Source organism: Cyclopterus lumpus, chromosome 25, assembly GCF_009769545.1.
Source record: "Cyclopterus lumpus isolate fCycLum1 chromosome 25, fCycLum1.pri, whole genome shotgun sequence".
Taxonomy (NCBI): Eukaryota; Metazoa; Chordata; class Actinopteri; order Perciformes; family Cyclopteridae; genus Cyclopterus; species Cyclopterus lumpus.
Genome location: NC_046990.1, coordinates 6,438,187 through 6,581,767, shown reverse-complemented (window position 1 = coordinate 6,581,767; position 143,581 = coordinate 6,438,187). Strand labels below are relative to the sequence as shown.

The following is a 143,581-nucleotide window of genomic DNA, read 5'->3' as shown; positions in this document are numbered from 1 at the left end:
TATTCTGTATCTGTATTATTATTAAAAAATAATAATTAGACCTGTGTCCTGAACATTGTCCTTTCGCGCTCGTGGTCCCGTTATCTGCCTCTATAACGCTCTGGGAAAATCAGTTTCTCTACCTGACAATATTAAATCTTCTCAATTATATGGTGGGGCTGCTGGTCGTGGAGAGAGACGATTGTTTTGATGAAAAATGTAATGATGATACCGTCTCTCACACGCCCAAGAGGCGTTTTTGTCCCTTTTGGAGAAACTGTGAGAATAGGCTGATTAACTGCTTCTCAGCTTCCACTGATGTACACAGACACGCACACTGCATCTATTATTGACTGTGTGTACACAGGCCGAAATACATGTATGTAGGTATGTATGTGTATGTATAACCCCAGAGGAAATCATACACTCCTTTGTACACATGTTGCAATGTACTGTGGTTGAGTCGCTTGTCAAGAAACCTGTCTTCCTTCAGATGTCTTTTTTTCTGCAATCTGTTTTGGAGCAATCCACATAGCAACGGCTCTCACTTAAGTGACATCTTGTCCTGATGAGTTTGTTTTCTCAGCCTCACTGAAAAACAAAATAATAAATCATATCTCAATGGCAGCTCCTCTCTTTTGGTTCAGACGTTTCATCAGAAACACATCACCCGCATCTTGCGTCTGGTGATTCTCAAGGTTTGATTCTAGGTTCAAATGGGCAAAAGTGACAGTTGGAGGCAGACCGTGGGCAGCTGTGACGATCTGAACAAAGGAAGTGGACCGCCCTGATGATGGGGAGTGAGAACAGGTGTGTGTGTGCATGGGTGTGGCAGTCAGGTGATGGGGGAGGGAGGAAGTGTGACAGAAAGAGAGGGTGTGGTCTTCAGTGAGCAGTTGTTAGTGCCTTGGTCTGTGGTACGTGGAAATACTACACTTCCCATGCTTTCACCTGAAGAAGAAATATCATCTTTTTTTTTTCAATTAACACTTGCAAATGACAAAGTAGCACCAAGCTGACATTTAACTGTCTTCTACTGTGTTGACGCTACGAGACACATCAGGCTGCAGGTCATTTTCAATGGAAGCTACAAGCTGACGCTGGACATTTGTTGCTGCAAAGCAAAGTTGAGCCAGTCTGAACTTTTTTTCAGCGGCCCGATGACGCGGCGGAACTCCAGTCCTTTTTTGGGGGTTTCACCCTGTACACAAAAAGGTGAAGAACGACCTGATTATTAATGAGTTATTCTTTGAATACCTCTGGATCGAGGGCTATAAAGAAGCTAATGAAGAGTTAATAACTAACAGACTGGAAGATACTATATTCATGAATCATTTGTCCATAAGGACCTTTGAATATTCCAAAAAAAATGTTCCCTGCCCGCTCCAGTAAGTGTTAATTTCCACCTCTCCAGTAAAGATAACATTTCATCACACCTCATTAGATAGTGCTTGCCGTCATCACAGTAATTAGGATCTCACTGCTGACGGGTTCAGATAAGAAAAGAGAGTTTAAAAAAACGAAGCATGAAGGAAACATTTTAGTGTATTTTAATTAGTTCCACAAATACAATGGTGGATTTCAGATATAAATAACAGCACAACTGTTGGGACTAACGGTACAACAGTTTGAAGAATCTCAGTGGAGGAGATTCCCCCAGTGTGGCTGACTGTGAGCTTTGTGGAGAAGGTGTTGGACAACAAGTGGCCAATCCTGCGACTTCTGTAAACTGCGAGTGGCTGAGCGGGCAGAGAGCCCAAACCTGCCAATCAATCTCATCAAGCCTTTTCTGTAGATATCAGCCCATTACAGTCGGGAGACAGGCATCCATCCAGTCGCAGACAGCGTGCCGATAGCCGCGGCAGAGCGGTGATAGACTGTCATTTTTAGGTCGATGGTGCTTTAGATCTGCATGGACTCCCAGTGATCAACCGCCCCACATGTCTCCCTTAATGAGCCTCTGTGTGTGTCTGTTTCTCTGCCTGCGTGTACAGAGAATAGTTTGACACGTCAAAACCGGAAAAACACAGTTGTACATACAATAATAATTTGAATGAATGATGGCTGAATTCCATTTAGCTGGGTCCTGGTATCGTGCAAGCTGGGTCGCTGTCACACTGCCACGGCTTACTGGGACTTCGGGACTTCTGAAGTCCCAGTAAACCGTGGCCATCTTAACATGTGTGAGAGTTTGTGATGTTGGACTTGTGTGGCTGGGCTGTGTGATCCCACATATGTGTGTCTTACAGCCCAGCTAATCTAAATTCTTGTCCACAATACAGTCTGCTTTTAGTGAATAACTTTTCTGGCCCATGACCCCATTACCAAATTACAATATTCTCATGGCCCGAGCAATTAAATGAGTTGTCATGGGGATTTAAATATGGCATACTTTTGGGTTCCATTTTCAAAAGGCAAAGCTCCAGAAATATTGGGAAACTATATTAACTGTACTTCCATCCCAGTGTCATTTATCACGTTGCCAAATTGGACTAAAACACAAAAGGGTTAAAACACTAAACACAAAAGGTGTAGCGACCTAGAGAAGTAGCCCCGGCCTAAATCGTAGAGAGTATGCAGCTTTAACGCATGAGGATTAGACTTCTATACAACCAGAGGAGTCACCCCTGTGTGGTCAGTAGAGAGAATGCAGCATTAACACATGAAGCATAGACTTCTATACAACCAGAGGAGTCGCCCCCTGGTGCTCAGTAGAGAGAATGCAGCTTTAACACATGAAGCATAGACTTCTATACAACCAGAGGAGTCGCCCCCTGGTGCTCAGTAGAGAGAATGCAGCTTTAACACATGAAGCATAGACTTCTATACAACCAGAGGAGTCACCCCCTGCTGGTTAGTAGAGAGAATGCAGTTATAAGACACTTCTGCGTTGGCTTCACTTTTCAGAGCCGGATGTTGCCGCTTCGGTGAAAATCAATGATAGTCTTTCTGTAGCCGTCTGGTGCATTTTAAGTAGTGATCTTGTACATACTGCGATGCCTGTTGTAGTGATTCTAGTTTGTGGAACGTCAAATAAGTCTTATGTTGGACAACTTGAACCAGAGCAACGCTTGCTCTGGTTCAAGTTGCTTGAAATGTAAAAAAAATATTTTATTCATTTATTATTAATGATATATGTCGGAGCAAAACACAAAGGAAACATGCCACCCCAGAACTGGCTGCAGTGGTTGTCAAGAGTACAAAGTACAAAGTCATCAATTAAAACGTAACGGAGCATGTGTCACCACAGCCTGCTGTCTGTTGAACCTTTAAGTTCTACAAACACCACGATAGTATCTCTTTGTCTCACTGATACAACTCTAGGTGGCGCTGTTATGACCCATCGCATGCTTTGGATTTGTGACTCCTTTGCCCCTGGATCTATTCTTAGCTCTTTGTTAACCTCCATTTAAAGTGAATGTGGAGTAGTAATTGCCTGCATTGATTATAGAGAGTGTGGGTATTGTTTCAGTCTTGCATTATAGGAATCCAATTATTCCCAACGCCCTTCAGCTGAAAATTAGCAGAGTGTGTGACTCACTGTGAGCCATGTCGACTGCATTGTCTAGAGAGACAATATAGGCTGTTTATTTATTAATCCAGTTATTTGACCAGATAGATTTGACAGATACACTCAATCATCTACTAAGTGGGAACCACTACACTCTAAAAACATCCTAATGTCTGAGTGTAATTACTGTGGGGGCATTGAAGAACACTTGTTTGAAGATGTATTTGTGGAAATATGTTTGCGTATGTGTTTGTATTTCTACCTATGTTATTACGTTGTTTTTTTTAAAGTGGTGAATGGATCTGTACTTGTAAAGCGCTTTTCTAGTCTTCCAACTACTCAAAGCGCTTTAACACAACATGACATCATTCACATCAGGACTAACTCACATTCACACACTGTAGGCACAGCTACGGCAGCAATTTGGGTTGCGTCTTGCCAGTGGAGACGGGGATCAAACCGCCGATCCTCTGATTGAAGGACGATCCTGATCACCACTGAGCCACAGCCGCCCCCATATGGCCAGCATTTTGCCACATACACAATGAATGTGGTCCTTGGCATTCAAATGCTACCGCGATGTCCATATCAAATTTAATTAAAGTTCAGCGTGTGCCGAAAACAATTGGAGTTGATGTGAAGCATTTGACCACACTATGAGACATTAAGATAATAGCATAATGTATTTACTAAGAACCTTGAAAGCTCGGACACAAAGAAATGCCGCTCTGTGGCACAACATCTAAAAGTGTGCTTTCCTTACTTGGTACAAATCAGAGTTAAAGCTTGTCGCGTTTCAGGCTTCGGACAAAAGTTGTCAGAATAATCACCTCCAGCACAATTAGCCTCTTCTCTAAAGCCCTCAAGCAACATCGTCTTAGTGACAGCAAGCCAGAGGATTCAAAGGGAAACATGACCTCACGGTAACTGAGAGAAACACCACTAACATATCAATACAACCAATATGGAAGAGAGGCAGACAATATTTTCAGCCACCATCTCATTTGTTGTGTGACTATCTACAGAAAAGGTTTGACTGATGTAGTGATGGTTAAGAATGTGTTACCTTTATAGTTTACAGAGCCATAACGAATAAATTGTTCTTTATGGTTGTAACTCTGTTATACTAATTAAACATTGATGAATTAGTTTTGCTTTACAGTTCTTAGTTTTTTCGTTCGAATTTCTGTCACCGTTGAGAGCCGATGTTATTGACTGGAGAGGATTCTAATTTGAGTTTAAACTGTTCATGTTTTCCCACTGATTAGAAAGGAACACTAAATTGATGAACAAGTTAGTAATGACTAGTAAAACATTACATTTCAAACTCTGAACAGCAATCTTTCATAAGCAATCTTTCTAATGAATGGCATACAAAAGGTGCACATTTAAACAAGTTGAAACACTGTCGTCATGCAATTGAAAGTGGGTTTGTAATCCATTGCTGAGGCGACATGACTTGATAGAGAAAGCAGCCATAGAAATAACGTATAGGGTAAAGTCTGGTTATTTTAGGAGCAGTATGGCTCCAAGAAACCCAATGTCAATCTGTCAGTTGGTGCAGCACTTTTCCTTTAGCTCTCAGTGACAGTAAAATATAACGAGGTTTACGTGATGGAGGATTCAAAAAAGTTACCGTAATAGTAACCAAAAAGAGAAAGGTAGAGAAAAACAAATAACATCTTTGTATGTTGAGAACAGTGATGTATGATGTGTAGGATTATGCCTTATATTCTTCCTGTCTTTGCTCCTTCCCTTTGAGGTCTGAAGGGAGGGATGAGTCCTTTTGTTTGCACCATATCAGCAGTGACAGAAAGTCTTTAACTCCGCACCCTCTCAGACGCCATGCTCTTTGTTGTGTTTTGAGCCCAGTGGCAACACCAGACAGATGGATTCATGTCCTGGCTGACGGATGGAATAAAGCTGTTTCCTAAAGTCCACAACAGAGGAAATATCAACCATCCATCACCATCTCCACAACTGTGAGAAGATCAATTAACGGTGACCTTGAGTGAGAGTCCTCTCTTGCATGAGAAGAAGGTATGTGTGTGTGTGAGTGTGAGTGTTTGGAGGGCATCCATGAAAGAGTAATGAGCTACTCCAAATGATGCATCCGTCCCCAGGAGCCCTAATAGATATAGAGGAATCCAATCGGGTACACAGGGAATATTGGTGTGACATTTCTCCAGAAAGCAATCGCCACCGTGTGCTTCACAGAGGCAGCATTGCTTACTCCTGTGGTCTCAAGAGCATCTTAGTACCCCACCCAAGGTGGGGCGCTTAAAAGGACCACAAAAGGTCCTGTTGTTGTTTCTACACTCCACTGCACTGTCCATGAGCAACAGGGGTGCCTTGGGTGTAGGTGCCTATTCGGTGCATCGCTGCACACACAGATGTGACTGGAATCCAGATCTCTTCTTTGGGGAGACACCTCATCGAAAAGCAGAACACGCGTGTTCAGATGTGCGCACACGGCGGCACCAGCCTCCTTGGGATTTGATGGAGTCCTGCTTAGGTGTTGTTGGCTCAATTGGAGTTGACATGCAGCCCAGACTGATATATTAAAAGATGTGAGCAAACCTCTCTGCCTCTTTCCCTCCATTGCTCCCTTTTCTTGCTTGCCGGTGATTCTATTTGACGTGACAGAGCATGAAAGTTGGCAATTTAAACTTAGATATGATCGTGTCTTCACTGCCATGGACGGTAAATAAGAAGTAGACGAAGTCCCTGTGTACCATTTTGAAGCCTCGAGTTTGGGGTAATGGCTCTTGCCATCTTGGTTTTTGGTTGTGGTTCATGAAGTGAAAAGCTTTGACAAAAACACAGCCAACTCCCAGACCCGACAACGCTTTAGTAGCGCTGTCAATCACAAGGTAGCCCCACCCTAAAGCATATTTTTATATTTATTTGACTTGAAACTAGAGATTGAGACCAAAACAATGTTTAATGAGGGAATAAATCAAGAGAGAAGTATTCATTTTCTCATAGACTTCTATACAACCAGAGGAGTCTCCCCTGGTGGTCAGTAGAGAGAATGCAAGTTGAAGGTACTTTAGCATTAGGTTCACTTTTCAGAACCGGAATTTTCCGCATGCCATGGACCTTTTTTTCAGTTAAAAAGTTAAAATAATAATAACTTTTGGCCAACATATCTGCTGGCTGCACTAGAACCGATGACCAGTCAATTGTGATTTATGGCATGTTTCTCTGGATATTAAAGAGACTTCATGCTTATGAACAACCACATTAAGCCACTTTAACAACTTTTGATCCACGTAGAAATATAATTAGCACAATAAAAATACACAACAGTGTTCTACACACAAATTATCAGATACTTGGCCCAGAGGAAGCTATAATGTTCCATAATGGGAAGCTATCCATCTGTATTCTTCAGTTGTTTTCTCAGATTCACACCCTTGTTGCCTCCAGTGGGAATTAACAAGAGTTATAGCTTTTCCCTGCTGGTCCCTTTCAGCTCGGGATGCTCAAAGAGGGAATATATCAAAACTATACTGGAATAGATTTGTATTAGTGGTAATGTAACATTTGCATTTGTGAGGTAAGAAGTGGGATTTTTATGAATAAATGTAAATGGCTTTGGAAGGATTAGCCAGCTTTTCTTTTCTTTTTGCGTTAAACTGCAGACATGTTAACAAGAAGGCTGTCGGTCGTTGAAACAGAAAGCAGAGAAACACCCAGAACATGCATCAGTCAGAGGGAATACCAGGCACCCTGCACCTTAGTACACACACTGCCTCCACAATGAGCTAACCTGAGATTAGCTCGAAAGGGAAAAAGCAACAACATAGGGCCATTCTCCAGCACCAGGCTGGAGCTCAGCATGTTTCCATAATAAGCCTCATTTAGACAGTGTAGTCCCCCCTAGAGCTTCACACTATAATTCTAACACCAGGTGGATTTCAAAGGCAATTAACCACAGCAGACAAGGTACGCCACTGCAGTTTTAACAAATTAGGCAATTAACACCATTCCCTAATACTATAGGGGGATGAATGTAGCCCTTAGTATTTAGCAAGTTGATGATCTGTGAAAATCAATGGAGGAAAGACGGAGAGAGCATAATAGGCTGCAGTTCTAAAAATATACACATTATGCTACTACATTCATGCCATGTCTCACAATATGTTATCACAGCCCCTGCTACTTTCAAGGAAGTACATGTTGGGTGTGTTGTCTCCTGACACAGAGGACGCATTCCACCAACAACTGAACATTTTTCTTTTAATTCACAATCTGTATTCTTGTCTTTTCTTTGAGTACAATCGACATCTATATTTCTTGCAGCTTGTGGCCCCGAAACACATTAATCATTTGAATGTCATCGTATTTTCCCTGTGGTATCGCAGAGGCAGGAAAACCACGCTTTTTTTCATCATTTGAAGGCAGTTTGATGGTCCTCCACCGTTGCGGTTATTTTTGTGTAATACTGCTGCGCACCCTTTCACATAATTGTTATTTTCTTTCTACAAAGTACACACCTTGAAATATCTGGCTGTTTTCAAGGTGCTATTGACGTCATTTCATTGGGATCAGGTGGACTGCCACCGAGGCACTCAGACACTTTTGGTTCAAGCTTTACAAATCAAACTGTCTGCACCGCTGTCCTTGGCACATCCTAGAGGAAATTGATTCCGGAGGGAAGTAATGACACACACACACACACACACACACACACACACACACACACACACACACACACACACAAACAGTTAGGTGATCTGTATGCATCTACCAAAACCTTTCTCTTCCCACTTTGAAGTGTGTAGATGCCTGATTGTGCCTGTGTTCTTGACTCGACCCCCGACTACCCCCCATCCAAACGCCATAATGTATCCGATCTGAGTCTGGCTGACTCTCTGGATCACCTGTGGGAGCAGCAGTGTCTGAGAGATACCCAGCTCAATTTATTCTGAGCTGTGCGAGTTGGCATTCATGATTCTTCTCAACCCCTTTCTGGACTTGAGGCTTAACTTTATTTTAATTGACACCAGGTTTTGTGACCATGCCCAATACCTTCCCTCTCCTCGCCGGGATTACAGGGTCGCTACAGGTAGAGATGCTGTCTCATTCTTTGTCCTCATGAGGTGACCATCACCTCGTTATGTTTCCACCAGAGACGCTGGTTTTGCTGCAATGCTACAGAAATGCAGTGAGTCACGCTCCAGGTGCAGATGAGTACATGGGACTGATGAGTAGAAACATCTCAATGAGGTAAAGGGGCAGTATGTGTGTGTGTGTGTGTGTGTGTGTGTGACATAACAGAACTTATCATTGCCCTCATGTCATTAGCAAACTAATGTTAACGGTAGCACAGCATGAAATAAAAATGCAAAATGCCTAATGTAATCATTTCAGCTAACGTTAGTTTCTTGCGACATTAGCATAGCTAGCTAACATGAACAAAATCCGGAGGTGATCAGGCCTACAACTTATTTGCTGCTTAACGTTACGCGACCTAACTGTGGACTAGAGGTTACAGTTGTGATGAAAGACTACGGTTGTAGTGTTTGTCTTGGTGTTGTTGGTGGAGGTTGTGAGGCTTACAGCATGCTATCGTATACAGACGTCATTTCCTTACCAGAGCTCGGACCCAGAAAGGGTTTGACGTAGTAGTTGGGCCCTCAAAATTGCACCCCACACTCCAGACAATGTAGGCAAAAAAAAGTTTGTTTTGCTCCCACTTATACTTTCTGATCATGTACAATGTTTGACTACTGCACATATGCAGTCAATGGAAGCTGATGAGTCAGAGACGTGTGACATGAAATTGTATGCAAATCCCAGCACAGTTGGAGACTTGCACGTACATCCTCTCAGCAATGAGAATATCCAGAAAAAAGGAAATCTTCTTTTGCCAGTATGGTCACATTGAATGAGACTAATACCTGATCAATGTTCCAGAAACTCTAGCAAACAATGCAGGACAACGGTTCTTTCTGGTCTAGCACACAGTTAAAGCATCTCGCTCAATAGGTAAAGTGAGTGTTAACAGAGTCTTCCGAAATGGAAGGTTTTGTGAAATCACTTGCACGTATAGCTTCAGCTCAGCTCCTCTGCTCGCACTTAGAAAGTCCTGCAACATACAGGGTCTTATCATCATTAAAGTATTTTGCACTTACTGTGCATCCAAACAAAACTGCCAAAGTACACCATTACCCTCCTTGGCTATTAAGAACAAAAATGCATTTCCAGCCTTTTAGTCTTTTGAAACAGGACTAGATGTGGAGTTTTCAATATAAATCTGGGAGTTGATTTTACAACAGTCATTGGTAAAAGGTAGGATAGCACTAGCTGAGTGTTGGATTGGACCATTTGTGCTATCCATTATCATTCTGTGGGAATACTATTATACGATTTAGATTCCCAAGCATCTGTCTGTGACTGGATGAGTCACGTAATGGTAGCAGACAGAGTGCTGCATTAAAAAGAAGGAATGTTAATGGCCCCATTTTTCCAGAATGACTGTCCTTCAGGAGCTCTTTGATTGTCAAGTGCCCGAGGTTTCCTGGTGAGCGGCCAACATCAGCTTTATCTGCTGGAGGTTTTTGTGATGGTAGTATATTTTATATACATCTGGCTTAAAAAGCAAGCAGTTGCACATAATGGCTCCACAATAGACATGTGGAGAAAGGAGTGGCAGTCTGTATGGTCGGTCCACAAATCTCTCCCAGATTGAAAAAAAAATTCAACAACTATTGTCATGACAATTTGCAGACATTCGTGGTCTCCAGGGGACAAAGCCTAATGACGTTGGTAATCTCCAACCTTTTTCTCTTACGTCAACAGCAGGTCAAAGTTTTCACTTTATTTTTGAAACAGATGGATTGGCAACATATGTTGTTCTTTGGTCTTCAAAACTAATCAAAATTGCAATCAGCCCCAAATCTTGTTCATGTGGTGTGTGAATGTGTATGAATGTTAGTTCGTTGCACCTTGCATGGTAGCCCCCTGCCATCAGTGTATGAATGGACGTGAATGATGACCAAGTAGTGTTAAACGCGCTTTGAGTGGTCGGAAGACTAGAAAAGCACCATACAAGTAAAGTCCGTTTACCATTGTGCCGTTTGCACGGCTGCACAGTCTCGTTCTTAGAAATTAAAAATCCAAGATGGCTTTTGTTCGATCATCATAACATCCCGTTTAATTTAGATTTTGGGAAGTCAGCACAAAAGTCTGCTCCATCTGAATAAAATAAAAGAGTTTAGAACTAAAGTGTATACTCCAAATGAAGTAAGGCTACCGAATAATACAAGTATGCCCTGATTGCCTTTCAAAAACACTGTGATCAGCCATCCTTGTTCGGCATTACCTGCATCCTGCATCAGATCCGTAGGTGATAATTAGCTATGCCGTGATCCATGTAATGAGCGGTTATTTTTGGAGATATCCACAAATCGGAGGGGGGGGGGGGGGGGGGGGGGGGGGGGGGGCAGAACGTGTGGTGGTGGTAGAAACGAGCGCAATGAAAAGATCCAATCTTCGCACACTGTTTAAAGCAAAGGGGTAGTAGCAGATAGTAATGTGCAACCACACGGAACGCCTGCTTAGTAACAGATATCACCAATACAGAGCAAACTGGAGATGACGCCTGTGAGCTGCCAGCTTCAGGAAGTTCCCCATTACACACTGGTATGTGACAAGCACACGCACCATTTCCTGTCAGCTCTGAGCTAACACACATCTTTTCATGAGCACAGCATGTTTTAAAGAAAACCAATAAAGCCAGGCTCTTTGAACTTCTTTTTTTTTTTTACAGCGGACATTAATGATGCGTGAGGAGTCATACTTTTAGGTCTCAGTGATTAAAACAAAATGGTTGGACTGGATTTAAGCTTTTCTGATTACTGGTGTAAAGAAGGACAGCAGACGTCTTTTTTTTTTTTTTTTTTAAACCATGGCCTACCTTCTAATGACCTGAGCTGCCATCTGTAGTCGGCTGTGTGCCAGGCAGGCCCTGGGCCCTGGTCACATCTATCTCAACAGTCAGAGTCACGATACAGGCCAGACATCTCCATCTTACACTCTCACTCTCACACACACACCTGGACGACATTGGCCGAATCTACATGCGTTACTGTTCCTTTTGCTCCAACACTCCTCGGGTAGATTTCGATCTTCTTCCGAATCCTATAATTACTTTCTTATTCCAGTTATAGAAAATATATATCTTTTTTTTTTTTTTTTGGTGTGCCTCTGTTGATTTGTATATATTTCACCCCACTGTCACTGTCACAACTCATTCACTGATTCCCCCGTGCTGGGTTGGTGCTGGTGTTTGGGATTTGCGCCTGAGGGGGGGGTGTGGGTGGGGGAGCCTTTAGAAAAGGTGCAGGAGTAAACAAAAAGGGGCTGATATTATTGGCCTCTCAGGGTAAATATTATTCCAATTGAGTGCACCAGAAAAACATTGAAAACAAGCTGCGAAATATGAATGTCTCATTAGTATTTTCCAAGTGAGCGCGACCTTGATGCCGAAGTGCTTTAAAATCACCCCTGTGCCACTCATTTGTTCTCCAACCATCCCTTGAATTAATAAAGCCTGTGTGTTCTACTACTGTTATATTTTTACCATTGGGGATTGTTATGTAATGATGCATTTTTCTGGTATAACATTTTTGTCAAGGAGACATGAAAATAATTGTGTTTTTGACTCTGGGAGCGCCTAAGGAGTTCCTGTACCACAGGTGGCTGCCGTCTGTGGTTCTGTGTGCTCAAACTAATTAGTTGTGACTGCCAATATGTTTCGATACTTCTGCCTGTCTACTCGTATAAATCTGGAGACAGTGAATTTCAAATGATGCCTGGACCGCTGGAGCAGATTGGTTGGATCGCTGAAGCCACTGAGATGTGCTTCAATGTATGAATTATCTGTAAAAAGAAAATGCGGACGGCGATAAAAGGCGCTGCAGTGCAGTTTTTCCATCGTGATGAGAAGATTCTGCTCCAAATAACGGTCTATAGAGATCACTCAAAAACAGGCTTCAAAATAAAATGCTCCTTTTGATTAAAGAACTGAAATCAATGCGGCTTACTACACAGATGTATCAGATGCATTTAGAGCTGATGTCTACTTGAACCTCCTCTTTATCCTTTAAACTGGAATCGATGTCTCCGAGTCGGTGCTCTGTCGTATATTCCTGCAACTGCGTCGAGTGAGACATCTGCGAAACACTTGATACAGAAAAGTCGTTTTTAAACAAACACCTTGAGAATCGGTAGACGTATGCATGTCGTCTCCACCGTTCTAAGTTCACAGGCTGGAGACGAGGTAGGCAAATTACTTGAGGCGGAAAAAAAAGGCCTGCATCTGTTTGTAGCCACACCTTACATCTATATCTTCTACTCAAAGTGGTATAAAGAAAGCATGAACCAGTGCAACTTCTATTCTGGTGATACATCCATGGTCTGCTTTTTACTTGAGCTCTGCTTTCAACAGTCTTCAGCCGTATATGGTTTAATTCAGAAACGTAGACAACTGGATGTTCGGCCTCACAGTTTATGTGCTTTCACTCATTTCTTACAAACGGAACAGCAGCGGGTTAATAGTCAAACCAGTTTGTTTTTACACATGCGTGCACAGTGTGAAAACAAACAAACTGGCACAAGAACTATACATTTATTCTGCTGATGTAGCGTTTCTGTTAATGTTATGATACCACTCAGAATGGAAGTAAGTCGCTCCAATCATCATCCATTTCAAATGTGAAAAAACAGATTATTTTTGATGCCAAAGAAGTTACTTTAAAATGAAATGGTTATGTTGTGTGTAAAGTACCTCTCCAGAGAATTGTGGAGTGGACCCAAAAAGGATGTTTTTTCTTTCTTGCGGGTTGATGTGTAATCAGGTATGGAATAACTGCCTTCCTGTAACACTAACATCTAAATGATCGCATTTAGTTTGGAAATTTGAGTCAGAAAGATCGGCGTAGTCTTCAGTCTCTCTTTGAACCTTTACTGAAACGGTGAAAGAGAATCCGTTCCATCCCATAGTCTGAATCGGCGCTGAACTCCTTTTGTGCTTGTATCAGTTGGCATATTTTAAAAAAGCAGAGGCCTCAGGGTGTGTATTTTTGTGCACTCTTTATTGTCTGTTTGTTGACGGGTAAAGAACAAGACAAATTTGCCGACGGGTACAATAAAATGTCTACCTATTAATTGTAAAATACCTGACAGACGGGAAGTGTTTTGTCATGCTGATATGCCAAACATGCCCCCCCCCCCCAAAAAAAACAAATCCAATCGTCTAAATACATCTATTCAACATGTCAGCTTTGAATGGTTGCTGCTATGCCCGTCAGACTGTTTCAGATAACGTGTCAGTCACGAAACATAAATCCCCCCCTTCGGGCTCTCACGCCTCATCTCAATAGAAGCTAAAAATGCTGTGCATTTTTGTTTAATACAGTTTGCTTTTTACCACACGTCTGAAGTAATCCTGTTGCAACACAACAATTACACATCAAAGACTCTGTCTAGAGAGAGATACGGCTGGACATGACAACATGTACAGCTGGAGGATATAGACTATAGTGTGACACAGTCTAGGACTGGAAACTACTTTAGCATTCTGTCTTCTTTCATCTTACGTACTCACATTTTGGCCATAATAGTGAAATATCAAATATATATCCTCTCAGACTGCCCTGTACATTGTGACACAGAATAACACGTTATTGCACTGAGCTACAGAGAGGCAAACGGTCAGACATCAGTGGAAGGAAGTGGGCTTCTTGATCCAGAGGTTTCAGCACGCTGGACAGCTCCTCGTGCAGCGCCACATTGAGTGACAGGCGTCCCCCCCGCCCCCGCCCTCCATGAAACCCCGTTTCAGTGTATTGATTCGTTCAGGCTGTGCTCACTGGGTGAACTCCTGCTCATGTTTGACAAGCTCGCCATGAGGGATTTGACTTTGTGTGCGTAATAGTTCCTCAGGTTGACCGAGGGCACCTCCTTGATTCCCTCGTCGAAGTCGCAGCTCCTCATTGCGACCTCCAGCTGTTTCTGCCTCTTGTAGAAGAGAGAGAATTTGTTGAAAATGAGCGTGATCGGGAGCACGACTACGAGGATCCCGGCCAGGATGCACGCCGAGGCGGTCAGCTTGCCCGCTATGGACACCGGCACCACGTCCCCGTACCCGACGGTGGTCATGCTGACGGTGGCCCACCACCAGCACGCCGGGATGGTGGAGAAATCCTCGCTGTCCTCTTTCTCCACCGTGTAGGCCATGACGGAGAAAAACGACACCCCGACGGCCAAGTAGAGGAGCAGCAGGCCCACCTCCTTGTAACTGTTCCGGAGGGTGGCCCCCAGCGAGCGCAGCCCCGTGGAGTGACGCGCCAGCTTCAGGATGCGGAAAATCCTCATCAGCCTCAGCACTTGCGCGACGCGTCCCAGGTTGGCCAGCGCCGGGCTGCTCTCCACCACCAGGTTGATGAGGAGGGTCAGGTAAAACGGAAGTATGGACACCAGGTCGATCACGTTCAACGGGTGCTCAAAGAAATGCAGCAGGTCCGGCGCCACCACGAACCTGGCGACCAGCTCCAGAGTGAACCAGCCGATGCCGAAGTGCTCCACGGTCTCGAACCGGGGGTCCTCCGCGGGCAGCCCCTCGCCGTCCACCAGGCTGAACTCGCTCATGCTGTTCATGCACATGGTGACGATGGAGCCGAGCACCACGAGTATGGAGAGAATGCTGATGATCCGACTGGCCACGGAGTAGCCGGGGTTGTCGAGCATCAACCACACGCGCCTCCGCGCGCTCCCGAGCGGCTGCTTGTCAAACTTGGTGGCGTCGCTGTAGAACTCCAACAGCTCGTCGAAGGAAGACGTGGTGCTCCCTTCGTCGCTCCGGTCGTCCCAGTCCTCCCGGTCCTGGTCCATTTTCCGGCAGTGGTACGCGCTGCTGCAGCAAGAGTCGATGAAGAACTCGTTGATGCCCCAGTATTCGATCTCCTGGCTGAAGGAGAAGATGCACAGCTCGGCCATGACGTGCAGTCGGCCCGTGTTGTAGAAATTCAACACGTAGGGGAAGAGGGCCGGGTTCCTGTCGAAGTAGAACTCCTTCTCCGTGTCGTCGTAGTCGTCGCACAGCTCCAGGATGGACTCTTTGGACTGGCAGTGGAGCAAGCGCGCGAGCCTCGTCTCGGGGAACCGGGAGAGGGTGTCGGACTGGAGGCGCCTCTTGAAGCCGCCCACGTTGATGCGGATGGCGGCGTTGTCGTCCGTGTGAGCCCGGCCACCCGGGTTCCCCAGGGCCTGACCCGTCATGTCTGGAGAGGAGTGGGGGCACACGCACACGCACAGATGCGCATGACAAAAACCAAATAGACACAAAGGAGGAAGAGACGAGAGAGGACGCACATTCAGAGAGACAAAAGACAGATGTTATTATCCTCTGACTTTTTTTATTTTAACTAAAAGAAACAGAACACCTATTTGTGACAAACACGTGTTTTCTCCCAAATTCCATCAAATGAGCAACGCTTTACAACCACTTGAAACAAGCAACTTACTTTAAAGCGCTGCCAGCTCACTGGCCCCCCCCACGAGAAGACTCTGCTTTCAACTCCGGTGATCTCATATTGCAGATGTGGCCCGCGTGTCATCACCGCAGAGAACCCCCCCGTGGGGTTGCTTTGCTCCGCTTGAGCAGTGGAGGAGGATGTCAAATAGTGAGTGTGCTCCTCCAGACAAGAGACACATTGACGGGCACCTCCTCTTCAAATTCACCCCGACTGTTTTCGCCGGGAGCCCTCACATCCCGCACCCGCCGACCAAACACCTCCTCCAGCTACAGGTATCGGCTACATGTAGAACAGTGGATGCTGGGGAGCCATAGGAACAGATACACGCCCTGGCCGCCGCTTTTTGTTGTGCGAGGGAATTCCTCCCTCTCTTCCTCTCCCCCCCCTCTCAATCTCTCTCTCTCTCTCTCTCTCGTCTATCTGTTGCTGCGCAGCAACACGTAGCTCTCCCTCTGCACCGCCCTCCAGGAGTGATCTCAGCATCCTGCATGGTGCTGATGGGAGGGATGGAGGAGAGGAGAGGGAGTCACCAACTAAACGACGGCAATGATGATGCAATGATGAGTTTCCTGTTTGAATACATGCCAGAAACTTGACTTCCATAAGCTTCATATTTACGACATGTAACAGGGACATTATCGTAATCACAAGGTAATATAGTATAATATTCAATTGCACTTTGGGGTATACACGTCGATGTATTATTGCACTTCCAGTAAGTTGACTCAAAAGAAACAATATGAAAAAATTAATGGTCAACATCTGCAGCGGAGGTCGAGATATCTTGACTTTAAAATCCTTGGGTCTGGATCCTGCAATTCCCATGATGCAACTCATTTGTGTTTTATTCGACCTTGGTTGATGCCTTGAAAAGAGACTCTCCTGAAATGCAGGATGTCCATTAAGACTGTGCGGCCCAAGCTGCGCTAACCCCGATGACTTGATCCGGGGTTATTTTACTCACAAGAGACGTTGTTTGCATGGGTAGTCCAGACTGGCGTGAAAGCTTCAATGGAAACCCCGGTGTGGACCAAACAACTGGACCGAAACCGCGTGAAGAGGTGGGTCTCGACCTTCGTTTGTCGTGTGAAAGAATAACGAACCAACCACAGGATTTTATGATGGTTGGATATGTAATCGTAGTATGATTTAAAAAGCTGAATGAACTCATCGGCTGATTGTAAACTCTGTTCTGGAAGAATTGGATTTCCCCCACGTGGGTCCTGATGATGGAGGATGACAATCGCCCGGGGGGGGGGGGCATCACTGACAAGCACCATCCCCAACACCACCTGCATCTCCCTTCTATTGATTCAGTGGTGACATCGTTAACAGCCTTGCCGGCGGGCAGAACACATGACAGGACACTCTTGATTGTATTGATTAAGACGCTGAAGGTTTTGTTCTACATGTCCCGATGGGTCTAATGAAGACAAAAGCTGCCTCCTAATTCTCCTGCTTGCTTGCTTGTTAGTGTACCGTCGGTTAGCTCTTTGTCAGCAGGCGTTCTGCGCAAGAGGTGTGATGGGAAATGGCTGAGTACATCCAGTATGAGTTTATGGCAAGTCTGAGCTGTTACGCTGATGCACTGAAAAACAACAACAACATTAGACGCCTTTTGAACATGTTGAAAATACACAGGCGGCCCAGTTTTGGTCCCAACAAACGGGTTTAAGGATAGCCGAGTTGAAGGACGTCGCCATCACTTCATTCCGTTGAAGGGGGAGATCTAAAGTGTGGGCTTTAATCGCAGTTATTGCTCCTTCAGGCCGGATCCTTCACTCCCAGATAGCCAGCACATTAATATTTCATCGCATTTAGTTTTTGCTCTCCAACAATCGGGGCACAAACATGAGCACGTATAAGCCCATGAGATTGCCCGTGCAGATTGGGTCTTTACAGTCGTATTCACACGAGGCCTCTCCTCAGGCTAGGTGCTTATCGGGCATTTAATGAAAACTAAACCTATGCTCTTCAGCTGCGCCCAATATGGTGTTATAGATTATGTCATAGGCCCTCTACAGGTCCCCTACGCCCTCACCCAGCAGATTTGCAGGATTTGGGAAGTTTAACAAAAGCCTTGAAAGCACACGTAACCTCTGCTGATTACAATACTGTGAAATGACAGACTTTTTCTTATTTCCATCGGAGGATGTGTGGGAATGTTGTTGCAATGATTACCATCCCATTTAGTCTATCATTAAGCTAGTCCAGCAGGGGTATCATCCTTCCGTTCACTGAGTGTCCTTGATGTTTGCGCCCTGTGTTATTCTGATTATGTCACACCATGTTTCCTCTCACTGTGTCTGAAAGCCTTATAATCCCACACATGCCTTTTACTATGGCACCTTTGGACGGCATTCAGATGTCACAGCTTTCAGGATTACGTGAGGCGACAGCCAGCGTTCATCCTATACCTGCTGGGAAATGTTCATCTTCTGTGCAGCATATCTGATTTAGGCGTCTCCCCGCTCTGCAAACCCCATCAGTCCTGAGAGGTATCTCTGACGGCACACACACACACAAACCCTCAGATTTCATTAGCGTGGGTAAAGAAGCTTGATATTTGTAACAATGACTTTGTTCAGGATTACCGATGCTGTTCGTTCTGAATTATTTGGGCCATCATCTGCAGATTATTCACTGTCTGCTTCCCATTGAAGCGCGCTGCTTTCGATTCCTTCTTCTCCCACACGGTTGAGTTTAATGCACTGCTTTGTGGAGGAGGGAATATTCCTCATAGATTAGTCCTGAAAAAAAACTGTCCTTAGATCTGCTGTTTTATTGATAGCAGGCCTTGCTTTTTAAAGAAATCGTCACATTTTATCATGGCGCGATAGCTATATTCAAATATTACAAACTAGTGACGGAAGAAGTACTTAAATCCTTTATTCAAGCAAAAGTAAGACATTTCTGTAAAAATACTGCATCTGAAGTGAAAGCTCTGGATTTAGTTTCCTACTGAAACAGTCTCAATGTAATACTGATGCCTCCTATATGACCTACATAAGCAAAATATATCATCAGAGAGAAGATGGCTATTTCTATAAAGTTATGTTTAATGCTCGTCATCCGTGCCACCAGGTCCAAATTTCTCGCAAACTCAGACGAAATCATGCAGGTTCACGGAAACTCCTCCGGCTGTGCGACCTGTTCACCGCATAGTTTTCCCCCTTCAGCCAGAGCTCCACGGGGAGGTGGAGAACTCCGCGCCCCAGTAGGCTCAATTAAAATTGTACTCCTTTAGCAGCTGGCTAGTGACCTAGCTACCTTGCTAAGTGCACCAGGCCCTTAGCAATGAGCCCAACAGCTAGCTGGTGGCCAGCACTGGGTCTTTGGCCCCTCTGCCTCACTCCTCGTCGCTAGGAGACTACTTCGCAGGCTGGCGCTCCAGAGAATACCTCGCTAGCTTGCCGGCTCTGGAGTTGCACAAGCCAGCCAGCTAACTAGCTAGCTGTCTCGTTTTCCAAGGAAAAGCCAGCTTCTTTTTCGGCTGCAGAGTTGCCCATTGGGAGAATACGTCTGTTCAAACATGTTAAGTTTAATGAGTCATAGTTTCCCACAGTGGGAAAACATGGCTCAGCTAGATCTAGTATACATCATATAGATTAGCACAAACTTTGCGCCATTAAAAGCCTCATATCATTACATTCCTGATACATATGCATGCAAGTACCTTAAAGTCTATCTGAGCACAAGGTGCAGTATGGCGGTGATAACCTTTTGACCCTCTTCAATGGGGGGGTAAACCCCTTTGGATATATTTGAAATGAATATGCTGATGATCTGGGCTTTTAGAAGCAATGCCAATTGAAGACCATACCTTCTCCCAGTCAAGTGGATCCTCTCCAATGTAGTGCTCCTTAGACCATACATGTTTTATGTTGGGAGTTTTATAGAAAGTAATGCACAAGGGGGAATGTAGTCGACCAATCAAATCACATCTTTGTATCGACACCGGTATGCTAAATTACTCTAAGTAACAGAATTAGGATTAAGCCAATTGGATATGGGCTCAAAAGAGATGAAAGAAAATAATGTTTAAAATCTGTTGGAGAGTCGTTTATCCAACTAATCAGTCAGGGGTGGTAAATGTTATTCAATCAATTGCTAACTTTCAGGTCGGGGCATGCTTTTGCACATCTGGTTGGTATTCAGTAGCTTTTTTGTAACAATAAAAGCCATCATGTATTTTAAATCACCATCATTTGGATTGTGCACACTCTTGGCAGACTTTCATTAACATTTTTTTATTTGATGGAAACCTTTTCAGAAACAGTGTAAATGTAATCATAGCTTAGTGCCCGACAGCTGAACAGTACATAAAGGAAATAAAACATCCTCAGTATTAAAAAGGATCTATGGCACACATTTCAAGCTCAGCCCTTCAATCATACGAAACAATAGATTAGGTTTACCCTGGGTATGTAATTATAATTTGCAAAAAAGGTAGATTTTGATTCGAGCGACTCATTACTTGAATCATAAACGATTTAAACTGAATCTTTGGCACCAATATATTTATTTTAAGTTGATTTCAAGAGGAAGTTTTTAGACAGTCGATAGCTGTGTTGAGACAGGAGGTTTCCCCGGTGAGCTCTAAGGGGCCCAATGAGAGTTTTTAGACAATCAATCAGCCTATTCATCCCCGTCAGAGGCAAGATGACATTTTTTTCAGCCTTTCAGTGAGCGACTTAGACGAAGGGTGGATGGAGAGGAAAAGAATGAGGAAGAGACAGAAGGTCTCTCTCTCTCTCTCCTTCAAAGCCTGAGGTGCAAAGTGAGTGTGTAGGAGTTTTTTTTTGTGTCGACTAAATCTGCTGCTCCCTATCTTTTGCTCAGCTTCCGTTATCTTCCTCTCTCCCTCCTTTGCTTTCTTTCCCCATCCCTTACCGGCTTCATGCGTCTCCCTCTCAACATTTTCCTCGGATTTTTCTCGGATCCCCCCCTCTTTTCGATCCTCCAACACTTGAGGTCAAGGTTCAAAAAACATGTTGCCCTCATCCGTGACTGGAAAACAATAGGGTTTCATCTGAAGCTTCGCCAGCGGTCTCTAAAGAGATTCATAGAAATGGTCAAGAAAAAGAGGGGTGGGGGGGGGGGGATCTGTTTAGTCATGTTATTCTGACAACTGAAAGAATATGTGCTTTCATTTGTCCCCCGTCTTCTCCTTCACACCGCGTAATCATATCAAATGGGCCTAGATTATTATGACGGAGAAAGCTGACGGACTCAGGACAGAGTGCCGACGCAGAGGGAGCAGCTGAGAGCTAACCATATAACTTATTAACCAATTATTACGCCCATGTCCGTCTGGCTCTATATATGTGCTCGACATGATGAGCCCTAATTTTCTCTTAAGCAATATCAGCAGAACCAAGGTGACCTAAACACAGAGGCAGCAATTATTGGAACAATTAGACCTCCAGGAAGTGACTTGAACTTGCATTCTCTGACCACCAGGGGGCGACGTTTCTAGTTGTATAGAAGTATATGCTTCATGTGTTAAAGCTGCATTCTCTACTGACCACCAGGGGGCGACTCCGCTGGTTGTATAGAAGTCTATATAAAATGACTCTACTTCTCTCTTGATTTATTCCCTCAGTAAACATTGTAAACATGAGTTTGTGGTCTCAATCTCTAGTTTCAAGTCTTCTTCAATAAAGCATGATGTTCATTTAGTAAATGATGGTCCAGTTAGTCAAACAGAACATAAAGCAGGGTGTGCTTTAGGGCGGGGCTACAGGTCGATACCACAGCGTTGTCCAGTCTTGGAGTTGTCCGTGGTTTCGTCTTACATCTTTAACCCTTTCTCAGTGTTTTCCCACTTTTTGGTTGTCTATAAATATTATTCAGTGTTGCACGACACATAGCTCTGGCTTCTCTTGTCACATCCGGTTGCAAAAAAACTCAAGCCAAATACCCAAGTTGTTGACGACCAAAATGTCAAACTCCACTCTTCAAAACCGTAGTCCAGAAACCGAAGAGAGAAGTTCTCTTCTACACGTTATGGTCTGCTCACAAGGAAATGGCACTGCTTTGTTTCACTACTTGCAATGTATTTCTGTGCTTCAGCTTCTCCTCGTAATGACAGTAATCACAGAGCGGTGTCCTTCACATTCATTGTTTGTTTTAAGTCGGTCATCTCTCTCATGTGAAATGTCTGTTTGGTTTTTTTCATTTTAATTTATTTTGCTGTTTGTTTTAAGTCTGTTATCTGTGTTTTCATATATACGCTTCCATCCGTACCAGGACCCCCTTGCAAAAGAAATTTAAACCCTCAATGGGTTAACCTGGATAAATTAAGGTTAAGTCATAAATAAATAATCTACAATACCTGAAGATTAAGTTCTAATAACATTGATGATGCACCAATCAATATATGTTGTTACTTGATCTGTTTAAAGGCTGAATATCATTTGAAAAGATTTTTCTTATGCTAATATCTTTGGAATATGAAACGTGTGTGTGTTTTGTGTGTGTGTTTATATATTTGAAAGAAGCAGCAGCCCCATCTGCACATGATCAAAACATGTTGATTATGTCGAGGACCCCAGAACAAACGAGCGTTCATCTATTTCACACACAAAAAAATAAAAAGAGGCATCACCACCGGCCTTATATGCATCATCTCTTGTTATGATGATCCATTTTCTGTCTCCCTTACAGCTGCTGCTGAGGTTTACAAAAGGGCGACGACGAGGCGCGTGGATGGCAATAAATTAGCACATATTGAAACACAATGAAACACCTGTTGTCTTTAGGTGAGAGCAGCCTCACAACGAGCGAGCCACCACACCGCTCTTCCACAGCAGTGTCGCTCCTGACTGTCGTCCTGAAAGCGTCCAGCAGGTGGCGACGTGTTTAAAAACCCGACTGCCATCAGGCGATTTGCATGTTGCGATTTGCATGTTGCGTTCATAGCCTCAGTGGGATAATGTGTGCTTATCTGAGCGCTTTGCACCAGCAGCAGGAACCGCACCGGTTCGTGCACACGTGCTGCATTCAAGGGCACTTCGTAATGTCGTACATCAGATAAGTTGCCGATGAATACAAACAAAGTGGGTCGAGAAAGAAAGTGATGATGCACTTGGTTGAATACACCCCCCCCCCCCCCCCCCCACCAGGCGGACTAGTAATGTTGTATAAACTTCATTTAAATCTACCCCCCCAAAACTTTACAAATGTGTAGCCTACAACTTGATAGAAGTTTTTTCCCGACCGCCCGTGAAGTCAACACCCCCCCCCCTCCTCCCTCCCTTCCGAGCCTCCACTGAAGCGGACGTGGGATGCGCAGGATGGGATGAGCTGAGAAACGGCGGACGGCGATGTGAGAAGAGAAGATAGTTTAAGAGACCATCATGTCTTCATTAAATGACACGGGAGACATGGCGAACTCCAGTTCTCTGAACACGACCTCCCCGCAGCCTCACAGGGCGGAGATCCTGGAGAACCCACTGCGGGTGAGTTTTGTTCCACTTTCAAAAAGTGCTCGGGTCAGGTGCAGCGGACGCAGTGGGGGAAGTATTGCTGTGACGTGGAACAGCAGGTGCTACTTGGTTATTTCAAAGATCGGTTCATGCACAATATGGAATATCGAATGTGTTGTCCTATCGTTCGCTACATGTTTCATTTAGAAACAATGAAACATGTTTAAGAACAATGCTTCCTAGTACAGTGTCAGCCTAATCTTTTGTTCCCCAGATGTCACTGAACAAGCCAGTACGTTTTCCCATTGCTCTGTAGATTTGTAGTTTCCTTTTGCTTGCTTTGTACGTGACATATAACCCCTGAACCGGTTTCAGCTATTCAGCTGTTCTACAACGATCAGGACTGAAGAGATGAGGATGCTCCTCCCTGACTCACGTTCAGGAACTCCCTTCCCTACATGCAATTCTGAGCAGGACACACTAATGTCCAAGGGAAAGATACGTTAGTCTTTTTAAAAAAAAAAATATAATAATAATAATAATAATCTGGGTGTGAATGAGGGAGCCGGGCGGTGCTGACACCTGTCAGAGCTGTCTTCTAAAGTGAACTTAGGCATTGTGGTGAAAGGGCTTATCGCTCTTTTAACTCTGTAAGTGGACTTTTAAGCTGAGTTGAGCTCTATGCCAGGTAATATGTATATTGCCCATGTCCTGTTATAATGCGTGTCAGTCTTCTGCCCGCACACGCACGTGCACACGGGTTTCCTCTGTGTGACATTGGAGGGCAGCGAGAGACAGAGAGTAACAGAGGAGTAGTGAGAGGCGTGAGTAATGAGTAATGGCCCATGGGTGGGCCGGGAGAGAATAGATCTACTGTAAGAGTCCTGAGCCAGCTGGCTAATGGTCCCAGCTACCCACCATCCCAGAGAGAACACCCCGACAGGAGACAATATATCTGTCTGTCTCACTTTGACCGCCTCCCGGGGCTGAAAACGTTCGCACGGGTGGACTAAACATGTTGATGTTGCAAGAGTGTCACCAAGGTTCTGCGAACTCGTCCCATTGGTTGGCTCACCTGTTCAGGGACGTGAACACGTCCCCGAAGAGATAACTGGCTCTGGTGATGCATGCTGATGGTTGCAACGTCTCTCATGCTCGGCGGTTTATAATATAGGTGTCGTTTCTGGTTCAGCCTTTGGTGCAGATCATAGACGTAGTCACCGTGACGTCACTCGGTGGTTTGTGGACTGCTCTTTTAAAGCCTCTAGTTTGGCATTCTGGCCAGCGCCATCTTGGTTTTTGGACGTGACCATCTTGGTTGCCATCTTGTGTCACTTATGGTTGCTGTGTGCAATCAAAAGTGACACGAGAGGGTGGAGCTAAGTGCAACCAAAACGTTGAATTTGACACTTTTAGGTGACCAAAATGTTACAATTAACAATCATGAAGAGAGAACACACTGTGAAAGGATTGTTAACAAAACAGACAGCACCCAGTCCCAGAGAAGAGTCTTACATTTGTACAATTTGTGCTTTAAGAGCGACACTGACAGTTTCCATGGGAGATGAAGTAAGTGTTTGATGGAGTTCATCTTTGTCTGGCAGTCTGTCTGTCACTTTGGTCCAGAGGTCATTTTTCACAGCTACTGGCTCCATGTTTTTAGCCTTGGATATTCACAGTCCTTGGTGGATTCCATATCTTTAGTGACCCCCTGACAGTTTATGTCTTGCACGCAAGATATATGAAAATGCTATGGCCATTTTGCCATATTATTTGCTGAGCTGTCTTTCCCCCAGGGCTCATTGAAAGACCCCACTGAACCTTCCTCTTGCCAGGTTCTTAGAATAGCAACATTGTGAAGATGCTCCATCATCCCCAATACCTTTGTATTATTGGATGTATTACATATTCCAAGTTTTTCCTTGGTGTAAGATCCACATTTGACCTTAATCACAGTCTGCGTTTTATCAGTCAGAAATAGTTTGAGGTAAAAATGTTTGCACGTGGTGACAGATTTTTGAGAACATGTTCTTAGCGCTTTAATTAGCTGCCAAGAATGTTCAGATTTTTTTATATAATCTAACATTTAAAACTTATTAAATAAAGTAAGGTTGTCAACATAAATAGTCTTTTTTCTCTTCGTCCTCCCTCGCCCATCTACACTAAGTCTCTGAGCTGAGACTCTGCTTCTTCTGTGCCCATCACCTCTGAGCAGAAACTGACAGGCTTCATCCAGAGATCAGCCCATCCCAGGGAGGGCACAGATCCCCATTGTCAGTGGACATAAAGGGCCATGCTGTCTGTCTGTCTGTCTCTGGATCAGCGTCCTAGAGAGGAGTAGGAGGATCAGTGGCATCAGTCCCTCCATCAGCTTTAAGGATCATTCTGTTGCCTCATCTTTAGTTTAAATTCAGGACGGAGAGGTGTTATTTATGTCATAGAATTTACCAAGTGCACTGAAAAAGGTACAGAGCTACAGAGAGGAACAGAAAAAAAACGCGCCGGACGAAACCACCCCATGTCCGTGACCGTGCTTTGGTGATGAATGTGCGGATGCAGTTCCCAAACCCACTCCACTCCCGTCTGAGTTTGTGTCATACTGACTTTTAAAGCGCCGACTAAAAGAACACTGGGATCTTTCTTTGATCGGTTGTCTGGTTTCCCCACTATCGGCACAAATGTCGGGTTAAAGAATCCAGTTCTGAGCCTCGCATTCGTTTTGCTGGTTCTCGTTAAGACTCTGCAGCAGCATTTCGACCAGAGGTATTGTGCGCTGCGTCGTTTGCCAGTTGAGCTGTCCGTTCTTTAGTGTCAATTGTTCTCTGGTGACAGTTTGTGCAACTGAATCCCACTTTATAACAAATTAATTACATTTTGACAAAGCTGAAAGGAAGCTAGAGTATGATTAGCTCTCTCACGGGGATGGCCTTGACCGATCCTGCAATTATAGAATACTCCATCAAACACGTTGGGCTGGTAAAGAAAAAGTATACCATAAAACAACCGGACGCCTGTTTATATAGATAAGTAAACGTAGAGAAGTAGTAAAATACCCTCAAGAGTATCGAAGGTAAAAGTGCACATAATGTCCTTTCAGAGTGTTGAATATATATTCTATTGATGTATATTGCATTTAAAATGTAACGGAGCTCCTGATCCACAGAACAAAATCATAAGGTATATAGCCGACCGTGTCTCCTATGAAAAGCTCCAGAACCTTGTCCAGCATTGAGTATTTGGTTTCAGTTAATTCGTGAACAAAAAACACATTATTTTTCTCAAACTGTCTGTGTTAATACACCTGCATTCACCCCCCCACCCCCCTGTCTCTTTAAGCCCTCCCCCCAGCCTCCTGAAAAAAGCACCGTCTGCTCTGATTGGCTTGTGAGAAATATATGGCGCACATCTGCAAAAGTGGTTCTCCAGCCGAGGGGCGGTGCATTCTAATGAGCCAAGTCTGGATGGCTCGTTAAATCATACGTTTTCTGATCCAGGCAGCCACAAGCAAACTGACATGGGTCGTCTTATTTCCCCAGTTTGTGGGGTTATAGGCACTCCAGATACCCAAACGTATGTTGTTTGTAAGTGAGTTTTTCATGATATATCCCGCTACAGTATAGTTGAGTAAATAGTGCACTACTTTACTAAAGTCAAGTGGCTAATGTTTGTACAAACCAATGGCACTCCCAGTGTCTCAACAGCTTTTGTTTGCTCTTCCTGTGACAGGAAAACTCCCTCGCTCTGTTTGTCTTCCTCTCGCTCTCCCTCTGTGGGTTGAGCGCCAGGCACTCTCTCTCCCACCAACACTGAGGCAGAAACGACAACAAATAATAATTTTACTGTAATAAGATTGCATTTACTTGCTGGCAAAGCTGAATCTAACCAGTGAAATGGATACACTGCTTTCTTGTCAGTTTGACTCTAAATGGACCATAATTTACTGAATGAACATCATGCTGTTTTAAAGAAGACTTGAAACTAGAGATTGAGACCATGAACTCATGTTTGCTGAGGGAATACATAAAAAAAAGAGTAGAGTCATTTTCTCATAGACTTATATACAACCTGACTTCTTTTTGCAACTGGACAAGTCACCCCCTAATAGTCAGTAGAGAGAATGCAAGTTTTAACCCACTTTACTCCACAGAACTGGGATTTGCTGCCTGGTCCTCACACTTCAAGCTGCTCCATCTCCTGTGTGAAGTCTGTACATCCAGTAGTGTGCTCTTAACACACTGTTGCCCCCACACACAAACAGCACCTCATTGGCCCCCTGGTCCCACTCAGTATTAACCAGCAGCCTCCTCGTGGGCTCAGTAACAGCAAAGCAGCGGGGCATTTACACTCCTCGTCCTGTAAAGCTTGACAAGGGTTATTGATCTTGGTTTGGCACATGGAGCACAGCTGGCCTGATGGATGTGTGATCATGAATTACCACAGGGCACAGGAGTCATCTCTCATACAGTACAGTCAGCCCTCCACACGCTCTGCCTGCTTCAATATGTGACTTTGTGCAATGTGCTTTCATTGCACACCCACGAGCGCACACTATCTTTTTCTTTTTTTTTTTTTTAACCTTGCTTATGTCCCCCAGGAATCTCATCATTGAGCCCGTCTACCTCTGATGCACCGCAAGCATCATCACACGCACACGTTTATAGACACACACACACACGCATGAGTCAACATCCTGTTTGCCTCCGTTAGAGGTCAGTGGACTCATCCAGGAGGACGAGATGGAGGCCGACTGAGATAGGAGCTTATGCGGTGGTTTCAAAATTTAAAAAATGACCCAGAAATCCACCGGGCTTAACATCTTTACATCTGGTGAGGAACTGATGAGTTGTCATGCAATAAAGAAGGTACAACAACACAGGTGGTTTGACTTTTTAAAGTCGGCTGATGATCACACAAGTCAAAACTAATTGAAATTGGGCTGTGGGGAAGTGTTGTGTGCTTAGAAGTGAGTGAGGGACTCTCGTCTCTCGTTCCTTCAGACTACAACCCCCAGGCAGATGTGGCTGTATTACGTGTACCATTTATTCTTAAGCCACGCTAGCCAGGTACGACTCGAGGAATATGGCACTATTGATTGGCCGTATCTACTGATTTGATCACCAACGGCCTCGAGCACCGCCATGAAACTGACACACTGGAGGTGTCATGTCCGCCACAGGAGTCATTATAATAATTTAGTTTTTCCTCTAGTGCCACCATCAGGTCAACATTCTCATCTGTCCAATACTCTTATGACTAATACGTTTATGACTACATGTCTTCAAAATCCTTCAGCCTCAGTGCTGATTAAGAAATGTTAGCATGATAACACGCCAAACTAAGAGGTTGATTATCATTATCTGCTAAACAGCAGCACATTACGCTCTAAGCACCATTGTTCCAAAGTACAGTCTCACATGGATGTAGACTCTTAGTCTTGTCGAAGGGGAATTCATCAATTCATATTGATGATACATAAATATCAAATGTAGGCAGTTAAGGGCAGCAGCGCTGAGACCTTGGGAGTCTTGAGGAAGCGCAAATATGGATTTAAAGTTGCCGAGCTGCAAAACTGTGGCTGATCTCGATCTGACGTTCTGAAGCAGTCGCAGACCGGCACGTCAGCCACACCATTACAAAGCCATATTTTGCCCGTATGATGAAGCACACCTGAGGACGACCCCGTCACATCAAAAGAAAAGCTAATGAAACTGTGTTCCGTGGAACTTTTCATTATCAATTTGTCCCGTGTTCCTTTGGATGCTTCCCTGTAGTCTGAGGCGGACAGAGAATGAGCTTTGCTTAATGACTCTTAAGGAGTAAGCTATAATGACAGCTCCTTCCCCCCCAGTGGTGCGAAGAGATGTTTCATACGGTCACTGAGGATGCCAAATAATGTGCTCTGACAGAGAGCCAGACGAACTCCGGAGCGTGTGATAGTGATGAGCTGTTGGGTTTCGAGACCAGACAAATTAATTGACACTCCTCCACTATGGTAGCCTTTGATCAGTGTTATCACATCAGATGGATGTTATCGACAATAACCCACTGCATTATCTCGCAGAATGTGAACCTGAGCATTAACTCTGTCACACACACACACACGTGAGTGATGGTCCAACTCTGCATCTGTCCACGGATAAAATAGCATCCTGCTGCAGCAAACCGCATAATACTCTCAGCCCGTTATGGCTGCATGCCCCTCGTGGTTGCGGTGACTCTCACTTACTCAAAACAACTTTTACTGCCTGTTTTATACTGCCATTGGCCGCCTGCTGTCGCCAGTATTTGCCGCAAGTGATAACAGTTTCTCCGCGCACAGAAACAACTTTACAATTTGCTCACTTTTGGTGTTTTTGGACGGTGCATTCGGCTAACGGAACTACTCTTCACACACTTTTGAGTACATTGCCGCAACTCAGCCTCTGCTACGTGGGCAGATAGCTGGGCGAGTTAATTGGATTTTGGTGAAGTTTGTATAAACATGTCTTATACAACAACTTTGAGCAAATTGCCTACATAAGTCTGTAGCGTAGGATTCCCTTCAACCAGTTAAAGGTAGGCGTTGGGGGCCAGACAGGTGAACAATAGCCCTTCTACCTAAAACAATTTGGAGGATTAGCCCAGATAGCACGACAAAAGATACACCAAACCAATAAATATTCATCCACTTTTGACGATTGCAGATAAATGGTCAAATCCAAAGTGCTTGGGTTAATACTCAATACAATCTTAGTACCCAAAATGTCCATGACCGTCAAAAACAAAAATAAAGAGTCCGTATATCGTAATAAAATGTCATTAAAACAAAGTAATTAAACTAAATGACTCCAGAGAAATTCCAAGTGTCTTGGGTCAGAGGGGAGGGGTTGGTAAGTCCTTTAGATCCAACATGTTTGACTGTGTGGATAGGCAGTTATGTCCTCACAGTGTTGTGTAGTGTAGTGTAGTGTAATGTGTGTGTGTGTGTGTGTGTGTGTGTGTGTGTGTGTGTGTGTGTGTGTGTGTGTGTGTTTGGGGAACAGAGAGGGCAGGCCTGGAGAGTAGGGTTTGCAGGGACTTATCTTGAGGATCCAATGCAGGGAAGGAGATCCTCTGTGGCATCCAAGCAGGGTCCGGTCTTTACTTTTCATGTAGCTCCTGAACAGCCTGCTACAGGGATCCGTACTCCTCCTTCGGGGTATCCATGACGTGGTCGAACTCAGCCGGTACCATTCCTTAGTTGCTCCCGTTGCTTTCGTACTTCAACTATTTCAAGCTTTTCTAAGGGGTACAGAAACTGAATCCTACAGAAAACATTTCCTTCTCCTTCAGCCACTCTCGCTCCTCTCTCTGATCTGCTGGTTTTTGTTACTTAATTGGGGTTTTTCCTAGCTCACAGGTGTGCTCATTTAAACCCTCTTTGGCTCCACCCTTTTGATGTCAGGGAGAGAAAGGTGTGCTTTTAATTCTCCCTTTCTGCTACACGTCACAGCTCGTTTTTGAGTTTGAATAAAGTGTCTTTTGCGTCATCTTAGTGTCGGGGGGGTTATCCAACTGCGGGTTGTATTAATTCAATCGAGCATTACAACAGTGGTTGTTGCAGACACACCTGGTGGGGATCTACACTCTACTGAGTGGGTCTGACTAGATTCATATCTAGTATTGCTGTCCTCCATCCCATTTCTTTCTCACAATACTGCTCCTCCTCCCTCTTATTCTGCAGCTCCTCGGCCTCCTGTTTTTCATATTTCATATCAGCATTCTTTACACACACGTAGGTAAGGTACATAATTGATTCCACCAATTGATAGTGACTCAGAGAAATGTCCTCTGCACCCTCCGTGTGCTTTTAATTTGCAATCACAATCCCACAATTCCTAATCATTCAATACAAATAATAATAGGCTCTATAGCCTCCTGCAGTTTATGCATGGTCCTACCTTTACTTGTAAATGAAGTCCATTCGTCTCTCCTTCTGGACAAAATCTCTGTGACTTTGTTATAAAAGTCCTCCTGATCTTATTTTAGTGTAGAAGAAGAGCAACAACAGTACAACCATAAACCTGTGGGCTCTCACACGCCCCCTTAATTGAGGCAGAGGTGCTGTTTGCCTCCCCTCTGCTTTTTCACTGTGGTTTTATGTCGATCAGCGAGACTAAATATGTTCTACAATTACGTGGAATACACTACCTATTCTATGGAAAGAAAGGACATATCATAAAAGTGTCTACAAGTATTACAGTAGTGACAAACAATGAGAAAGCAAAAGGCACACGCTCAACCTAGTTTGTAAGGGATTGCGCAATCTGAGAAGAGGCACAGCTCGTCACAGTGATTTATTATAAACGTATTGGAATCATACAGAAATTACATTTATAGCACAGATCAGTAGAGAAATATTAATATTATTTAAATTGTTATCATTATTAGTTTTTTTACTTTTCATGATGCCTGACCACATGTCCCTGTCAAAAGGAGTGCCAAAAAAGTGGTATTTATTTTAAAAGGTTCACTGAATCAAGGGGCAAAATTAAAACTCGGTGAAACTCCAACTGAACTGAATGAAACTGAAGAAAAAGAACATTATACAAAAGACCCTTATTTCCCCTTTTGATCCACCTTTTTACCTGATCAGCCTCACCTAACTGGAACATACCACCTGCCCAGGTACAAATAGGGTTAGCTCAGCAGAGTAAGCATCCAAATCACACAGAATAATGAACAAACCATTAATAATTGAACTCTAAGCTACTGCTGACATCTCAATCCATCCATAGACTGAGCAGCTAATCAACCAAAACAACAGGCAGATTAACTTGTGTCATTTATTCAGCTTAATGGATAACGTATTAAATAAAATGGAACATTAGCCTGAAATTAATAATCAAGCACAAAATAACCATGTTATTGTTGGGCCTGGTGAAAAGGCAGAAGGCAACCTTTACGCATTTCTCTTACCTGGTGGAGCTCATCATCAGGGTAGTGAGACAGGAAGTCAGCCACGACATTGGCTTTCCCTGGTCGGTACTCAACCTGAAACTGGTCTAAAACACCCACCTAGTGACTCCATTGTGTGAGCCTTTCATTTTATGAAGCCAATGCAGCCCCCCAGGGATCCGTTTCAAGGCTGAAGTCTGTGCTTAACAGATGACCAGACACTTCACCCTGAAGCGTGACGGATCCCAGACGCACTGCAGAAGCATTCCTTGCGGTCATCTATTAATGGGATTCATGTTGATAAATGTGAGTGGACAGTGACAACCCGTTTGTTTCATTGACTTCATATTTATTTATTTTGTACATGTAAAAAAATAAAATAACAACAAATAAAATGAACAGTAAATATTACAAACCGTGAAAAAAACAATGATCAAAACATTGCATGTCCAAAAAGGATTTGGGAGAAATACACACATATACACTTTCTCCATAACTCAAAGAATTTAATTATCATGTAAACGTCTGTAACGTTAAAGACGGCATCATATTTTATTTCACCATGGGGGCATGTAGTGCTACAGCAGCAAATGGGGGTTAGTGCAATAAATACAAGCATCAGTTAAATATGGGTCTACAATCAATAATGAAACAGTAAAAAGCTCAAATATAACTGAACGGTTGAATTCACATTATGCCCAAAGGAAATACTGATATAGAACATTTTTTTGCAATCTAATGAGAGCAGTGTTGTTGTAAAGGAGCTGTATAAGCAGCATTATACATGTGGTCATAAACCACTGGGTGAAGTATAGAATAACGTAGTTTAACTGTGCCAGTCCGACATCAGTGATGTCCACGGTACTATCATAATTACGTAACATAATTCAAGTCAAGTCGGATTCTCTGAGAGCTACAACTGTCTTTTCATAATTTCTTTTGAATTCTCCTTCCCATCTTTCATTGACCTCTATGGAAAACGTCACTAGGCCAAGAAAAGATGTGAAGGAGAAGAGTAGTTAGGAAAATACATTAGGAGGTAAGTATTTGACCTTTGCACCTTTGTTTGGACAATGAAAGGCTAGTTCTGCAATGCTGTGACATTATGAGTGCCCCCTTCAGGTCAAGGAAGGCTTGCTCATGCTGTTCTTCCCATGGCAGTTGATTGGAGCCGGACTTCCGGATCAGCTCAGTTAAAGGGGCTGCTCGGTTGACAAATTGGTAAACAAATTGCCGATACCAACCAACCAGCCAAGGAAGGACTTGAGCTCTTTCTTGGTACAAGGATGCAAACAGACCTACACTGCCTGACACCTGTTTTTGTTGTGATATTACTCCACGGCCCAGCAAATAGAGCAGATACTTGGATTTCCAACCTGCCTTCCTTAGCCTTTGTAGAACTTCTCTCAGATGACGCATGTGGTCCTCTAACGTAAGACTGAAAATCACAATGTCATCCAGGTAGCTAGCTGGGAAGGATTCTTTTCCCTCCAAGGCCCAGTCCACGAGCTGCTAAAATCTTGCCCACATTGTCAACTTCCACCGACAATGCACGCCACATTGCCGGAGTTCTTTTCTCAAAACTTTCTGTCTCATGTGTGTGTGTCCTAAGGTGTGTACCAACTTGCATCTGTGTGTACCTTTGTAAAGTGGCGTATATCGTGGGAGAGATCAGAAGATGAGGGAGTGTTTGAGTTTTGGCATATGTGTGTTTGTGTGTGTTGCTTTTTACTGCATTTGAGTGCGTGGGAATTGAAAGTTTGATTTCATGTAACCCTATAGAAGCCTCTGTTTCACAAGAACACATACACACACACACACACACACACACACACAAGTCTTTGAACACAGCACCAATGGAGAGACATTCTCTGTGATTGTCATGAAAATAACAGATGTGACAGCTGGAGGGAAGACTTGCATCAAGTATTATGCAGTGTTTACTGTGTGACGAGTTGAGCGTCCCCTAATCTTCTGCCTGTTTACTGTTTGTTCCCCACAGACCTATCTCCTGGGAATCATAATCTCCATATGTGGGAATATTCTCATCAGCATTTCACTCAACATACAGGTAGGAAGCACTGGGACACAGCTGTACAGCAAACACTCCACAGCAAGCCGGCACTTGACGCCTAGTCTAGCAATGCTAGACTTCCTTTCTCCTGACAGTTAGCTCTATATGGCAGACTGTCAGGATCTCAATGAACGCCTGTGTGATGTTCATGTTCACAGCAGCTATTGCACAGCAAACAGCAGACATGGCTTTGTCTTTAGGCAACACAGCCTTTTGAATTAGAATTATTAGAATTAAATGTTGAAGCATCCAGATGTGGTTGCATAAAGATATACCGAGTCTTGAATATGTCTTTAAGTCAGACTTGCTAATGCACTCAACTTTTCCTGCAGCATTAAAGCTTCCCGATGAGTGACTAATGAAAGACTGAATTAGATAGGTTTTCCCGCAATGGGTGAAATAAGATGCATCCATTCAATTTGATTTGTTTACATAGAAAATGTGCAGATACAACAGCGACACCATACCAAGTATATGAGAACAAAACAGAAAAGCTAACCAACATCCAACGGTTTTTAGAACAGTTCAAGATGTAAAACAATTCAAGAATATGGGTATTACAAAAGTAGCTTTCTAAAAGTTGAAATAAGTATCTAATTGTGAGGTAAAAGAAATAGATAAACAGAGGAAATATTTAGCTAAAAGTTAGCTAAAAGTAATAGACAAACAGAGGAAATAGTTAGCTACACGTTAGCTAAAAGTAATAGATAAACAGATGAACTAGTTAGCTACAAGTTAGCTAAAAGTAATAAACAGATTAAATAGTGAGCTACAAGTTAGCTAAAAGTAATAAACAGATTAAATAGTGAGCTACAAGTTAGCTAAAAGTAATAAACAGATTAAATAGTGAGCTACAAGTTAGCTAAAAGTAATGGATAAACAGATGAACTAGTTAGCCACAAATTAGCTAAAAGTAATAAACAGATTAAATAGTGAGCTACAAGTTAGCTAAAAGTAATAAACAGATTAAATAGTGAGCTACAAGTTAGCTAAAAGTAATAAACAGATTAAATAGTGAGCTACAAGTTAGCTAAAAGTAATGGATAAACAGATGAACTAGTTAGCTACAAATTAGCTAAAAGTAATAAACAGATTAAATAGTGAGCTACAAGTTAGCTAAAAGTAATAGATAAACAGATGAACTAGTTAGCTACAAATTAGCTAAAAGTAATAAACAGATTAAATAGTGAGCTACAAGTTAGCTAAAAGTAATGGATAAACAGATGAAATAGTTAGCTAAAAGTAATAAACAGATTAAATAGTGAGCTACAAGTTAGCTAAAAGTAATAAATTGCCTATTGCGCGATACACATAATAACAGCATCTTTTGCTCTCTCTGTTAAGTACATGCAAAACCTCTTTTTGATGCAGGTGCATAAACTGGGTTGTTTGTGGCAGCAGGAAGCAGGGCGCGATAGCTTCGACTTGATGTGAAAAGGCTGAAAACCATTGTTTATTAACCAGTCAGGCTTGTGAAGATGGAATCGTTAATGATCATGAGGTATAGATTTGTGATGTTGTCCTAAGCAGCTCTCCAGTAATCAGTTCTGCTAAATCTGACTGATGCCTCTGGCTCCCGTTCCCTCTCTTCCCGTCAGAAATATGCCCACGTCCGTCAGTCTCAGCGAGGCTCCAAGCCCTACTACACGTCTGTGGTGTGGTGGTGCGGTGTGGCTCTCATGGGCATCGGGGAGCTGGGGAACTTTGCTGCCTACGGCTTTGCCCCAGCGTCGCTCATAGCCCCGCTGGGCTGCGTCTCTGTCATCGGTGAGTGCAACCTTTTTCCCACTCATACATTATCCATGCATGAAGGCGGGATTGTTTCGTTTCCTGATACTATACATTTCCAAGCAAGGTCTCAGGGACAGAGGTTTTTTTCACTCCAAAAAATAATAAAAGAAGAGGCATTGGTGCACTTTCCAGCTTTAAGTTTGACTCTAAAACCCAGTAACAGATGGACAAAATGATCCCTGATAATTTCTCTTTTGGGAATTCATTCCATACCACTAACTCACCTGTAGTTACAATGTAGTTGAATCAAATCTAATGAATAGTACTTAACAAATGAATCAGGGGCGACTGGGGCTCAGTGGTAGAGCAGAGTCGTCCTTCAATCAGAGACTCGGCTGTTCAATCCCCGGCTCCGTTGGTCCACGTTGTTTGGCAAGAAACTTAATCCCAAAATACCAGATTGAACTTCCCTGTTTTATGTGAATCATTTTAGAGGCCTTCAAATGTCAACCTTTTCAGCAAAAAGCAATGACGAAATATATATTTTTTTCTGCTTTTCTGTCCTGTCAATCATCTCACAGCCCATAATATGAATCACACAACCTTGACCAAAGCAAATATTGGGACATCTTACATCATAAAGATGGCATCAGCAAATGAAAGCCTTCCTTGAGCAGTGGTCAGAAGCTTGTCTCATGAGAGCGTTGCGTGTTGAAACTGTAACAACGCCTCTCTCTTTTTTGGTGGCACTCACTGATGAGTTTTAAATATCAGTGGGGTATAATTATGGACGAAACAAATCTATGCAGCGCCTTGTCAAAACAACCAAAAATCAGGACATGAAAATGAACTTTATTGATGAAGTTCCACCAATACTCCCCTCCATCCGGTGTTTATGCCGTTTCTATACTTCCTGACGATGATGACATTCAAATTGATTTATTGGTTCATCTACGAATTACAGCGCATTCATTTTCATAGGTGTAGGTTATTAGCTGTGGTTATTTCACAAAGTGTCACGTGTCATTCAGGATTCGGATTTGATCAGAACGCATTTTACATTTTAAAACACCGGTTCATGTTCAAGAATTCAGAATCTCCGAAAGTCGGTCTCCAAAAGTCACCATTTGTTTTGTGACATTGTGAAAAATACATTGTGTGCACCATGGCAACACTTATATATATATATATACATATATGAGCCTCTCTTGATGAAGTTCTGTATTGACAGTATAGTAGTGCTCTATCTGTGCTGGTGACGCACAGAAACTTTGCTTTCCAAAAAGAAACTTCCAGAGACTTACACAGCAGGTCAGCGGGTAGGTGCCTGTTCATTTTTCCCAATTTCCCAATTCAAGATGACTGTATACATTTTTTTACAAGCCCAATTACTTCTGACATTATAAATCCAACAAACCCACTCCCACTTTTGCACAACCCAGTGTGAACTAAGCCCAACCCATTAGCCAATCAAAACCAACACGGGTCTTTTAATAACGCGTAAGGTCCGCTTCTGGCATCGCGTCACCCCAATCACTCACCGCGCCGAAGCAGGTGGCGGTGAGTCATGGAGATACATGACAGTGATTACCCTCACATTACCCCCCCCCCCCTCCTCCCCCCCCCCCCCCCCCCCCCTCCCCCCATGTCCCACCAAGTGGATGGATGGTGTTGAACGAAAAAGCACACATCTTGCTGAAGAGGACCGCACCTCTCGTCGCGCTATTACCAATTACTGTGCTCCTCATTTGCCCTGTTACCGTCATCATCCAGCTATGAACACCGCTCATTGCTCGACTCGAGGGTTTGCGCTGGAGAGCTGCGTGGATGGTGTGCAGCTGGAGTGCGTCCTGGAGGAGCGTCTCGAAAGAATTGAATGAAGGGAGAGGTTGAGGAGGAGAGGATGACACGTGTCTGCATCTGTGACGGCCGGTCCCCCCTCAGTGCTAACAAGTGGAGCCGAGGGGGACAACGCAATGTGGCCCGGTCGCTGTCTGCACGGAGGCAAGTGGGATTGGTAGAAGCTAGAGGAAAACATTTTGGAGGAGGGTGAGGAAGAAGGGAAGGTAGAGAGAGAGAGGGGAGAGATTTGGATGGATGAAACAAGACAACAACAGGCAGAGATACTTAGGGAGAGGGGGACAGAGATGAACCTGTTACACCCCACCCCACCCACCCACATCACACACACACACACACGCACGCACACACACACGGCATGTCAAACTGCCAGTGTAGCCGACACGCCACGCCGGGCAATTACCACACTGCCTCCGTCCACAGAGCCCAGCGCGCTCTATTCGGGAGGACAGCGTCATCCCAGACGGATGCTGTGGAGAGCAGAGCGTCGGCTCTCCGTCAGATAACGAGTCATCACATGCAAAGAGAGGAGGCGGTGGAAGTAAACACTGCACTGCAATTCAAACAGATCTCTAGCTTCAATTGGGAATAGTATTATTATAATAGATTTCATACTGCTCCTATGGTTCGTATGATATTATTATGATTTTTGTACGTTTTTGCCACGAAAGCCCAACATTATGTGTCAATTTCCCATCAGACAGTCTTTTCACTCCACAGGAGTTAGGGAAAAGATTGCGTCATACTTATTTCAGATGAGGCAACAAAACAATGTAGGTTTCTGTAACTAAAGAACTTACGGTTTAAGAATAGATTGTGGTTTTGGTTCAAAGTTACAATAAATCAACGGCTCGTTTCACACGCCAGGAACCACAGTCTCCTGTGAAAGAGCAGGCTGTTTGATCCATCCACCAATACTCCCCTCCATCCGGTGTTTATGCCGTTTCTATACTTCCTGACGATGATGAAATTCAAATTGATTTATTGGTTCATCTACGATTTACAGCGCATTCATTGTTCATAGGTGTAGGTTATTAGCTGTGGTTATTTCACAAAGTGTCATGTGTCATTCAGGATTCGGATTTGATCAGATCTCATTTTACATTTTTAAAACACCGGTTCATGTTCAAGAATTCAGAATCTCTGAAAGTCGGTTTCCAAAAGTCACCATTTGTTTTGTGACATTGTGAAAAATACATTGTGTGCACCATGGCAACACTTATATATATACATATATGAGCCTCTCTGGGAGAGGACTTTCATCTGTTCATGTCAGATGCATGCGGGGAAAGAATGTTTTCCCACAAGGAGGGTCCCATTACTACACATCTGAGAACACACACACACACACACACACTGGAGCAGCAGTGACTGTACCCCAGAGGTTACCACATTTCTCATTTTATCAAGGCGTGTGGATCTCACTTCGTACCGAGTTGCTATGGTTACTTGTTGGATCCAGCCGGCCCCGGAGGCAAAGAAAGAGCCCTAAATCTATACGCGAACACGCTCGCAGTATGTAGCATTTAACAACAGACGGTTTCATTAGAATACCAAGGAGAGCCTTTACAAACTTCCCCTCTGACAGTAACGTCCCTGCGGCGTCACACACATCCGTGCCTTGTTTCAAACGTCTCCTCTGGAAAACACTCCATCGGCATGGTGCTCTTTCACAGACACTGAGCACACTGGAGGGGACGTGTTGCTTCATTTAACTTGAACCTTTCTTTTTATTTTTCCTGCTAAGCCTTTCTATAAGCTTGGGTTTATTGCCCTTGACTATATAAATACAAAGCATGTTGCGAATGGAACTGCAATCGTGCTCCACAGTCACATGTGTAACATCTATATTGAGACCGTGTCCGTCATGCCACGCTTGTGTCTCCCCGACATATTGAGCTGGTTATGCTCTGTAGCTAATCTCCTTATATTGCTGGCAAAGCCTGTACACAAACTGTCTGCTTTCTCACTATATGCAGCATATTTTGTGCCGTCACCTGCAGCCGTGCACTGCAGTTGTGTCAAAGATCTCCCATCTGCCCCAGGCGAAAGGTTGGAGTGCGAAACTCAATAACTCTCCGTGCCTCTCTCTGCATCTCCCTGCCTCTGTCTGCATCGTTGTACCTCTCTCTGCATCTCTCTCCCTCACTCTCTGCCTCTTTCTCCCTCTCTCTCCCTCTCTCTGCATCTCTCTCCCTCTGTCTCTGCCTCTTTCTCCCTCTCTCTGCCTCTCTCTCCCTCTGTCTCTGCATCTCTCTCCCTCTCTCTCCCTCTCTCTCTGCCTCTTTCTCCCTCTCTCTCCCTCTCTCTGCATCTCTCTCCCTCTCTCTCTGCCTCTTTCTCCCTCTCTCTCTCTCTCTCCCTCTGTCTCTGCATCTCTCTCCCTCTCTCTCCCTCTCTCTCTGCCTCTTTCCCTCTCTCTCTGCCTCTCTCTCCCTCTCTCTCTGCCTTTCTCCCTCTCTCTCTCTCTCTCTGCATCTCTCTCCCTCTCTCTCTGCCTCGTTCTCCCTCTCTCTGCCTCTCTCTCTCTCTCTCTCCCTCTCTCTCCCTCTCTCTGCCTCTCTCTCCCTCTCTCTCCCTCTCTCCCTGCCTCCCCGTCAGTCTGTCTGCTGCCAATTTGTCTTCCAGCTACTTTTGTTTCTGTCTCTGTCAGTTACTCCTCCTGTGTGGCCACCCATACGTGCATGTTTATCTGTGCGTCTGCTTTATACACGCCTGCCTTTCTCGCTATAATATTACGAAGACTAATCTGGGCCACGTGACACTGATTGCTTTCCAGCGTCGCCGCTCTTGACAGTGATCATGACGAATGGCTTCACGAAAAGCGTGCCGTGGAATCGCACCTCGCTGTAATTTGATGCTTATGAAGTCCTAACGAGTTCCATTTATCTGAGCGAGCTGACAGATTTTGATCAGGCTTATTGATTGCATTGTGCGCGTATCAATTTATGCAGACACACATTACATACATATACATAGTCTCACTATGTGTGTTACGGCATATGGTCTGTTTGTACATGCAATATATGAGACATTGCAGCAATATACATTTTTCCCCATCCAATGACAGTTTGCAAAGCATACAGCCAGTGTGTTTGCCACGCGGTTGATTTAATAGATGTGTTTTTATCAATATTCAGTCAGACCCTGTTTGCAATTAAACTGACTTGTTGCATCAAGATACAAATCAATCCAGAATATGAGGCTGTTTTTTGGTTTTTTTTTTGTCGGGACGAGCATCGACTGTGGTAGTGATGAACAACAGAGATGTATCTTCAAATGATTTAGTGTGTAACCTATTGCTTACAAAGTGAGACGGAACTGTGTCTGGGTTCAGATTATATTCTAGTAGACTGAATAAAAACTGTTTTATTGATAGTTAAACTAACAGGAACATATATTTTCTCTTCCCAGCCAGCGCTTTCATATCGGTGATTTTCCTCAAGGAGACGGTGCGCGTCTCTGACATCCTTGGTAAGCAAACACTCCAGAGAAGTAACGTCTTAGAGTTATATCAATGAGACATATCAAAATGACTTATCTCAGTGTGAGACAGAGATAGAAACATTCGTATTGTATTGTTTTTATGAGAAGCTGTTGTTTGTCATAGCAATATGTGGAGTGCTGCAGTCGTGAATGAATCAGTCTCAGCACCACAGCCCTGCTGTTGGCTTCCACCATTCATCCTTGTAATTGCAGAGTAACATTATCAGCCACATAAATTGGAAAAGTTTGATTTATTTTCTTTATATAAAACACTGAGAGCGGTGACCTTTTTGCAAAAGGTTACATAACCTGACCAAAGATGTAAAAGAGGAATGACCAGACGAGCAGCGTTCAGCTGGCGGTGTTTCAATGAATCATGTAAAGTGGGAGTTTGCAAAGCACCAGCGTATTCTGAATGCCATAACTAGAAGATGACTTAGTCTTCACTCTTGTTGATCGATTTGTTTTATGCCATATGTAAAACATATGGCATAAATAGCCTCCTGTGGCTACTGGAACGGTACATGCATGTATTTCTTTGGTTTGACTTTTTTTTTCCAAAGCCTTCATTATGAACAGCTTATGCATTTGTCCAGATTTAAAAAATAGGACATGATTTGACCCCCTCCTTCCTCCACAGGTGGCGCCCTGGCGATAACAGGGACGTATGTCCTGGTGATGTTTGCCCCCCACACCACCACACACATCACCGCCCTTCTGATCCAGTACTACGTCCTCAGCTGGTACTTCCTGGTTTACCTGGTATGTAAAAGGGCCCAGTAATACACATATAATACATGTGTTCATAAGCATACTGCGACGTCCTCACACAGGTATAGCAAACACACCTGCTGCTGGTAGTTCACTCATTGAGCTTCATGGGAGTTTGTGGAGCAGTAATTCTGTTTTTATGTTTGTTTTTTTCAATACTGCCCCCCCACCTCGTGGTCTGTAAGTACATTAGCTCACACCAACACGCTCTCCTACTTCAAAGTGTGCCTGCAGGCAGAGATGCAGCTATTACCATAGCGACGGACGCTGAAACAAAAGGGCTCTTTCTCAAAACCTGCTCAGCGGACAAATATAAATGTTAACACGAGTCTCTCATATGCTTCTTTTTTTTTTTTTTTTTTTTAAATAAGAGGAAGATTTCTGCAGCAGAAGGTCATATCCTGCTGCTTCTCCATTGATGCCTGGGCTCCCGTGACGGCAGCAGAGAGCCTATGTTGCATCTATGTACACTTTTCATTTAATTTCATACGGTATTTTCTTTTGTGAACCTAAAAGCCGGCCCGTAGTGCAAAAGAGGGAATGCAGTGCCGTCGTTTATTCATGAGCAGCATCTCTCTCTCAACCATATTCATACTTTCCTCTCTCGTCGAGCCCTCAATGCTGAACTCGTCGAAAACACAAAACGGCTATTGGATGCAAAACAAAAATAGAGAACTGTTCCAACGGATGTGAGGAAAAGGCAGATGGACAGACAGATGTTTTTCAGCCTCTCTGCATCTGGCCGCCGTGATGGATGTACCGCCGGTTTCCACATCAGCCTCGTGGACAAACATCCTCCAGCTGCACGGGATGAACCGTCATCAGGAGGAGCGTGAAGCGTCCAACGCTGACTTCTCGTCATACTATTGTCAAAAAACGATTCCCATGTGGGAGACTTGCACAGCGTGTGCACTGTTGCATTCTATACGTATCTCTAAATCCATTGAAATTAACATTTACACAGATACCGGGCAGTTTCAAAAAGGTCAGACTCACAAGGACTCCCCCCCCCCCCCTCCTTCTTCCTCATTAAAAACCGGGCAACTCATTTCAATGTTCTGCCATTTGTTTCAATTAAAGCTCGCCGCCCACATGCAGCACTTTGTGGAACAGAGCGGTCTAAAAGTACAATTCAGATTTTTCATGTGCCGTGCAGCGCTGGAGGAAATGGTATTAATGATTTGTGTACCCCCTCTCCCCCCCACCCCCTCTCTCTCTCTCAACAGTTATTAGAGGTCCTGGTCTTTTGCATCCTGCTCTACGTGTACAAGTGGCGGAAAGTGAAGCACATCGTCATCGTGATGCTGCTGGTGGCCCTGCTCGGTATGAACAAATGGAAAAGCTGTCCGATTGAGGTCAGAGGTTATGGATTAAGCCATTTTTAGGCAGTCAGAGGTTGCTTTTGTTGCCTGGCTACCGAAAAACGGACTCGCGCTCTGCCCATCGCTCCAGTTCAGAGCGCGATGGAGGGGGGGGGGGGGGGGAACATAAATAATTCACCACTCCTCCTCCTCTACAAATCAGCATGAACCGATAAGCGAGCCCTTTATGGCTAAACGCTGACGAGACCCGTTGCCCTCTGTGTTGCCGCAGCCTCTCTGACAGTCATCTCCGTCAAAGCCGTGTCGGGGATGATCGCGGAGTCCATAAAAGGCCAGCTGCAGCTCATCTACCCCATCTTCTACGTCATGCTCGTGGTCATGATTGCCTCCTGCGCCTTCCAGATCAAGTTAGTCAAGCTCCATAATGAATCTATTATGCACCATGCCGCGTCATGGTGGATGTATAGGCCCGCTACACATTGTGTCTATAACCACGGTCATTCTATATTCACTGCAGCTTTCATAACTTCTCTCTCCACAGATTTCTCAATCAGGCAATGAAAATGTTTGACGCCACCGAGGTGGTTCCTATCAACTTTGTGTTTTTCACCGCCAGTGCCATTGTTGCAGGTATGTCACCTTTAGAGCTTCCCTCTGTGGGGGGTGGGGGGGGGGCTTCTGTTTGTGGTCAGTCTTTTTGTGGTTATTATTGAAGGTCAGTCCCTGTACATTGAACCCGGTGCTACAGATACTAGCAAACTAAATATGGATTAATCTGCAACTCAATGTCCAACAAATTAATAATTCAACTGTTCCTGGGAGAGTCCCAACTACTAAGAATTAAGTGATATGAGTTATAGTTTTTGACTGGGAAGCAGTGCTTACAGTCCCGTCCCACTGAGGATCACTTAGCAGTCACCATCACCACGGCAACCGCTCATTGCTGCCAGACACACACACGGATGATTGAGATGAGCCAATTGGTGAAGGTTGACACAGAGCTCTCCACACACACACACAGTGTGTGGAGAAAAGCCGACCAATGTGCAAACTCCGTTCAAGTCTTGCTATGTTCCGCATCTTTTACATATAGGAAATAAATATAGATCTTTTTTTGTTTTAAAGATAACATATATATGCCATATATAGTGTCATACTAGCTCTAGCTGAAAAATCACCAGATGACTCGGTGACTTGTCCAACTGAAACACCTGTTGCTCTGAAACGGTCGCGGTCCTGTCAGAATTCTGTCGAGCTCGAGTCCGCTGTTGGAAATATTAATTTCTGACAACCGCAACAGCAAGACATTCTGAGGCCGATTACAGTTTGAATCACAACGTCAGGGCTCGCTAACTCGTCTGGATGGTTTGGTGGTGAACCAACACTTGTCACGTTGACTGTTAAGGGCTATTAATCCAGGTTATTACACCTGTATTTACCCTGCGGTGACATGTCAAAACAGCTGCTGTGAAAAGAAGTGGACGCACCCAGTCCTGCCTGCCTAGGGCTGCTCTTACTCTATAAAGCCACAGGAGGCAGCAGTTTAGTTATCCATCTAAAACAGGATGCTCAGTTTTCCAAACCAAATGCTGAACAAAGCAGTTTAGATTCCAGCTTTTCCAAATGACAGTTCTTTCCAGGAAAACTGTGAAACTATTCCTAAATGATAACGATTCTTGTCTTCGGTATTAACCACTGGGCCGGGTACCGAGAACAGCGAAGGGAGGTCACAAAGGATTGGAAGGCCTCGTCGATTGTGGCGTTTCAATTCGTTGGCAATGAGGAACAAAGCAAGTCCAACCTCAACACTGATGATGATGATGATGATGATGTGCTGCTACGATTGTAATTAATTCATGACAACACGGCAGCAGGTAGCCCAGTCAAGATGGTGATTCACTCCCGTATGTGTGAACCACTTAAGGAGTCCCGGTTCAGAGAAGGCCCCCCACAGTATTTATAGCCTGTGTGCTCTGCCAGGTCAGGGCTCCATTATAATAAGTCAGTATAATTATAACAGTGTTCTTTGTTCAATCTGAAAACATCAAGACAAGCCGTTTTGTCTTGTGGGAAATACACACCCTTAAAACTCGTTACTATGATTTAAATGGACCCCTCTTAATAAATCCACTACGGTCTTTGGTCATCTGTCTGGGATGGACTCCTCCTTGAAGATTAGTCTTGTTCCACATTGAAGAACATGAGTGCAGTGAACTCCGCGCAGGAGAAGTGGATCTATTGGAAGCAGGTTAATCGGTGACCCGACATACTCATTCAGTTAATAATCAAACTTCTCTCCTCATCCCTAGTGTAATGTGGGCTCAGCATTAACAAAGCCCTCGAGATGATCTACAGAGAAGTCAAATGCATTTTTAATGTACTCCCCATTTTGCAGGGATAGTGTTTTACCAGGAATTTGAAGGATTGGCCCTGCTAAACATTTTCATGTTTCTTTTTGGGTAAGTATCCCAATCACGCACCAGTATTTACAGCTCATTAAAAACGCAGTATTTACAGTTGCCCACACCCCCAAAAACAATTATTTTCCAGCTGCCTCCTGTCTTTCCTCGGAGTCTTCATGATCGCCCGAAACAAGCCAAAAATAAAGCAAGATCCCGATTTCATCGCAATGGATAAGATTCCTAGTAAGTTTTTTTTGTTTTTTTTAAAATCTGCTCTATTCGACTCTATTCGTATTGATTGGCCAGCGGTGGTCTGAATCCTGGCCTTTTAACTCTCCGTCTAATGAGCTCTGCTGTGCGTGTTCACAGGGAAAAGCCACACAGACAAAGTGCAGCCCGAAGCCAAGACTCAGACATACGGCTCGCTGGCAGCCAAACTCATGTGCAACAGTGCCAGCCGGACCCACGACGAGTCGTAGGAGCGGCGCCATGTCGGGACTGGAACTTTTGGGAGGATTTGTATGTATTTGTATGCATTCTTCCTCCCAGGGTACTTCAATAATCTCTCTATTCATAGCAATTAATGGGAGGCATCAATTCACAATTGGTGGCCATATTGGTCTTAAGATGTATTTATCAAGAATACCAAGTATCTCTTTAAATATGAGTTAGAAGTATTCCCAGCAGTGTTATGAGGAAAGATTATTTCAGGGAAAAAGAGGTCATGAGGGCACTGTGACAAATGTCTTCCAATATAAACGTGTATCAGTTGAATAAATTGCTCTATGTGCGATCAGTTGTCAATAAATAATTAAAAGATCTGATGTTTCAACAGTCAAAAGTAAGTGCACTACTGCCCTCTACTGGTGGGGGAGGCTCAGAGACACATGTGTGGAGGATGGGGAATTATTTTAACATGAAATGACAGAAGCAGCTCAGTGAAGGTTATACACCAAACCTTAGTGTTGCCAAGCAACGGAACTCTTAACTGTCACTCCACATTATGGGATGTGTGGGGAACCAGTGTTCCAGACAGTATAGCAATAAAAAGAGGAGCAAAGTATCAGGTCAGTGCATTTACTCACCAGGGCTTCCTTCACTGTGGTTCTACACAGAAACGTGACCAGTTCTGTGAAGTGCAGCATGGGTATTTTTATTAGCTTGTGGTCGAACTATTTTCAATTCAGTTGCGTTTGATACAGAAACTTTTCCCAAACTCACCCATTAAATTTGACTTAATGAAACAAAAGAAAAGAATGCCAACACAATGACTCCTGGCATAAAGGAGTGTAAAATTAGCCATAAAGTAATTAGTTTTGGGAACCCAGTTGTATACACAACAAACCGTGTCCAACTGAAACCATGAGGATGCCTCATGCAGAGTAAATTATACACGACTAAAAGAAAGCTCTTTCCAACAGCGCCACCAGGTAGCTTGTAGCCAGGCCTCATGCATGCCACTCAGGGTTCAGTGCACCATCAAGGCACAGGGATCACTTGGTGAACAAAGCATCATGCAACTTATGATTTCAATTTCCGTTTGTCCTGTAAGTTCTGCGAAGGGCGTAGATGTTTCAATCACACCTCGAGGTTGACTTTAGCAACGCGGTAGTGCAGGGACGCGGGGTTGCGCAGCAGCAACGTCCCTCTGCGTTCCGCCGGCTGGTTGAAGAGGGTGTTGAGGAGACCTGCCACGCTGACCAACCCCAGCGCCTCCCCGCGGCCTGATGACAGGGAGAAGTCGCCCTGGGTGACCCAGCCGAGCATCACCCGGGAGCAGTGAGCGGTGACGCTGGGCAGAGGGTCCGGCCACAGCCCCATGGGGAGGGCCAGGGAGGATTTGGGGCCTTCAGGTGCGGTGGAGTTTGGTTCAGAAGCGGGGGCAGGGTCTGACTCTTTGCCCTCCTTCTTATCAGAACACAAAGACGAGGCAGCAGCCGCCGCCTTGGAGCCCTTCTTTTGGCGTCTAAATGGACTTTTGAAGTGGTCTCTGTGCGGCGGCTCTTGGGGGCCGCCGCCGCACAGCATCAGGTCCTCTGCGGTCGGCACGCACACCATGGCGTGGAGCTCTGGTTTGCCCTTGGACAGCAGCGACAGGCGCACCCACACCAGACTCATCCCATGTGCCGAGAGAAACAGCGCCATGGCCGCCCGGTCGAGAGGCAACACCCCGCAGCTGCGGCGTGCCCTTTGACCTTTAGATGTTGTGGGTCTGCACCAACCAGAGAGCAGCCTCAGGGACTTTTTGTTCCTAGGAAGCATTAAAAAAACAATACCCATTAATAAGTGATTCATATGCATAAAGACCAGTTGCAGTGGCCCCCTTAAGCACCCCCGAGGGATATTAAATTTGGTTGAAGCACATTTTTTAATTCCTAATGTTAAAAACAAAAAAGGCAGCCAGTGGAAAGTGAACATCTATCAAAGTTTGTTCTCATAGAGTCAGTCGTTACTCAAAAGCTGGTGTGATGGTTTAATGAGGATAGATGCAACTCTTCCCCCTCCACTAATCTATGATGTATTGCAGCAATTTAAGGCTGGATGTCATCTTTGGCTATTGTCATCAGGGACGTGCTGATGAAAGGGAGACGCACCATGCATCAATCAAGCCCGTCAAAAGCTGCGCCGGGGTCCCTTCATAAAAAATAAAACAGGAAAGTAGTGATGATTGAGGCCAACCACACCCTCCACGAACAAACGCTGCACATTTCTCCTCAAGGGACCTTTAAAAGTCAAGTGCAATAATATGAGACGTGTGATTTAGATATGCAGGATGTAAAAGGGAGTTTGGTGTAAAACTGCAGTGGGCGGGGTTTGAGTCAATACTGACATGAGTTTATTTTCACAATAAGACAAGCAAAAGGATGAAAAAAAGAAAGACAATACATGTTAAGTATACGAGAACCATTTACCTTAGTACAGTGACCCGGCTGGGAGGCTTTGTTACAGTGACGTCTTCACGTGGCGTCGCCACCTCCATCACCGCGTCAGCCTTCGTGGAGGTTTGGGTCAGTCGGTCTTCTTCCCTCTCCTCTCCTCCTTCCCTCAAGATGAGCTCCCACTCCTCGGCCAGCTGTTGCCACGGGCAACAGAACGGGGCCAGACAGCCGTGTTTAATGTAATTGTTCCTTTTGGCGGGCGGATACCTACGGGGGGGGGGGGGGGGGGGGGGGGGGGGAGAAAGAAAGAAAGAAAGAGATCAAACCATTGTCATGCTTTTTGTGGGCAAGCACTGCCAAATCATAACTGCAACTTGGGCAGATAGAGGAAGAGAAACATCATCATCTTGTGTGCGTGATGGAAAAAGAGCTGCATGCTGGGAATTAACCGAGGTCAGCACTGTGGGGGGCTTCCCTCCATCAAAACCTCTAATCCGCTGACGTTCTCACCACTTACTTCGGCTCATGAACATGATCCTCTCCTAAAAGATGACTGTACAGTCAGAAAATAACAGAACACCACAAAACAGTCTCCACTTAACTGGAACATTTTTCCTTCGCAGTCTAAAAAGGGTCATGTGAAGTTTGCCAATGGTTGATTGAAATATATTGAAACAATTCCATCAGTAAAATTGACCTTCTATATTCTGGGCAATCCGTTTTCCATCAGCAGGCTGACGTACCGGTGATTCACCGACATTAAGAGATAAAAAGCTTTGGCAGCACAACATGTCCCCAACATGTTGTGCTGCCAAAGCTTTTGCTGTCATAATAACAATATTCACACACACACACAACATTCATAGTTTTGGTTTTCTTACCTTTTGAATTCGTACAGGAGCTGGGCCTCCTGCTCCTCCTGAAAGCGAGCGCCTGCAGGGCAGTCTGGGTAATCATGGGGGAAGTGTGCGGCTCCTTTATTCTGAGAGTGTTTCAGACTCATGGTCAGGCCCCCGATGCGAACGCCTCTGTACACCTTGCAGATGGAGAGACGACGTAGAAACGAGTGAATGACGGATTTTGTGGAACTTGACAATTGAAGCGAACCTGAGGGGGCTTCTGGTCTGTCTTCAAATTTCAAGGTATATTTAAAATTTCACAGTGCTTGTCCAAACAAAATGGAACCGCCCCAAAACACGAACAAGGCACCCCAAAATAATGAAAACATCTTTCACGGCGCTTTCCATGCTGACATCCAATATATTATACATACATCCTGCCTGCCTTCAGTGAAATAACAGGAAACCTGCATGTTGAGTTTGAACTAGAGTCACGACCATGTCATCACTTCATGCGATAGTCGAAACGCATGTATTATTAAGTTATGGACAAAAATCGTGAAGAAATTCCCTCCAGATGTTCAAGAGATGTCACTTTCTCCATCCAATCCATATCACCCGGATCTTACCAGATCTCACTCCACCTGATGTCCTACAGCCAATAAGCTGCGGACACCTAAGTGACCTGCCGCAAGACGGTTTAGTTTTTTCAGAAGTTAGCCCGCTACTTTGGCCGCAATGGCAACGGTACACATCGAAATGTCCACCGCTCTGACCATCTACTCCTATCATACTTCTTTAGTTGTAACCATAGACTAAGTTTAACCAAACATATATTATTACTGTCGGCAAAATACATGTCCACGCCACCTACATCCATGCTACCTACCAGTGGGACCCAGAAGGCCATGCCCCATCCTTTGGGAAGCAACAGGTCCCATCCAGCACCCCAGGAGGTCATTTCATGCCCCACCTGCTTGCCAGGCTGGTGAACCAGCAGGATGGGGACTCGGCCCTGCAGGGGAGTGGGGCTCAGCCTGGAGCCCGGCACCAGCAGCTCACTCCTCATATGGTTCAGCAGCTGTAGAGCAATGCGGAGAACATGCTAGAGGTGAGAGACACATCCAAGCTCGCCTTTGCTTCTAGGAATAGAGAGGATTTGCTTATTTACCATCTACACATCTTAGCCCAAGTACAATAACCATTACTGAAATATACTGGACGACATTTAACTACCTTGTTGGATATCTTGTTAACCGTGACGTTGTCCCGGACAGAGCTTTCCCACAGGGAACTCTGACAGCAGTGTGCCGGTGCTCCTCGCAACATCAGCTCCCTCCTCTTCTCCTCTTCCACCTCTGAAACAAACACACAGCACACACATGGCACGCTCCTGTATGACCGGCATCACTCGTGTCAGAGGGGACCTGTGATCTACAACCCAACATCATAATGATGCACCTAAATGTATGCAGGTGTGGTGAGCCCTGAGCCCCAAGGAGTAGTTTGGTGCAGCAAATAGTTCAAACCCGAAATGTACAAAGTAAATACTTTATATTGCAGATTCATGAAATGAGTGCAGAAATAAGATGATATCGACCTACTAAATTTCAGTTTATATACCCCGATATAACCTGAAAATCATTCAAAGTGATAATATATCAAAATGAAAACTTGTTCCAAATAAATTCGACGGTCTGAAACTGACCATTTAAATTAGGCTAACAAGGCTACAAAGCCAGTCATTCACGCTTCAACATTATTAACCACAATGCATGTCAGCAAGCTTCGTTAAGAAAAAGAAATTAAAACGTGAAACTCTTGTTAAACTAGTGAGATTATTATTTTGTGATATTAAGTCAGACTTGAAGAATAATCCTGGTTCCCATTATCTTGGATGTTATGTCTGCTAATGCCGATCACGCTGATGGTAAACGCAAAGCAAGAATTGTCTTGTGTTTGTTAAATTTAAATTCATGAATAGAAGATTGTAGATGTTGGTACTCTAATGTGTGACATTCAAGATGCCTTTTGAGGCAGTGCAACGACTCCACGCCCCTTATATCATGTGAGCAAAGTAAACAAAGATTTGTGAAGCGTTGTCATAACGCATTATACAAGACAATTACAGTATTTTTTTTTAATGTTTGACTGAGTTTATTTCAGCCTCTTATTGTGATCTAGAAATGTGCAAACTGAGAAAAGCTCTACCGTGACCAGGTGGACTACATATTTTATCAGAAGCGAGAGCAAAGGGAATCGGTTGCCGTCGGTCACTGAGGGTGTGTTTGGAGCACAGGGTCCTGCCAGGATTTGAACCTGGAACATCTGCATGGCCAGGCAGAGGCCCCCCGGAGCACAGAACCAGATGTGTACTCACTGAACCAGCCTCATGACCAGAAACAACAGAACCGATTCGATGCTCAACGAGAAAGGTGCACCCAGTAAAGTGCACATCTCCACCAGGTGTGTGTGCAACGGTCGCTGCTATAATGTTGATTGAACAAATACCCGTAATTGGTTTAAATAAAAAAATAAGAAGAACTATAGATGTGTGTTATCCAGTGGTCAGGTTTCTGCTGGTCTATATGAACAAGGAACATTACGATCCATCCGCACACTACGACAAAATCTACATGAATAAACAGAGGGTATGCTTGGAGAACCCTGTGTATCTGTAAACTAAGTGCCCACACTGCTCCACTGTGTGTCTGGTAGGTCAGATGTTACCTTGTGCCTGCTTTACACAGGGTAAAGCTTTAACCTTCTTTGTTGGTAAAGTCAGCCTGGGGTCATCAACAGTCAGACCCAGTACTGTGCCCGAGGGGAGCTCTCCAGTCGAATAGACGCCTGGATGAATTACAGTCAGGGTGAGATGAACATGCATACACATACCTCACTCCACGGCAAAAAGGAATTATTAAAGTGTTATCCAACGGAAAGCGACAAGTGTACGATTCATATTGACAAAAGAATTCACAATAGACCTTTCAGCAGGTGAAAGACATCGGCTTGTTGTTGATGCAGATTCATCTTGCTCTCGTTTTTGCAGTGCTCAGGCCACCAGAGGCAAGAGGGCTGGGATGTATTCATTCCCTTCAAAGAAAAGACTCATGTAAACACAGTCCTTGAGTGAAATGCAAATATATTTCACAAGACTTACATCACAGTCTGTAGCCGCTTCCATAGTTTCCACCAGAACTGAATGGGACTGTGGTCCAATCAGACGATAGCGTACAATCTCCATTGTGAGATCACTGCAACAGATGTCAAAGAAGATAAATCACCATTTGGAGCAAAAGTAATTAATTGACAAATTTTACTCGTTGTGCGTCTCAATTAAATTCCTTACTAACTACGCTAACCTTATAACTATCCCGTTTGAGCTGGACTTCCAGGTAACTGGGGTGGTGGGAGATCTGGTTCCATCTCCCAGGATCTTCTTTTCAGACGGTTCACTGGCATCTTTAAAGGTTTGCTTTCTCTTGGTTCCAGTTATCTGCTTAGACTCAGGTGTCTTTTCAGGCTTTGGCTCTGGTTCCAGGGCGGAAACACCCTCAGTAGGTATCACCGCTGGAGCAGCGGGAGGAAGTACAGCCTCACAACACTGGCAGACAGTTTGTAACTCAGGAAGAAGGTCCTGCAAGGAGCAGTTAGAGTTAACGGTTGTTTTGTCCTGTCACACCATTCAGTCATACCAACTAAAATTAAATCTTTCACAAACTATTTTTTTGTCCGAATATTACTTCCTAATTATTTTCTGATTTCATTAAGTGCCCAACGCACCGGTTTGATAGTAGGATGAGCCCAAATCCACAGCTGCCTGTGGGTTGAGCCCTGTGCACGGGGTCTCCAGAGGAAGGTGACAGGGCCCAGGGGCTGCATCGGGTACTGTCCCGCTCTGTACACGTCCACACTGCCCTGTCTTTGCCCTGATAGACTCAGTGCTGCAGCAAATGTGGGACCTGGAAAACACACACACACACACACACGACTCGACTTTTACGCAAAATGTTCCATCCAAACTTAGAATTTTAACTCTGGGAAAATAGGTCCACATTCACAGTAATTTGCAGCATTAAATAAAGATAAAAAGTTGGTGTTGGGCGTATTCTCACCAGCCTCCTTGCTGGTCAGCTGGGACAGAGAAGCCAGCAGCTTCTCTTCCTCTCCTTGTAGCTCTATGCAGCAGTAGTAAGACAGGTCCTGAGACAACAAAACCAAAAAAAAAAAAGGTAATGTTTGTGGATCTGGCAGTGAAATCCCATTAATGACATCCTCATTTACTGACAGAAATGACACCTGGTTACCTGCAGCAGGCAGTGGCTGCTCATGGCCCTGTAGCTAGACCGGTAGCACTTGTACGTAGGTCTGTCCCCGAGGCAGTAGCCCCACTTCTTCACCATGTGGAAGCGCTTGGCGTGCCAAATGTGCGTCTCCAGCCACTTGTTCTTCCTCTGGCGGCGGTTGAACTCCAGCAGCAGATTGCCGTGCTGGCGGCGGGCCTTGCGGCTCTTGCCCTTTGACTCTTCCTTCTTCTTCTTTGAGCTGGCCTGGAGGCTCTTCTCTCGCTGGACAAGGGAGGAAACAAAAATGTCACCACGCTCGGAGAAGGGGAGACGGTTTATGCAACACCAGATGTAGAATGATGAGTGCCTTACCATTCTGTTGGCCACATCTCTCAGCCTGCAAGGGAGCCGCTTGGTGTTGTGGCTCATGGCCCGTCTCCTCATGTGTTTGGGCAGGGCTCCAAAGACATGGCAGCTGCCCGTTGTCTTGGTGGTGGCTTTCAGCATCGTCCTCACCTCTGACGCCCTGGCCGTGGCAAAAGCTCCAGCTGATGAGGGATGGGAGCGGGGGAGAAGGGCGGAGGCCCTGAATTTAAGATGTCCGTAATCTGACCGACATTGCATTTGCAGTGTCCTAAATTGGTGTGCGTGTGTGTGTGTGTGTGTGTGTTTACTTTAAGGACAATAAGAAAAAACTAGACCATACAAGCAATGGATGTTAAGAGTAAACTCAGATCATTTTCTATGGTCTGCAGTATAAGAAATGGTTAAAGATGGAGCTTAATAGTCATTAGGGTTCTCATTGAAAAAATAAAATAAAATCACACAGGGTGGTGGAGACATTATGCAATCGTGAAAAAAATTAAAACCTGCCGTATGCAGTAAAATGTGAATTTGTAAGAGTGGGACAACGTATTTACCAGTGATGTGCTTGGGCATCTCCTTGGCGTAGTCTCCACCATCTCTCTGGTGTCCTCGGACCCATCCGCCCTTTGGGTGAGGGCTCTTTGACCTTTCTGTATTAAGATGGACGCCAGATGGACCACCATCACCTCCACCTGTGGGAAGATCACAATTTAGTAATGTGCCTAATGCTTTACAAACATGTTTGTTAAAGACACTCGACAACGAAAGAAACAGTCAGGGTTTTGGTCTGTCTCTTACCCTCTTCATGTGGTTCTGACTTGAAGAGGAGCCATGTGTCAAAATCTGTTTTTAAACCTTCATCATTATTACATTACTGGGCTTTTACAATCTTAGCATAGGAGCCCACAGATCTTTACCCAGAGGTCCCCTAATGAGATAAATCAACTCTGGCCCCAGATAAGTGAGGCAATGGACATGTTGAGGGCAGCTGGAGCTGACATGGACGGTGTCCTGGATACAAGAGATGCGTTCACAGGTAGAAAAAAGGGGAGCGGACTGCCATTCGGCACGAGTCGCGTGCAGCCTTACACGAACACAGGTAGCGTTAGACATGTTGGCCCATAACGGACACAAAGAAGCGGCACCGTACCGGTTACCGGAGCGGCCCCCCCGTTCTTCTGCGCGCTGCTCTCCACGTGACGGGGAGAAGCGGAGTACTGGACGCTGGAGGGCTGGTTCCTCATCTTCTTCTCGCGCATCTTCACTTTAGCTGCAGACATGTTTCTACGGAACACAACAACAGACACGAGCTCAACGAGAAGCCGACACTTCAAACCCCAGCATGACTTGCCAGTATCCGCTAATTGCTAACGTTAGCCAGCTGGCTAGGCTACCTTACTCCACGTTGCATTGTTGTTTGTTGAGCTAGTAAACAACAACAAATACAAAAACAGACACACGCAAGGTTCAGAGTGGTTACACAGCATATGGTCACCTCTGGACTCCCCAGTATTAGACGTCCTCTCTACTTCCAGTCAGCTACCATGTGAGTTTTCCTCACGCTGGATGACGTAATGTCTGCTTCCTGAAACGTGGTGTTCATGGGATATGTAGTGTACGGGCGCAACTTAAAGTTATAACGTCAACCGACGGTAACTCGTGTCGACATACTGTCTTCTTTTGTCACGAGCAACGTTAAATATTGATCTGAGCATAACACATTCCGATAGTCTGCCCGGTCTCGTGAACAAAAAAGTAGAAAATAAAAACCGCATTTGCGTGTTTAAAATGCCCTTTACGGTAACGCCGCTCTTACGTCACCCAGTGCGCTCCTTGCAGCTCTGTTACAGCACTGGTTTCGTTCCCTCGGGCTCGTTGACGCATTTCTAATAACATGGCTGCATTAATCAGGAGGATCATCAGCACAACTAAAGCTCCTGCTGCTATCGGCCCCTACAGGTGAGCGGAGACATGGAGGCGGACCGAGTCAGAACTGACACGCGCAGCGGACCAACTGCGGTCAAACTGACGCGCGTGCATTCAGCATTATGCTGGGTAAGATGTGAAGAGGGTCACGCCGTGATTCTCTTCACATCTGTTTTCCCTCAATATCACCACACGGTTGTGTTTCAGTGCACGGTGGCGTCCAGGGAGTTAGTGGCTGCAGGCAGGGCAGCAGTCGATCAATGGGAGCAAAGTGCAAGTTTATTTTGGGGTTGCACTTTAAACTTTGTCCAACAGTCGTAACACAAAGTACAAACTAAGATATATACTATATAAGTGTGTGTGAACTTGCACTTTGCATGTATATATATATATACATGCAAAGTATTTATTATTATATATATATATATATATGCAAAGTGCAAGTTTATTTTGGGGTTGCACTTTAAACTTTGTCCAACAGTCGTAACACAAAGTACAAACTAAGATATATATATATATATATATATATATATATATATATATATATATATATATATATATATATGTGTGTATAATATAATAATATACATAATAATATATACGTGTGTATAATATAATATATATAATAATATATACGTGTGTATAATATATATAATAATATATACGTGTATATAATATATTAATATATATAATAATATATACTGTGTATATATATATATATATTATAAAGTGTGTGTATATATATATAATATTATAAAGTACATATATTTAGATATTATATTATAAAGTATATATATTTAGATATTATATAGTGTATAATAATAATATAATATATTATATTATATAAGTAACTTTAGAAATGAAGAGCGTCTGCATTTCCTGTCTGTCTGCTCTCCATCTGTAGCAGTCTTTCTGGAAGAGGCTACCCAGCCTTTAAGCCCATGTCGGTGACTCTTTGTCCCCGTTTGTGTCTCCCAGCCAAGCGGTGCTGGTAGATCGGACCGTGTACATCTCAGGGCAGCTGGGGATGAATCCTTCCAGTGGACAGTTGGTGGAAGGGGGTGTTCAGGCTCAAACCACACAGGTAACCCACCACAAAACACCCTCCGATGGATGTGGTTTAACGTTTCTCTACTCCATTCTGGTCTCTAAATGACTCTACGGTTTCTTATATTTTATTCATCAAGAGGCTGCTACTGGTGTATAATTAGAATGGACCTTTGAGAGGAAATGTATCTTGTATTCAGTGGCTTGCTCTCGTCTCAGTTCAATCTCCTGTTCTGTTAGCTTGTCTCACAAATGAGCAAAACAAAACATAGCACTGACATCTGGTATCCCCTCCCCCCGCAGGCTCTTGTGAATATGGGTGAAATCCTCAAAGCTGCTGGGTGCGGCTATGAGAACGGTGAGGGGGAAATAAAGTGAAGTTCACCCGGGGGAGAACAGTTCTATCGCAGGTCCTCACATCCACTTTGTCTTTGTCTCCTGCAGTTGTCAAAACCACAGTCCTCTTAACGGACATGAATGACTTCACCAGTGTCAACAGCATTTACAAGCAGTGTAAGTATCATTTATTCACTTATCAATAGGAGTTTTTATTATTAATGTGTAATAGCTGCTGAGCCATGAACAAAATCAACACTTACTTGCAGTACAGACTTCCCCACTGGGTGGCAGCACAACCCAGGGAACCTGCATCAACCAGACCCATTACTTGTTACTATATAGGTGACTTTCACTTAAAGGCTTCCTCCTCACTGCCTTTGAGCATACTGGCTTCATTCTTACCCAGAGTTCAAATGGTCATTAGTCACATGCTTCTTTATTTATTTTTTTCCCATTCATTCACTTTAACTGCCACTATATATTTGTCCGGGCACATCCTTGAGATGATTGTTGTCTTGGCCTCCCCCGTATTGTAAATATGCAGAGGGAGCACATTCAGAGGTATGAAACGGGCTGTCTGTTTGTCACCACACCCGGAGAGGCACCGCTGGTGTTTGTCGGGTCACTGAGCAGAGTGAAACCTGAGCGGCTGCCAGCGGTTTAAGCCTTAAATGAGAGACGGCATGCCACATCTGAGGCAACAAATACCCTATTGCTCTGATGACAAAGCCCACATGGGAAATCCAGAAATGTTTAATATGGAGGCCGTATTCATTGCAGGGTCATGTGACGGGGTTTCTAAGCAAAAGGCACGAGTTGGATTTTCTTCTGAAGTTTATTGCATAACGTCTGAATGTGCTGCAGTAAAAGGGCTAGTTTGGAAAGAGAAAGGTAACTCCTTCCCCACAGAGTCAATATTGGGACTTTGCATGAGTGTTCAAAACACAAGAGGACTTGTATTCGACCCCTACCGGACACTAAACGTCCCATGATCACCACAAGCTCATGAGATGGATGTAGGTTCAGTGGTGTGTCTCGGCAGGACGACTGAGCCCCTCTAGTGTTTATTGGTTTACCTGCAATGCAAACAAAGGCTTTTTATTTCATTCCACTCTCTCTCTCTCTCTCTCTCTGTGTCCAGTCTTCAGCACCAACTACCCAGCCAGAGCTGCTTACCAGGTGGCTGCTCTCCCCAGAGTGAGTATGCGATGAACACTTTTCCATCCATTCCGCGGTGGATTCGTCGGTGTGAACCCGGCATCGTATGTTCTCTCTGTCTTTTTCTTTTTCCAAGGCTGGCCTGGTTGAGATTGAAGCGGTTGCCGTATTGGGCCCTCTGACCGACGCTTCCTAACAACTAGTGCATCTATCAGAAAAAGGAAGCAAGAACTCCCACGATCACTGAACATTATACAGCGCGTGCCTTGTTTTGTGGAGCCGTCAAGAACTGATGAGCCAAGATTCCTAAAGAGCACTAATCAATCCTGTCATATTTTGTAGAGCATCAAGAGATGAAGCGCTGTCATAAACACGCCGGGGGTCACGTTCTCCTCACCGCTGATGAGACGTGTGGCGAGCTTGCTTGCTCTTATTGAATTACACTTAAAGTGTATCCTCTCTCGTTGGGGCCAGAGGCTGGATGATCAATTATTACTCAATCATAAATGTTTTTTTTATTTGCTTCATGGTGATTTGTTTCCTTGATATGAACACGACTATTTCTGGCTTATACTATGAGCATATCATTTATCAAATGCAAGTTTGTATCACTTGATATGGTGACGGGTGCATTTTTATATAAGAAAAACTCAAAAGCACATGTATTAGTGAGTACACCTTTATTCTGTACACTAGGTTAGCAGAATCATAGATAAAGATCAGAAGAGGAATATATTACAGATAACGAAAGTAAAAAAAAAATTTAAAAAAAGATGTCAGACATCAAATTTTGTTCCCAGTGTCCATCACACCCTGGACAGTTGAAATAATGTTCCAATGACACAGCATGTATAACTAATGATCATTTAAAAATCACGTCCACTAAGCAATCCCCCTACGGGAGCAGAGGGGCCATGCTTGCAATACCTTTTGTTGTTGTTGTAAAGTCGAGATCACCAGTTCATAATTTCATTATCTTGAGGAAGCAAGCTTTGTTATCTCGGAATAAACGAGATCATCTTCCAGTTAAAGAGATTCCAAAACGTGACTTATTACTGTCTTTCTGTTCGAGAGCGCGTTCAGATCAGTCCTCAACATTTTGAGAGAAAAATAGCCCGGCTGCAAATAAATATGGTAAAGCATTAATTACAGATGTCAGGTCTGATCAATTTAAAATCACACACTTTTGAGTTCGCCATAATTATTTCTTGACCTCAAGAAAAAGGTTTTCTTGCGACAAATCATCTCGTTATCTTGAGAAATCTGCCTTTATTATTATTATGAGAGAAGGAGCTTTGTTATCTCACGATAACTAAATAATGACCTTGTAATCTCGAGATAAATGGCATATTTTGATAACCGCAAGCACATAAGTGAGATCTATGTAACACACTCGTCTGCCGGCTCCAGCGCAGCTTCATGGAACGGCAAGACGACGTCCGTAATCATCTGCATCCTCAACCTCGCAGGGACTCCTGTTACTACACTTTTGCATATGCATCATATCTGCAAGCATTAAAAAAAAAAAAACACAAAAAAAACAAACATTTGGTATTCAGGATTTTTTCCTTTGAGTTATAAAAAGAAATATTTAAGGAAACATGGAGTTGACGGTCGTGCTTATCAGTATTGCACTCTGTTACTCAACATTTAGTACTCTCACTCTTGATTAAATGAAGACTGCAATTAAATAGCGTGTGAAACGCCAGACAAAAACGTGGATTTATGGCAGAAATTAGACTTCTTTGCACTTAATCAGTGAAAATGTGATCCTTTAAAAAATGTGTTTTATGCAGGTGAATACAAACTGTAGGTGGCAGTGTGAACCCAGCCGGTGGGCTGTTGGTCCACTCAGGTCAGTGTTGCCATCTCCTCAAACTACTTGCATCATTTTATTCACAGTTGCGTTTGGCTTGTATTCCTGAAGCTCCTAGTTTATCACACTGACAAGAGTATTGCACCCATCAAGTGTTTCTAGTGTGTGTGTGTGTGTGTGTGTGTGGCCCCAGGCACTTAAGGTCTCCATAGAAAAAGAAAAGGCTTGTATTTACAAATGTAGGAAACTGACATGTTATTAAGGCACGGCGCATATTAATGCATCTGGGGGGACAGTTTGGTGAGCGCTGGTGACAATGCTGAAAAAAAACGTTTATTGCTTCGTCTGGTTTTTGTTCTTTCTTTCTCGCTCGCTCCCGCGTACAATGGTAGTCTTCTGTTATTTTGGTGCAGCTCTTCCCTCTGAAAGACGACAGTTTGATAGAGTTAGAGTACAATCATCGTATTGGGTTGAGGTGTGGATTGTGGTGGTGCTCTTACCGACTCAATCCTCCCGTTTGGCATTCTCGCTCTCCGTACCCCGAGCGGCCTCAGCTGACGCCGCTGCACACACACACACACACACACACACACGAGAAGTCAATGCTTTGAGCTTGTTAAACACGTGACCTCACCATCACCAAACTAAAAACACTCATTGCACTAAAAAGAAGTGGAAGAGCTATCATCCCTCTTTTTTGAGCCATCTGGTTCTGCTGAACTGGTTTACCAGTGAGTTACCTGGCACGCACACACACACACACACACACACTAGAGGGAGAGGCTCATAAACATTATGCAGACCAGTATTCTACACGTGCTGCCTGTGGGCCCTAACGCTGCCCTAAAAGTACAGCGTGTTCTCAGAGAGTTAAGAGTGGGATGCAGGAGGTGCTAAAACACCTCAAACCACTGGAGGTGCTGTGCATTTAGTACGCAGAATGCACAGGCGACGTACTCATTTTGAATTGTTTCTTTACTTTCCCAACAGAGTCTAGAACTGTTCAGCGTATCTCACAGGTTATATGACCAGAGAATCGCCGCGCTTCAGTGCTGAGGGAACACACAGCATCATCACAGCATCCTCTCAATGAAGTGGCATCAGTGTCGTGATGTGAAAGTGTCTGAGCAGAACCACAATACCCGCCAACGCGACTACCGACTGAGGCCCCGTAAATGTTTTAACTCTTCACGTTGCGTGCGACGGCCTGGAATGCTGTCGGGCTCGCTGAGCGTTCTTACGTCGCCTTAAGTAATAAAGGATTCTAATTGGAAGCAGCAGGGCAGGATTACTCCGGAGTCGGTTCACAATGAGTGAGAGTTACGTGACTGGATCCGTTGTGCTGACAACATGCTCCCTCCTGTTATAATCGACACGCTCAAGAAAGGCCAGCCTTTACTTCTCACTCTTGAGAGAGTGAGAGTGTGTGTGTGTGTGTGTGTGTGTGTGTGTGTGTGTGTGTGTGTGTGTCTGGCCGCTCTCTATTTCTCACAGTGCGTCAACTGTTCGGCCCAACAATATCCTGTTCATCCTGCCAGCTCCAACCAATCACAGTAGGAGTACGGACGGGAACCTATGCGAAGGATGCTTTATTAAAAAGATGGTTCCCTGAGAGTTTGGATACCTGCTCCGTCACCAGTGGCAGCACCTTCATGGGGATGATGTTGTAAAACAATCGTACTGAAGATCATTTTTCTCTCTCGGCTTGTTTGCACACGCTCAGTGCCTAACGCATGTCTGCATAGATCAGCCAGGGGCAATGCTTGACTTCCACCCAAAAAACCCTCCGTCAGTTGCCGGTGTAGCCTCATCAACAAGCAAGTTAAAGCATGGCTGGTTAACATGAAGGCTTTGTCAAGAAACAATTATGTGTTTAATCATGTGAAACACTGAGCCAGAACAAAAGCAGCCAGCTTCCATTGAAATCCTATCGTCATTCTAGCTCCATAGAATCTACTCATCTCTCCATTATTGTTGTAAAAAGATAACTTCAAGACTAGAGCAATGTAGTCAGTTAGTCAGAGTGTCATACCTTCAGGTGAGGGCTCCGGGGCTGGTGCTGAAGGTGCTTCAGAAACCGCCGGTATAGGTGCTGGAGCGTCGGCCTCCTGGACCGCCTTAGCAGCAGCAGATTCAGCCCCTGGCGCTGTAGCAGGGGTGGCTTCTGTGGGGCAGGGTGCCTCTGCTGGTGGGGCGGCCTCTGCAGAGGTCTCGACAGTGACTGGAGACAATGGAGGCATCTCTGGAATTGTTGCTGCAGCAATCTTTGTATCTATCAGAAGCTGTGCTGCCTCTACGGGGGCTGAGGATTCAGCCTTATCTGGTACGACAGCTTCAACTAGGGCTACACCTTCTACTGGGGCTGCAGCTTCACCTCCTACTGGGGCTGCAGCTTCACCTCCTACTGGGGCTGCAGCTTCACCTGCTGCTGAAGCCTCACTTTCTGCTGGGGCTGCAGCTACACCTGCTGCAACACTTTCTACTGGGGCTACAGCTTCACCTACTGCAACACTTTCTACTGGGGCTACAGCTTCACCTACTGCAACACCTTCTACTGGGGCTACAGCTTCACCTGCTGCAACACTTTCTACTGGGGCTACAGCTTCACCTACTGCAACACCTTCTACTGGGGCTACAGCTTCACCTGCTGCAACACCTTCACCTGCTTCAACACCTTCTACTGGGGCTACAGCTTCACCTGCTGCAACACTTTCACCTGCTTCAACACCTTCTACTGGGGCTGCAGCTTCACTTTCTACTGGGGCTGCAGCTTCACTTTCTACTGAGGCTGCAGCTTCACCTGCTGCAACACTTTCTACTGGGGCTACAGCTTCACTTGCTGCAACACTTTCTACTGGGGCTACAGCTTCACTTGCTGCAACACTTTCTACTGGGGCTGCAGCTTCACTTTCTACTGAGGCTGCAGCTTCACTTTCTACTGAGGCTGCAGCTTCACTTGCTGCAACACTTTCTACTGGGGCTGCAGCTTCACTTGCTGCAACACTTTCTACTGGGGCTGCAGCTTCACCTGCTGCTACACTTTCTACTGGGGCTACAGCTTCACTTGCTGCAACACTTTCTACTGGGGCTGCAGCTTCACCTGCTGCTGAAGCCTCACTTTCTATTGGGGCTGCAGCTTCACCTTCTGCTGAAGCCTCACTTGGTGCTGATGCCGAAGCTTCACCTGGTTCTGGGGATTCACACGGTGCTGTCGAGACTGTAGCTGGTGCAGCATTGTCAGTTGGAGCCTCTGCCTCCACGGGGACGACCACTTCAGTGGGGGCCTCGGCTGCCACAGCCGCTGCCTCTTCCACGATCGCTGGAGCCTCCGCTGGCTCAAGTACAACAGGTTCAGCAACAGGGGTGGCAACTTCAGGGGAGGCCTCCGCCGGCTCAGGGGTCATCCCCTCAACACTGCACAACTCAACTGCCTGCACAACAGACTCAACAGCAGGGGCCTCAACAAGGGCTTTGACCTCGGCCACTACCGTTTCTACAGGGGCAGCTTCCTCCACAGGCTGCAGGGCCTCCACCACAGCTTCAGTAGCGACTTCATCTGGAGCGGCAGTGTCTGGAGTCGGCTCTGCGGGGCCGGCAGGTTCTGGCTGAGGCTCGGGAGCGGCCAGGAGGTCCTCCCCAGAGCCGAGATCCTCCTGGGCCTCCAGGGCTACCAACACGTCCTCCGCCTCATCATCGGCTCCCTGTTGGAGATCGTCTGGCAGGGCCGTCTGCACAGGCAGCAGCATCTGGTCCTCAATGGTTTGGGCATCTTCTGCGATGATGCCGTTTCTGACTGCTGTCAAACACAGGGAAGAAAAGCCCAAGGGAAGCTTGATTAGGATTTACAATCTGTCACATTTAAAGAAGGGGGGGGGGGGGAGAATCCTTGAGATAATCTATGCTTGCTTTGAATGGTTTTGTTATTCATCATTTTGAAACACACATTGCAATGTGTGTATTAATGGTTTCAAAATGATGATCTACTAAAAAAAAAAAAATCAAAAACAACAGCTTAACCCAACAAGGAAGGGAGGGGAATCAGGAATAAAGGCAATAGGGCAACACACATCCTTTCATTTCCGCAGTTGGAAATGTGATTTATTGAAGCCTGCGTTTGTCTAAAGCCCAAAGTCTCTCTCGGAGGAAATGAAATACACGTGACGATGGCTTTACTGCCTTTGAAGAGACACCCTACCTCAATAGCTCCGCCCTTACAACGGTGTGCCCTCAGGGGGAATAGCCAGTAGATTAGGAACAATAGTGGGACTGGATACCTGACTCAAATACCAGGTATGCTGTTCCCGTCTCAGTGACGGGAACAGCCGAACAGAAGCTTTACCAAGTGTCCCCTCAGCAGCTGTCAACTACTTTACCAAAAACAACTGGCTGCACTTTGTTCACAAACGAGACGGACCAGAATGGGCGGAGTGGGAGGACAGTTTGGCGGCTGCAGCCTCCCGATGTTATTTGTCTGTCAGAGGCGGTAAAAGGAGCCGAGATTGATGGGTGGAAGGGAATGTGACGGCCTGGCAACTCGAAAACGAGCCGGTGGGAGAGCGCGGCGCACAGAAAACAAGTGGGGAAGTGAAATATTTCTAATAATATGGTGTTTTTACAACCTTTAAAATTATAATGTTCTTTTAGAGAAACGTGTTCTCCATCAGTGTGCCGTTCTTTAAGCAGAGATCCACCACAACAATCGGCTCACGCCAGACACTGTCTGGCACAGCGGGCCAGAACCTGCCTGTTTGGGTCGAGACAGAGACGGCCTCCCCCGGCATGGATGAGTCGCGTGTCAACACGATTTAGCAGCCAGAGATGACGGACATCCCAGTCAAAACAGTGCACAGAGGAAGGCGGGAGGGGGGGGGGGGGGGGGGGAAGGGGGACAGACAGAGGGAGGGGAGGGGGGGAGCTGGGCCGGGGATGGGACCAGTGGTGGAGTTGGAGGGCATACAGCTGGTTTTGTTAAGACACAGTGTATGCTGTATGGTTTAAAACCTCCACCCACATTTAGAGGAGCTTGCAAATAACTGCTTCTCTTGTTGGGGTGATGTAAGATCCTGGAAGGGGTCGAGCTCCTCCAGGTGACAGAAGCCGGCCGGCTGGAACGAGACAATGCCCCGACACATGCATCACACGGTGACGTAGTGGGAGATGGAAAGGCTGCACGCCAATACAGAGGAAGTACGCCAGGTGTCATGAGTACATGACACTTAAGTAGGCTTTGCTCATTCGCTCTCTTTCTGCAAACAGTGGAAGAGACATCTTGCCTTCATTCAAAACAAAGAAATGCTTTCTAACAGGGAGAGTGACTGCCGTAAGTATGTGGGGAGATGGAGTGAGAACATAGTGTACACGCAGCCGTGCCAGGCATGACACAGCCATGTGCCAGTGGGATGAACCCCATGAATTAACAATCACGGTCTGTGTCGGGCTGCTCGGCAGGCGTGTGCACAGGCTGAGAATCACAGAGTCCATGTCAGCAGAACCAAGGGGTGCGACTGCATGTTTAGATGCTAATAAACTCCCCATGCAGAGGAATTTCAGAGGAGCCTGAAAACATTCGGGCATCTCCCAGCCCCTCCTCTTTCTCCGTGGCAACCAGGCGTGTGTGTATGTGTGTGTGTATGTTTGTGTGTGCGTGCGTGTGTGGGCGAGAGTTGTAAATTCCTCTCCTTTGCATGCATACCTGTGCATGCAAACTTTGGAAGCATGACTGAATGCAATCTGTTGGTTTCACATCACTTTGACCTTTTTAAAAGTCGTTTTGCTTTGAGTGTGAAACGTAGTCACTAATCTGACTACTGTACGTGGCATGAAACAGGTTGGGTTGCAACTCTCGCCTCAGGCTGTAGGACCTCGTAAAACACAAATATAAACTCCCAGCAGGCTTTGGGAGTCGCATGCAGTCCTAGATACCCGTGCAGGTCAAATGCTCAATTAGCATTGTGGACCAAGGTTGAGAATTTAAACAACATTTATTTTTTGTCAACACATTTTCTACGGACATCAAGGTAGATGAGGCCAACTAACTTAATACATAGACGTCCCTTCAGGATGGGGTTTCTGTACCTCTAGAGGGGGGGGGGGGGGGGGCACAGTGGAGTGAGAAAGCACAAAGTGTTCCAGAGCAGCCAGCAGAGAGACACACACACACACACACACACACACACACACACACACACACACACACACACACACACACACACACACACACAGAGAGAGAGACACACACACACATACACACACACACAGAGAGAGAGAGAGAGACACACACACGCACACACACACACACACACACAGAGAGAGAGAGAGAGAGAGAGAGAGACACACACAAACACGCAGAGAGAGAGACACACAAACACGCAGCGAGAGAGAAACACACACACACGCACACACACACACACACACACACACACACACACACACACAGACAGACCTTAATATCGAGATGACAGATACACACACACTTGACCCACTCACCCAGTGTCTCGCCATTGCTCTCCTCTGGCTTCGTGCCGGGTCTCTTCTCCTCGTCGACGGTCTGGGCGCTGGATGAGGAGCACCCCATGGTTGTAAACGGGAGTTGAGACGAATTCAAATTAAAAAAAAAAAAACGAACGTGGAGCTTCTGCCCGTGTGAAGCTAAAGCAGCGTGGGTCCCCCCCCCCCTCTCTCTCTCTCTCTCCCTCTCTCCGTTAGCAGAGGCAGAGAGCGTGTCAGTGAACGCATGGACCCTGGGTCGCTAAGAGTAGCCGGGTACCATTATCTCCCGGAGTGCCCCCCCCCTCACCAGCAAGCAGCTATGCATGAATGTTCCCCGACTGTCTCACGCTTTCACAGGCACACTATTCATACAGTAGGAGGGGGGGTGGGGGTGGGTGGTGGGGGGGTGCAAACGCGTGTGTGTGTGTGAAGTGCGTGTCCTCCCCCTTTGTGGGCGTGTCCCCTCCGGAAGAAAGGCTCTACCTGCTGGTTTTTGACAGTGCCCGAATCGTTCTGCGCATGTGCAGGGGCGACTCGAAGGAAGACACGCCCATACTCTGCCTCTGATTGGTTACAGTCTGCTTAGCGCTTACGTTAACCGAGCAATGATGCTAACCAGTATTATCCAGTTATCCAGTTATGATAATATTGTATCCAATATTATCAATTTATTCACTTCTGATAATTTTTGAGTCAAGACATCAACTGTGTACATTTCAAATATTGGCAGTGTTACACGTTTATTTTTGATGATTATATTTAATTGGTAGCTACTCATAAATACGAAAATATGGGAATCTGTATAATAATAATACTGTTATTATTAATAATAATATTCTTATTATTACAAGTTTAACAAGACCACAGGAAGAGCCTCGGGCTTTGAAGCTAATTTTACGTTGGGGCCAAATGCTTTATGGGCCCCACTGCGGTACATCGGGCTATTTTCAGTCAGACGTTGTATCTAGTTAGTTTTATCACATCCATGGGTAGCACATGTAGAACATATAAGCATTTATTTTCAGTGGTTCTATTTTTAGTCCCTGATGGTATGCTGTTATACTGGTTTTGCAGTTATATTGCTGACTGAACAGCTTTCATTTATTGTTGTGACAATTATGAGACTTGTTCCCTACAGTGATCATACAGCCTGATAAAAATATGTAAAGAAATACGCAAGACATGTGAAGTGTAAAATGTGTATTTGTCAGTTTACTGTACACAGTTATTCATTTAATTTGGCATTATATGACACTACAGACAAAAAATACATTGTGTATAGAGAGAAATGTATAAATAGCTTCAGTAGAAAGCATTGCATATGTTTCAGTGCGGCTCGTAGAGCAGGATGGAACCACGCTGCAGGTCTGGGGAGACGAGTCATTTGCGTCTGACTTGATTCTCGAGTGTGTCCAGCTTCTTTGTCATGGCTTCAAGTAGGCAAAGTTAAGGAAAGTTGCAGGAACAGATGAAAACACAACCCACCAAGTGTTCAAATTGCTTTCCACTGTAGGTCGGCTTTATTTTAAAGATAAATTAAATTTTCATAATCAAGTTTAAAACAAAAAAGATGTTTTTATGTGTAAACATGTGCGGCGGCCCAGTCACATGTCTCTTGTTGCATGGTTGGGTGTGCCTCCCAAAATAATTTCATTTTAAAAACCTTAATTTTTACAATAGATGTTGTTCTAAGTCATTAGTTAGTTAGAAGGGTGGAACAAACCTATATTTATAATTTTTTTAAATTTCATATCGTTAAAAAAAAAGGCCCACAGCCACGATGTGCAGGCCCTATTTTCTTGGTAGCCCGCAGCATCACAGTGCACATCACAGTGCACATTGCTAATAAATGTAATAGTTTAATCACAAAGAGACTCAGCTGTGCAGAGCCTGTGAGAGTATGAACACGAGGATTGATGGAGGAATTGGCTGCGATGCAAGAAGGCACCAGCTGAAATGCTTGTAGGGCACCACACTAGTGTGAATGTTCGTACCATCCCTTCACTGTCCTGTGATGTATTGCATCTACCCCTGTCTCCTCCGTTGTGTTCATGGTCAAACCAGAAGAAGTTGAAAGGTCTCCTCCTTTGTTTCTTTGTCAGTCTCAGTATGTTCACACATGCCTGCAGCTCCATTTATGAGCTGCAGGCATAAATTAGCTGTTGAATGTGTTCATGTTCAAAGTGACGAGTTTGTCATGGACATTACAAATGCAGGCAGATAAAACCCCTGGATTGATATGGTATCAAAGTATTGACCAGAATTCTGACTTTCATACACATTGCACATATAGCTGTTTATAAATTCACATCTATAATATTTGTGGTATTGGGCTGTTTAAATACTATTGGCGTTGATACTATTCATTAGCACTGGAGGGATTCTTTTAGCAGAGACACATCGACACAAGATGACCAAAGATCCACTTAGTGTAACGGTGGAGTCCACAGGTATTTGGAAAAAGGATATTATTCTGCGCCAGCTTCTTCAGCTTCTCTGTGACCTGCGTTTGAAACATTATGACGCTCTCACACTGGCACATGCTTTCTCCGGATGGTTTGTCTGCGGGGACAGAATACGTGAGATGAGACGATCTCCTTGTCCTCTCTTGGATCAGTTTTTTCTTTTCTCTTACCCTTTTTGCTCACCATATTGCAGAGATTGCGGAGCAAAAACACAAGTGACTGATGAGTTATGCGGTATGGATAATACAATGCTGCTGCCTCAAATTGTCTTGAGTTGCTTGACTCAGTTTGCCATCACAGCAGCAGCAGCAGGTGGCAGTGATGCACCATTTAAATGGAAGAAGCATTGCTACTTCTAACGGGACACCCTTGAGCACAACAGTTCCTATTGTCAGGTGATCATATATATTCAAGGCAATTCTGTGACAAAATCCAACACGTGTCGTTCTCAGGACCTGTCCGGTCCAATCAAAGCGTATGTTTATATGGTATTTATACAGATATTTACATATTACCCCAAAGAAAGGCGTTTAATTCACCATCCCCTCTTTTTGCCTCCATGAATAATTCCTGGTTTTCACAGCTAACGGTATTACGTGACCCTACTCGACCCTACAAGAAACATGGACCCACCAAACTCTGTTTCTTTTGACAAACTGCTACAGTACCTTTACATATCCTGGACTTGAGCTTCTTTGTAATCTCTCCAATTTTCTCAAAATTCTCAGCGTAGTAGAGATGCTTCTCATCGGGCTCTGAAGCTATTTGTCTCAGCTCCTGTTCAATGGCCTTGCCGACACCCAGGGCGTATAACGTGACCCCTGAAAGAGAGAAAACAGAATAACGACAGGAAAGAAAGAGCGCGGTTGAGACCCGTGTTAGCGCATCGGAGGGTACCAGAGTCCTTTGCTTTATCAGCCCATCCGGACACGTCGTCCTGCGACCTCCCGTCAGTAAACACGACGCCGACACGGGGCACGTTGGGCCTGGCTCCCTCTTTGGCCGAGAAGCTGGACTCGAACATGTGGCGCAAGGCGGAGCCCGTCATGGAGCCTCTCCCCATGTACTGCATCCGGGACACGGCCTGCTTGACGCTGCGTGCCACGCTGTACTGGCCCAGGGTGAACTCCGTGCGCACCTTGGTGGAGTACTGTAGAAGGCCGACGTGCACGCCCGTCAGGGAAATGTCCAGCGAGTCCACGATGCTGCTCACAAACTGCTTGACCAGTTCGAAGTTGGCAGGGCCCAGACTCTTCGAGCCATCGATTACGAAAACCAGATCCATGACTCCATCGCCACACTCCGGCTCTGTCAGGAACAAGGACACGGAGGCTCATGTTTTATGTACGTTTACTCAGCAGAAGGCCTCAATGAAAGAAAGCCGACGTCATACTCTTGCAGCTCTTCCCATCTTCAGCCAACATAAATCCACCCAAACATCTGCAGATGTAGGAGTCAGTGGTGCTGACGCACTGGTGCTCACAGCCATGGTCCACTGTCCGACACGCATCCAGACCTGAAAGACAGCAGGTGTCTAAATCATTCATTTTCATAATGTGATGTATTGTGAAAGTCACTCAAATTACAATTTGTGATCGCAATTTTTTTTTATTCTTAATGGCATGTTCCTGGAACTGTGAGGTATCTGAGGAGGAGGCGACTAACAATTATCTGAGGACATGAATGCTTCATAAACACAGAATATCCCCTTAATCCAGATTCGGAGAGACTTCATGACTGGTTCAAAATTCATCCAAAAATGACGGACCACATAAATACCGGAGGTTTTAGGAATAATGAAAACATGCTGATGAGAGATCACGTTCTGAATGTTTTCATCTGTCAAATGAGTCACTAAGACGTTGGGCTTCACTTATCTACAGTTTGATATGAATTCAAATTGATTCATGAAGAAACCGAATCAGAAGCAAATGTGTTACAAACCTTGAATGTGCGTCCCATCAAATCACTGTGATTATTAAATAGCCTGCGGCTGCAGTGCACTTCATATTCACGATGGCCTGGACTCACTTTGACATGTTTTCCCATCGGGTCGCAGGGCGAATCCATCTCTGCATCTGCACGCACACGCGTCGCCAGTGTTCATGAACGCCTGCTCACAGCCGTGTTCCCCGTCCGCGCAGTGGTCCGTCTCTGCAGGGAACAGCCCGCTTGTTATCACGACGGGAGGAAATATAATCGTGCCGCTTGACCCATCCAAGCATCCATCACCAGAGGTGACCACAGTAAAGGCACCGCACCTGGGTCAGGTGTCTTCTCTGCAGAAGAAATACTCTGCATTGTTGAAATAACAGCAATGACAGGAAGCGAGCCACGCTCACACTTACTCTTGCACGTTTTCCCGTCAGCTCTGAGTGTGTAGCCGGTCCTGCATTTACACACACAGGCGTCCTCTGTACTGGTGAAGTCCTGTTCACAGCCGTGGGCGCCGTCAGCACAGAGATCCACCTCTGGGTGACAAAAAAACAGGCCGGAACAGAGATTGAACAACAACGGAGGGCGATACTTTCAATTCAATTTTCAATTCAGTTTATTTTGTACAGCCCAATATTACAAATTACAAATTAGCCTCAGAGGGCTTTACAATCTGTACACATACGACATCCCCGTCCCAGGACCTCACATCGGATCAGGAAAAACTCCCCAAAAATATTCCTTTCACAGGGAAAAAAGGGAAGAAACCTTCAGGACATGACTGTAGAAGACAGAAAGAAGTAGAAGTAGAGTCAGTACACACTGCAGCCACGATTCCCAAGGTCACAGGGGTCGATTCTGAGGAGGATGAACCTTCAGACTGGTAAAGGTGTAGACTTGTGAAAGATCAAACAAACGTTCTTGTCTGGACTCGTGGATACAACGACACCCTGGACACACCTCCACATGTCAGCTGCTTGCTCTGATGATGCTAAAGCACACTTCCTTCAGGAACCCCCCCCCCCCCCCACACACACGGCTCTCTGCTGACGTCCCCCGAGGAGCAAAAAGGGACGTTATCCAACAGTGGGAGGAGGGATGTCACTGGTGGGAAGAATGCTGGCTCTCATTTGGATTGGAGGTCCACCAAAATAAATGACTTTACACCAAGGTTGTATTCGCCAAAAGTCTTCGGCTATCACGCCCTTTTACCCGGTAAGAGTAAGCATTGTAGAACATATCGTGAGAAGATCATGCTGATGTTGATTTGTATACTCAGTATTATGAGGATTTAAGTCACATGACTGATGGACTGTGTGAAAGAAACAACAGAACCCTCAGATATTGTGATGTGTGCATTCTCAAAATTTAGACATGTACATGTTAAAATTCAATTCAAGGCTGATTCAAGCTAAAATATCCACACTCCAGAATGTAGAAGTGGAGGCCTTAAAAGGTCACTAGGTAGTGACCGTAAGAGGTTAAGGTCACTAGTAGTGAAGGAAGAGAAGTCCCCGAAGAATAAGGAAGTGCGTCATTACTGTCGCAGGTCTTCAGGTCTACGTTGAGTTGATATCCTGGGCGGCAGCGGCACTCGTAGCCATCTGGTAGGTTGGCACAGATGTGTCCACAGCCGTGGTCCGCCACAGCACACCTATCCTCAGCTACAGAGTGACAGTGGAGGGGAAACAAAGACAACAACATTTTTGCAGAGTTGACGGACATTTCTTTTTTTTTAAAGGGCAGATTAGATGAGAGTCAAGTTCCTCCACCTGTGCATGTCTTGCCGTCAGGGTTAAGGTTGAAGCCCTTCCTGCACTTGCATCTGTATGAGGCGGGGCTGCTCACACAGATGTGCTGGCACTGGTGGTCCACCACCTCACACATCTCTGACCCTGCAACGCACCGGCACTCCGATTACAGGGGTGAAAACACATGCGCACGCGTGAATGAGGATGAGATAAGTAGATGGGATTTGTCACCTCCACACAGTTTGGACTGGAACACGGAGATGAGGGTTTCTATCTGGCTAAAGTTGGCCACCAGGTGCACATGCTCAGAGTGCGGCTCACTCCCGATGGCCTTCAGCGTGTTCATGTCCACCCTGCCCACTCCGATGGCAAAGATCTGGATGCCGGCCTGCCTCGCCTGAGCCGCGATCTCCTCCACCGTGTCCTGAGGCCGCCCGTCAGTCACGACCATGGCGATGCGCGGGATGAGCAGGTCCGCCGGTCGAGCGCCCTCCTCCTCGGTGAAGGCCGTCTCCATGGTGTACTGGATGGCCAGGCCGGTCATCGTCCCCGTGGCGAGGTGCTCCATGCTCCTCACCGCCTGCTCCACCCGGTCCTTGGTGGTGTAGGTGTTGAGGGAGAACTCGGGCTGGACCACGCTGCCGTACTGTAGCAGGCCGACCCGCGTGGCGTCGGGGCCCACCTTGAGGAACTGAAGCAGGTTGACGATGAAGGCCTTGACCTTCTCGTAGTCGTTGGGGCGGATGCTTCGGGAGCTGTCGATGACAAAGACGAAATCCAGCGGCATTGCTTTGCAGGGGTCCTCTGTGATCAAGGACATGGAGGGTTTGTGATCAGGGAACCACATGCACCAAACTCACAGCTCAGTTTGGGGAAGTATCGGAAGAAAAACTTCTGACTTTGTATCTTTGATAGAAAACGCAGTTGGCAAAACCCACAGTTGGGTCTCTCACTGATGACTTACCCACTGGTTTGGTTTGGATACCGGTCTCATTGCGACCTCTGACCGCGATGGGTCTGGGACGCCGTCCGTCCAGTCGGACCGCGTTACAGCACAACAGGCAGAAGAGGCCGAGGGCCAGGGACCTCATTCTGACAGGATGTGACAACTGCAGCGTTAAGAGAGAGAGAGAGAGACAGAGAGAGAGAGAGACCAGAGCAAGAACTGATACAAACACTCCCACAATGCAGTGCAGAGAACCGGCCTGCATGGAACAGGAAAGACAGAGACAGAGAGAGAGGCAATAAGGCAAGAGGGGAATCAACAAAAACAAGAACATTTATTATTCTTTTCTTTTTGAAATTGTCCAATCTGCTTCAGCATAAACACAATGATAGTCAAACCCGTCAAATGGCTGATGGTTGTCATGCCATTTAGAGAACACTATATGGTTCGGTAAAAATATGCATTTTGCTTAATTGTCAGACTTATAATCGATAGCATTACAAATAAATCATCTTGCTGGATCAACGCCGAAATGTGAATATTATTCAAATTTGCAGGAATGTGTAATGTTGTGCAGATGTCATCTCAATCTCACAATAAAATGTTTGGGCAGTCTATGGCAATTCGGCCGCACCCAGAGTTTGGAAAAATGGTATGACTTCATTAAAGCACATTCATAACGTTGGATGTGGGAAGAATGGCAACAAAAAAAAAAAGAAGATACAAATACAGAACTCTCTTGTGTAAAATAACCTTTCCAACTTTGGCAGAACATGTTGCATTGGTAGTAAGGAGCTGCTTGAGATACATTTCCAAGTATCAGGAATCCATAACAAGGTAATGGGTTTTACAAATGGCCACGTGGTGGTGCTATTTACTCCAAAGGTCCCCATTCCTCAATACACCACATTTCCCTGAAATCTGTTAATTATTTGTTGAAATCTGCCTCTAACCAACAGACAAAACAGCCACGAAGGTGTAAAAACATAACCTCCTTGGTAAGGCACTCTGTGTCAGGATGATAACTAGCATAAGATGCTACATTGAAGTTATTGATGAGGATACAAATAGGGAGAACTTTCACTTCTCCTCCGGTTTTCTAGAGCACGATCAAATGGTATAGTCGGAATGGAAATGCAACACATTCACATGCGTTGGGAGTTCTCGTGGACTCCACATGAGTCAAGTTGTCCCATCTGCCTCCACACGAAGTCGACAAAAGTCTGCATGAATGAGCTTTTGGCTTGTTTTGCTGCACAGGTGGTTTAAGGTGATTTAAAGAGAGGCCCGAATAGAACCGCAGACGGTTTCCCTATCCAGTCCCCAGGAGAGCCGTCGTATTCCACTGCCGTCTGAAACCTGTCTGTGATCAGTGTGGAAATAGCACACGTGTGCACATTCAAGAGCGGCATGGCGGTTGCATTGGTCATTAGAGGACAACTTTTAGTTCGAAGGCAACATGGAAGTTCTGAACGTCTCCCTCGGCTCCGTTCATGCAGTATACGGCATCAGCTGACCTGAGACATGCAGGGGGGGTCACATAGCCATGTTGCATCTCACAGAGCGGTTGACCTCTGACCTCACATCTGTTTGGCATCTCTCTGCCACAGGTTCAACAGTGTAACACATGTACTGTATATTGTTTTTCTGTTTTGTTTGCATACAGAGCCCCGAGGCTCCAGAACAGCCTGTCAGAGGAAATAAGGCTCCTCTAAGTCGCTTCTATGAACATTTTATCTGGAAGCATATCTTCATTTGATTGATTTTAAATGTATTGTTTTTTATTTTGAAATGAGCCTTTTTGGACCATAACACTTTCTTTTCTTTCTCTGTAAAGCACTTGTATTTTGTGATAAATTCTCTAAGAATAAAGGATTAAAGATCCATAGACCACAGTACCAAGCTTAAATGTTTTTCACTATCCACTAATGTGCGGCCAGATGATTCATTGAATATGTTTTCCAAAGTGGTTATCATTTAAATACATCACGTTTTCTTTAAAATGGCTTTTTTTTTTTTACAGGCTGAAATGGTGTGATGCTGTCAAAGCCACCCCTCTCATGAGTGGAAGCCAAGGCTGCGAGTTTACTACGAAACATGAAAACAGTGAGTACCAAACCGGGTTTCATGGGACCTGATCTCTGTTTTGCACATCCTCCTCCGCCTTTGATGGCTTTTCACGATGCAGCTGATGGAAACTCCAATGAAGTCCAACCCTTCAGTAAATACAGAATACAGGCCCTAGCTGGTGATTCCCTCTTTCTCTCCGTTTCTTCTATTGTTTTTTTTGTTTGTTTTTTTACAACCACGTGTTTTAAAAAGAAGTTATTTAAAAAAAAAAAAAAAAAAATCTTTTGTTCTCGAAGTATGAAAGTAGAGCCTCAGCCACTCATCAGAGTCCTTCTACCAGGAAAATAAATAAAAACCTACTTACCCCGTTATCAAAGTTCCTCAATAAATGCCCACTCTGAGTGAAGAGAGGAGTTCCAGCAGGAAGAATCAGTCACTAGTGGAACATGCAGACGTCCCAGCCCTCTGTCCAGACTCGCTCTGCCCCTCACTCCATCCACTCTCGCTGTACTCCTCCTCTGACTCAAACCACGGAGACGCCTCTTGTTAGGAAAAACAAGAACACTCTGGATACTTTCACCAACAGGATTTTACAGCTAAACAATTCATAATGAGATATAGGTGGAGGTGGGCATGAACCTTGTTCTTACATTAAAGAAATATAAAAGACTTAATTGTGCTTTTAAATAGATTTAATGGACCCGTTACATCTTCTAAAGGTCTCGTGTCTAAATCATGGTATAGAGTGGGATCTTTTCTGGACGTGTTGCTGGATGTAGATTTGGCTTTCCTCGTCAATTTCTTTCGTATTTGGTGTCAAGGCTTGAAGAGGTTTTTAAAAGTTAGTAATGAGCAATTTATTGAAAAGAATAAGCGGTTATGAAGCTGAGGTGTCAGTTTGAAGTCTCTGCTCTAAGACCAACACGCACGTATATTGTCCTGCAGTGGAACAGGTTCACGTGACGTGTCATCTTTAAGTGGTGCTTGGATCAACTCCCCACAGCGAGCACGTTTACCTCTTACCAACAGAAACGTCTTTCTCACGGACAATCTTGTACCTTCAAAATAAAACACAACCATCTGTCGGAGAAATTAAGACTTTTAATACACAAATACATCTTCTATTTTTTCATACAGCAGCAGCCACACAGGTTTGACTTTTCCTTGCACGACATGTTGTGGCCAGGAAGCAGCCGGCCAATAGCTGCATCTGGTGGAGCAGACCTGTGTGTTTACACAGACCAGAAGCTCCCCGTTTGGTTTTAATTGAAAAAACACAAGCAGGGCCCTTATTTACTGAGCTCCTGGACCCAGAGGGGCCCCGATCTAGAGCACCGGGTTCCCTTGAGCGACTCATTCATAACGACTTCAAAGAGCACGCTGATTCCAGATCAGCGCTACTTCTGTGCATTCAAAATAGATAAATATGAATGTCACATTTGAAAGTTATGACGGTTTTTGTCGTGGAATAAAACGGGGGGGGGGGGGGGGAAAGGTGATATGTTCAAGATACACTAGGTTGCTTTGTGATCATGTAAGAATACAGGCAGGTGTGTTTCTTTGGGACAACTTCCAGTCAAGGTGACACTTCACACACGGGTCACCCCCCAAAAAGAGAGAAAGTTACGAGTAAAGGCAATCCAACGCTGATCACGAGACGAACGGGAAACACACGGCGACTGGTCACTCATCACTCCGGGCAATAAGATCATTTGTGCATAAGTTAGATGTGACTATCAAAGGTAGGACACAAAACACTATTACGGTACACACAAAGCGGGACTAGAAGTAATCCAAATATATAGTATCCAACACTTTTGCGTGCCTTTTTTGCACACAGATTAAAATGCATTGAAATGCACATCGCGTCTGTAAAAAGAAACAGAGTGGACGTATGGAGGTCCAGTCAGCAGGATTCTGGGAATGTTTTCATGCTTTGGTCGGGGTGTACGGGGGAGGAGCCTGCTTGGGAGGGACGCTGACGCTGTCATCATACGGAGGCAGCAGCACCTGGGGATGAAGGGCGAAGAGGAGGAGAAACAGATTTATGTTAGATCAGGTTTGCCCTGGTCATAATTTATGTCATATTCATTGTGTTGTAACTCAAATGTGAATATTTGCTGGTTGTCTGTGACGGTCAACTGAAAAATCTTTGGGTTTTGGACTGTTATGAATAAAACCAGAGATTTAGATGGGGGCTATAAGGCACTGTCATGGTGATGGCTTTTCATGGACCAAAAAAAAGATGTACCGATTCATTGAGAAAATAATCAGGTCAAGTCAATAAGGAAAAAAAACTAAAAACAAAATGAACAATTAAAATCGCTAGGAGCAGAAATAAAAATCTTCCTGCTCCTCTCTTTCTCAGGTAAGAAGTGTGGAGGCTAACCTCAGGGGTGACTCAATGTTCTGGTTTTGCTGTTGACACCATGGCTCACAAGAAATGGAGGCTCTCTCAATGGTTCACTCCACTTCATATACAAAAACACCATGTGTCTGTCCTGTGTCTCCCATGTCTTAAACAATGACTCATTGAGGGTTTCAGTCCATACAGACAGACTCAGTCTTTCCTTTGGCGAACGATACGAACATTTAAAGGATGACATGGGCATTAGGTAATCAATACCCTTTGAACGCCTCTCCAAGGGACTCGACCCTCCGACATGGATCAATGCCCCCTTGAACTATAGTGGCTATAGTATAATTTAACTATTGACCTAATTATAGATACCAAGCTTTAGCACCACATCATGTGTATTTACGTCGAAAGTCCGCTAGAGACAGAGCTTCCAGTCATTTAATTCATGGAGTTTTTTTTCTCGCATTAGCATTAGCTTGCATTAGCAATGTGCCACCATTCTCAGTCAACCGACATCTTTTGGCATTAAGCTTACGTTAAATAGCTAGTCGTCGTTTCACTGGGTCAGAAACAGGAACATCGTGTGAAATCAAAGACGGGATTTCAAAAAAAAAAAAGACTAAGCACTTGGAATAACGGAGAAAACTGACAGGCCGTACTTTTAGGGAGCCGTTAGGTGATTGTCCACACCAACCTCAGAAAGAACTAATTTGGTTCCGTGAGGCCTTTCTTACCAATTATTGCTACTTTATTGCACAATAAAGCACCTGACTGTGGGTGAGAGGGACTGTTGATGAATTCGGCTCATAGGGAACCCATTAGTGGACCTTGGACCTGACGGCTGTATTGCTGATATATAGCCATGCATGTGGTCTGCGGGCAGCTCCAATTGAATGTCAGGCTCTAATTGAAAAACCATATACCTGCAAAGGTCACATAAAGCCACACAATGTTTAAAGGTGTCGAGTGCGGTGGGTCGTTTTCAAATTGTATGGGAAGTTGCACTCGGCGCAGGCCACATATCGGCAGCTCCTTAAGCGCTCATGCTGGGAAACGCTTTTCCCGATGGTCAAAACAGGTCATTAGTTGTTTCTACAGCCTACCTTTTCTCCTTCTCCTCTTTGTCAGAGTGAAAGTAAGGAGAATAGGTGTGTGGGCAGCGGGGTAACAGCAGTCGAGCAACTGGACACCGACCCAGAAACACCCAGACAGGGCTCACTTACTGTACTACCACCTCCGCCACCATTACAATGGCTTTGCCGGCTTGGAAGCCCGATCCGTCTGTCCAATCATCTACGCTAGCCCGAGACCTGCTACAAGAGCCCATCTCTACACTTCCTCTGTCAGTCTGGCCTGAGCGGAGGTGAACCTCTAGGCGGACGGTGAAAACGTGACTTGCGGTCTGGGTTGAATAAGGAAATTGTTTGTTTGGATCACCTTTGGAAGTGAAACATATCAAGATCAGATATTGTTTCATGTTGGATGTCTGGACGACAATATAGACAGACAGGGTCCTTTACTATGAGTTTGGTAACATGTTGCACACATGCACACAGTGGATGGATTGTTTCTCTACATTTCCTCAATGCGTGCCGACTTGTGAATCATTTGGTTTGCTATTCAGACATTTTAATCCGTTGTGGAAATATTTATATATCTTACAGTTAACGCTGACCTAAGTATTTGTTCAGCTGTACAGTGCACGTGAGGAATGACTGTAGCATTATCTGTCCGTATATGCACCGTCTCATTGGGAAACATTAGGAACATTCCCACAGGTGGTCTGACAAAGGAAAGGTTGCTGGAACATTTATATTTCTACTTCTTCAACTGTCGTGTGACTCCAGAAACCTGAAGAGCCAAACAGAACCGACCGACTCAGTCCAAGTGTCTCTTCTATCTTCTGTTTCCTATTATTTAGGTAGAGGGGACTTACCGTGGTGTCGTTGGTTGTGACGTAGAGCAGGATTTCTGAAGCCCCCCGGCCGCTCACATATCTGTAGCAGTTCCACACACATGCCATCAGGTAGGCCTGACGTCCACAGGAAGAGAACACAACCGCAGATAAGAAGCTTGAACTGCATCACGTCAACATCTTAGGTAGCAACAATCTAAAGTACAGCCCCACACTATAGGGTTTTAGTAGTATTGTAGTTTCAGGAAACCAGCCTGTTCATGCTCTTATGTAAAATAATGAGGTCATCTCATCCCCAGAGAAGCTGTGGTGGAAGTGTAACAGTCCTGTCCTATATATTCTGCACAAAGACAGACACAGACGTCACCATGACAACATGCACATCACGTAAGCTGTAATAAAAAGAACAGTCTCGGTATATCACTTCAGACTAGCAAAAACAAGTTCCTGTCGTTCTCTGGCATCCAGCAATCATCTGGCTCTCGGCGGGGAGCTTGCTACTGGAACTCCGCGGCCAAACACATCACCATCTGCTGAATCCATCCGCTGGCACCCACCAAAGCCAGGAACGAGCTCTCTAACTTCTACAGCAACCCAATAAAGAAGCCACTTCAATGCTCTGAATGCTAGGTTTGAAAAAGCCTCCGTGGGAATCACTGTGTTAAGCAAACCGGTCCGATAACGAATATTAAATCCTGCACCTATTGTGGGACAGCGACAAAGTAGGTATCCCATAGTAGATCCCATTTTAACCTGTCACAGTGGGAAATGCACAGGTGTAAATAATAACATGTATGTGATGTCTGAATCCCATTAAAAAAAAGTACTTGTCCAGGTGCCCGTGCAACAATGTTGCATTATACATCTTTTCTGTTATAATAAAATTCCTGGCGGGGCCTGCAATAAGTATGACAGCGTTACCTTGAAGCTGAGAATAGAGCCGATGAAGAGCAACACGATGAGGACCAAGCACACGTTACTGAGAGCTGCGATCTCCTCTTTGTAGGGGAAGTTACCCGGCTGCACGGGAGACAGAAAAAACAAAAAAAACATACGCATTGGAGGTTAAAAGGAGCACCCGGAGACCGGAGAGGCATCTGTCCTCCTCAGTTTTCAGAGGAAGACACTTGAGGTTCCTCACCAGTTGCTGCAGGTAGTCCTGCACTGTGTTGGGGTAAACCACGATGCTGACAGCAACCAGGGTGTTGAGAGCAAAGTCAAATATTTGGTAGCAGAAAAACGGGATGATCCAGGTGGCGCGCAGCTGAAACAAGAGATATATGTCTTTTTATTTTTAAAATAGGTATAGTTATCGGGATGTATTTATCCACGAGCAACAGCTCCTTCACCAACACTGTGGACGCACAGTAAATCAGAGCTTGGACTGGGTCGCATACTAAGAGAAAAACACAAAGGGTAGGGATGCTATTTGGATTAGTTCTATTTCCAAAAGACTTCAAAAAAATAGATGTAGCAGAGCCGTAGCCTGGCAACGTTCATATCCTTTTTTTAAACCGTTTGAAAACCGTTCATGTTCTGGAAATGAACACTTGAGGATCCTCCGACACGGTCTGCGTTGGTTCTAATCAGCAGTGGAATCTCAGGAATCGTTGGTTTACCTTGTATGCGCCATACGTTGCCATCCCGCATATCAGTATCATCAGCAGAGAGATGGCTGAGGCGATGCACATGTCTGGGGCAGAGAGAGAGAGAGAGAGAGAGAGAGAGAGAGTCAGTGTCAGGTCACTCCGGCTCAGTTTGGATTTTCAAAAATCAAATTTGTGAAAAATGTTTCGCAACATCGTGTTGCGTCCGAGGAGTTAAGCTCTACGCTCCGTGTCAGCCTGATCTCATAATCAAAATAACAGAACTAATCATCATGTTACGTAAGGACAGCGCCGGGAAAACTAAACCAAGCGCAGAACATGTGGCGCTACATTTGTCCGCCCTGTGACCCGTTAGAAGGCCGTGTACATCTGTTAGAAACTGACAATGACATTATCCCACTTCTTTCTCAGAGTCTAAATTTAGCTGAGTGTCATAAGGGCAGATAACCAATTATACGCTAAGAATAGAAGAAGCTGTGGCCGGCTTAAAAAGTCAGTCAAAAAAGCTGAGATTTGTTTTTGTTTTTGACATACAGTCACGTCAAGTGGATATGGATATGTCCAATATTCACTCTTCTTTCGGCTCTGTTTTTGGTCTCCTCCAACTCCTGAGAGAAATGTCCGTCTCTTCAGCTGCTGAATGCTCCCCGTGTTCAATTTCAGTTTACAGTTGTAGAGGGAGAGTAGAGGTTGTAAAAATTCTATATTTGATCAGTACTTCAATATTCATAGCACGTAGAGCCTTTTTACAACATGGTTTACACCTGTAGCAACTTGAAACTACTTTGTATATATATATATATATATATATATATATATATATATATATATATATTCCATTGATGACAATATAACTGTTATACTGCACAATACTTCTCGCCATGGTTGACTTTTATCTTACAGTGAACACCAAGGCCACAGACTTGAGGTCCTGAGGGATCACATGTGCAAGTGGTCCAAATCTGAATTCAAAAGTTCAAAAACAATCGAATTGAGGCCACGTTTATCTGCAGCGTTAACACCATTAGAGTGAAATCCAACATGTTGTCCCTTCGGTGTCCAACATGAACAACGAAACTATATACGTTTGAGCCAACGCCCCAACACGAATGGCTAGGGACTCAAGAAAAAGCACGGCATCGAGTTATTTGGGCTAAATATAAAACATCCAAAAATGTGTTGATCATGTGATTTATTATTCTAGCGGAATTAGCAGGATATTTCCCTCCGGTATGAAGTGGCAGAGGGTGTCACAATTCAGAGAAACAAAACCCCAAAAAACTACAGCTACAGCTTATTGGATATTCAACAACCCTAAAACATCCGAACCGTATCGCAGTGTTGTTGTTCTCAGACAAGAGGAATGGGTTCCTGCAGCACCATAGGACACCTTAATCCCTCGGGAACCCGGGACACTACAGTCGTTCCCAGTCAGAGGCCCACAGCAGCGTGGGGCTGGGCCCGCCTCCACCGCAGCCTTAAAAAATGCTCTGCACAGATGGACATCGGGCCAGCGTGTCTGAGGGCCGACCGACTTGTCATCAGTTGTAGGAGCTTTAGTTTCAGGAGGAACACAAACCCTGCAGAGGTTTCTCACTGAATGCAAACAAGCTGTTTACCCGAGCGCATGAAACCAAACGGTTGAGATATTATTAGAATGCAGAAAGAATAAGAACTGCACAGCCGAAAGTGGTATTGTGAGACATACAGAGTACACTTACTCCCCCCCCCCCCCCACACCGCCCCCCGCCTAGGGCTACTTACTGGCGTCATCCATGACATCCAGGTCATTAGCCAGCTCAGCGCTGGTCAGGTGGTACTGCTCAGGATCACTGAGCGCCGTGAGCAGGATGAGTAACACCACGGCATTGATGAGCTTAGGGACAGAGGACACATGGGTAAAACAGAAGCAACAACATGGACAGACTGACACGCAAATATAAAAAAAAATACACGATCTAGAAAACCCAAAATACTGAGAATAAGACCTGTGGCCTACACGGTCTGCAGGAACAGCTTCATACAGAAAGCCTTTGTGTTGGTCTGGTGGCGCAGCTCATTATGCAGATGACTCATACGTCCCCATTGATCAGGTGTAATGGAACATTCTGGCTGGTCAATCGGGCCAGACACAAAACCCGCTACCTGAATGGAATGCTGATTTATTCATAGGGAGGATATTTCCACATGTGGTGTTTGGGTTAGGTAACCCTCTCTCCTGCACATTCAGTTTCACACAGGCGTCATCGAGAGAGGGGTACATGTGCATGTTTATATTAGGTCAAATCATTTAAAAAAAATAAGCATGTATAAAATAACAGACGTTGAGGAGGATAACCCCCACCTGAAATTCAGTGATTAATGCGTGTTTATATACACAGAACCATCTTTTATACACCTGTCACTTCCAGTAAAGCACAATTATACAGATTCAAGATTTGTTTAAAAAATAAAAAGCATCATAATAATAATAATTCAACCCTTCCCTGTAAGTGAGGATGCGTGCTGTATAATTGGGGGGGGGGGGGGGGGGGGGGGGGGGGGGGGACAGCCCGCACAGTAATGCTCCCTGATGAAGCCTCCAGAGACCAGCCGAGAGGCGGCGCTCACCATGTACCAGACGCCCAGGATGATGGTCCCTGTGCGGACATGGCAGCACAGACAGCAGCTGGTGGAGAACCAGCGGTCCCACGGGGAGATCATCATCTTGTCCGCGCACAACCGCGCGAGCATTCGGCGACGAGAGGGGATGGAAGGCGCTGTCCCGGTAACGTCCGCCGAGCGTCGGTCCTCGTTAACGGCGAAGGGGATCCGAGTGGCCGTCACTTATCACCGCGAGCAGCTTAACGGAACGCAGCGGCATCGAGCTGCGGCACGGAAGGAATGCGGCTTCCGGTTTCAAAATAAAAAAAATAAAAAAAAGAAGATCGTTCATTTGAGTTGACACGGATCATTTATGGTGAAAATGAAAAGGCATAACCATTCTCTCATTTATGATGTAAATGCATGGATGCATATAATCAATCAAAATCATTTTTTATTATTATTTCAGACTCACGGTCCAGATATTACAAAACATTAAATAGAATAAAATACATACAAAATCACAAGTAAAATACATAGACCTACGAATGCCTTATAAATAGATAGCTGTACCAATGTCTCCACAGCGGGGACTGGTAGTGCCTAGAACTAAACTTTATGTTATATAACATTATAATATACATTCCATTATTAGTTACTTTAAATTAGATCTTATATAATGTGTTATGACCATCACTGCAACAACTGTGGGCTATTTTCATTATCAATTATTCTGTCCATCATTTTCCAGATTAATCTATTAATTGTTTGGTTGCTCATCAACATTTCTCAGAAACAAACTGCAGGATGGGATTATGAAAATAGAAGAATGGGCATATGCATGGGGATTTAGTTGATAATACAAAGACGGAAAATCATTGGTAATGAGGTAAAGCTGAAATTAAATAGTCTGGAATGTGTTAAGGCCGAAGCTGCGAGTGAGGCGAGGACTCAAAAGCACGACTCAGGACCAGGTGCCTCATTAATAACAGAAAGGGGCCCTGAAGGAGGCATATGCCTCTTCTCATAAAAACACACCTGGAGGGAAACTCTGACCCTTGTGGAGGAACATTTTGGAGACGCTGATGATGAGGCGGTGAATTGAAGCCAGACTGTAGACATTAAATGTGAGAGGAATGTATTTTCACTTCATATCACATGTCACTTATAGATCCTGCTTATCAAAAATATATTTTTTTAAACAAACATTATTTTGTCTCTTTAAATGTACAAATTGTTTTTATTCATCTGTTAATTAAAAAAAAAAAAAAGCATGCTTTCTTCATAGAACTTTTATTTTTTTCATCTGCAAAAGGAAGGTTTTCTGTATTTATAAATGTACATCTCTTTGAGCTGTATGGTCTGTATGAAATGTGCTATATAAATAAATATATTAATTTTATTATTATGATACAACAGTGTTATTTGTGCATGTGTGCATGTACTAGTGAGCTATAACTATTCCATAAGCACCTTTTAATTATAAAATATATAAACCAACTCAAACCTCAAATCAAATGATGCTTATTATTTCATCAGCGCCGTCTGCTCTCATCAAATCAGAGGGCGGGACAACCGACACTCGTGGTCAGCTGATGAAATGAACCAGCTGTAAAATAACATTGACTAGTGTTAAAGAACTGTAGAACAGGTGAGAAAGTACTGCATGTAATGAGGTGTTAAGTTAGAAGCCAAAGGGATAGAACTGCATTGAAGGCAATATAGGGTGGATTCATTATATCAATATTTGATTGTAGTTGTCTTTTATTATATATGCGTTTAAAAAGTTTGATTTTACAACTGCAAAGATCTACTTGTTCAGTTTAATTCCCTGTCCATTATCACAGCAGGTTTTTTGCTGTGTGCTTTACATGCGGTTCCTTTAATGCCAACGCAGCGCTCTAGGCGAGCGATGAGGAGAAAGGTCCAGAAATGACCCGTCAGGAGCTAATAAAAGATTGTGAAAACCCTTCTGGGGCAGATTCAGTGCTGTGGCGGGCTTTAAAAACTGACTGCGAAACTCCTCTAAAATGCCATGTAGACAGATGAGTGTATTTGTAAAGCTTTTCCGAAAATATTTGAAAGAAACGACAGTTTACGCATTAAAGTAGCATTATTGTCATTACTGACTCAAGGGCAGAGACAAGCGGACTCTAACGCTGTGGCTCAGGGTGTGAGTGTTAGTGTGTGAGTGAATGAGTGAGTGTTAGTGTGTGTGTGAGTAAATGAGTGAGTGAGTGTGTGTGAGTGTTAGTGTGTGAGTGAATGAGTGAGTGTTAGTGTGTGTGTGAGTAAATGAGTGAGTGTGTGTGTGAGTAAATGAGTGAGTGAGTGTGTGTGAGTGTTAGTGTGTGAGTGAGTGAGGGACTGTTAGTGAGTGTGTGAGTGTGTGTTTGAGTGAATGAGTGAGTGTGTGTGAGTGTTAGTGTGTGTGTGAGTGAGTGAGTGAGTGTGTGTGAGTGTTAGTGTGTGTGTGAGTGAAAGAGTGAGTGTGTGTGTGAGTAAATGAGTGAGTGAGTGTGTGTGAGTGTTAGTGTGTGAGTGAGGGACTGTTAGTGAGTGTGTGTGTTTGAGTGAATGAGTGAGTGTGTGTGAGTAAATGAGCGAATGTGAGTGTTAGTGTGAGTGAGTGAATGAGTGTGTGAGAGTCAGTGTGTGGGTGTGTGAGTGAGTGTGTGAGTGCGTGTTAGTGTGTGAGAGTGTGACAGAGACAGTGAGAGAAGGTGGACTACTGCATGCAATGTTATTAATAACTCCCTCTGAACCCTAATCTTTGATATTTCACAGTAGGTTCGGGGGTCGGGGGTCAACCCGCTCATATCTACTGTTTAGCATCCAAAAGAATGCAAAACCCCGTAAAGTAAATCCCGCCCCCTCAGCACATCATAAATCCTGTGCATTAAGATTGGGATGAAGTGGATTTAATTAATTTAAAAAAGTGACACTATCGCAATTTAAACTTTTTTTTATTTTCACTTCATCTTAAATAAGTTACAATAATTAAAAAAATAGATTGCAGCTACAACACATACAAAAGAAAGAAACCAGTACAGTGTGTGTGTTCTTCAGTCGAAACACTCATGGATTTAACTTCCTCTGCCTCTGAGACCCAACTCTGAGTATATTAAAGCTCTACTTCTATTTCTATGTGTTAATAAGAAGTCCTGCTGATATGAAGGCAGCGGCTGTGGACCAGGATCTCGGTCTGTCTCGGATGAGAAGGTGATGAGTAATATTACAGCTGCTGTCAAAAGAAGCTTCACCTGAACTCATTCTACCACTGAGACAGTGATTGTAGCTTATGTCGTCAAACCTTGCGTGTGCATTAACTCCTCTGGGTGGGGGGGGCCTGTGAAGAACGGGGGGTCAGGAGTGGGGGAGAACCACTCCCTGTCTTTGGAGATGTCTCAGGATGTCCAGGATGGAGTCCAGCTCCAGACGGAAAGCCTCCAACTCTCTGCTCTTGTCCTGAGCCAGACGCTTCCAGCTCTCCACCTCTGACTGCTGATCAGCCTCTGACGTCTGCCACGAGCCCACAATCACCTGCATTGGGGAACGGGGGGGACTCTGTTCAGTATATTGTCTGGCTCAGATGACCTGGAGTTGTCTCCTTCTGTGGGTGGAGCTTCTATTAACGTAATTGTACTGACGTATACAGTGGCTTGCAAAAGTAGTCACCTCGTTTGGTGTTTTTAATATTTTGTTGCATTACAACCCTGAATCAACAGCCTCTCAATACGATCTGGTGACAATAAATTACCATCAGAAGTGTCCTGATTAAATGGAAAGAATGTGGCACCACAATAAACCTGCACAAAGAGGACCAACACTCATGGACCAGGTAAGGAGGACATTAATCAGACCAAAGACTCATCTGTCTGTAGGACCACTTTCAGCTGTACACGCAACAGAGCTGGGCTTTATGGAAGAGATGCCAGGAAAAAAAGAGATCGCTTAAAGAAAACCACATTCGGAGTGGCATGTGAGAGACTTCTTACAGGTTTAGTTTTCTATTTCTCTTTGCTTAAGCCCCTAAAATGTAAAACTCCTCCATGTGACTCAAGAGAACAGCAGCCATCATGTGTACCTGCTGCAGCTCCTTCTCTCTGTGTTGGTGTCTGAGCTCCATGTTGACGATCTTCCTCTCCAGGCCACACAGGAGCTTCACCTCTGGGCTCTGAGCTTCTTTAGCTTCCTTCAGCTCCCTCAGCAGTCTGGTCAGCTACACGCAAAGCAGTGACGAGAGGAAATGCTGAACAATTGTCTTTTGATAAACATATTTACATATCAATGGAAGGTTGCTCTCTACTACTTTATAAAGACAGGAAATTAGAATAAAATCCAATCCAGAACCGGTTTTGTGCCACTTCGCCATGCAGTGAGGATGCCAAGCACATCTCTGCATTGCAACTCGGCCACACGTTGTTTTTGCATTTTGGAAGTCCTAAATAACACAGTGTCCCAAACTATTGATTCTAAATACTACAGAACTCCTCCGTCATCGGTGCTCTAGTCTGTGAGGACGCTCAGTGTACATGTAGCAGAAGATGTGCGTTTTAAAATGGAAACGTAGTCATGTGGACATGGCCTATTTATTTCAGAGTTATTTTATTTCAATAAGTTATTGCATTTAGCCCATCCATAGCATTCTAGGAGCAGTGGGCTGCTGTGAAGTGCCCGGGAAGCAACTTGGGGTTCAGGGTCTCGCTAAAGGACGCTTTGACATGCAAACTGTGTGGAGGACGGGCATCGAACCGGGTACCTTGTGGTGACACCCCATGAGCCACAAATATGGGGAGGGTTCAGGACCTCCAGAGCTGTGTGTTGTGTGACCTCAATGTAGGCCGACACATGTCAGTGTATTTTCTTTCTCAAGAGTTTGATATTGTTATAACAGGTAAAATAGCTATACAATGTCAACAAGTGTCTTCTATTCTGGTTCTATAATTTAATAAATACAACAAACTATAGTTTTTGTCTATATAATATGACTATATATATATAAATGTTTATAAGCTGTGATATCAAATGGAAAAAAGGGCAAAATGGCTCTTTGGATATGAAAGGTTGCCGACCTCTGACCTAGTTCTGCCATCACCTGCTTCTGCACAGCGTCCTCTCGGGTCCTGGATATTGCCAGAGCCTCTTTAGCTCCCTGCACCTCTTTCAGCTGGTCTCGCAAATGTGTCACCGTTATCTACAGGTCAATTGCAAGGTTAAAGGTTAACAGCGTCACTGTCAGCACTTCCTGTTGACATGCGGTGACTAGTGAGGGAGCCAGTACCTGCTGAGCGTTGAGCTTATTGGCCAGTTCAGCGACCCTTGAGGACGAGTGTTCCAGGGCATGGGCGGCACGCAGCTGGTCCAGCGCCCTGAGGTGCTCTGCTCTCATGGAGGACAGCTGCTCTGCAGAGTGGCCCTCGAGCCTAACGGATCACAGTCACTTCAGCCTCTGAGCGCATCCGTATTAGCTGGTGTGTTCGCACCGATACACACCTGCACAGCTCCTGCTTGGCTTGTAGAGCATCGGATCTCAACGCCTCCCTCTCCTGCTCGCCCTGCAGCTGCAGCCGCTCCACGCGCTGCTTCAGAGCCTCGTTCTCCTGCACAACCTCCGAGATGTGACTGCCTGTCAAAAAAGATAATGCCACATATTTATATTCCCATGTGTTTTTCACTCCCTGGTAACACCGTTTTTTTTTTCTTCTAATACCTGAAACAATCCTTACCATTCTCTAAGTTACTTATGCAATGAAAATGTTGTTCACTACTCCACTAAGTAGGACACACCTCCCTTTAACATTATGCTAGCAAGATTCAAAGTCAAGACAAGACCAGCTAGCTATCCCTCCACATCCCTAAATCAATATCCAGATTTTCACAAACAAATGAGAGGCCATGAGTACTGTTGGCTGCAGCTGGAAGTAGTGACACATAGTGATACATACTTGTATGTATCAGTAAATCTTGGCTTATACTTGGCTCGGCGTACATTCAAACAAAAGGAGCTGTGAAGAATCAAAAAGACGAGGAGAGTAACCCAGAGTTACGGCCACAGAACGAGGAGGGATTGTAATCATCTGTAAATTCTAATCTCATATTCATGGACTCATTTATTGTCCGTATACAAGCTCTTCTGTAAAGAGAAAAAGTATTCAATGCATTATAAAGAAACCAAGGTTGAATTTGGCAGTAAAATATTTACTCAAATCTAGTCCGTGATTACGCCTCAAGCCAGCTTTACAACGGCGAGTATAAACTACGCTTAAGTTCAGAGACAGTGTAACTTACTTCTTCTTGTTCAAGTCGCCCCCCTGTGGTGTTCAGAGGATGAAGCACGGTTGCAAATAAGACTTAAGACTTATTAATAATAAGACTAATTTAATGTGGCCAACGCATTCATTCAGAATGGTGAACTGGCAGTTTCAGTGTAACTACTTAGTAGGGGACCATTATATGGAACTAAAAGACAATCAGAATCTAGCATTCACTGGTATAAATTATGATATTAATGCAGAGGAAAGACGTCCACGAAGGTCCACGTTCATACCTGTGAACACGGTGGGCTGGTAGGTCTTCTCACAATGGGCAGCTGGGAACGTCTCCTCCCCTCCTGCAGAAGCACAGCGGAGTGTTTTGGCTGGTTGCCTCCTCGTCTCCGTTGGACGGGTTTCTGGTCGTGGGTTGGGGACAGGCATCATGTTCCTCCTCTCCTTCTGCAGTCTCTCAACACTGCGGCAAAGCTCCTGAATGGTCCGCGTCTTGGAGGCGAGGTCATTGTTCAGCCGCTCTATCCGGGCGCCGAATGCTGCCTCGGTTTGGCGCTGGTGTCGGCCGGGACTGGGTTGGGCCTGTGAAGGGAAGTGAGGTTATATTCTCAGCCCCTTGGATTTGTCTAATCATCACATCAAGAAGCAATATACTACATAATCGGCAAGGAATCTCACATTTCTGTATGTTTAGTCTATACAGCGTTTATTGACACATCCCCACAGAGCACACAGAGCCAACAGTGAGGCTAAAGCGAGTTCAGGTGTTTCTCCGTGTTAATGACCTGGGTAGCTCCCGTTCCAGCCGAGTGCTTGAGCTGCTGCTGGAGACCCTCGATCTGGTCCTGGAGAGAACGTTCTCTCTCCTGATGGCTTTCCTCCACACGCCGCAGCTCTTCCTCCAGTGTTCCAGCCTGAGCCGGCCGCGGCTCGGACCCCACTGCCTCCAGCTGCTGCTGCTGCTGCTGCTCCAGCTGCTGCTCCAGCTCCGAGATCTGCTGCTCATAGCGGAGCTAAACACGGTGCACACAATTTCATGTTTTTCACAAATCAATTCGTGAAGTTTGTTTTGCATGACATTTTGTTGCAGTTTCTGCCAATGTGTTTGTCCTTGGTCAACATAGTGCTGATAACTAATAAAATCCTATGATCCCATCTCCTTTTACTACCTAAGGACATTTAGGCACTAGTGATCATCTTGAGCAATTCATTGTTAAAACCAAAGACATTTGTATTGATTAGATATAAACACACTGGCATATAGTCATTTATATAGGTAATATGCAAAGTTAGGTCAGAATAGTGTAAATCAGCCCGTTTTTTGCATTTCATATGAGTCGTTGAAGTGGAACCTTTGTCTCCCCCTGCTGGCAGTGAGAGTACTGACACTTGGTTTACACTCACCCCGTAGTGAAGTGTGTCGTAGTGAGGTCACAAATGGTTCACGGACAAAGTCCTCCGAACATGTTTTTACATCATTTTATTTCAGTTATTACAGCTAGATTGACATTAGCTGTACCTTGATCCTGTGGAACTGCTGCTCCATGGCCCGCAGGCCCCGCTTGGCCTCCTCATCGTGGCCCTCCAGCTCAGCCTCCAGACGCTGGATCCTGCGCTCCAGCAGGGCGTTGACCCTGCTGGGCGGGGGTGGCGTCTTGGCGGCCACATCCTCTTCACAGCTAGCCGTGGCTGCAGCGTAGATCAGAGCGGGCAGGGAGTTTGGGTTTCTGCGTCTCAGTATCTGCTCCAGCTCCTTCACCTGGGGAAGAGAGGAAGACTGAAGAAATGATGAAGGGACTCCGGGGGAGGGGAGGGAGGGCGAGGGTGTAACAAGTGTGATTAGTGGGCGTGTTGGTTTGTGTGGGAGACCTGTCGCTCAAGGTCCTGCATCCTCTTCGCGTCCACAGTTTTCTCTTTGGTCTTCCTCTGCTGCTCACTGCTTCTTTTGCCCACATCCAGTTTCAGTCTCTCTACCTGACACGGAGACACGCTGCCAGTTATGCCACAGGAAGCAGCATTAAACTGATAACTGGCTTCCTGTCATACATTGTAGGGCTAAACGATTAAACAAAAACAAAATCAAAAAAAAAAAATATATATATATATATATATATATATATATATAACATTGTGATCAGTTAATGCATATGCAATATGATTCATAAATCTCACTTTCACTGAAAAATATTTTTAAATGATTATGGTGTGATTCCTTGTGGGGTTTTCTACCAGACAAAGATGGTTCTTTTACGTGTGTAGAATGTGATATGTGGGCCAAAACATCTTCGCAGCACCACACTATTTTATTTTGACACCGCGTTGTGATTCGATTTGACTATTTCAGATGGAAAATTCATTTGCGTTGCACTCCACATCCCAAAACGCCACACTCACTCCACCTGGCGCATGTCCACCTATCAAGACATAGACAAACAGAAATCATCTCTCACAGGTGTGGGGAGTTCCATTTCATTCTTCATGACCACCACAGAGAAATTAATAGAACCATAGTTCCATATAAAACTATGGTTTGGATAGAGATGGAGAGTGATTGAGGGCCAGAGCGACATGCTGCAGTGTTGCCAGTGCAGATAGCTGTAATGATAAAAACTAAGACAGGCGACATGGGGCAGTTGGAACTGTGTTGTTGGTGGAATATAAAAACAAAAACTGAGTGTTTAGCTTAAAATACATAATGTTTATGAGTATTACTTCATAGTATCAATCTGTAAGGGGGAGTGTGGTGAAACACTAAAACCTATGCATGTCCAAACTAATAAATTGTGGCACAAACATGCAAAAATCACAACTTTTCCTCAGCATAGTAGAGCAACGTTTATGAAACATATCAGAAAACAATACAAGTCTTCTGCAGAAAAAGTCTTTTGATTTACAATTTTTTAAAAAGATGTTTTACTCGTACAGGAACTGGGCTTCAGACTAGTTGATGGGGGGGGGGGTATCTTCACAGATCATTATGTGACCAAATGAAGGGGTCTTTTGAAGTCCATGAATCCTATAAATGAATATGTATAGTTGCATCTACTATATATATATATATATATATATATATATATATATATATATATATATATATAGAGATAGAGAGACTTAAGATAAATGAACTGGACTTGTAGAGCAGCTTTCTAGTCTTACGACCACTCAAAGTGCTTTAACACTACATGTCATTCACATACATTCATACACTGATATCAGGGGCTACCATACAAGCCATCTAAGCATTCACTCCTATTCACACACGCAGTTAGGTGTCTTGCCCAAGGACACCCTGCTAAGTGGTGAGAGGTAAGCGAGCCTCACCTGCTCTTGGAGCTGGTGTGTCTCAGCCGTAGCGGCCTTCAGTCTGCCAGCATCTCTGTCCAGCAGCTCCTGGTTCTCGGCAAACCACTGCAGCTTCTTCTTCAGGGCCGCCACGTCTTCTCTGTGCTTGTCCTCCAATACGCGCATCTCAAAAGTCTTGTCCCCTGACACATTCAGAATGTACACGTCGTCAGTAAAAACCGACGGTGGCGCACGCATATTCAGTTTAAAACGTCTGTAAGAAACTTGGTCTTTGGAATTGAATTCGACCACTGGCACTGCTCTGAATCCAGTTTTACCTGAGGCAGACACCGCCTGAGCTTTAGCTAGGTCCCTCTCTTTCTTCATCAGCTGCAGCTCTACGTCCAGAGCCTGCTTTTCTTGCTTCAGTCTGTGGCCGTCCTCAGACAGCTTGGCCTCATTCCTCTGCACAGAAACACATCTCTCTGTGGGTTTCCTGAATACTGATTGAATATGACGAATGAATGAAACCTTGAAGCTACTGGTTTTATGGATGGAATTGCAATCTCCACAAGTTGCCCAGTAAGAACAGGAAAGACGACGATGGGTCATTGTCACTAATAGCCTGTTGGCAGTTTAGAATATCTGAATGTAGATGCAGTTAATTCCCAGTGTGGGCTGGAGAACACAATAGGGGACCTTCTGGACGGTTTCAGTGCCTGTGGTACGTACCTGAAATGTATTTAGTTGAGCTAACAAGTCTGTAATGCGTTGAGTGTGATCCATTACGCACACACTTCCCACAGTCCTTGAGGTTTTATTCAGCTGCTCCCTGGTCAAGATGGGAAATGCCATAGAGAATACAAGCAACAGTTAACTACATCTTCAGAAAAAACACATACAGTACATATAAAGACATTTTATTTCAAAAGGTAATTTTCATCAGTAAGCCAACATAGATTTTTAATGGCATTCATACTTGGAAGACATTCACAATCATCTCTGATAGACACACCTTGTGAAAGCCAGCTCACTCAGCAGCCTCTGGTTTTCACTAAACATGGCCTCCTCGTTGGCTTTGCTCTTCACCTGCTGAGCCTTCATCTGCAAATACAGCTTCTCATTCTCCTGAAAAGGGAACATTAGCTTTACTGCACTTGAATAAGAACGACTGTTCAAACTACAAGGGGGAAAAAGGAGCAGAAAAGGTCAAAAAGAAAACATCACGCAATTGAGACACGAGTGAGGATTGTTGGTGGCAGCCTGCTTCATGTTAAGAATGAATGAATTAAGACTACTTGGCTGGCACAATAGAAAACGCTTTACCCCGAGGTAAATGTGACGTTATCTCAGTCTCATTCCAGGAGCACAACAAAGTCATTTAGGCTGTAACCGAAATCCCTCCCTCATTCACAGATATAAGATTCCTTATATAACTGACACTTCATAGTTTACTCTGGAGTGAGCAGAAAAAATAATTCTTTGAATTTGAAGCCCCTTTTCAACCACAAGGGTTTGAGGGTGGGGTTTGCAGGGCTGGCCGTATGAGGAAGTACTCTATTATCGTTTTAAAAATGATCGGACCATTTTAGAAACGAGGTGGGAGAATGTCTCCTTGTTTGATACCATTAAAAGTAGTTTGGTCTTTTTGTCTGCATCCCGGCACCCTAACAGGTGTCCCTTTTGTTCAGGATGTTCAGTCCTTTTCTGTAAACCCACATTTCTAAACACAAAAGCACAACAGAGTTGACGAGCTTGGAACTACGGTGTAACAGACAAATAGATTTGATTAAATGACGATCAAAGGGAAGCCCGCACGCAGATGAATCCCTGAGGAATGAACACATAAAGAGAGGACGACAAACCTGCTGGTAACCTTTGATGAGCGTCTCCTGCTCTTTTATTTCTTTATCAATCTGCTGGAGCGTTCCCTCTGCAGCAGAGTCAGTGGCCTCGGCCCGTCTCTTCTTCTGACTGGCTTCTTCTGCACTTCTCAGCTGAGGGGATACAACAAAAACAATGCTTATTTTACGACTTATCGATGTGTCGTTGTTGCTACAGATTTTTGCATCGAAACAAATAAGGGAGTTTACAGCTAACAATAAGATCAAGGCGTGTTTGAGCACCTTGCTCTGCAGAAGGTAGTTCTGCTGTCTCAGGGAGTTGAGCTCCTCGGCGCCTCCCTTCAACATCTGCAGCTCCCTCTCCTTGTGAGCCAGCTGGCCTCTCAGCTCCTCCACCAGAGAGCCTTCGTCATCCTCCCTCTGCAAGTCAGACGTCAACACTGACATCACATGCATCGTGAACTGTGGTAATCGACCCATTATGTGCTCGTCCTTCTTCAAACATCTCATACCAAAGTGATACGCAAACAACTAAAAGTCTCTTCTTACTCACATGTGTCCGGCTAAAATAGCACAATAACGTGAACTAACTCTATCTGTCTTTGAATGACGCTCCTCCTTCATTTACATATCCATTTACACATAGATCCCCTGCTGACTTTTCTTCTTTTCATCATTTTTATCATGTTTTGGCGATGCTGAATGTCTAAGATGGTAGCTCTAATTCTTCTGGATTGCATTAATAGTCCTGTGGATCACCAATAAGAGCTCAGCGCTACAACCTGGCGTGAGCGGCTACATACCACACTCACCAGAGTCAAGGAGAGTTTATTGTCATTATTCAGCACAGGATTGAACAACTAAATGCGGTTGTAGTCCATTTGCTAATAATCATTCTGCTTTCTTGCCTGCCTCTTTAATTAGCGCGACACACACTGTGTGCCGAGTTAGCATTCTATCAAGCATGTCAAAAAGTCCGCTGCATATTTAGTATTTCCCTACGTTATTTGGAAGCCGATGTGTCAGTCGGGTGACTTCCTGTGCGTCTGTGGCGTCCTGGTGACTGCTGGTGTCCACCTGCTGTTGGAGGACAGCCACTAAGGACTGAACGGACGCCACCAGCTCACTGCTCACCTTCAGACCCGGCTCTGCTAATCGAACAAACAATGGCACCTTTTTATACAAACACACAACGTGACACATTGATAACACTCTTGCCAGAAGACACAAAGGGATTACATTTATTTATTTATTTTTTTAAATCCAAAAGATAACACATGACATGAAGAGGATGGAAATCTTTGCTTAGATTTAAAAGCAAAGACAAATAAACACGTGTTCCTTTTATAGCGAGAGACAAACCCCATAATCTTAAATAATCAGAGTTTTTTTTAAATTACTTGATATGTTGTGTGTGAGTGCCATTAATAACCTGTGTAGTCCTCTTTTTCTTGGCTCTTTGTGACTTTGGCTTTTTCCCGTGGATGCTGCAGAGGACGGGAAACAGAAGGCTGGGTTTTGGATGACGCAGCAGCTCTACTCAGCCCTGAGGTCCTCCCCTCCACTCTGCTGCCTCTCACATGGGTCCCAGTGTGTTTCCTCGCTGAAGACGTAGAGGAATGAGAAACAGCAGATCCATGCGAGGCCTGGGGAGAACATTAGGCTCATTATATTTGATCCCACCCTCTAAGTGTTCTGTCTGATATGATTACAAATCCAAGCACTCCTGAAATGGAGAATAGTTTGAAGTGTTCCTCACCTGTTGTTTCTTAGCTTTGCCAGCCTGAGAGTATTTGTTCTGATCCTGCATCAGCTTCTCTACTTCCTGTCTGATGCTCCACGTCAGGTTGGGAGGGTCTGGGGAGCTGGACGGGGGGCTGGTCAACCCCCTGGCTGCCTGTATCCCGTCTAAGGGGTCAGCCAGCTCTGCTCCCATCAGTTGCGAGTCTGGAGGCGTCACATGTGAGAAAGTCCTTTCCAAGAACCGGGGGGTCTTTTCTTGGTCCTCTAGTTCTACAGCACTGTAATCAGAGAATGTGAAGAGACAAACACGCTAAAACGTTTTCAAAAACAGTTTGTGTTGTTGTTGTTGTTGTTGTTGTTGTTGTGACTAAATTCAGGTTTGGAAGTCAATTAAAGCACGAATCAGATCTGTGTCTGATGTCTTCGGTACAGTGTTGGATTTTGCCTGCTTGAATCTCAGATTGAACAGGTGTCATCCTACGATGACCTCAGATTGGAGATGATGGATATTCTTGTTAATTGCATGTTGAGTAACTCACAAATATAGACTTAGCCTTTGGGTACAGAGATTCTTTTGTTCACAAGTAGGCTTATTATTATGTATTATTATTATTTATCTAGGCTCATTATTATTGTTATCATTCATCTGGGCTCATTATTATAATAGGTATTATTGTTATCATTGATCTAGGCTTATCATGTATTTTGGTAAACTATCGACCAAAATAATCATGTACAAAAAAGTAATACAACTTTTTCAGTCAAACGATAACTAATATCAAACCTTTTTGTGTCCAGATCTAGAAAAAAAGGACAATTTATCAGAGAATGTGTGCGGACTCAAGCATTAATGGAAGGATTTTTGCGGATTTGCGGATTTAAAGTTGGAATTTTGTTGAAAAATGTGTAATCATCTACAAAATCCACAACATGCATTTATCTGAATACATATTCTGCTTCATTCCATATTTGTTGTCGTTTCACATTTCTAAATCATTATTTTCACTCCGGTCAAACCGTGTTTGCTCTCCCACTCGCCATACAGTTATATTTATATGCATGCTTTACCATCAATACTTCTGTTATTACATGTCCATAACATGTACGCAACAGTTTTGTGAAGTCTATATGTTGGATACATTCTGGTAAAATGTGTTCTAACCTGGCTGGCTGGAGGGTGAAGCCTCTGATATCGTCCCTCTCAGGTCGGATGGGTCTCATCAACTCTTCTGCAGTTGGAAGCTCTAGATACATAAACAAAATAATGATTCAACATACTTTAGTCCTGTAATGAGCTTACAGCACAGGACTGCCTGAATGTTTAATTCAATACCACTACAGTACAATACACTGGGTGTGTCTCCCTCGGGAGTCGGTACCTTGAAGGAAGGGTTGGCAATCTCCTTCAGAAATATTTGTTATATTTTTGTTGAAATTCTCATAACATCCTGACAGAAATCCATGAACGATTGCTTTCTGGCTACCTGCCTGCCTGCGTGCATTCTGCCCGTGCGCTCATTGCTCGTCACAAGAGTCTTCCACAAGCTGCTTGCTTAACAGCTGTGAATACTAACAACAGCCATGTTTGTTGTTTACGATCATTGTTATCATTTTGGGGGAGTGGCTTTGGAGGAGGACCTGAAGGGATGGGCTGTCAGTGTTTGCCCACTCTGCCTTTAACTGGGATGCAGCTTTTGTAGATGCATCATTCCTCCAGATGGTACAGATACAGTGAATCAGACAGACACAGGGAGTCCACCATTCCCCCAAATACCGTTTGCAGTCTGGTGGTCACACTCGCCAACCGTCACGATATTTTGGGAGACTCCTATCTTTTATTGCCCTCTCACGGTGTATCTATTTTCCTGAGCCTCTAGAATTGATGGCTTTCAGAGCACAATGCTTCTGTTGTCGTGTCTTAAAGAGACAAATAGAGAAAATGGAGAGCATGTATACGAAGATAAAGAAATACTAAAACGGGGGAAAAAACTGATGAATATTAGTTGGCAAAGTAATTGATTTTCTTTCCTGAGAATCAAAAGTAAAATTAAAAATATTTAACATAAAAATGCTGTAGCAGTGTACTTATTATGTTTGACTTTTCCACGGTTGGAAAGTACGACGGTGGCGTCTGACCTGACTCGTTGGTAGAAGCCGGCTGAAGAGACTGTGTGGCATGATGAGGAGGAGGAGAGGATGGAGACACAGGTCTGTTGATCCTCCCCCTCCCTTCCACAGATGAACGATGGGGATGATAGTCTTCTGAATCTTCCACGACATGGATCTGTCTGTAGGCCTCATGGAGAGCCTCCATGTCTGAGGCCCCACTCTGCACGTACGACTGGCCTGGACAGAAAACACATTAAACGAGTGGTCTCGCAATCAGAACATCGGGATAATGAAAGTAAACAAGACTGCCAACATTAAGTCATTTTAGACATTAGAATAATGAAAATGGACATATCATATCTTAAAAGGAACTTGAATTTTCAACAGCCACTATGCTTACAAAAACCAACAAAATGCAACATGGGTTATGCATCAATAAATTAAAGAAACTAGGTCTCATGTCTGGTTGCTCTAAATCTAGAATCTTCTACAATGAGCGTGCTGCATCTTGTAAAAAGACGAGATGGGCCTAAATTATCCATTGTGAACCAATCTTGATGACTATTACATTAAAATACATTTAAAAAAAAGGGGCAATAGAATGCCACCCGCTGCCTTTAATCAAAGCTTTCTCTCTGTACATTTGGAATATTTATTGTTTTAAATTAAATGAAAATTTCACGTAACAAGGTAATCTTGTTTAGATTGCATGATCTAGTCTGGTACTTGTTTGGTTTGTGGTACTGGACTCCTCTCGTGTGAGTGTTACCTCTGTCCAGTGACCCGGCTGTGTCCTTTCGTCTCTCTCCTCCCCCGGTGTCATCCAGGGAATCGTGGAGAGACACTGAGAGAAAAGTTAAGTTAGAGTTTGTTATATTTGCAGCGCAGATCTCGAAGCATATCGTTATAACCTTTGTCCATTCGCCCACTAGAGCAGTATAGGATAGCAGCACAACACTTATATATATATAGAGACGACAGAGAAGATGAATATATATATATGTTGTGCTTTTTTATTTAATATTAGTGTTGTGTACGGCCAAACACCCACCCATGACACATGACCCATGAGTCTTTTTCTCTTACCTTTGGCAAGAATTGGAGACATTTTAGACTTCTAAAAAAAAAAAAGAGAGAAAAAAATCATAGGATGAATTAGTGAATCATGTAGCAAGATGTCAGTTTGTGATATTTCAGTATAAAGACATAAATAGCAAATGGTTTGCAGCTCTGACACCCTCTCAGCCAATATCAAGCATGTAAACAGCAGTTAACGCTTTTGATCTCGAGTCAGTAGGGCAGCTCATGTTTGCATAATTCCTAAGCAACTGAGCTCATGAATTATGTTATTTAATGTGTCTGTCATGTGTCATACTAGAACTGAGAAGATTATTGGTGCGGTTTAATACCCATACTATCATGTTAGTATACCAGAACAAGATTTAGCATGTTCCAATACAGAGAATGCAATATGCCAACAATACCAGGATGTTCTACTGCATACGGGCGCTTTTTGCAGTATAAAAGCCAGCATGCTCCTCTTTCTATTCTGTCCCACAACCCTCTGACAGATGACAGCCTGCTGACAGCTGAGGCTCCATACGTAGGTCACATATGGACAACTGAGTCAATCACTGTGTAGTCATGTAGTGGAAAGCTCCAAAAAAAAGTTAACCTCGAGTCAAAATCATTTTGTTTATCACAGGACACTTTCTGAATACAAACCTCCTCCGAAAGCTCTTTTCCGTTTGCCTCTTCCTCGAAATCTTCACTGTAATTTGGAGATCCTGTAACGACAGACAGAACAGACCTGATTTAGACACACGGAATCAGACAGATCAATGAAACATGGTTGCCAAGTCATGATTACTCTTACCTGAAGACTCTCTGACCGCCTCTGGGACCCTGGCCTTCCCATCATCATCATCATCATCATCATCATCATCACTCTGCTCCTCAGCTCTCCTGGAGGGACGACATTCAAGCTCATTACATTACAAGTCACCAGCGGAAGCAGCAAAGACCCCGAGACCCCACGTGGGATCTGCTTAGTATGCAAGGATCTGCTAGTATGCAATCCCACCGCTCATGGTTAACTCTGGAACATCTGTCAGGGGTGATGAACTCCAAGCCTCATTGAGAGAGAAGTAATATATCCACCATGATCCTCAGCTAACTTATCTAATGATTCATAACAGCAGCTATCATCAAACCACAGGAGTTGTTTTGTAACAGACAAGGGTATGTTGCGAAATCATGTGACCAGTGTAATTCCAAGATAAAAACTTACTAGAACAAGATGTATCTATTGAACCCAAACCACCCAGACTGGAATAGAACTTTAGATGCGTTCTGTACTGCTGGACATATACAGTGTTTTTTTTATTTGGCTGACGTGGCTATAGCTTGTGGCTCTATCTTGTGGCTCTAGCTGTGGATCTAGTTTGGGCTCTAGCTTGTGTCTCTAGCTTGTGGCATCTAGCTTGTGGCTCTAGCTTGTGGCTCGTGTCTAGTTTTTCTGCTCTATAGCTTGGCTCTAGCTTGTGGCTCTAGCTTGTGGCTCTAGCTTGTGGCTCTAGTTTGTGGCTCTAGCTTGTGGCTCTGCTTGTGGCTCTAGTTGTGGCTCTAGTTTGTGGCTCTAGCTTGTGGCTCTAGTTTGTGGCTCTAGCTTGTGGCTCTTGCTTGTGGCTCTAGTTTGTGGCTCTAGTTTGTGGCTCTAGCTTGTGGCTCTAGCTTGTGGCTCTAGTTTGTGGCTCTAGTTTGTGGCTCTAGTTTGTGGCTCTAGCTTGTGGCTCTAGTTGTGGCTCTAGCTTGTGGCTCTAGTTTGTGGTCTAGTTTGTGGCTTCTAGTTGTGGCTCTAGCTTGTGGCTCTAGCTTGCAGCGTGGACAAAGAAGTTGAATAACTTGTTAACGGGACATTCCCCCGTCCCTGGATACAAAGTCCGTCGACTGGTGAAGTCAACGTGGGAAAAATCCCCAGAATGGCAAGGCTGGCACACCAGTAATGTCAGTACACATAAATGACATTTATACACAACATTCCCCTATCTTTTGATTAAATAAGACAATAGACATTCAAAGGTTAAAAACAATAAAGAAAGAAAAGACATTGGATACAGCCTTTGGACTGATGTTGCATTTTTGTTAAGATCTATTATTTTTGCCAGTAGTTGTATTCAGTTGATTTTGGACCGTCTTTCTTTAAAAACTATATGTTAGCAGAAATTATTTTTAGTGTGCTCCGCATCGTTAATTTATATTGAATGAGTTTTAATATGTTGAGGCCTCTACATCTGTATATTCTTCCTAGGCTATGCAATGGCGCCACAGAATATGTAGTATGTTGCTGGGGTAATATTCTATTGTAATTTGTTATTGTTAGGTATGAGCAAAAGATCTTGTTTTTTGTTCAAATTACAATCAACCCTTTTGATTGGTCGTTAATGTCACTAGTCGTTAACTTCTATGAAGGAGTGTGTTTACAATTTGCAACCCAACAACCAACCAGAAAATGTCTCACACGCCAACAGCTTCCCCGGAGTCTTTATACAGGTGAACATCTACAGGTGAATAGTGTAACATCCCCTGTAACGGAGCGTATTCTCTTTATCCATACTTATGACTGTTTTAAACCCTTTGACCACCTCACATAGAAGTCATCAACGTCTTTGATTTAAAAAGGGAAACTTTGTGGATTTCAACTGCCTTTGGTATCTTTGCACTAAACCACCTACTTTGCAACAATACAACCCTTTCTTTATGTCTTAGTATGGCCTTTACAGTGACAAAGGGTTGACAGCGCAGGAATATCACTAATTATAGTGTTAAATATGATTTTTTGTTTGTTGTTGAAGCTCTGTGGTTTGACATACCTCTTTGTATTCCTTCTGTTTCATGGCAGAACAGCTGGCCTTTTTCTGAGTAATTTAGAGGTGTTGATGCTCATGATCAGATTCTACAAACCACGCATGAACATTTTGGACATAAATACGTGAATGTTCTTGCATGAGGTTCAACCGTCCTCCCAAAAGGAAACCCAGAACTGTACATTGTGTGTGTGTAAGCAACACAAGAACACTGGGTTTGAGTCGGGAAACAGATGTCACCTTCAAGAAGAGTATTCAAACTTTAGCAAGAAAGTATAGTCAAGGAAACAAAATGCTTTTCTATTATATGACTTATTGTCTCTAAAAAAAGGAAGGCATCGAGTGACACCTTGATTGATCTGTTCAGGCTACTTCTGGCCTCAGTACTTCAGTGTATAATATAACAGTGTGGCTGCTTACATACCTGAGGTGAGTAGGGATGGCAGAACTGGTTGAGTCAGCTCTCTGTTCAGAATGGAGTAATCTATAGTTGATAGAGCTCCTTGCCTCTAGTTGGGCAAAGAACCTGGCTTTCTCCTCTTCTTCCTCTATCGTGTCCAAACCGATAGCTGTCGTGTTGGCAGCTGGTTCCATCACTGATGAACACACACATGAACAGAGAGCACACACGGGATTTCTACACTGAAATGTTCAGGGAGGATGGGGGGCTGCAGAGTCTCCGTTTTGTTTGTCTAGAAACCCCCAACCATAGACAACAGTGTTGTGAACCATGACATTATAGCCAAACTAGTAGTACTATAATGGCTGTATGACTCCACCAACCAGTCATGGTTGCAGTCCTTAGGACCACATCTGTCCAAAATGTCATCACTTCATTATATTATCCAGTTAGACATTTGTGTGAAATTTATATAATTAGCATATGAGTTCATGAGTTATTGCAAAAACCGTGTTTTGGCAAGTCACAGTGACCTTTAAATTCTAATTAGCTCATCTGTGAGGAGGTTTCTGCCAAATTTGAGGAAATTCCCTGATAATCCCGTTCAGGAGAATGGGACGGCTTTGAGGTCACAGTGACCTTGACCATTGACATGTAAACATCATGCTGTCATCCTCAGCTATCACTGACAGGGAGGCATAACAACTACTTTGTGCCCACAGGTCACTACCCTGCTCCTCTCTGTTGAGCGTGACTCACCCTCGAACTCAATACGGTCTCTGCTGAATGCGCTCAGCCCGTCTCCCTTCAAACCAGCATCTCCTGGATCCTCGTCCTCCAGTGCAACAGACTTCCTCAAAGACTTCCTGAAAGTCTTCCCAGATCCCAGCAGTCCTGGAGGAAAGTGTCATAGAAAAGCACAAGTGAACCTTGTTCACAGATTATGGCTATTAGCTGGAAGTAACTTGGGGGTACTTTTAGAACATTTATTCCTCTTGTGTCATTCAAGACTCAGGACTATCCGCTGCAGGTGAGGACTGATTGTGAGTACCGGTTGATGGAACCTGGATGAATCTACCTTTGACTCAGAATAAGTGTCCTTCCTCTCCTTTCTGCAAACACTTCTCCTCACCTGTCAGTGCAGTGACTTTTATCTTGACTATGCTTGAGGCATTCTTTGGTCTTCCTTAATAAATCACATGCTAAATGGTGAACGATTTCATGATTTAAGTGTTAACATGTATTTTAAGATGGATGGAGGACACACGCACTGTGTACTACTAATAGTAGTACTACTACTACGACTACTACAACAACTCATGGCCTCCATAGTACCCACTGTACACTACATGTTCAGTCCTCATAATAATCAAAAATAATCCATTTCTAAAGTTAAATTGGACATATTATCTTAGGAGGTTAAATGAAATTACCTGTTCATCCAAATTATTTCACAAAAAAACTCTATCAGGCGGTGCATCACAATGACAACCTAAACCTATACAACCTAACCTACCTTCTATGTAATATATATATATATATATATATATATATATTATATATATTATATATCTTATGTAGCAGTAAGCAAACATACAAGGCAATAAAACATGAACAAAATAAACTAAAACTAAAAGCTAAATAGAGACAAAGACTTAGGAGAACTAGTGGTGCTAGTGATGTCTATCACTCTACTGCTGAGGGACTAGTGCCAGACTACCAGAGGGTTTGGGGGCTTGAGTGGAAGTTACCATCTTCACCGTTCCCTTGGGAATGACTATCAGTGCTGGCTGATGGAGTATTATCAGAGAGTGTCTCATCAGGGCTCCTCCCTCCTGACACACACTGGAGGTTTTCACTGCTCACACCGTCAGAGCCGCCGGACGGAGTTCTGTGTCTTCCCACGGTTTGGGAATCCCTCAAGACTGTATCTCTGTGGGGGGTGTCCAATTGAACCGCTTTAACGGAAGCTTTGCAGCGAGGTTTGGGGACCGGCTTATAAAAGGGCTCCGCGCTGACGACTTCAGGCAGCAGGAAGAAACATAAGGGCAAATAATGTTGGTGAACTGTCAAATTAACTCTGGAATAGCTGTCAGAATGAAAGTACACAATCTACACCAGGCTATGTTTTCATTCATCTACACACACTGGCCCTCTTATTAAAATGACCTGCAATCGATTGTGCTTTTGTGTATAAAAAAAAGAAAAAGATCAATCTTGCTGTCGATTCCACTTCAAACAGAAATACTTACTGTTACTGTTGCCCAGTTTCTGACTAAAATACCACAAAAGGTCTCCCTCTCTGGGCTTCTCTACAGAGAGTTGTCAGTAGAACTTTCTTAAGATAGCAGAATGAACAGGTACAGGAATTTTGAGCAATATTAATTATTTTAAAAGATAGTTTAATAGGAAATAATCAATACTGTGTCTAATGTGCCCTGGTATGCTTCCTGCTATGTTCTCTGTCACGATTCCTGCTATGTTCCCTGCTATGCTTCCTGCTATGTTGCCTTGTATATTCCCTTGTATGCTTCCTGCTATGTTCCCTTGTATGCTTCCTGCTTTGTTCCCTGTCAGGCTTCCTGCTATGTTGCCTTGTATATTCCCTGCTATGTTCTCTGTTATGATTCCTGCTATGTTCTCTGTTATGATTCCTGCGATGTTCCCTGGTATGCTTCCTGCTGTGTTCCCTTGTATGCTTCCTGCTGTGTTCCCTGGTATGCTTCCTGCTGTGTTCTCTGTCATGCTTCCTGCTATGTTCCCTTGTATATGCTTCATTACTCCCTTTTAGACTTGCCCTTGTAAGGTTTGGACAATTGTTTATTAAAATAACTTAATATCCTTCTGCTCTGCTGTGTTTGGGTCCATCCCGTTGCCTTTTTGCCAAACTGTGACACTGTAGTCCACTCATCTCTGCTTGAGACTCTGGGCTAAAGGTCTAATTCGCCACAGCCAGACAAGTGTCTACAGTTGAGTTGCATTGTGGGTAATATAGGACTTGTACCTGGCTGATACTGATGTCCGGAGAGTCAGGCATAATACAAAAACACATATTTTGTTCTCTCCATATGAGCACTTAGTGCACATTGAGCCAGCATGTTTCTCATCTAAAACCAAACTATCTCCACAGTGCTAGCTTGACGACGTTGTGTTCAAGAAGACTGAACGTTTACAAAACAATAATGTAAACCAGCCCAGTGAAGGTCGGAGGTGTGTGGTTAAGAAGACAACCATTTTGGTATTTGAGAACAGCTTTGCTTGGTGAAAATCAATAATGCTGATGATGATTTGACCATCAGCTTTAAATATTCAGGAGCAGAGACCGTTTCATACTGGTCAGAATTTGACTAAAAACCGAAAGAGAAAGATACGTGACTGACAATAACTAAATCATAAGTGTAGCTGAATTCAAACCCAGTGTATGTCGTCACAGAGCAGGAGGGGACTGAACAGAAGTCTAACCAGCTGACTCTTAGAGCAACTGGTACAGAAACAACCTGAGAACGCTACTGTGGATGCATGAAGCTTTCACACGGACAGTGTGAAAAGAAAGTGGACGTCCTCTGAAAGAACTCTAAGCTCTCCATCGTGATGCTCTCACCATTGTCGTTCTCAGGCTGAGACTTTTTGGCTTTGATAAATCTGCGTTTGGCCACCTCTGCTTGGGAAAGAGAGTAAACAAAGGGACAGCTTTTCAAAAGAGACAGGATAGAACAGACAAATACAAAGCTGTGAAATTAACAGTTTTCTACAGAAGTGCATATTTTTGCAATGAATTCAATGTTATGTGGTAGTAGTGAGGGAGATGCGTTCATGCTTGTCCTGTTGCACATTGAGGAGGGGCATGAGTCGAGGAGAGATCAGTCAGAAGTGGAAAGTTAGACAGAGAGAGGAACCTCAAATTGATGAGGAGGATGGAAAGGCAAGCAAAAGAACTTTTGGTTTCTATTGGAAACTTTCACCTGAGCAGAGGTCTAACCAGCCAGAGGAACTTTTAACCAGGCTAAGCACTTTAGTGAGGCTGTATTTAATCAATAAAAAAAAAGAAGGAAAAAGATGCAAATCCATCAATAGTTTCAGTTCCAACAATAACATCAAGCCTCAAGGAAACCGTAACCCTAGCGCACAACAACACCTATCAACTAAATTATGGTACACACAACCAAATCCCATCCTACATGAATACAGCATACAATTCCACGTGTGACTGTGTCAATTCTTCTGGTTACTTAGAATTAAGAGTTAAGATGTATCTTAAGATTCCTTATCTTAACTCTTAATTCTAAGTGACTTGTATGGTGCAACCAGAAGAAATCTCTCATGTGAAACGACTCGTGTTTTAACTTCGGCGGGAAAGATACGGAACGAGGCCTTTACACATTTCAAAGTCGGGATGTAGACATTGACATTTAACTATTATATATTCATTAGCAAAATAAATAGTGCCACGACATGTTTTGTGTCAATTCAGCCAACTCCATATGAATTTCCATCCAATCCAAAGTTATGAATAACAGAGGGTGACTAAATGCCTGAATACCACTTGTATATAATGTATAGGGGCAAAGAAGAGGAATTATAATGCTGTTCTTACTCCTCCTCGCTCAGATATTCCCAAGTAAGCCAGTGACCTCCATTTGTTTTTTTCACTACAAACTACCTTTATGGCCACTTGATTAGTGCCAGCTAATAACTGCCGTTATAAAATTCCATAACATATGCCCAAATCTTTTCTCGCTTCCTCCCTGGACTGCAGAGCTTAAACACTGACACTATTGCAGCCACCGACACATTCTCCTTCTGGAAACCTGCCAGGCGATGGCCGTTCTTTCATGGAGAATCCTCTCCCCGTTATTACCTCTCCCGGTTCCTCCACCGCTGTGTTCCTCATCTTGCCACCAGGGCACTGCGGCTTTCTGGGCAGATTTCTGACTGCTTTTAGCCCCGGGCTGCTTCTCAGAGTCATCTGAAACGGACTGACACAAAATCCAGTTTAAGTCAGAGAGATGCCTGTGTAAACTTTACCATGAGTCAAACACTCATTCTTCTCTCAGGATTATAGCAATTTTAAATAAGAGAACATAACAATCCGTAAGCTTTATAATTTAGAAGATAATTGGAGTTGGAGTGGATGGGCCGGATGTACACGTCATTTCAGTCAGCTGCCGTGTTGCTATTGGTGAGAATTCAGGGTCACTCATTTCAGTCTTGCCTCTTTGTGCTTCTGGACTTAAATTCAGACCTAGAGGATTCACAGAATAGCCGACTGTCAAAACCACGATTCGACACTGTGCATGGTCGTAGACTACATCTGTGGTTTTAGCATATTTAGCAGACCGGCCAATACCGTGGTAGCGACCTGTCAATCACAATGTTTGCTCAGGCTTTATCGTTGTTTTTGGGCAATGCAGTAGTCGTGAATGCCTTAGGACTTAGTAACACTTTAACAAAAAGACCACAGCAGCAAATGCAGAGATAGATGCAACGTTATCTTGTACAGCATTTTAAAATCACTGTAAACATGTATTTAATTCAATTTCAAGATATTCAATCTTTATCTGTTTTGCACAAAGACAAAAACTGGAAATACTGTGAAAGTTCCAATTTGACATTGTTGAGGAGATTCTGCTCATCAAACATTCAAAGATGTAATGAAAGGAAGGCATCACGTAGATGCAAAGTTGCCGTTCCCATGTCTCTGCGAGTGTGTTTCAGACAACCCTAAATGTATGAGATGATAATCTATGCACAGTCCCATAGCAGCATGTACATTATGTTACATTACCTCCTTCAGGAACAGCTCAAACTGTTCATCGAGCTCCTGCTTGGTCAGTCTGTGAGACATGGGGATACTGTCCACTCCATCAGCCAATGGGAACCCAGACAACTGAAAGACAAAAAGCATTTAGGGAAAGAAATGACCCCTCATGTGTATAAAGCATATATATGATATATATAAACAAAGGTTTTGACATACTTGAAGCATTAACTGGCTGAATGTGATCGTGTGTATTGCGGTGTTCTTTGCTTTGTGAATACCAACACAACATACAGGTGAGCAATGAGACAGATAATCAGGAGGCATATTTAATGCATTGTTATTATTATTATTAATAGATATATTTGCGGGGTTAATGACTGATGTATTCAAGTGAAGCGAATGGTGAACACCTTCCCTCCCAACTCATCCTAAGTGAAGATGAAATACTGTATAAAGGAACCAACATGTAACCCCAAAATATCGCAAGAACTTTGTGAAAAGATTTAGGCTTGGATCAGTGTTGCGAAAACAGTTCAAACTTATTCAATTTAATTTATAAATGTAACTGTTTTCTTTTATTCATTCAGGGGTGAATTTGAGGGATGAGTACATTTACAAAGTTGTATTAATACATGAATTACTACAGACATAATTGGCTTTAATTGGATTAGAGAAGCCTATATCTATGGACGGTATTTGTGCTAAACCAGCACTGTAATCAAATCTTCCAAGTTATCATTTCCTTTGTTAATAAACATGCAATACACAGCCCTCGCTGTGATGACAGGACGAGTATGAGATCAACCAGGAATCCCACGACGCTGCTGAACGTACAACACGAGCGATCGCGTAAACCGCTGGTAATAAGGGGGCATTTTGCAGAAATTAAATGCTTCTTGCAAACACCTCTCATGACGAATCTTTCATGATAACCTAACGACTGATAACGCGCGAGACAGTGCACCATAACGTTGCCAGATCCATCTTCAAATTCATGGAAGAGCGAACGGGACGTTTGTCAGCGAGGACGTGCACGGTGACTTTACCACTTCCCGTCCAAAACTGTCAGAATAAATGAGTAAAGAAGCAGCAGACATGTTGGTGTAGTTACGTGGGGGCTCGTGTATATGTTGAAGAGAGGTTTACCTTACTTCCGGTGTTTTTCAGAACAAATGTAACGTTATATAGCTAGCAGTAGCTAGCGAAGCAGTTTATCTCCTGATGTTAGCTAGTATCGTTAGCTGGCTAGAGAAGTAAGCTAACGCTAACTTTTCCCCCTGCATGCGGAATACGCGTCCATTCGTGCATGTAAGTAAGGTTTATTTATTTATTTAACAGGCCTTCATCGGCAGAACTCACATTACAGGCAGACTGTGGCCGCTCTCTCCTCCCAACGGGACACTTGTTGCTAGTTTGAGTGTCTGTTTATTCCCGCAACAGCGCCCGGGTGACAGAACCAACCTGATTGGCTCGGAAGGATATGCGTCACGGGAAATAAGACCCAATGGGCTGACGGCAAAATTGAGAAAGGTTTTTATGGTCAAAAGTATGTGGACACTTTGTAAAGGCAGAATGCGACACACAAACACACACTTTGATGTATTCACCCGGAGTGGACTACATTTTATTTAGGATAAACTGACCACCAGAAGCTGCATTAATAACACATGGTTAATTCTAGATATTCCAGCAAAAAGGAACACATTGTCTTCCTTTCCTTTGCCTGGAAGTGTTGCTTTAAAACATTTTAAATTATGTTTAAAGCTGATATGACATTCTTTAGACGGCAGCTCAAACGATTAGTCGTTTAATCGTCAAGTCGACCTACAGGAAATGAATTGGCAACATTTTTGATGAATGATTAATCATTTGAGTCATTTATGAACTCATGCCGTTCATCACCTCTAGTTCCAGCTTGTGAGGATGCCCTGCTTTTTTCTTGCCTTATGTCATAGTAAAGTAAATCCCCTCGAGGTTTGGACTATAGCTCGAACACAACAAGACACATGAAGATGTTGAGTTTCAGGAATTCTTTTAAAAACTGTTTGATACATGACAAAGATAAATAATTGACGGGTTAATGGATAATGACCATCATTAGTCATTTGCAGCTCACGGGGTGATCATTTGACAATTAAATGGGCATATCTCCTCCACATTTGTGTTATCACAGATGATGGGACGTCATCACATGTTTCTGTATGCTGGTGCGCTCACATCTTCACTTTTACATTTGTGATGCAAACACTGTCCTTCATGTTTGGTAACTCGCCAGCGTGTGAAGGTCCTTTCTAAGAGTTGCATATTGCCTTTACTGTAAAACTATCCAAGACACATGCTCAAGTCACTCACATCTATCATGACTGAATTATTCATATGTTCTGATGTTGCCCTTTCATTCCTAATAAAGCAGCATTTCTTCCTCCTGAAGAGTCAGACTGAATCAATGATTAATTAAATCAGTGAATGGGCCTGTACATTGTGTTTCTTTTATCTCCAAGTGTTATAAATAGTTATTTAGCAGTAGCTCACATGGACTGCAGTTAAGCATATTAAAGCATTGCTGTTGGAGTAACTTGTCATATTTCTTTCCACTTGGTGGCAGTATTGAGCCGAGGATCAGTCTATGTCTTAACTGTGTCTGTGTGCCCAGAAGGGCAGTCCGTCAGCAGAGATCAGTGGTAATCTAATAAACCCTGCCCTGTTTGCTTTTTCTCTCTCCTCCAGAGGTCAGGACGGATCCATATAAACTCTGTTTTCACCTGCCTCCCTGTATGGCTCTGTCTCTCATAACCTTTCACACTCACACACACACACACACACACACACACACACACACACACACACACACACACACACAAACACACGCACACCTTCCACGCTCACGCTATGTGTCAAGGATGCATCGAGGGAAAGAGTCACGCTCGGTTTTTACTGATCTGTGCTGCCGTCTCGTTCCACTTTTATGTGCCCATAAGTAACTACTGATGGTCAGACAGCGACTATAATGCTCAACTCACACAATGCCATGGTTGTACTGCACTCTTTTTGGGGGGTGGTAGGAGGCACAATAAAAGCATTGAAATCGTGTGCTTTTTTTCATCTTTTTTTTAAATCAAAACAAGGACAACGGAAGCTGAATATTGTGTGGAGGAACTAGGTATCAGGCCCTTTTTAATTTCTGGGTAAAACGCATGACTGTCACAGCATCGGTGCCAACAGTAAAACGAATGATGTCATGGCTTCAGGTATGGCTCTTCCTTCCGTCCTACGAGTATTCGCTCATGTTTTTCGATCACTTTCAATCGAAGGTCATACCACGGACAAATTGCAGCATGTTCCTCCAGTTTCAGCGCGATGCCCGCCGAGCTCCCGAAGGATCGCAGCTCCGACTTCTTCTTTGACCAACTTTGGCAGAGTGGACGTGCTCGTTGGCCAATAGAAACACTGCTGTGTTTGTAAATGGTGTCATTATTAATCAAGTTATTATTCTAGCCGGCGTGTTTAATGACTATAGTTAGTACATTAGCTCAGAGTCATTAAGTATGACAGATGGCTATAGCTAATAGTGCAGACCTGTACCACTGGGACATCAATAATGTAGCATTCGGAAAGGAACATTTTGTAGACTCTTTAACTGGATATTTGAATACATATTGGTGGTTGTAATTTCTTAACGCAAACTGAAAGAAGCACTCAGTAGTGATTTTATTAATGCACTTCCATAAAGTCGGTGGACTCACAAGAGGACCGCCTCCTTTTGTAGATTTAACATCACTGAAAATTGAGCTGATATTAGATTGAGTGTTTTGGGGGTGCTACTGGGGTGCTGTAACGAATTCAGGGAGTGTATTTTTTAGCCATAAGGGGATGTCAACCTTTTAAGCTGGTCAATGACCTCACAGGCAGCCTCACGGAACACATGGCTGCAGATTCATCGGTGTGAGTAAAGAAGCTCAGTTTCTTATGGAGAATGAATGAAAAGGAAGAACTTTTTTTTCTTCTTCATTAAATCGATCTATAATTTCATCAGAAAGTCGATGTTTTGTGATTCTAATTACTGTGCTTCCAGACTGAGCTGAACAGAAATCAACACTCGTGACCTTTCCTTCTTAGAAGGAGTCAGACGTAAATGTCCCCTGCGTTTGCACTCGTCTCTTTCAAACACAAATGAGTGAAGAAGGGGAGGAATACAGTCAGGAATTAGAGGGATTAAAGGGAGGAGCTAACAATGATAACACGTTCCCCCGATCAGCCACATGAAAGCCTGGAGCGTGGAGGGTGGATCGGCCCATCAGCGCTGTCATCCGACTGTGTCGCTCCGTGATCACTGGTTGACTGATTGAGATGGGAGCAACTGGTCATGTGAATCTCGATGTAGACGCACCAGTCTCTCCCCCTAATGAGGGCTTCGTCCTCTCCTGTCACACTGACATTGGGACCAAAGTCTCCCCGATGAAAGCTGGACAGCATAACCTCATCCTCCCACCCGCTGGCTCTTTATTCAGATTCATATATTCATGTGCGAGAAGCTTCGTATAGAAAAGTGGCTCATGAGGAGGCACTTCCATCGCAGGTAATTGGAGTGACCGTCAGTGAGTGCACCTTTCCCAACGTCCTGTTTTTGATTTAGTGTATTAGAATCCAGAGTGGATGCCGTGCGTTTGATAGATGGCCCGCTTTACCCAAATATCCTCACAACACTGGGTTCATTTGACGGCTTCGGGTTGGACTCTCAGCTTGATCCACAGGTTATCCCATCAACTTTACCATTCAATCCACTGAACCACTGAAGGTGAGAAAAGGACACAGTCTACGTCACGTTCCTACATCCCAGCGTTCCACATTATGTCTTAAAATGTCAGTACTGTAAAATGTGCATGAAATGTGACCCAATAAGTTGGTAGTTTTGAAACTGAGGGAGCACAGTTGCGAAAAGCATGAAAAAGGGAGCACCATTGTGGCCGTGAGGCATGCGGGGAAGTTGAACCCGTTGAATTTGCACGGTAGACTGAAATGCTGCTCGAGCCACGCTGACCTGTGAGAGACAGGGAGGAGTCTCTATAGGGGCAAAGTCACATTATACACTTTTATACAACACCACTCTGGCTGAATACTAAACCAGCAAAGAAGAGTCTTGCAGTAAGTCGGAAGTTTCACCTGTGATACGAGGTAAGTATAGCTCAGCAGCTTGTATGGCCCTCCTTAACGTTTGATAAGCCCGGCCTAGCGCCAGCACCTTAAGCAGAATCCAACTGGGCCCTTATCCGATTGGACCCTTATCCGATTGGACCCTTATCCAACTGGGCCCTTATCCGATTGAACCCTTATCCAACTCGGCCCTTATCCCCCAGGGCCTCACTCTACCGAGTACACTCCCAGCACGTAAACAAAAAACTAAGCCGTTCCGCTTAAAAGAATGCAAGATCCCCCTGATCTAAAGAAAAAGCTAGTTCAACAAATGTTAAGGTGATGTAAATAAAAATTAAGAAATCGGCTCCGGAAATGTTACTAAAAATCAATCATTGCACAAGAAAACTGTGTGCACAACTACAGCAAGAACAATACGTGAAACTTGGTTCAAACACTGGCATGGATGTTTAAATCGGACAGTTAATAGGGAAATAAGTTTGACTTTTATTTTATTTTCCAAACACATTTAGCGGAACAAGGGTTTTGTTTCCAGCTTTAGAGTGACGCCAAGTGAAGTAGCAGTGCTAGGACAACACAGTTGTGGTAATAATGTTTATTTTCATGAACATTAAAAGGTGCAATGTTAAAGATCTGGAGCAAATTTTTGTTTAAAACATTCAACAAAAATTGTCAACAGAATGTGAAGAGGTTACAGTGTTGTATTGCAGAGATGTCTACTGAGCACGCTAACCAGCTAGCCCCAGCCCGTGCGGTCTTGTAATACCACTTGTACCTGGAGAGGCGGTAGCGAGTCACTGCAGCGTCCAGTCTGTCTTCAATCCAACATGAGAGGACGAAGAAGAAGTAGAGTTGCCCAGAGGGCTTGTAAAAATTAAATAAAATAAAATACTGACGTGAGAAAGCAGTCCAGTTAGCAGTTAGCTTGAAATCAGCCGACAAGAACCTCGGCGGTCTGATCCCGGGGAAACCCACCAGATCAAGCAAACCTTCTGTTGCATGCTGGTGGTCTCCAGGCTGCGGGGAGGTCGAGACGATGCTACGGGGCATCTTCTGGTGTCTGCCACTTTAGATTGAATCCAATAAACACTAACTGTACGGTCCAGTTAGTGGCCCAGTAAACACAATATAGGCTGACGACCACGCATGAACATTATAAGACGGCACTTTGCCTTTTCTTGCCATGCTGTTTGTTAGTAGTTGGCTTTTAAAAAAAAATGTTTTCACAACTGATGATTATGTTATATTATGAACCCAGACATAGAGGTGAAATACTGCACACTACTTGTTTGGAGCATGTCACCAGACGTTAAACATTGCTCATTAACGGAAACATGAAGAATGAACTATATGTATTTTTTTGTGGTGATTTATGTAGCGGACGCAACATAACTGTGCCTAAATATGGAGATTGAGATTCCAAGTGACAATTAATGCTGAATGGCAAAACTCTAATAGTAGTAGGGAATCAATTAGGCCTTGAACTGAGGCTATATCCAAAAACGATCTCCGTCCACGCGGCAACCTTTGAAATCGCATATCACATGACTCGCCATTCTCGTGACAAATCAGGGAAGGACACGTCAGGACTGGCAAGACCCAATCAAGTAGAGAACGCGGGTGTCGACGTCATCGCTTCCCAAAACTATGGTGCTCTAAAACTATGCCTTAAAGATATGCGTTTTAAAATCACAGTGTGGACGGGGCCTTGACACACTGATGGTGCGACGTTTACTTAAAGTTAGCCGGTTCATCCGTCGTCGCCATGTTTAGAGCCGGGAGGAGGCAACAGACACTGGACGATCTGATCTTCAATTCAGCTCACACAGGTGGAGTGGCTAAACGACGCACGGGTACGTCACAGATGCACCGAATAGGAAATGACATTTTGATATCAGAGAGTGTCGAACAATAACGAACAGCTGACAAATAACCCCAGAGAGGGGGATGTGAAGAGAGCTGGCCCTGGATTTCAAATAAAGTTTCTTTTTTTTTTTTGACACCGATACTGAAAATGCTGATCTTTGAGGGGAAGGATGGAATGAAGATGAATGATACAATCACGAGATAAATGGGTGAAAAGAAAAGTGTCACACCAGAGAACTAACAGTCTGTCTAAACCCCATCAGCTTGAAGCTCATTCCAGTGATGGATTGGTTCTGTCCGCACTATCTGCTTTGATGGGAAAAAGAGTCCGGTGAATCCTCCTCGTCACTTTCTTCTCGGGCGAACCACATAATATCTGCTTAAAGGCACAAAATTGAGATGATCCTGCGATCCCGTGTTCCTCCTCTGGGCCGGGAGTCTGATATAACCGCTTTCCCCATGGCCGCTGATGAGGACGCGCCCTCAGACATCCTTGTGTGATCATCTCAGCGATCAATTTTTCCAATCACAATTCTGTGCTGTGCCCACACAATTCATAATTTTTTTATTTGTATTTAGGCGTTTATTCAATTTCATCCTCACCAATCTGTGTGCGCTGCGTGCTCAGCAGTCAAGTCGTATGTGTAGGAGTTTTTATCCAAGAAATTACAATTTGGAATTTGATCAAAATAGATCAGATTCTCTCTCACTATATCTCCTGCCATTTTTTATTCATATCAATGACTGCCAGTGCCATATGGGAAAGCACTTATTCCGAAGGGAAAGTGGGGTGATTTAAGCTAGGAAGTGGTGCCATCCGCCTCCTGTTTCCAGAAAACTGCACTCAAAATTGCTCATGAGTCCATCATTTGATTTAATTGATTAAGGAGGCACAGGGAATTCAAATGAAAACACATTAAAAGGCATATTTATTTATTTATTTGGCCTTTTAAAGTTTATTTTATAATGTGTTAGAATCCATTGGAAGATGTGTTTGTGTCCACCTGTATGAATGTTCGGCCAACGGCAGCACCTGAAAAAATACTTTAGCTGCTAAATGCTCTGCTGTGAGATTTTCAGAGCTTATTAGCAAATTCAACAACAACAACAACAACAACAACAACGACGAAAAGGTGCAGAGTGTGGAACAAATGGGTTTGATTGAGAAAATACAAAAGAGTTGAGGGGAACTAAAGAGTTGGTGATAATTCTCTGTCCGTGTCAACCTGTCATATTACACATGTTATTATTAGTTATTTCATTCATTTGTCATTCATGGTCACAACAAGTTGACTTTTTAAATAAATTAAATACAGACATTTTTCCATAACCAAGTGTTTTAGTAGCCTAGTCCAAGCAGCGCTATATATGCATAAATATATCAAAGACAGGTTCATGGAAACCTTGTTGTTCAAACCACATCATGGAAGGTGTGAGACGCACTCTAGCCAGATGTGTAGGAGGTGTAAATGCATTAAGTGGAAATAGCCACACAAGGTCTCTGTGATAACGGCAGCTACCCCATTCTCTCTTGTCTCGTTAAAGGGACACAATTATACTGAATGACTGCTTGGAGAGAGCATTGATCTGTAAAAAGGTATTACAACGTTTTTTATTGTAACTGAACTGACACCTTATTCTGGTCTTTTGTTACCAAACAGCTTCAGGTGCAGCACCACCTCCATCTGGGCTGGACCCCTAACAGAGACACATATTTGAGGCTAAGCACAAGTGTTTTAAATCCTATCTGGATGTCATCTGGATACAACACGCTTGAAAGTGGAACTGAGACCTAAAACAAGGCAAAATGTCTGCTGTTAGGAGCAGGTGTCACATTATCAGGTTGGTCTCATCCGGCATTCGTAGCAAAAGTTCAGAAAAATAATGCGTTGTAATTCGTAGATGTCCCACAAACGTATTTCAGATGTTATCCACGTAACCAGAAAACACAAAGAATTAGGAATTACTGTGCAAAAGGAAGTTTATTTTTAAAAGACTGTATGTACGGAGGGGAAAACGGGTTAGGGTGGGTAGAAACTTTTCGTAAGATATCACACGGACTGTTGTATGAGAGGACCTGTACACTGTATTTTCTCCAAACAAGCAACAACCTCCGATGTTGAAAAAGGAAATCAACGCAGAAATACCACAATCTGCAGTTCATTGAATGGCCACTTGAGTCGGGCTCCAAAAACGAGTCAATCCCCAAAGAATCCAATGTTAACATGAACACTAAATTATAACATCACGTTGATGTTTCAATTCAATTCAATTCAGTTTATTTTATATACCTCAATATCACAAATTACAAATTAGCCTCAGAGGGCTTTACAATCTGTACACATACGACATCCCTGTCCCAGGACCTCACATCGGATCAGGAACAACTAAAAAAAATAGAAAAAACCCTTACACAGGGAAAAAAGGGAAGAAACCTTCAGGAGAGCAACAGAGGAGGATCCCTCTCCCCGGATGGACAGAAGCAATAGATGTCATAGATGAACAGCATCACAGAGTTACAACACATTTAATGAATATGTGTATGAATAATTAGTAGTAGGCATGGACCACGATCCAGACCTCCACATAATCCATGAAACAGAAGGAGGTAGAGAGGAGGGGGGCATCAGGACCCTATGAGACTAGAAGTCACAAAGACTCCGGGGAGGAAGTAGAGTTAGTAATGTGCAATGGAGAGATGTAAATTCCTCCATAAGGAGAGAGAGAAGAAGAGATAGGTGCTCAGTGTATCCTAAAACATCCACCAGCAGCCTATAAGCCTATAGCAACATATCAAGGGGCTGGACCAGGGCAAACCTGATTCAGGCCTAACTATATAAGTGCTATTAAAGAGGAAAGTCTTAAGTCTATTCTTAAATGAGGTGACTGTCTGCCTCCCGGACTGAAAGTGGAAGCTGGTTCCATAAAAGAGGAGCTTGATAACTGAAGGCTCTGGCTCCAATCCCAAGACTCTAGGAACCACAAGTAGCCCCGCATTTAGTGAGCGCAGCTCTCTAGTGGGGAAATGTGGTACTGCAAGCTCCTTAAGACATGATGGTGCATCACCAATCAAGGCTTTGTAGGTGAGGAGAAGAATTGTAAATGTGTATTACTTGGTGACATCACTGTGAGCGCCTTAAAGGCAAAGCGAATGCTCTGACCCTGCTCTCCAGTGATAAACCCGGGCTGCAGGCCGGGGGCATATTGTGTCTGTGTGTCCTGGTCTGAGCGTAGCGTGTGTTCCAGCTCTGAGGATCTACATATGTATGCTGTCCGTGTCATATTTACTCCCCCGGTCACACGGAAGGTGTCTGGATTGGTGTTTGAGAATCGTATACCCCCACTTAGCTCTATTTATATTAAATATTAAATCCAATTTAAATACAAAATTACCATATGAAATATTAACCGAAAATGTAAATATTTAATGCGAGCCCTTTACCATAGACCTGGTATTCATTACCATGCAGTGCTGGATTTTAATGGGCAATTTCCCCGGAGACCGTGTGTGTGTGGGTCTCCTCCTGTCCTCCGGGCGGCAGCAGGGGGCGCTGTTGCACTGCGTCTCTCTCGGGACAGAGGGAGGAGGCGGACTAAGGGACACATTTAGAGGAACTTTGTTTTTTCGTCCTCTTTCTCATTCGTATGTGTATTTCAGCTGAGTGATGTGAGGGGCAACTGCCCCGTGGGTTGTCCTCTTCATGCATGCTGGCACAAACTGAAGGGAAAAAAAGAGAGAAGTGAGTAAAAACACGAATCAGACCCTTTTCTATTTGTTCATCGTATGCACATTGAAGCAAAAAAGGAATAACAATCCATCTTTGCCAGTAGGGGTCAGGCGGACGCTACTTGACGAAGGTTCTTTAAATTACAGTCGGGGAGAGGGAAGCACCTGGCTGTTTCTATTTGCTTCCCTCAGCGATTGATCGCAGTACAAGGGGGATTTCAATTCAAGCCCTGACAACTACAGTAGGTACAAACTGTATGTGACGTCCTTCAGGTCCGACACACACACACACACACCGACTGGAAACCGGGCGTTTCTCCATGAAATTCAGGGAAGGCAACCGCCAACAAATTGATTACGCGAGGAATTGGAGCTGATGTTTTCTGGAGGGAGAAATCTAAAAGATGAAGATTGGAGATGAACTTCGAGAGGACACGGAGAAAGCTACGAGTCGAAGAAATGAGCTTTATGGAGTGCCGTGGAGGAGATGTAGGGTTAGAGATGCATGGGCACGCCACTCCTCTGAGGCGAAGGCCGGGAGGAACATTAATCATTGGGAGACATCTGTTCATTTTGTCGCTTTACAAGAGCTCGGACCTCCCCCATCCACTCAGAGAAAACCTGTCTTCCGTTAAGCATGGACAGGCAGAGTGAAACATCAGAGCCTGCATCCACTAAGAGCCGCCTTCAGTTTGATTTCCATTCAAACCCATTTAAGATGAACAAAACAAGGGGACGGGGAAGGAGTGCAGTGTGTAAACCAGTGCTATTATCAGCATTCAGCTGCTTTTATGGAGCAGGAGACTTGCTGTCATGGAGGAAACAGCCTTCAGAAGCTGACACACACACACACACACACACACACACACACACACACACACACACACACACACACACACACACACACAACCCCAAACCTTACCACAACCATAAACATGAATTAAATCACAAAAAAAACTGCTTTGTGCCAAAAATAAATAGGGAGCGGTTAGAAATGCAAAATCTTTTTCCTTCAAATATGATTTAGAGCAAATAACATTTTGTGAAATAAGCCTCAAATTGAAAAGTTTGCACAGCATATGTGCCATAGAAATGAGAAGACGATGCTCCTCCACCATGCAAGGATTATGAGGTAATAAAAAGTTATAGAGGGATAAAATGCAGGAGTCCAATTTGTGCCGGCATTAATCCGAACCGATGTATTAAAGATATGTACATTTATTGTCAGTGAATAGTGTTTTGAATGTGAATGTTTTGTTGCACATTTAGAGTTATTATATGAACGTCATTTGTGTACTATTGATGTTTATTTGCATTGTGTAGCTACCCCTGGATGGTATCGTTTCCATCGTCACCAGTGAAATCGTGCATGGTGGGTTTCAGGGCCCAAGGGATGTACAGTGAAACTGAAGAAAGTGTATGGGCACTTTTTACTCAATGCTTTTTGTTGACTTTCTTCTTCAGTGTTCTTTATCTAAATGTGGCATGAAATATGCTCAGAAGCCACAGGAGGTGGGATATGGATGCTTTTTATACAGGGGGTGGACCACTCCAATGTGCATGGTCACGGTCATGTGACAGAGGCAGCCAAAGTCCCCACAAGGCTACCTTTCGGTAGCTAGGCTGCTTGTACAATAAGCCGTGTATTGTAATAAGTGGATAAGCCCATAATAATGATGAATAATGATGTCCTTGGAAGTTTAAATGTACAGGCAAAAGGGAAAAGCATTCTTCCTCAAGTTTTTTTATTTTTGGAATTGACAGCAACATTACACCCTTTATGAATAGTCACTTACACAAAACTACTTTATCAGAGTTTGAAATTCACAGATAAGGATATCACATATATAGTTGATTTGTCTGCATGACAGTTGTATTCTCCGTGCTTTATGTACTTTATGTGTGAAGTGGTCTGTCTATCCAGGACAAAGCTAATTTAGTATTTATTATTATTAAACGTTTAGTCACATCTTTTTGAAGACAAAATAATGCCTCTGGGATTTTTCTAACGTGTTTGGGAAAATGGGGAAAGATGTTTACCAGAACAGTATTCTGTTGAATTTATGGAAAAGGAGGCGCCGTCACAAAACACAAAAATTGTTTTTCTCCCTGTTGGTTTCTTACTTTTTTTTGTTAAAGGAGAAGACAGAATAGATATTTTCATTTATTTGTTTGATTGGACTTTACAGCCCAAGGCAATAAACATGGTAGCGGACTAGCTGGGTAATGCTAGTGCTAATGTGTGCTATGTGTACAGATTGTAAAGCCCTCTGAGGTAAATTTGTAATTTGTGATTTTGACTTTGATTGACTGCTATCGGCTCATTAACAAGTGTGTGCGGCCCGCAGTGGTTGTCAAACTCAGATATGAACCATGTGTTATTAAAACAGTACTGAACCAGGACTGAAATCAAGTTTAACAATCGAACAGTAAGCTGAGAGGACATGTTGGGCTTTCCAGCCATCTGTAGGTAGTATAACAAAATCAGGCCCCATATTTCGGCACAAAGCGAGGACCCTATAAATCTGTGTTATCTGTTAAGATTGGTCCCGCTTGTTCATGGGCCCTATCACGAGCCCTCTTCTATTTTTCAGTGGGAGCATCAAATCGAATCTGAATTCAACCTGTGAGCGCGCGGCGGTCTAAATGGCGTCCTCCCATTGGCAACAGAGGAGAGCGGAAGATGAACGAGGCCTTTCTGTGGTTTTTTTTTGAAGACTGCGGCCACGAGGGTGCTTTGTCATCATAATATTGAAAGTGAGTTTTGTGAGAGTCTGTGCCTTTTGGCCATGAAGGTGTGAGCCGCCCTGTTTCACAACTCATTAGAGTCAATATTTTGATTGACTGCCTGCTACTCAAGCTGATATTGGAGTTCATACGAATTTCTAAAGGTCTGTTTCATATTGAGAGTTTTCATACTTTTGGTGATGCTTTATTTTTTTTTACCTCGACAGTGAGGTCACGGCATCTGAAAACCTCAGAAGAAAAGTACAGACACACACACAACACACGTTATGTTTGTTTCCGGGGTGCTTTCCTCATTTACTTTAATAAAGATCCGTACCATATGGTCTCTACACCAGATGCGTCTCTTTCACTTCCTTTATTTATTATTTGAAGATATTTGTGCTATCTCTTTCGTCGCTTCTGATTGGCCGGGGTTTTCACGTTGAGCCGCTCAAGCAGGCGTCACCACGATGATATGTTGAAGTTCACAAAAAAAAAAAACAATGTGTCGGTTATTGAAGAAAGAAAATATTCTCAAGCAACACATTTGAACGTTTATTTAGACGATCATGGTACACTGTATATTCTACAAGCATTATTTACTCTCACGCCTTAAAATAAGCTCAGCAAAGTAATCCCCCCCCAGCCCCATTCTGATATATATTTTTTTAAAGCAGAAGCAACATTTTGAACATGTTTTGAAATTCCATCACATTTCTAGATTTTGCTACTCGAAGAGAGTCAATAAGATCGGGCCCGATTATGAACGTCTCGTGTGGCTGATAATGTGCGGATGCGTAGATCTGCTCAATGTGTTTATTGTTCTTGTTGTATTTCACCAAAACTCTGTCCTTGTTACTTTCAGGGTCTTTGGGGTCGTAGTACCTCCTGACTTCATAAGGCAGTGTCTTCGCATGGGCGGCGTTGAGGTTTCCAACGGTGTAGTAGCTGCGTTGCCTTTTGTCTCTTATCAATGGGAGCAGACCCCCAAAGTTCTTAAACTCATGGAATCCGTATTCTCCCAGCGTGGGATCGCACAGAGCCACCATGTTGTTGTCCACGCAGTTCTGAACGTACCACGCCAGCAGCTTGAGGCCGTGGCGAGGCCTCGGTTGACCGAACCCGCTGTCCTGCAGCTCTTGGTCCGAGTCCAGGGTTGTCAGAGAGGTGAGAGCGACGGACAGCAGCAGCGCTAAAAAAAACAACATCTCTTTGCCGCGTGCCATGTTGAGGTTATCTGTGAAGAAAAAAAAACATCACAACCTCTCCATGAAAACATTCCACTGTACACCGGTGTAACTAAAGCACATAACAGTTGCATCCTCACCTCTCAGTTGGTAATACAAGGAGCAAGTTTGTCTGTAACAGCCGTCTCCAGATGTGCCTGCAACCACAGCTTGAGTCAGTACGTTCTGCTTGCGGATGGAAGAGCTGCTGGGACCGTGGTCGACTTATCACTTTCTCGTCTATGCAGGATGAGAGCAGCAACTCGTTATCGTGACCAGAGGTACTGCTATTTCCTCTCTTTATTTACCAAGAAAGAGGAAGTGCTGTGGTTGCTGTACACATCTGGGGTAGAGTTAAGCCTCCGTTTTGAAATAGAATTCATAACGTTGATGATAGAAGCAGCAAGTGTACAGACTTATGGGATATGTGCTTGCGTTGGGACGGGGACGGGGGGGGGCAAGTGGATATCAAGATTCAGGCTCACGGGACATTTTTTGGTCGTGTGCTGGTCTGTGGTCAGTTTTGACTTCTGCCGTCTCTCCCACTGGTGTCAAATGATGTGCAGCACAACGGCTCTGCAAAAACATAGCACAAGAGAAAAAAAACCTGCACATTCCATGAGCAACATGGCTAACTATGCACTATGCTTTGATGCTGAATCAAGTCAGCTTGCCATGTTGAGTATGATCAGAAGCAGGAATTATACAAAACATGCAGACCTGGGCAGATCAGAGTGTGCACGACTTCCGACATTACGATGGTGATATGCTTGCTTTTTAACCACGCCTCAATGGATGACTAATTCGCAGAGGCTTGCATTGTAGTCAACAAGAACCCCTTCCAAATCTCCACAATGCCTCTAATTTCCCGTTGTGGGGCGGGTGTGAAACAAGACGCATAAATAAAAGCAGCAATAATTACATTTTTTTTCAAGATTACGGTTCTAGATTCAATACTTCGTCGCCATTTCAACATAGTCAACATGACTTTGGGTTGGTGAGGTCACACAATGCAAAAAACAACAAGAACACCCCTTCAGAGTAAAGTGAGAATAATAAATATTAAAACCGATGTGTGGTCCCCTATAGCAGCAGAAACGTACGTAAACACAAGATTGCTCACTCTTAAACTTCGTCGCGATGAACGTGTTAACAGTTGCCTCCTCCCACATCCAGTAGACATGGAGCATTGATTTGTGTCCCTGTCCACTAATTGCAATACACTGCTACAGTATCAATGTGCTGGTGGCTAAAACAGTGTGCACATGATTTGGTCACCTGGGGAGATGTGTGCTTAGTTGCCTAAGCACACATCTAGCAGACAAAGAGCGACATTAGCATTCAATAATTCAACACTGAGTATTTTTTGCTCTGGTTTTGGTCTCCACCAAATCCTGAGGGAAATATGTGCCTCTTAAACTGCTAAATGCTCCACCAGCTAGCCTCTAACTGTGTCTGTCTGCTGTCTGCTCGCTGAGCGGGTACAGTACAGTGGGTTTATCAACTTCCTGCTGCTGCTGGACATGAGGTCGATGACAGCGGCGAGCCGAGGGGAACTTCTGAAATGATCATTCTGGTCACTGCGGGCGATCATTCTGGTCACAAAACATTACGCATACTCATTCCAAAATATATGAAAGTATAAAATGAAAACAACCGGTAACCGTGCGCATGAGGCATGTATCAGTCAACCAGTGCAACAATGTTGTTTTCCTCCAAAACCAGATCTATTCAATGGGATTTTTATTTGATAGTTTGTGTGTTTGCCGGTGTAAGTCAGTGTGAGTCCTAAGCTGTGTCCCATCACAGGGCCTGTCTGCTTTGAGAGACACAGTCTAGTGTGGTGTCAACTTCAGAGGACTGACGCTAATGGCCCTGAGCCTGCACCTCTTCCCCAAATGAGACGTCGTCTCCATGCACGGCCACTCCCCCACGGAGGCTGGGCTCGTTATTCACAGCTGGGCAGGAGGGCCACGATAGTGAAAAGGGCCGCCTGGCTGCGGACACATGGACACACACACACACATGGACACGGACACACACACAGACACACATACACACAGACACACACACAAACAATCTGAACTGAGCTTTGTGGAGTGTGACTGCAAATCAAACAGCTGCAATGCTAAACCAAGAAAAAACTTCTCCTGAGGAATACAAGAGAGAGCGGTGCATCCATCTCTACGTAATGGTCTTTGCCCACAGTCTTTATTGTGTTATGTTTTCCCTTTGTCCCATATATACAACATACATATAATTACAGGTGTATAACAAGTGCTCCATATGTCCGAAGCTCAGTACATAGTCCGCAAGATGTGGTTGAAAGCTCTGGAAATTCCTCTTTCCGTGTCCTGATCTTTTTTAGGAGGATGTGATTGTCTGCAAGCTGTCTCCAGAGTCTTCAGCCACAGCATCAAAGCCTCTACTGCATGTGAAGACCAACTATTGTGTCCAATCCAATGGAGCTCCATTTAATTTAATAAATGAATAATTATACACAACTAAAATAAGCCACTAAATTGGGAAATAATGAATGAAAGATTGTTAACACTCAACTCTTTCTTCTGAAACGTTATTTCACCAGTCCTGTTTAAACGTGAGTGGTCCTTCGTATCATTATTATGATGCATTATTTAATTCAATCTGGTAAATTAAAACAGTTTTTTTTGTGTGAAAGATGAAGGGTTACGGTTATCCTGTTATGCAATAAATGGTTTTATTTTAAAGTTACTTGTTTTCCTAATTGACTCTTTGTTTTGACGTCTAGTATCCACAAGCAGCTTATTACCGCCGTGATTTGAAGCATGACGGGACTATTATGACCATTATAAGAGATCATAATGACCATCCCTGGACATTTGAGTCCCCCTCCATCCGTTACACCATTCGCAACTATTCATAAGCTATACGTCGTGTTTTCCACGCCACTGCTTGTCCCTGCATCCTCGGTTGTGAGTTCATAGACTTCAAAAATGAATTCATTTCCCAACTATTGGATAAGCCAGCGCTCCTGCAGGTTTGAGTTTAAGCACTTAAGCTCCAGATACATTTCGGGGAGGGATTCAAGATGGATGTGCTTATGTCACCAGGGGTCGGCTCGGAGGCACAGAGAGAACCGTCTAACAACATACAGAGAGACCTGTGAGGCACAATGACGTGGATCCGTGGTGAATACATGAAAATCAGTGGAGTTGTCCTTTATGAGGAGATCTTCAGTCCGGGGCTCACGGTGATGGATGCAGCCAAGAAATCCACCGATGTGTGTGTTGGTGTGCGCATGAGAGGGAATGTCATTGACATTGTCACACTTGGCAGACGTAAGTACATCTGTGCTTTTTGTGCTTCCTCGATGGAGCGTCGACATTGACTGAATCAGTCTGACACTTCTATTGAGGAGCTACCAGGCCCCCCGGGGGCTCCACATCATCCCTTTTTCTGCAGCGTCACCGCTCCCACAGACACTCCTGAAATCACCCCGGTGCACCCCCCCAACAAAATAAAACTTCTATTAAATGTGCCGCTCGCGTAATAACGACGCCAAAGGGTTTGATGCCACTGCACATGATGGCGCTGCGACGTGATTGTGTTCCTGCTGCACAACTTTAGAATGGTGCGATTGGACTGCTTGAAAGTGGGCGGGACTAGAATGTCGTTACGATGTCATGATACTATCGGCTGGCACTAGCTTACGGAAGGAAGCGCACGTCATATTCTATTTTAAAGGAAGAAAAGATCATTGGATTTTTGGATCTAAATAGGTTGATAAAGCACGAGGGAAAGTTTAAAGACGCAACTCCCAGACTGGACATCGGCATGGAAATGACCTGTCAATCACAAGGTAACCCCGCCTTTATGTTCTATTTTCTCTAAATGGTACAGGAATGTACTAAACATACAACATATTCATTCTTTTGTGGAAAGGAGACCTCCATCACTATACAGTAGTCTGATGTCAATCCCATCTCATGCAATGTAACTGCACACACACACATTGCCAACGGGCGCTGCCCTCCATCTGTCTGGATGATTAGCTGTGCATTAACTAGGTAATTTATGTATGAGGGCACTTATTATGACCCGAGCCTCTTACCACAGATTGTCATGCCACATCTCATTTATTGTGAAAGGCGAGTCCCCTCAGAGCAGCCGTTCCATAGGCCGAGAAAACAGAGCTTGAACATGATTGCATCTCTCAAACAAATAAAGCCACAATTAAGAGTGTTAGAACGGGGGGGGGGGGGGGGGGGGGGGGATGCAGTGGAAACAATAAGTGACATTTGCCTCTGTATGTGAAGGCATAATGAAAAACACAATTTCAATTTGAGACGCATTCCTCATCTCACTGCGGCCGTTGTGTCAGACGTGCGCAATTTGGTTATGAAAGCAAAAAGACTGTGTTGGACAGAGGCTTTTAGTTAGTGCAAATATGTCTCAGAGTTGTTCAGACGGAATTTAAGAAATAAAATGTCTCCAAAGTAATAAACCTGATGGGTCGATTGAAAGAACCACAGAAACCAAAAAGCTCACAGTGTGGCAAACTCCAATGTCAAGCAAGCAATCTCAAATATGGAAAATCAATAACAGAGAGGGATGACAGGAACTTCATTCATATGGCATTCATGATTTTGGAAGGTCAGCGGGCCTCTGAAGAAGACACACTTTTGATGGACTCCTCTCTCTCTCGAACACTTTCACTCAGTTCTGACCAGCAAATTGGGAAATCTTCCTGCTGGGACGGGTTGAATGAACAGACAGCAGCTAAAATAGATGCTAATGCGAGTGACTGAAGCGCCACAATTGACAGCCTTTGTCTCGCCATCTTTGAATCCTTCTGTGAACTGGGTTGCTCGCAGACACACAGATCATTATTCAACCCAGTCCCAACTCGCTGCTTGGCCACTTCCCCCCTCGCTGTCTGAGACTGTACGCGCCCTATGAACAAGGAGGTTTATATTGAACATGAGAAACTATGCATGAACTGTAAACGCCTTCACACACACAAATATATATATATTTTTTTGTGCTGTCGTTTCTGTCACACAGCACGAGAGAATTACCTGTCGGAAAAAAAAGACAATATTTATTTTTTGGAACAGCTTTTTTCGCACCGCAAATGAAGGCGTCAACCACTCAAGTGCTGAACGGGTTGAGTTGCGCCATGAAACAAGAACAGAGAGGCTCTATAAACCATCACCAAGGTGGAACACTTTATTACTCCTTTCAACCTTGACAAGAGCCAGTGCAGACCAGATCCACTCCTTCAGTTCTTAACGTCCGCAATAAAAGCCCTGAACATATATTTGCTTCTTTTTGTTTTTGGAGACATGCAGGCCCTGAGTGCCATTGTTTAAAGTGTTCTTACGGAGCATTTGAGCATCTTTCAGGCTCACGGTTTTGTTTTAACGTTTGCAACTCGGCCCGTTGTTCCAACGCTGTTCCAATCAACCTCGTTTCTGTTTCCCAGTCCAAAAGCCATGAAAAAAAAACCCTGCTCTGCACCAAACAGCAAGCAGTCACACAGTTGGTGACTAGCTGGAGAATGTAGTGGAGCATTTAGCAGCTAAAAGAGACAGATAGTGTGATCAGGAGTTTTTAAAAGGAGAGAATGGTAGATTTAAATTCATCAAAATACAGCTCATGTTGCTCTGTGTCCGCTGGATGTGTACACAGGAAAGAGTTGCTCGCAAGTTTATAAGGTTACAATACGACAAACCTTTTTGCTTATCTTTTGTTCCATGTACATCGTTTCATTTGTTTTGTTATTAAAGCTGCATTACATCAGAGGTTCCTGCAGAAAATTAGCTTACTTCCTTACTCTTTTCTTTCATCGTGTACTCAACTGTGAGTTTTCCACTGACTCTGAAGCCACTTTGAGATTTCCTTTAACCAATACCATTAGGCCGGTCTTCAGAACAGCTATTTTACAGCAGAATGTGGCACTAAAACTCCTGTCTGTCATTGCATCTTAATATTATTTCCGAACAGCTTTGTTTTCTGGTCAGTTAAGAGAACCTTGACCTCATCAAAATCATGTTTGTATGTATTGAAAGTGTGTGTGTGTGTGTGTGTGTATCTCTGTGTATCTCTGTAGGGCCCAGTAAGTAATGGGGAAGTATCTGGCTGGAGGGCGGCCAGCTCTGTCGATTCTGTAGATAAAACCAATGTGAAGAAAATGAGAGCAGGAGCTGATTGGACTGAGCGGGCCCCGGCCTTAAAAGGAGAAATGAAGACTAATGGGCATATGATTGGCCGGGGAGCTGGGACACAAATGAGAGGCTTGCGGCCGGGACAATGAGTAATGACAACTCCATCCCACAATCAGGACATCCACCTACTGAGAGGATCATTGGCCTTTTGGTCTGGATGGCAGGCTCATCGACCACACTCCCATTCAATAGCTCACACACACACACACACAGACACACAAACACACACCTACCTACACACACACACACACCAGATGGACGCAGCATGAAGGAGAGACCGAACGCATGCACGCGAGACACTCGGCATTTCACTAATGACATTTAATAAGACTATTAGTCACCACTTAACATCATTATCAGATAAATGAGGCTGCCCTTGTCTTCTTTTCTATCATCACCGACTGATATTTAATAGTCACTCTGAGCAATCATATCACCAGTGACTAAACGTTCACGGAATCACATCCTTGATTAGTGAGGATTGTATCTCAAGTTAACAATGGGCAGTGCCAAACAAGGCACCCGGCACAATTAGTGTTCAACAATGCAACATCCGTTGCACCGAGATGGGTCTCATTAAAGGATCTAATATCCCCTCTTTCTGATAGAGGAACATTTTGCAAAAATACAGTTCATAATTTCTATTTTTACATGATTTATATTCTAAATAATGTGTCTTTGTGGGTGTGTGGCCCTGTGCGAGCTTGTGAAGCCGTATGCTGTAAATACACTATTTATCATAGATACCATCCCTCCTGTTAAGACATGGTCCAACCCATGGCTCAACACAGCTATCTATATAAGGTTTTTGGCAGTATTATTTTACCCTCAGGTCATTTCCAAAATCCCTCATTGTCTTGTTTACATTTCTGTTTCACCCAGTAGTCACTCTCACGTTGTGGAGCGTTTGTTTGCATATCTTTTTAGGATTTCATGATGATGATGACGATGCTGCACTTCACAAGGAAATTGGTCATGTTGTTTTTTGCGCAGCCTTTTTTGCTTCTTCATCTGCGGTTTCCTGCTGATATTGGGTCAGTTCCCGTTGTATGTGCTGTACATTTACAGACTGCTACTTTTTTTGGTAATTGTACTGCATCCAGCAAATGCAAAATCAGGTCTCGGTGCATAATAGGCTTGTTAGTTGATGTTATCATACCTCTATTTTTCCATTGCTGGGCAAACACACAAATACATGAATAGGCATAATTACTATCAGTACAAATGTTCACAACCTTATTTTTTCCCAATTTACACGCTTCTCTTAGAGCAATAATTTCCGCTGCTTCTGCTGATAAATGTGCTGGAAGTGGTTTAGACTTCAACACTTTATTGTCACCACAGCGTAACCTGTTGCATTCGTACCATCATCTATTTGTGGGGCGACTATGGGTCAGTGGTTAGCATGCCCGTCTTTCAATCAAGAGGTTGGCAGTTCAATCCCCGCCCTAGTCGATGTGTCCTATGAGCAAGACACTTAACCCTGCATTGCTCCCCGTAGCTGTGTCTACGGTGTAAAGTGTCTTTGAGTATCTTGAAAAGCACTATATAAATTACATTTTATTATTATTATTAGATTCTTATTACATGAGCCATCAACAAACATAGTCACCTCTGCATCATTAAATTAAATATCTGTTAAGTCTGCTCGTGGCAGTACCCGACATCTGCTGTTGGCAACAATGTAGATGGATTTAATGCTGTACATCTTTCAATTTTTAAATGAGGTTGAGAAAGTAACACTGCCATGCACGAAAGATGTCTTGTGGGTGACATATAAGTTATTTCATGCTGTAGCAACAAGACTGATACAGCATGTGGCACTCTTAATGTTAAATGTTTGAATAACACTATTGGTGCAGATGTCTGCACAGCCATTGATGCTGCAATAACCGTCTGCAAACAAACAGGCATAGCTCTAGCAACCGAATCCCATTTAGATGAGTAAAAAGCTATGGGTAAATTTCTGTCTTTTCTTCCTCATCGCCAATCTTCGTCTGTATCTGCGTCTGTGAGTCAGCATGTGTGTGTGTGTGTGTGTGTGTTTATGACCTCAATCCTCGGTAGGAATAGGTGCAGCCAGTCATGCCGAATCCTGCCGTCCTTCTCCTGTTCTTTTTTCTTTTTCCCTTTTTTGTTGTTGTTTTTTTTGTTTTATAGTTTCGGTATTAGCAAATATATATATATATATATATATATATATATATATATATATATATATATATATATATATACGTACACATACATATTTATTTATCTATGGTTATCTAAGTTCCCAGAACTATGGTTTACCACCTGAACCCCTGCTTAGTTCCCCAAACTAAATCTGTGCACACATGTTTTAGGTTCCCAGAACCATGGTTAACCTCTCTAATCCGGACTCGAACCGAATAGGCAGTTTTTTTAATTCCCAGAACTAAGGTTTAACTCCTGAACCCCTGAATCTGGACTTTTAACCAAATTCTAATCCGGACTCGAATCGAATAGGCTGTTTCTAAGTTCCCAGAACTAGGGTTTACCACCTGGACCCCTAAAAAAGATATTCATACCTGAAGTGATCCCCACTGGTGCGGTTTTAAAAAAAAAATTGGATCTCGTCACTCGTTCCCAATCCAGCAGATCCCTGGCCTCTCAATTTACCAAACTATTCTCATCTGAGAACAAGGCGGAGGACTTTCGCAAAGAGTCCCAGACTCCCCCATGCACGGTGTCAGGTCCAAATCTGGAGAGAACGAGGTATTGAGATCCGGCTCGAAGGACCAAGTTATGTTAGAAAAATTATACTCGACACCAAGTGTAAAATCATCATTCAGGTAATTTATTCTTGCAAGAAGGAGCAGATGTCGCACATGTCATACTTCCAAGTTGCTGCTCAAAGATCCATCTCTGAGCCTCTGTCATTTATACAGTGTGACAGACAGTAATAGGAGGGGATGTGGTCCGAACCGGCCCAAAGCAGTTTCTTATCTTCTCCAGAAACTGGCCTCCGTTGTCTTTGGGAAGGGGCTCCAGATAAGAGATGACTTCTCCTCTCTTAGATGTGCCTTATGATCAACTCTTTATCAGTGAAGAATGCTGACCAGTGTTTGGACTCCCTGGTGCCCCCCTCCCAGCAAGACCTTCAGGCCATGACAGTTCAACATACTGTGATGTGTAAGGTCACAGTCCTGCTGAAATAGTTATTTTTCCAACACAACCCCACAATTAGACACAGAAAAACGTGATACATTTTTTCTTATGACCTTAATTGTGCATAACGACAACATGGTTCATTGGGGACTTGGCCTTCAGATTGTTCCATCTAAATGTCACTTTCTCCGTGGTCTTCCTCTGGCCAGACCCCAAAATGAATTTTATTATTTTGTTAAGGCTCCTGCAATATTTAAATAAGGTCCTTTTGAAGGCATGTTTTCACCTTTCTGGTGTATTGAACATAACGTTTATTGCCTTGGGGATGGTTGATTTGATAGAACACAAGCGGAAGAAACATCAGCTAATTGCTGTACAGTGGGAGTGTGTCTTATTCAGCCCTTCTCTAAAGACTTTGTATAAAGTATTATAGCAGTATGTACCATTAACAAACTAAATACTACTACTACAAATATTTATTTGTGAAGCACATTTCACAAAGACTATGTAGCTCAAAGTGCTGTACATTTAAATACAAATAAAACCAGAACCTTCCTTTCAACAGATGAAATAAATCAAAGTGAAATAAGTCACTTCTCACAGGCTGTTTTCACTCACTGTGACGCTCTGCAGCCCTCTTTACTCAAAGAGAGCCGTCTGTGGATGTAAAAACCTTGTAATTCTCTCTGATTAATTAGCAGGGCTTTTTCAGCACTTTGGCCTGATGACAGCCGTGGGAGCTCGGTAAAGGCAATGTCATTTTCATGCCGCTTTAAGTGGGACTTTATTATAGGAAATAAAGTGTCTGGTACAGCTGGGAAAGTGGCTGAGTGAAAAGCGTGGGGTTCTGGTCCTATATTACTGCGTCACGTAGATCCGGGCTGCAAGGTATATTAGTTCTCCTGAAACGACATCTCCTGCACCATCAGCGGACACACACAGTTCAGCTGTCGTAAATATTGAATGTGAAGGGGGGGGGGGGGCTAACTTTTTAATAGAGGGAATAACTTCACATTCATAATGGTAATACAACCTATTGCTTTTTTTTGAAAACTGGTCACCGATAGGGTCGATGATGAGTTTTCCATCGAGGTCACGATGTAAAGTAGGGTCCTTCAGATTTCATGGGGCAGCGTCTTAAGTCAAGTCAATTTCACAAATCTGCCACACGGAGATTCACGAAGGACAACGAATGATTTAGAATAGTAACATGATTCAATCATTTTCATTTGTGAACATCACATGCATGTTCTGAACACGTGGTGCACATAGACAGTGTGAAGCTGTTATAACAAAAGTGCCTAAAATAAATTCTAATTGCTGTTTCGTAAGAGTTTATTTGTTTGTTAATTATTAGTGTTCATTTCTTTCTTGTTTTAGCTGTTATATCTACATTTATACTTGTTTCTCTTAGCATTCCCATTGCTCAGGAAATACAACAGGGGTATAATCCAACATCCCATAACAAACACAAGCCATGCTTACTTTCACATGCATACACACAATTTCATTATTTTTCTCTTCTTTATAACTTTCTTTTGTTGTCTATTCCATGCATATTTTACTTTATGTTTGTAATTTTGTAAAAGATTTTAATATTATATGGGTGGAGGCTTCAAATAAGCCCAGTTGGCTTTTTGCCTCTTCCTGCACTATTCATTTACCTCTCATGTTTGTTTATTTTTTTCATTGTATTGCTTGAATTGTGCAAATAAATAAACCAAAACCTAAATTAATCGGGATGACATGTACTTGCAAAGGTATAACATGGTCCTGAAGTCTGTTTTGTAGATAACTAGAACACCAATTAGAAAATAATTTTTCACAGATTATATTCTATCATTAAAATTCATCTCACTCTGATCCTCATCCAACTGTTCCTATGATATCCTTTCGTGTGTTTTCCTACGAAAGTCCAGCAAAACACGTCACTTTCTGCTCGTTACGGTCTTTTCAAAATAAAAGTCTGTCTTCCCAGGAAAACAACTCAGTTAGGTTTCGGCAACAAAACGACTGCGCTAGGTTTAGGAAAAGATCTTACTGAAGTATGGAAGTTACTTGACAAAAACACCCAGGTTGACCTCTCGGTCTCCTGGCAGAAACACGGGCCCGCCCTGTGTGTTTCTACCACCTTGTTATTTCTCAGAGCCACTATGTATCGGCACTAAAAAGGCACTTTGACACATGTGCATGCCAACTTACCATTTACAGACTGTAGAGTTCACCATGCAAATACGGTACACACATTTTGTATTGTCTTCAGAATCACTTGAAAGATGCTATAATCACACATCGCATATTCTGCACACAGTGGCCTCTAAACACACATTCAAATGGTTTCTTCACCGAGATCGCCCTCTAGGGACTCCCCACACCACCAAGCTATTACAGCTGCATGAAGTTGTGAATCTTAAACAGCTCGTTCCAGATCATCTTACAGACTCTAATTATTGACAGGGAGAAACTTCAGAGATTTAAGAGCACCTGGCCGAGGTAATGAAAAGCTGGAAGCAATAAAAACCACAGAAGCACAATCTACCATACCCAGCAGAGCACACAGGACTGGCCTTTCATTTCCAGTGAATGAGGACTCTCTCGCCTCGCCCTCGGTACAATCACACAGCAGCTTTCATTTCACGGCTGCGGATAGAATAAAAACAGCCACTGCAGTCATCTCCGCATTGGTTTTGATGACAGGCTACTTATATCTCTTTTATTAGGCACCACACACTCCGAGATGGGTCAGGAGGGAACGCATCATGCCATGTTTTTATTGTGCGGCCGATGTTCGGTATGGGGGCGGCTCCCCGCAGCATTGTGTCTGAGGAGGCACGCAGTTTCACCGACACACTCTCCAGAAATGAATACGCCGTTATTCCACCTCTTTCGATTGGAAAACACTCGAGCTGCCGACGCTCAGCCAGTCAGCTGGATCTGATGGATTCATCCCCGAAGACAAATACAGCAAGACAGAAACTGACCCAGTCGCAGATTGAAAAACGCTTTTTTTATTGGAGTACTGAAAGAGTTTAGGAACGCCTTTTTTTGCATTTTGAAAAGAAAGTTAGTTGCATGTCAATGTTGCAAACCAGCGATGCAACTATATCTAAACCTACTATACAATACACAAGGAACCTATTGGGTAGCAGGAGATTTGTAGTTGGAAGATGAAGTTGCGGCTCACGATAACGAGGGCTTCATGTATTCAAGGATATTTATTGATGGGTGAAGGTAGCTATTAGGACTAATGGCTTTTACACACCGGGGGCACATTTTTCAAGGCTTTAGCACCATGAATAAAAGGCATCTACCAACTAACGTAGTTCAAAGTGGATTGTGTTCTATACCTTTTAGAACAACAACACAGAGACAGAACAAACGGCAAACCTTCGCTTTAGGTCCATACTGCAGCTGCCCTTACAAACTACGTACTGTTGCATGCAGTAAACATTCAATTGGGACGGACTACTTCCTCATAGCATTGCACAGAACATCATGGTATGTTTAGCACATTGCATTTGACACACTATGGGTACATCCCAAGTCTCTTGTATCCCCGTTTCCCTCACTCTTTTCCTTGCGTCCTAGTCCCTCCCACCAAGGATGCATGGAGAAACCATGTGAAGAGAGAGGACACGAGGACATATGTTTAAAGAGAAATTAGCGTTACAAGAAGCGACATCTGTTTCTGATGACGCCGGCGTGATAACTGATCACATCTGGATCAGTTATCATCATTGTACTCATACTAATAAAGACAAAGTTATCATCACTGTATTGATACTAATAAAGACACATATATCATCACTGTACTCATACTAATAAAGACAGTTATCATCACTGTACTCATACTAATAAAGACAGTTATCATCATTGTACTTATACTAATAAAGACACAGTTATCATCACTGTACTTATACTAATAAAGACAGTTATCATCACTGTATTAATACTAATAAAGACACAGTTATCATCACTGTACTTATACTAATAAAGACAGTTATCATCACTGTATTAATACTAATAAAGACAAAGTTATCATCATTGTACTCATACTAATAAAGACAAAGTTATCATCACTGTATTAATACTAATAAAGACACAGTTATCATCACTGTACTCATACTAATAAAGACACAGTTATCATCACTGTACTCATACTAATAAAGACAGTTATCATCACTGTATTAATACTAATAAAGACAGTTATCATTACTGTACTCATACTAATAAAGACACAGTTATCATCACTGTACTCATACCAATAAAGACAGAGTTATCATCAATGTATTAATACATTATATTATTTGATTTGTAGTCTGTAGTAGAATATTCACTGTCAAGAGTGGACTCCGCCCTCCAGGCTAGTGGGCCAGACAGCATCAACCCCAGGGTACTTAAAGTGAGCGCTGGACAGCTTGCCGCAGTCTTCCAGCACCTCTTCAATCTTTTCTTGAGGTTGAGGAAGGTGAGGAAGATCTTGCATTGTTCCGGTGCCAAAGAAAGGATGCCCGAGTGCTCTCATTGACAACAAACCCGGGGCTCTTACGTCATGTCACAAGGACCTTTGAGAGGCTGGTTCTGCCGTACCGGAGGACCCAATGCAGTTTGCTTGCCAGCAACATATCAGAGTGAATAATGCCATCACTGTGATGCTCTTTGACTTCTCCAGCGCTTTCGAAACCATCCAGCCCTGTCGAAGGGAAAAGCTTCTGGCAATGCAACTGCACCCTGACTCTGCATCATGGATCATGGACGGCCTCACTGGTCGGCCACAATATGTATGGTCTCTGAGGGTGTGATAAACAAAACCGGCGCACCTCATGGAATTGTACTGGCACCATTCTGTTTCTCACACTTTTCACACGACACCTCAGACATCTGGTTCTTGTCCCCTTCAAAAGTTCAGATGACTCTTCCATTGATGGATGCATCAACAAAGACGATAAAGAGGACTACAGAGGCCTCTGTCTCATGGTGTAATAATATTCACTCCATAGCTGCGATCAGGTAGAAATGTTTCCTAGCATTACGAGGAACTGGCTAGCTCAATGTCGCCTACAACACCTTGAATCCCAAAATCACCCAAAATCCCGTGCTGAGCTTGCACGTTTTCACCTTCAATAATGTTAAGTACCACATCTGTGTCACCACTTCTCCTAAAGGGCGTGTCTCTTGTCATGGTTCATTGGGGACTTGGCCTTCAGATTGTTCCATCTAAATTTCACTTTCTCTGTGGTCTTCCTCTGGCCAGAACACAAAATGAATGTTATTATTATGTTAAGGCTCCTGCAATATTTAAATAAGGTCCTTTTGAAGGCATGTTTTCACCTTTTTGATGTATTGAACATAATGTTTATGGCCTTGGGGATGGTTGATTTGATAGAACACAAGCGGAAAAAACATCAGCTAATTGCTGTACAGTTGGAGTGTGTTTGAAAGGACCAATTCTATCTTATTCAGCCCTTCTCTAACTTAAAAAGATGCACGGACATGACAGCTTTAGTCCATTGCCACCAGAGGAGATACCATCAAAGGGTGTAGCTTGAGCATACGTTACCACTGGAGCAGTACAAGGCTGAGTAACTGCATGCTTTTGTTACGGCCTATTTTATGTGGGGGACACAGGGAGTAACATAACTGGTTATTGCAAAACCGTTGCAAGAATTGAAACAAAAGGAAAAGAAAGGTAGCTGGAACTCTTAGGGAGTAACAACAAATTGACAACATAATGATCTCTCAGGACAAAATAGTAAACAAAACCCCCACACAAACTATGAAATATGGAGTTCAAGGGTCCTACAGAAACTAACAAAAACAATACTGAGCTCCCTAACTGGCCACAAAACAGTGCTTTGCTGCCATTCTGAGAATACAGAAATCACAAAATGAATGCAGAGAACCCCGACACAGCTTCCCCAAAGTTACCCTGAGAGGTTACACAACACCTCCCAGCCAACTAGCCAGCCAAGACCGAGGATAACTACACAGAGACGTACCAAGAAGTTATCAAAACAGTAGCAACCAATAAACAGCTTGACAACCAATAGAAAAGGGCAGGAACACTGGATCTGGGGGTTGATATCCACCTCCACTGACCGATTGATGACTCTGAAAGGAGGGCGTGGCAGACCTGAAATACAGACAGAGAGCACTCTTCCAAAAAGAGGCCAGTGGTCATAACAGCTTGGTTTTGCTTTGGGAATGCTGATATTAAAGTACAATGCAGACCATGTCGGGCCAAAACGTCAACATATAACCCAGAGGATTCACGGCCTATCTGTGAAAGAACAGGTCCTCATTACTCTGGGTTTCTATGTATCTTGGACAGTCTCCCGAGTTGTTGGTGACAATCCAGGAATGGAAAAATCAACTGTGAGTGATGTGGCAAAGCTGTGCCAATTGCATTTACCAACCTGGTCGTTCAATTTGTTTAATTTCCAAAGGACCTGGACAGTCTATTGGAGTGGGTGCTCATATTAGAAGTTAGTTATGGAGTTAATAAACTAACTTTGGAAATCCATGAATCTATTTCAGAAATTTGCATTTGCAAGGAAGAGATTTAAGTGTATAGTTTCACAGCCCATCACTCAATCAAATCCACTGAGCTTAATGATATAGGAATTAAATCAAGATCCTTCAAGACGTCATCCTCCAGCAGATCTTTCTACATATTCTCTGCACATATTCAAACATTAGACTTTTAGAGACAGAAGTCTAAAATGGGAATTCTAACCATTAGTGGATCCTTGACTTTGAACACAGTGTTATCATAAAAGCAAGCAAAGCCGGGAGCTGGGGATGACAACGAGAACAAATGGTGGAAATTATGGTTGGACCACATTAGATTTTTGTCTGTCAAAGGAGGGAAACCACAGCCCTTTCTCTCTATCTGTAGTCTTCAAGGTTAAATGGAGATAAAAAGCCTGCGAGTTGTGGGACCCCCCACGCCGGACCACCACGAAGGCCCATCTGTAATGTTGAACATGCTAAACCTCCTATCGCCATATCTTGTTTCGGCTGTTCTGCCATTTACTGCTGTGGCTTTCCATATCACATGGCTCGCACACAGGGATGACCTTCACTCCAGCTGAGAGGAAATCAAAATGGGCTGGTCACAGAGGAAGAGAAATAAAAACACGACAAAGAAGAAAACGGGACAACGGGAAAATAACCACGAGGGAGCATTGCAGATGTTAATAAAGCATCCCGACAGAGCAGCGGGGCGATAAGGTTTGCCAGCATGTGTGGGGACAGAAGGCTGTCAATCAACTTACCAATACGCAAGTCTGATAGTGACTCACTGACAACTGTGGGCAGTTCCACATCAGCCAAACATAAGGTTTCATACTACATGTCTATGCAGCAACAAATAATGTTTGCAAAAATATTTGTAATATTCTGTGTCTTGCACATTCCTAGTTTTGCAAACCTGCAGTGCATCTGCAAATCTGCGGCGTCAGAACCCACCCGTTACCTGCAATTATTTGTGAATCCATTCTGGAGCCAGACTGACACATTATTAATAGACTTGCGACCGATAGGCTGCCAACTGGAACATTAAAAACTGTAGAGGCACATGTGTAAAAAAAAAAAAAAAAAAAGAGGAGAAATGCCCCATGCAGAAAACACAATATATTGTTATATATAAATATTAGAGCCCCTTTACAGTGTGTAAAGGGGCTCTAATATTTTTAGAATAACATTGACAACAAATGTGTGGTACCATCATCATTTTATCAGTAATCAGTGAAATCCTGGATGCAGCAGCATAGAGTTGAGCTGCAGGCTCTCTGGTGACACAGTGAAATGTCTGGCTGTATGTTAATGAGCTGATTTAAAAAAACTGATTTAAGTCAGTCTTGTCATCAAAATAAAAATAAACGGAATGGCTTGGGTGATGTCCTCAGTCGTAACAGTGTCTTTAAACTTCATGGCGTAACAGGCCTGATACTTCTTTGGCTGCAGCGGTGAATGAGCCAGAGCTCTGGTGAGCAGACACAATCAACCTTCTTTGCTGCCATTCTGAGTGACAGAATTGCAGCTTAGGTTTTAACAAGTTAATTAAACTGACTGTTGGAATGCCAGCAACAGATAACATGTACATGATTTGAAAACGCGTTGTCTATACTATCAGTCAGCCCCTGTAAATTGCCGTTGGCCAAAATGCTGAATAATTAGCATCATATAAAAATATATGCAGAGGACATTAATCCCTTCCAAATGGGCCTCCAGCTTTCTATCAATTGTTGAGGTTATCAGGCACTTAAACTCATCTCAGCTGCTGTAGGTTCTTAATCACAATGACCTCTGGGCTGTCAGGGACCATCTCCTCATACCTACAGTATACACTCTGCTTTTATAGGTTCACGTCCTCTAGTTTGTTGACGGGCATCCTTGCTCTTAACCAGCCTTTGTAACAAAAAAATCCAGAATTTGCATTTTCAGATGCCATTTACCGAGTTTGACCTTAGTGTCGACTCTCCAGATTCTCCTCGCTTTGCTTCTGCACAAGTGTGTGTGCATTTGAGTGTTTTGGACATGTATCCACTCAGACAAATCCTAACAATGTGTTCATCTCAGATAAAGAAAGAGAAATATAGATTCTGTAGAACAATGAAAAAAAAAGCTCTCCTCTGCCTGTAACTTTTTTTTTTTGGAGCGCTCCGTGCATTTTGGAGCCTGGAATCAGTCAGGGCACAGTTCCAGTCGCCGTGCAAGGCAAAGAAAAGGAAAGGAGTGCTTTGAGCTGTGTGTGATGAATGACTTCTGTGAGCTAAAACTCGTGGAGCACTTGTTTATAGCGGGAACATAATGTACCATAAATTCCACCTCCACTTTTCCAGCTCCCAGATAACATTTTATCCAATTCGCCGGTGCTTTCACTGCTGATTAAAAGGCACTCTCAAGCAAACTGTTTTGCAGCCGCTGCGACATTGTTCTCTCTCTCTTTTTCTCCTCCTGCAGTATCTCACCCCATTTCTCTAACTGTACTTCTTTCCCCCGATTGGCTGCTCATATCTTTTCTATTATTTCCCATCTGTCCCCCACTCGTGCTTCGTTTTCTAAAAGCAAGGAGAAAGACACATTGCTGAGCTACTATTTTTTTTTTTTTTTATGTGCAACGCTTCTATACCGGTAGCTGCAGTTTAAAAAAAAAAAACTGGAACACGGTATCAGATTGGGTACACATATCCTGGGAACTTCATCCTGTCCAAAACCATAATGTAGGAGGAAAAAAAAGGCACAGCGGATATTTTTGCATGAGAGAAATCAAAATTGATCTTGACACTAAAAACGCATTTAAAAAGGTTCTGTATTCAACATTCAAATTTCAGAAAAACCTCAGAAGGAAAGTATTTCTTGATAGTTTAAACCCCAAAACTGCCCTTCCATCAAAAAAACGATAGAGTTAAAATAATGTAACATGTTCATCGTCAGGGTCACACTGACCAGGACTACA

At 43.9% G+C, this 143,581-nt stretch overlaps 8 protein-coding genes across 10 annotated transcripts; 2 read left to right on the top strand and 6 right to left on the bottom strand.

The window, feature by feature from the left end:
• Positions 1-14,341: 14,341 nt before the first annotated feature.
• Positions 14,342-15,781, bottom strand: LOC117728242 (potassium voltage-gated channel subfamily S member 2-like). The gene has a single exon (XM_034529047.1). The coding sequence runs from the start codon at positions 15,779-15,781 to the stop codon at positions 14,342-14,344; it is 1,440 nt and encodes a 479-aa protein (XP_034384938.1).
• Positions 15,782-23,312: 7,531 nt separating this feature from the next.
• On the top strand, positions 23,313-46,780 carry LOC117728190 (NIPA-like protein 2). The gene is made up of 11 exons (XM_034528979.1): positions 23,313-23,501; positions 34,387-34,455; positions 36,057-36,225; positions 41,464-41,523; positions 42,176-42,297; positions 43,533-43,629; positions 43,900-44,035; positions 44,170-44,258; positions 46,024-46,087; positions 46,179-46,273; positions 46,400-46,780. The coding sequence occupies exons 1-11, from the start codon at positions 23,400-23,402 to the stop codon at positions 46,507-46,509; spliced, it is 1,113 nt and encodes a 370-aa protein (XP_034384870.1). The 5' UTR covers positions 23,313-23,399; the 3' UTR covers positions 46,510-46,780.
• A 382-nt stretch (positions 46,781-47,162) lies between these two features.
• pop1 (POP1 homolog, ribonuclease P/MRP subunit) lies at positions 47,163-56,026 on the bottom strand. 2 transcript variants are annotated; one of them, XM_034529078.1, is made up of 16 exons: positions 55,798-55,906; positions 55,554-55,687; positions 54,958-55,095; positions 54,410-54,585; positions 54,059-54,319; positions 53,867-53,954; positions 53,535-53,713; positions 53,114-53,388; positions 52,912-53,005; positions 52,736-52,844; positions 52,479-52,598; positions 50,985-51,106; positions 50,638-50,829; positions 49,791-49,945; positions 48,943-49,176; positions 47,163-48,281 (listed from the first exon to the last, which is right to left on the bottom strand). In XM_034529078.1, exons 1-16 carry the CDS (start codon positions 55,812-55,814, stop codon positions 47,609-47,611), a joined length of 2,967 nt encoding a protein of 988 aa, XP_034384969.1. In that variant the 5' UTR covers positions 55,815-55,906; the 3' UTR covers positions 47,163-47,608. The 2 variants fall into 2 exon arrangements, with proteins under 2 accessions (XP_034384969.1, XP_034384970.1); XM_034529079.1 differs by having other exon boundaries at positions 47,164-48,281; positions 55,899-56,026.
• Positions 56,027-56,222: 196 nt separating this feature from the next.
• On the top strand, positions 56,223-60,584 carry LOC117728344 (2-iminobutanoate/2-iminopropanoate deaminase-like). The gene is made up of 6 exons (XM_034529223.1): positions 56,223-56,362; positions 57,308-57,413; positions 57,680-57,734; positions 57,821-57,889; positions 58,857-58,912; positions 59,010-60,584. Exons 1-6 carry the CDS (start codon positions 56,298-56,300, stop codon positions 59,067-59,069), a joined length of 411 nt encoding a protein of 136 aa, XP_034385114.1. The 5' UTR covers positions 56,223-56,297; the 3' UTR covers positions 59,070-60,584.
• Positions 60,585-68,558: 7,974 nt separating this feature from the next.
• Positions 68,559-74,420, bottom strand: LOC117728184 (matrilin-2-like). Its single transcript, XM_034528966.1, has 8 exons — positions 74,294-74,420; positions 73,561-74,133; positions 73,351-73,473; positions 72,616-72,617; positions 70,541-70,943; positions 70,312-70,464; positions 69,648-69,740; positions 68,559-68,614 (listed from the first exon to the last, which is right to left on the bottom strand). Exons 1-8 carry the CDS (start codon positions 74,418-74,420, stop codon positions 68,559-68,561), a joined length of 1,530 nt encoding a protein of 509 aa, XP_034384857.1.
• Positions 74,421-77,429: 3,009 nt separating this feature from the next.
• Positions 77,430-87,012, bottom strand: LOC117728274 (lysosomal-associated transmembrane protein 4B-like). The gene is made up of 8 exons (XM_034529096.1): positions 86,317-87,012; positions 84,837-85,115; positions 83,991-84,102; positions 82,239-82,312; positions 81,761-81,883; positions 81,541-81,639; positions 80,641-80,736; positions 77,430-78,355 (listed from the first exon to the last, which is right to left on the bottom strand). Exons 2-8 carry the CDS (start codon positions 84,957-84,959, stop codon positions 78,275-78,277), a joined length of 708 nt encoding a protein of 235 aa, XP_034384987.1. The 5' UTR covers positions 84,960-85,115; positions 86,317-87,012; the 3' UTR covers positions 77,430-78,274.
• Positions 87,013-87,480: 468 nt separating this feature from the next.
• Positions 87,481-111,550, bottom strand: cep162 (centrosomal protein 162). 2 transcript variants are annotated; one of them, XM_034529094.1, is made up of 29 exons: positions 111,443-111,550; positions 110,108-110,209; positions 109,181-109,298; positions 105,082-105,216; positions 104,347-104,518; positions 101,933-102,021; positions 101,782-101,843; positions 101,143-101,173; positions 100,826-100,900; positions 100,084-100,293; positions 99,110-99,191; positions 97,964-98,225; positions 97,637-97,850; positions 97,207-97,355; positions 96,487-96,624; positions 96,226-96,357; positions 95,376-95,488; positions 95,093-95,192; positions 94,699-94,825; positions 94,400-94,563; positions 92,948-93,052; positions 92,598-92,837; positions 91,864-92,091; positions 91,360-91,660; positions 90,306-90,438; positions 90,094-90,235; positions 89,908-90,006; positions 88,897-89,031; positions 87,481-88,352 (listed from the first exon to the last, which is right to left on the bottom strand). In XM_034529094.1, the coding sequence occupies exons 2-29, from the start codon at positions 110,165-110,167 to the stop codon at positions 88,176-88,178; spliced, it is 3,993 nt and encodes a 1,330-aa protein (XP_034384985.1). In that variant the 5' UTR covers positions 110,168-110,209; positions 111,443-111,550; the 3' UTR covers positions 87,481-88,175. The 2 variants fall into 2 exon arrangements, with proteins under 2 accessions (XP_034384985.1, XP_034384986.1); XM_034529095.1 differs by having other exon boundaries at positions 87,799-88,352; positions 97,207-97,352.
• Positions 111,551-124,088: 12,538 nt separating this feature from the next.
• si:ch211-198c19.1 lies at positions 124,089-125,085 on the bottom strand. The gene is made up of 2 exons (XM_034528916.1): positions 124,882-125,085; positions 124,089-124,791 (listed from the first exon to the last, which is right to left on the bottom strand). The coding sequence occupies exon 2, from the start codon at positions 124,778-124,780 to the stop codon at positions 124,223-124,225; it is 558 nt and encodes a 185-aa protein (XP_034384807.1). The 5' UTR covers positions 124,781-124,791; positions 124,882-125,085; the 3' UTR covers positions 124,089-124,222.
• Positions 125,086-143,581: the final 18,496 nt, after the last annotated feature.

Bases quoted from the DNA above. Each gene is read 5' to 3' on its own strand.
- LOC117728344 (XM_034529223.1), top strand. From the start codon at position 56,298: ATGGCTGCATTAATCAGGAGGATCATCAGCACAACTAAAGCTCCTGCT. The intron at 57,735-57,820 runs GTGAGGGGGAAA...TGTCTCCTGCAG, and splicing joins TGGGTGCGGCTATGAGAACG to TTGTCAAAACCACAGTCCTC. The intron at 58,913-59,009 runs GTGAGTATGCGA...TCTTTTTCCAAG, and splicing joins AGGTGGCTGCTCTCCCCAGA to GCTGGCCTGGTTGAGATTGA.
- LOC117728190 (XM_034528979.1), top strand. From the start codon at position 23,400: ATGTCTTCATTAAATGACACGGGAGACATGGCGAACTCCAGTTCTCTG. The intron at 34,456-36,056 runs GTAGGAAGCACT...TCTTCCCGTCAG, and splicing joins GCATTTCACTCAACATACAG to AAATATGCCCACGTCCGTCA. The intron at 46,274-46,399 runs GTAAGTTTTTTT...GCGTGTTCACAG, and splicing joins CGCAATGGATAAGATTCCTA to GGAAAAGCCACACAGACAAA.
- si:ch211-198c19.1 (XM_034528916.1), bottom strand. From the start codon at position 124,780: ATGGCACGCGGCAAAGAGATGTTGTTTTTTTTAGCGCTGCTGCTGTCC.
- LOC117728274 (XM_034529096.1), bottom strand. From the start codon at position 84,959: ATGCTCGCGCGGTTGTGCGCGGACAAGATGATGATCTCCCCGTGGGAC. The intron at 84,103-84,836 runs GTGAGCGCCGCC...TCTGTCCCTAAG, and splicing joins TCCTGGGCGTCTGGTACATG to CTCATCAATGCCGTGGTGTT. The intron at 78,356-80,640 runs GTAAGTCCCCTC...CTTCATCCCCAG, and splicing joins TCACAACCAACGACACCACG to GTGCTGCTGCCTCCGTATGA.
- cep162 (XM_034529094.1), bottom strand. From the start codon at position 110,167: ATGTCTCACAGACTGACCAAGCAGGAGCTCGATGAACAGTTTGAGCTG. The intron at 98,226-99,109 runs GTTAGAACACAT...CTCTGATTACAG, and splicing joins TTCACCCTCCAGCCAGCCAG to TGCTGTAGAACTAGAGGACC. The intron at 94,564-94,698 runs GTAAAACTGGAT...TGAATGTGTCAG, and splicing joins TCAGGCGGTGTCTGCCTCAG to GGGACAAGACTTTTGAGATG.
- pop1 (XM_034529078.1), bottom strand. The intron at 55,096-55,553 runs GTACGGTGCCGC...ATCTTCCCACAG, and splicing joins GGGGGCCGCTCCGGTAACCG to GTGGAGGTGATGGTGGTCCA. The intron at 53,389-53,534 runs GTGCGTTGGGCA...TGCTCCTTGCAG, and splicing joins CTCATCCTACTATCAAACCG to GACCTTCTTCCTGAGTTACA.
- LOC117728184 (XM_034528966.1), bottom strand. From the start codon at position 74,420: ATGAGGTCCCTGGCCCTCGGCCTCTTCTGCCTGTTGTGCTGTAACGCG. The intron at 74,134-74,293 runs GTAAGTCATCAG...CCTTGATCACAG, and splicing joins TATCCAAACCAAACCAGTGG to AGGACCCCTGCAAAGCAATG. The intron at 70,465-70,540 runs GTACCCTCCGAT...TCTCTCTTTCAG, and splicing joins TGATAAAGCAAAGGACTCTG to GGGTCACGTTATACGCCCTG.
- LOC117728242 (XM_034529047.1), bottom strand. From the start codon at position 15,781: ATGACGGGTCAGGCCCTGGGGAACCCGGGTGGCCGGGCTCACACGGAC.